A 136,807-nucleotide genomic window follows, 5' to 3' on the forward strand; every position below is an offset into this window, starting at 1 on the left:
GTGATACAGGAGTGTCCGACAAGTGGTTCTCACACAGCCGGCAGGTGATTTTGGCCTGTCTGTTAGTTGGGTCCTGCGAGTTGACCAGGTGGTTCCGGCGTGCTCGGCAGGTGCTTCTGGCGAGTCCGGCACATGGTTCTGGCACCTGTGAGAGGTGGTTCCGTCATGCCCAGCAGGTGGTTCAGGCGTGTCCAGCAGGTGTTTCCAGTCTGTCCAGGACGTGGTTCCAGCATGCCCGGGAGGTGATTCCGGACAGTCCACCACGTGGTCCTGGCATAGCCGGCAGGTGATTTTGGGTGTCAGGCGGTGGTTCCAGCGAGTCGAGCAGGTGGTTCCGGCGTGTCCGGCAGGTGGTTCCGGTCTGTCCAGGAGGTGGTCCCAGCATGTCCGGTACGTGGTTCTGGCATGTCTGAGAGGTTTTGCCAGCATGCCCGGCATGTGATTCCGCCTTGTCTGCCAAGTGGTTCTGGCGTACCCGGCAGGTGATTTTGGCATGTCCGGCAGGTGGGTTTAGCGACTGAAACAGGTGATTCTGGCGAGTCAGGCAGGTGGTTCCAGTCTTTCCGGGAGGTGGATCTGGTGTGTCTGGAGGGTGCTTCAGGCACGTCTGAGAGGTTGTGCTGCCATGCCCCGCAGGTGATTCTGGAGTGTCCGGCAAGTGGCTCTGGTGTAGCCGGCAGGTGATTTTCCCGACTCCGGCAGGTGGTTCCGGTGAGTCTAACAGGTGGTTCCGGGGTGCTCGGCAGGTACTTCTGGCGTCTCTGGCATGTGGTTCTGGCACGTTTGAGAGGTCGTTCCGGCATGCCCTGCAGGTGATTCCCGATTGTCCAGCAAGTGGTTGTGGCGTAGCCATCAGGTGATTTTGGCGTGTCCGGCTGGTGGTTCCGGTGAGTTGAGCGGGTGGTTCCGGAGATATCGGCAGGTGCTTCCGGCGTCTCCAGCAAGTAGTTCTGGCACGTTTGAGAGGTGGTTCCGGCATGTCCGGCAGGTGATTACGGAGTGTCCGGCAAGTGGTTCTGGCGTAGCCGTAGGTGTTTTTGGCGTGTCCGGCAGGTAGTTCTGCAGAGTGTATCAGGTGGTTCCAGAATGCTCGGCAGGTGCCTCCGGAGTCTCTGGCACGTGGTTCTGGCGTAGCCTGCAGTTGATTTTGGCGTGTCCGGCTGGTGGTTCCGGTGAGTCGAGCGGGTGGTTCCGGAGATATCGGCAGGTGCTTCCGGCGTCTCCAGCAAGTAGTTCTGGCACGTTTGAGAGGTGGTTCCGGCATGTCCGGCAGTTGATTACGGAGTGTCCGGCAAGTGGTTCTGGCGTAGCCGTAGGTGTTTTTGGCGTGTCCGGCAGGTAGTTCTGCAGAGTGTATCAGGTGGTTCCAGAATGCTCGGCAGGTGCCTCCGGAGTCTCTGGCACGTGGTTCTGGCATAGCCTGCAGTTGATTTTGGCGTGTCCTGCAGGTGGTTCTGGCTAGTCGAGCAGGTGGTTCAGACGTGCTCGGCAGGTGGTTCAGGAGGGTCTGGCAGGTGATTCCGGTCTGTACTGGAGGTGGTTCCGGCATGTTCGGAACGTGGTTCTGTCACCTCTGAGAGGTCTCCGGCATGACCGGCAGGTGAGTTCGGAGTGTCCGTCAAGTGGTTCTGGGGTAGCTGGCATGTGATTTGGGCATGTCCGGCAGGTGGTTCTGGGGAGTGGAGCAGGTGGTTCCGGCATACTCGGCAGGTGGTTCCAGCGTGTCCAGCAAATGGTTCTGGTAAGTCTGAGAGGTGGTTCCAGCATGACCGGCTGGTGACCCTGGACTGTCCGCCACGTGGTTCTGGCTTAACCAGCAGGTGATTTTGGCGTGTCAGGGAGGTGGTTACGGCGAGTTGAGCAGGTGGTTCCGGCGTGCTCGGCAGGTGGTTCAGGCGTGTCCGGCAGGTGGTTCCAGTCTGTCCAGGACGTGGTTCCTGCGTGTCCTGCATGTGGTTCTGGTACGTCTGAGAGGTGGTTCTGGCATGCCCGGCAGGTGATTCTGGACTGTCCGCCACGTGGTTCCAGTATACTCGGCAGGTGTTTCTGGCATGTCTGGCGCATGGTTCTGTCACATCTGAGAGGTGTTTCCGGTCTGCCCGGCAGGTGATCCCGGAGATTCCACCAAGTGGTTTTGGCGTAGCCAGCAGGTGATTTTGGCGTGTCCGGCAGGTGGTTCAGGCGAGTTGAGCAGGTGGTTCCAACGTGCTCGGCAGGTGCTTCCGGCGTCTCCGACATGTGTTTCTGGCACATCTGACAGGTGGTTCCGGCATGCCCCAAAGGTGATTCCGGTCTGTCAGGTAGGTGGTTACGGCGTGTACAGCACGTGGTTCTGGTACGTCTCAGAGGTGGTTGCGCATGCCCAACAGGTGATTCCGGACTGTCCGCCAGGTGGTTCTCGCGTACCCGGCAGGTGATTTTGGCGTGTCCGGCAGGTGTTTCTGGTGAGTCGAGCAGGTGGCTCCGGCATGTTCGGCAGTTGCTTCCGGCGTCTACGGCACGTGGTTCTGGTGTGTCTGAGAGCTGGTTCTGGCATGTCCGGCAGATGATTCCGGAGTGTCCGCCAAGTGGTTCTGGCATACCCAGCAGGTGATTTTGGCGTGTCAGGTAGGCGGTTCTGGCGAGTCGAGCAGGTGGTTCCGGCGTACTCGGCAGGTGGTTCAGGCAGGTCTGGCAGGTGGTTTCGGTCTGTTCGGGGTGTGGTTCCAGCATCTCATGCACATGGTTCTGGCACGCCTGAGAGGTGGTTTCGGCCGGCCCGACAGGTGTTTCCGCAGTGTCTGCCAAGTGGTTCTGGCGTAGTTGGCAGGTGATTTTGGCATGACCGGCAGGTGGTTCCAGCCAGCCCGGCAGGTGATTCCGAAGTGTTCACCAACTGGTTGTGGCGTAGCCAGCAGGTGATTTTTGCGTGTCCGGCAGGTGGTTATGAGGAGTCGAGCAGGTGGTTGCAGCGTGTCCGGTAGTTGGTTCCGGTCTGTCCGGGAGGTGGTTCCAGCGTCTCCGACACCTGGTTCTGGCACTTTTGAGAGGTGCATCCGGCATGCCCGGCAGGTGATTCCAGAGTGTCCGGGCAGTGGTTCTCCCATAGCCGGCTGTTGATTTTGGCGTCTCTTGCAGGTGGGTCCTCCGAGTCGAGCAGGTGGTTCCTGCATGCTCGGCAGGTGGTTCAGGAGCATCCGGCACGTCGTTCCGTTCTGTCTGGTTGTTGGTTCCGGTGTGTCCGGCACGTGGATCTGGCACGTCTGAGAGGTGGCTCCGGTATGCCTGATAGGTCATTCCGCAGTGTCCGGCTAGTGGTTCTGGCATAGCCGGTAGGTGATTTTGGCGTGTCCGGCTGGTGGGTCCTGGGAGTCGAGAAGGTACTTCCGGCGTGCTCGGCAGGTGCTTCCAGCGACTCCAGCACGTGGTTCAGGCTCGTCTCAGAGGTGCTTCCGGCATGCCCGGCAGGGTATTCCTGAGTGTCCGGCAAGTGGTTCTGGCTTAGCCGGCAGGTGATTTTGGCGTGTCCGTCTGCTGGTTCCTGCGAGTCAAGAAGGTGGTTCCTGTGAGCTCGGCAGGTGCTTCCGGAATCTCCGGCACGTGGCTGTGGCATGTTTGAGTTGTGGATGCGACATGCCCGACAGGTGATTCCGGAGTGTCCGACATGTGGTGCTGGCGAAGCCGGCAGGTGATTTTGACATGTCCAGCAGGTGGTTCCGGCGAGTAGAGCAGGTGGTTCTGGCGTGCTCGGCAGGTGCTTCCAACGTCTCCGGTACGTGCTTCTGGCACGTCTGAGAGGTGAATCCAGGATGCCCGACAGGTGATTCCGGCATCTCCGGCACGTGTTTCTGGCATGTCTGAGAGGTGTTTCCGGCATTACCAGCAGGTGCTTCAGGCTTGTCCAGCAGATGTTTCTAGTCTGTCCAGGATGTGGTTCCGGCATGCACGGCAGGTGATTCCGGATTGTCCACCAAGTGGTTCTGGCGTAGCCGGCAGGTGATTTTGGCATGTCCAGCAGGTGGTTCCGGTGATTCGAGCAGGTGGTTCCGGCGTGCTCGGCAGGTGGTTCAGTTGTGTCAGGCAGGTGGTTCCAGTCTATCCAGGATGTGGTTCTGGCGTGTCCGGCATGTGGTTCTTGTACATCTGAGAGGTGGTTCCGGCTTGCACGGCAGGTGATTCCGGAGTGTCCGCCAAGTGGTTCTGGCATAGCCAGCAGTTGATTTTGGCATATCAGGCAGGTGGTTCTGGGGAGTGGATCTGGTTGTTCAGGCATGCTCGGCAAGTGCTTCCACTGTCTCCAGCATGTGCTTCTGGCACATCTGAGAGGGGGCTCCGGCATGCCCAGCATTTGATTCCAGAGTGTCCAGAAGTGGTTCTGGCATAGCCCGCTGGTGATTTGTGTGTGTCCAGCAGGTGGTTCCAGCGAGTAGAGGAGGTGGATCCGGCGTGCTTGGCAGGTGGTTCAGACGTTTCCAGCAGGTGGTTCCGGTGAGTCAAGCAGGTGGTTCTGGCGATCCTGGCAGTTGTTTCCGGTCTGTCCGGGAGGTGGTTCCTGTGTGTCTGGCACATTGTTCTGGCACGTCTTAGATGTGGTTCCGACACGCCTGGCAGGTGACTCTGGAGTGTCCACCAAGTGGTTCTGCCGTACCCGGCAGTTGATTTTGGCGTTTCCGGCCGGTGTTTCCGGCCAGTCAAGCCAGTGGTTCCGGTGTGCTTGGCAGGTGCTTCCGCCGTGTCTGGCATGTGGTTCTGGCACGTCTGACAGGTGGTTCCGGCATGCCCAGCATGTCTTTCCAGACTGTCTGCCACGTGGTTCTGGCATAGCCGGCAGGTGATTTTGACATGTTCGGCAGGTGTTTCCGGAGAGTCGAGCAGGTGGTTCTGAGGTGCTCAGCAGGTGGTTCTGGCGTGTCTGGCATGTGGTTCCGGTCTGTCTGGCAGCTGGTTCCAGTGTGTACTGCACGTGTTTCTGGCACATCTGAGAGGTGGTACCGGCATGCCCGGCAGGTCATTCCGGACTGTCTGACATTTGGTTCCAGCATAGCCGGCAGGTGATTTTTGCTGCTCTGGCAGGTGGTTCCGGCGAGTTGAGCAGCTGTGTCTGGCGTGCTCAGCAGGGGGTTCCGGCGTGACCAGCACGTGGTTCAGGCACATCTGAGAGGTGGTTCCAGGATGCTCGGCAGGTGATTCCTGAGTGTCCGCCAAGTAGTTCTGGCATAGCCGGCAGGTGGTTGAGGCGAGTCCGGCAGTTGCTTCCGGCAAGTTGAGCAGTTGGTTCTGGCGTGCTCTGCAGGTGGTTCAGGCATGTCCCGCAGGTGGTTCCGGTCAGTATGGGAGGTGGTTCTGACATGTCCGGCACGTGGTTCTGGCACGTCTGAGAGGTGGTTCTCGCATGCCCAGCAGGTGAATCCTGAGTGTCCGCCAAGAGGTTCTTGCCTAGCCGGCAGGTGATTTTGGCATGTCTAGCAGGTGGTTGTTGCAAGGCGAGCAGATGGGTCCGGCGTGCTCAGCAGGGGGTTCAGGCGTGTCCTGCACATGGTTCCGGTCACTCCGGGAGGTCGTTCTGACGTGTCCAGCACGTGGTTCTGGCACGTCTGAGAGGTGTCTCTGGCATGCCCAGCAGGTGATTCCGGAGAGTCCGCCAGGTGGTTCTGGTGTAGCCGGCACGTGATTTTGGCATGTCCGGCAGTTGGTTCCAGCGAGTCCAGCAGGTGGATCCGGCGTGCTAGGCAGCTGGTTCAGGCGTGTCCGGAATATGATTTTGGCACGTCTGAGAGGTGGTTCTGGCATGCTTGGCATGTCTTTCCACACAGTCCGTCACGTGGTTCTGGCGTAGTCGACAGGCGATTTTGATGTGTTCGGCAGGTGGTTCCGGCGATTTGAGCAGGTGGGTCCGACATGCTCAGCAGACGGTTCCGGAGTGTCCGGCACGTGGTTCCGGCACATCAGAGAGGTCGTTCTGGGATGCTCGGCTGGTGATTCCTGAGTGTCCGCCCAGTAGTTCTGACATAGCCAGCTGGTGGTTGAGGCGAGTCCGGCAGGTGGTTCCGGCGAGTTGAGCAGGTGGTTCCGGCGTGCACAGCAGATGCTTCAGGCGTGTCCGGCAGTTGTTTACGGTCAGTCCGGGAGGTGCTTCTGGCGTGTGTGGCACGTGTTTCTGGCATGTCAGAGAGGTGGTTCCGGCATGCCGGGCAGGTGATTCCGGAGTGTCCGCCAAGTGGTTGTGGTGTACCCAGCAGGCGATTATGACGTGTCCGGCATGTGGTTCTGGCGAGTCGAGCAGGTGGTTCTGGAGTGTCCACCACGTGGTTCTGGCCTAGCCAGAAGGTGGTTTTGGCGTATCCGGCAGGTGGTTCCGGAGAGTCGAGCAGGTGGCTCCAACATGCTCGGCAGCTGGTTCAGGCGTCTCCGGAATGTGGTTTTGGAAAGTCTGAGAGGTGGTTTGGGCATGCCCAGCATGTCTTTCCACACTGTCCGCCACGTGGTTCTGCCATAGCCAGCAGGTGATTTTGGCATGTCTGGCACGTGGTTCCAGTGAGTTTAGCAGGTGGCTCCATCTTGCTCAGCAGGTAGTTCCGGCGTGTCCAGTTGGTGGTTCCGGCCTGTCTGGTAGGTGATTCCAGCGTTTCCGGCACGTGGTTCTGGCACGACTGAGAGGTAGTTCCTGCATGCCCAGCAGGTAATTCTGGAGTGTCCACTAAGTGGTTCTGGCGTAGCCGGCAGGTGATTTCCACCTGTCTGACAGGTGCTTCTGGGGTTGTATCAGGTCGTTCCGACATGCTCGGCAGGTGCTTCCGGCGTCTTCAGCATGTGGTTCTGGCACATCTGAGAGGTGGTTCCGGCATGCCCTGCAGGTGATTCTGGACTGTGTGCCAAGTGGTTCTGACGTAGCCGGCAGGTGATTTTGGCGTGTCCAGCAGGTGGTTCTGGCGAGTCGAGCAGGTGCTTCCAGCGTGGTCGGCAGATAGTTCTGGTCTGTCCGGGAGGTGGTCCCGGTGTGTCCGGCACGTGGTTCTGGCACGTCTGAGAGGTTTTGCCTGCATGCCCGGCACATGATTCTGCCTGGTCTGCCCAGTGGTTCTGGCATACCCTGCAGGTGATTTTGGCATGTCCGGCAGGTGGGTTTGGTGAGTCAAGCAGGTGGTTCTGGCGAGTCTGGCAGGTGCTTCCAGTCTGTCGGGAGGTGGTTCTGGTGTGTCCGGAGGGTGCTTCAGGCACGTCTGAGACGTTGTGCTAGCATGCCCGGCAGGTGATTCCGGAGTGTCCGGCAAGTGGTTCTGGTGTAGCTAGCAGGTGATTTTCCCATGTCCGGCAGGTGGTTCCGGCGACTCTAGCAGGTGGTTCCGGCGTGCTCGCTAGGTGCGTCTGGCATCTCCGGCACACGGTTCTGGCATGTTTGAGAGGTCGTTCCGGCATGCCCTGCAGGTGATTCCGGATTCTCCAGCAAGTGGTTCTGGCGTAGCCATCAGGCGATTTTGGTGTGTCTGGCAGGTGTTTCCGGCTTTTCGAGCAGGTGGTTCTGTTGAGATCTGCAGGTGCTTCCGGCGTCTCCGGCACGTGGTTCTGGTGTGTCTGAGAGCTGGTTCCGGCATGTCCGGCAAATGATTCCGGAGTGTCCGCCAAGTGGTTCTGGGATACCCGGCAGGGGATTTTTGCATGTCAGGTAGGTGGTTCTGGTGAGTCGAGCATGTGGTTCCGGCGGGCACGGCAGGTGGTTCAGGCACGTGTGGCAGGTGGTTTCCGTCTGTTCGGGGTGTGGTTCCGGCATCTCATGCACATGGTTCTTGTACATCTGAGAGGTGGTTCCGGCCGGCCCGACAGGTGTTTCCGCATTGTCTGCCAAGCGGTTCTGGCGTAGCCGGCAGGTGATTTTGGTGTGTCAGGCAGGTGGTTTCGGCGTGTCCAGCAGGTGGTTCCGGCGAGCTCAGCAGGTGCTTCTGGTCTCTCTGGCACGTGGTTGTGGCACGTCTGAGAGGTGGTTCGTGCATGACTGGCAGGTGATTCCGGAGCGTCTGACATGTGGTTTGGCACGTCTGAGAGGTAGTTCCGGCAAGCCCGGCAGGTGATTCTAGAGTGTGCGAAATGTGCTTCTGGCACATCTGAGAGGTGGTACTGGCATGCCCCGCAGGTGATCCTGGAGAGTCCTCCAAGTTGGTCTGACTTAGCCGGCAGTTGATTTTGGCGTGTCGGGCAGGTGATTTTGGCGTGTCCAGCAGGTGTTTCTGGCGTACTGTTCAGGTGGCTCCGGCGTTCTTGACAGGTCATTCTGGCGTGTCCGGCAGGTGATTCCGGTCTGTCCGACTTGTGGTTCTGGTACGTCTGAGAGGTGGTTCCGTCATGCCCGGCAGGTGATTAGGGAGTGTCTGCCGAGTGTTTCTGGCGTACCTGGCAGGTGATTTTGGCGTGTCCAGCATGTGGTCTGGGGAGTGGATCAGGTGGTTCTGCCATACTCGGCAGATGGTTCCGGCGTGTCTGGCAGGTGGTTCCGTTGTGTCCGGTAGGTGATTCTGGCGTGTCCGGCATGTGGTGCCGGCACGTCTGACAGGTGGTTCTGTCATGTCCGGCAGGTGATTCCGGATTGTCCACCAAGTCGTTCTGGCATAGCCGGCAGGTAATTTTGGCGTTTTCCACAGGTGGTTCCAAGGACTCGAGCAGGTGCTTCCGGCTAGCTTGGCAGGTGCTTCTGGCTTCTACGGCACTTGATTTTGGCACATTTGAGAGGTGGGTCCGGCCTTCCCAGTAGGTGATTCCGGAAAGTCCGGCAAGTGGTTCTGGCATAGCCAGCAGGTGATTTGTGCGTGTGCGGTAGGTGGGTCCTGCGAGTTGAGCAGGAGGTTCCTGCATGCTCGGCAGGTGGTCCAGGCGTGTCCGGCATGTGGTTCCAGTCTTTCCAGGAATTGGTTCCAGAGTGTCCGGCACGTGGTTCTCTTACGTCTGAGAGGTGGTTCCTGCTTGCCCGGCAGGTGATTCCGGACTGTCTCCTAGGTGGTTCTCGCATAGCCAGCTGTTGATTTTGGCCTGTTCAGCAGGTGGTTCTGGCGAGTCGAGCACGTGGCTCCGGCGTGATCGGCAGTTGGTGCCGGCATGTCTGGCAGGTGGTTCTGGTCTGTCTGGTAGGTGTTTCTGGCGTGTCCGGCACATGCTTCTGGCATGTCTGAGTGGTGGTTCTGGCATGCGCGGCAGGTGATTCCGGAGTGTCCGCCAGGTGGTTCTGGCGTACCCGGCAGGTGATTTTGGTGTGTCCGGCAGGTGTTTCTGGCGAGTCGAGCAGGTGGCTCAGGCATGCTCGGGAGGTGCTTCCGGTGTCTCCGGCACGTGGTTCTGGTGTGTCTGAGAGCTGGTTCCGGCATGCCCGGCAGGTGATTCCGGAGTGTTCGCCAGGTGGTTCTGGCATAGCTGGCAGGTGATTTTGCATGTCCGGCAGTGGTTCCGGTGGGCTGAGTCGGTGGTTCCGACGTGTCCGGCAGGTGGTTGCAATCTGTCCGGCAGGTGATTCTGGGGTTTCCGGCACGAGGTACTGGCACGTCTGAGAGGTTGTGCCGGCATGCCCTTCACGTGATTCTGGCTTGTCCCCCAAGTGGTTCTGGTGTAGCAGGCAGGTGATTTTGGCGTGTCCGGCAGGTGGTTCCGGCGTGCTCAGCACATGGTTCCAGTCTGTGCAGTACATGTTTCCAGCTTGTCCGGCAAGTGGTTCTGGTACGTCTGAGAGGTGGTTCCAGCTTTTTGGGCAGGTGGTTACGGTCTGTCCCGGAGGTGTTTCTGGCATGTCAGTAATGTGGTTCTGGCATGTCTGTGACGTGCTTCAGGCATGCCTAGCAGGTGATTCCTGGGTGTCCACCAAGTGGTTGTGGCATCACCAGCAGGTTATTTTGGCATGTCCAGCAGGTCTTTCCTGCTTTTTGGGCTCGTGGCTCTGGCTTGTAAGACAGGTGTTGGTGGCATTTCTGGCCCCCAGTTCTGACATACTCCGCATGTGATTTCATTGTTTCTGGCACCTGTTTGCGGCATATCCATCAGGTGTTTCCAATGTGTCTGGCATGTTGTTGTGCTGCGTTTGGAATCTGGTTCTGTCGTGTCTGTTGTGTGCAGCTGGCATGTTGAAGAGATGGTTCTTCAGTGTCAGAATTGTTGTTCCACTGTGTTCAGCAGGTGGTTACAGGTGGTTCTGGCATGCAACGTGGGTGCTTCTGGTGTGCCTGTTGGGTCGTTCTGGCATGAATGTGTGGTTCTTTGAGAGTGTGCGGAGGGTGTTTTTGGCATGTCTCCCGGGAATTTCTGGCATCTAAGGGGCATGATTCCTTTTTATGCGTCAGGAGAGTTGGTTCTCAAGTTCCTAAAGAGATGGAAGAAATATGGTCTGTGGCTTGTCGCCCCTTAAGGGGTGGAGCCAATGCATAGTGCATTCCGCGTCTAGAACAATGGAGGGCAAAACTGAGAGGAAAGGGGCCTTTCTGACATAGGTGTTTTCTGACACTCTGTCCACCAGTAGTCAACTGTGGTTGGTGAAAAGCGTATTGTCTCTCTCCTGCTAAACACATGGTTGCACAATCATTTGGGACTCAGCCCTGTTGCTTCAGGGGAAGATGTAGGCATTTCGTCTGAGCCGGGTTGGCAAGGTGGAATTGCGGCAGAAGCAGAAGTCCTAAAGCTGCGAGTGAAAGGCTGGGAAGAAATGCCGTTTGAGCTGCCTTTGTATGAGAAGTTCCCTGGTCTGCTGTAACAGGACTGTGGAAAGCGAGTTGTTTGTCAGCTTCCTAAAAAGCTGGAGGCAAGACAGTTTATGGCTTGTCTCCAATTGAAGGATGGAGGCAGTGCTTTGTGCCTTCCACCTCTAGAGCAATGGAGGGCACAGCTGAGAGCAAAGGGCCCTTTCTGACATTGGTGCTTTCTGACACTCCCCCAACCATTGCTCAAGGGCGGTTGATTAAAAGCCTATTGTCTCTCTCCTACTAAGCAGGTGGAACCACAATCATTCGGGCCTAGTCCCCATTGCTTAAGGGGAAGTTGTAGGCATTTCGTCTGAGCCGGGTTGACAAGGTGGAAATGTGGCACATGCAGATGTTCCAGATCGGCGAGTGAAGTGCTGGAAGAAACAGCGTTCTGCTGCCTTTGTATGAGATGTTCCCTGGACGCTCTAAGAGCACTATGGAATGCGAGCTCTTTCTCAGCGTCCTAAAGAGCTGGACGCAAGAAGGTGTGTGGTTCGTCTGCCATTGAGGGGTGGAGCCAGAGGCAGTGCATTGTGCCTTCCTCCTCTAGAGCAATTCAGGGCATGGCTGAGATCAAAGGGACCTTTCTGACATAGGTGCTTTCTGACACTCTCTCCACCAGTGCACAATCGTGATTGTAAATAGCCTGTCTCTCTCCTCTTAAGCATGTGGAAGCACAGTCATATGGGCCTCATCCCCGTTGCTGAAGGGGAAGATGTAGGCATTTCGTCGGAGCCCGGATGGCAAGGTGGAAATGTGGCAGAAACAGAAGTTCCAAATCAGCAAGTTAAGGGCTGAAAAGAAATGGCGTTTCAGCTGCCTTTGTATGAGATGTTGCCTGGACTCTGTAAGATCACTGTTGAAAGCGAGTTCCTTCTCAGCTTCCTAAAGAGATGGAAGCAAGGTGGTCTGTGGCTTGTCGCCCCTTGAGGGGGGGAACCAGTGCATTGTGCATTCCACGTCTAGAACAATGGACGGCACGGCTGAGAGCAAAGGGGTCTTTCTGACATAGCTGCTTTCCGACACTCTCTCCAGCAGTGCACAATGGTGGTTGGAAAAAGGCGTGCAGTCTATCGCCTCCTAAGCACGTGGACGCTCAATCATTTGGGACTCAGCCCAGTTGCTTCAGGGGAAGATGTAGGCATTTCGTCTGAGCCGGGTTGGCAAGGTGCAATTGTGGCAGAAGCAGAAGTTCTAAAGTGGCGAGTTAAGGGCTGGCAAGAAAGGCCGTTTTACCTGCATTTCTATGACAGTTTCCCCAGACGCGGTTCCCGGGAGTCGAGCAGGTGTTTCCAGAATGCTCAGCAGGTGGTTCCAGTCTTTCATGGAAGTGGTCCAGGGCGTCCAGCACGTGGTTCTGGCACATCTGAGGGGCGGTTCCGGGATGAATGGCAGGTGATCCCGGAGAGTCCTCCAAGTGGTTCTGGTGTACCCCGCAGGTGTTTCTGGTGTGTCCGGCAGGTGGCTCTTGTGAGTCGAGCAGGTGGTTCCGGCGTGCTCGGCAGTTGGTTCCGGCAGGTCCGGCAGGTGTTTGCCGTCTGTCCATGACGTGGTTCCGGCATGCCCGCAAGGTGATTCTGGAGTGTCCACCAAGTGGTTTTGGCGTAGCCGGCATATGATTCTGGCCTGTGAGGCAGGTGGTTCCGGCATGTCCAGCAGGTGGTTCCGGCGAGCTCGGCAGGTGCTTCCGGTCTCTCCGGCACGTGGTTGTGGCTCGTCTGAGAGATGGTTCCGGCATGCCCGCAAGGTGATTCCGGAGTGTCCGGCATGTGGTTCTGGCACCTCTGAGAGGTGGTATTGGCATGCCCGGCGGGTGGTTCGGGAGTGTCTGGCGAGTGTTTCTGGCGTAGCCGGCAGGTGATTCTGGCATGTCCAGCAGGTGGTTCTGGGGAGTGGATCAGGTGGTTCCAGCATACTCGGCAAGTGGTACCTGCATGTCCGGAACATGGTTCTGGCAAGTCTGAGAGGTGGTTCCGGCATGCCCGGCAGGTGATTCCGGAGTGTTCGCCAAGTGGTTCTGGCGTAGCCGGCAGGTGATTTTGCATGTCCGGCGGTGGTTCCGGCGAGTCGAGCCGGTGGTTCCGGCGTGTCCGGCAGGTGGTTCCGGGCTGTCCGGGAGGTGGTTCTGGCGTGTCCGGCACGAGGTTCTGGCACGTCTGAGAGGTGGTTCCGGCATGCCCGACAGGTGATTCCGGAGTGTCCGCCACGTGGTTCTGGCGTACCCTGCAGGTGATTTTGGCATGTCCGACAGGTGTTTCTTGCGAGTCGAGCAGGTGGCTCAGGCATGCTCAGCAGGTGCTTCCGGCGTCTCTGGTACGTGGTTCTGGTGTGACTGAGAGCTGGTTCTGCCATGTCCGGCAGATGATTCCGGAGTGTCCACCAAGTGGTTCTGGTATACCTGGCAGGTGATTTTGGCGTGTCAGGAAGGTGGTTCCAGCTAGTTGAGCAGGTGGATCAGGCGTGCTCGGCAGGTGGTTCAGGCGGGTCTGGCAGGTGGTTTCGGTCTTTTTGGGGTGTGGTTCCGGCATCTCAGGCACATGGTTTTGGCACATCTGAGAGGTGGTTCTGGCCGGCCCAACAGGTGTTTCCATGGTGTCCGCCAAGTGGTTCTGTCATAGCTGGCAGGTGATGTTGCGTGACCGGCAGCTGGTTCCTGGCAGCCCGGCAGGTGATTCTGGAGTGTCCGACAAGTGGTTGTGGCGTAGCCGGCTGGTGATTCTGGCGTGTCCAGCAGGTGGTTCTGCCGAGTCAAGCAGGTGGTCCCGGCGTGTCCGGCAGCTGGTTCCGGTCTGTCCTGGAGGTGGTTCCGGAGTGTATGCCGAGTGGTTCTGGCGTAGCCGGCAGGTGATTTTGGTGTGTCCAGCAGGTGGTTCTGTGGAGTGGAGCAGGTGGTTCCGGCATACTCGGCAGGTGGTTCCGGCGTGTCCGGCACATGGTTCTGGCACGTCTGAGAGGTGGTTCTGTCATGCCCGGCAGGTGATCCCGGAGAGTCCTCCAAGTGGTTCTGGCGTACCCCGCAGGTGTTTCTGGTGTGTCCGACAGGTGGCTCTGATGAGTCGAGCAGGTGGTTCTGGCGTCCTCGGCATGTGGTTCCGGCACGTCCGTCAGGTGTTTGCCGTCTGTCCATGATCTGGTTCCGCCATCCCCGCAAGGTGATTCTGGAGTGTCCACCAAGTGGTTTTGGTGTAGCCGGCATATGATTTTGGCCTGTCAGGCAGGTGGTTCCGACATGTCCAGCAGGTGGTTCCGGCGAGCTCGGCAGGTGCTTCCGGTCTCTCCGGCACATGGTTGTGGCACGCCTGAGAGATGGTTCCGGCATGCCTGGCAGGTGATTCCGGAGTCTCCGGCATGTGGTTCTGGCACGTCTGATAGGTGTTTCCGGAACGTCTGGCTTGTGATTCCGGAGTGTCTGCCAAGTCGTTCTGGCATAGACGGCAGTTGATTTTGGCATGTAAAGTAGGTGGTTCTGGGGAGTGGATCAGCTGGTTCCGGCATACTCTGCAGGTGGTACCAGCGTGTCCAGAACATGGTTCTGGCAAGTCTGAGAGGTGGTTCCGGCATGCCCGGCACGTGATCCCGGAGAGTCCTCCAAGTGGTTCTGGCGTACCCCGCAGGTGTTTCTGGTGTGTCCGGCAGGTGGCTCTGGTGAGTCGAGCAGGTGGTTCCGGCGTGCTCAGCAAGTGGTTCAGGAGGTCCGGCAGGTGCTTCTGGTCTGGCCGGAAGCTGGTTGCGGCATGGCCGGCATGTGGTTTTGGCACATCTGTGAGGTGCTTCAGACGTGCCCGGCAGGTGATTACTGTGTGTCCGCCAAGTGGTTCTGGCGTCACCGGCAGGTTATTTTGGTGTGTCCAGCAGGTCTTTGCTGCGTTTTGGGCTCGAGGCTCTGGCTTGTAAGACAGATGCTTATGGCATTTCTGGCCCCCGTTCTTACATACTCCTCAGCTGGTTTCAGTGTTTCTGGCACATGTTTGTGGCATATTCAACAGGTGTTTACAATGTGTCTGGCATGTCGTTGTGCTATGTTTGGAATCTGGTTCCGTCATGTCATTGTGTGCAGCTGCCATGTTGAAGAGATGGTTCTGCAGTGTAAGAATCGCTGTTCCACTGTGTCCGGCAGGAGGTTACAGGTATTTCTGGCATGCAACGTGGGTGCTTCTGGTATGCCTGTTGGGTCATACTGGCATGAATGTGTGGCCCTTTGAGAGTGTGCGGAAGGTGTTTTTGGCATGTCTCCCGGGGTTTTCTGGCACATAAGGGGCATGATTCCTTTTTATACGTCAGGTGAGTTTGTTCTCAGCTTCCTAAAGACATGGAAGGAAGATGGTCTGTGGCTTGTGGCCCCTTGAGGGGTGGAGCCAATGCATTGTGCATTCCAATCTAGAGCAATGGAGGGCATGGCTGAGAGCAAAAGGGTCTTTCTGACATAGCTGCATTCTGACACTCTCTCCACCAGTGCACAATGGTGGTTGGAAAAAGGCTTACAGTCTATCGCCTCCTGAGCAGGTGGATGCTAAATCATTTGGGACTCAGCCCAGTTGCTTCAGCGGAAGATGTAGGCATTTCGTCTGAGCAAGGTTGGCAAGGTAGAATTGCGGCAGAAGCAGAAGTCATAAAGCGGCGAGTTAAGCGCTGGGAAGAAATGGCGTTTGAACTGCCTTTGTATGAGAGTTTCCTCGTATGCTGTACAGCACTGTGGAAAGCGAGTTCTTTCCCAGCTTCCTAAAGAGCTGGAGGCAAGACAGTTTATGGCTTGTCTCCCATTGAAGGAAAGAGGCAGTGTTTTGTGCCTTCCACCTGCAGAGCAATGGAGGGCATGGCTGAGAGCCAAGGGGGCTTTCTGCCATTGGTGCTTTCTGATACCCTTCAGGGGTGGTGCCAGTGCCTTGTGCCTCCTACCTCTAAAGGAATGGAGGGCAAGACCAAGAGTAAAGGGCCTTTCTGACATTGGTGCTTTCTTACACGGCCCCAAACATTGCTCAAGGGCGGTTGCTTAAAAGCCTATTGTCTGTCTCCTCCTCAGCATGTGGAACCACAATCATCCAGGCCTCGTCCCCATTGCTCAAGGGGCAGATGGAGGCATTTCGTCTGAGCCGGGTAGGCAAGGTGGAAATTCAGCAGAAGCAGATGTTGCAGATTGGCGAGTTAAGGGCTGAAAAGACACGGCGTTCTGTTGTCTTTGTATGAGATGTTCCTAGGATGCTCAAGACCACTGTGGAAGGCGAGTGCTTTCCCAGCATCCTAAAGAGCTGGAAGCAGGACAGTTTATGGCTTGTCTCTAATTCAAGGATGGAGGCAGTGCTTTGTGCCTTCCACCTCTAGAGCAATGGAGGGCACGGCTGAGAGCAAAGGGCCCTTTCTGACATAGGTGCATTCTGACACTCTCTGCACCAGTGCACAATGGCAGTTTGTAAAAAGCCTATTGTCTGCTCCTGCTAAGCATGTGGAAGCACAATCATCTGGGGCTCGTTCCCATTGCTGAAGGGGAAGATGTAGGCATTTCGTCTGAGCTGGGTGGGCAAGATGCAAATCTGGCAGAAGCAGAATTTCCAAATCGGCGAGTTAAGCGCTGAAAAGAAACGGCATATCAGCTGCCTTTGTATGAGATGTTGCCAGGACACAGAAAGAGCACTGTTGAAAGCGAGTTCCTTCTCAGCTGCCAAAAGAGATGGAAGGAAGATGGTCTGTGGCTTTTCGCCCCTTGAGGGGTGGAGAGAGTGCATTGTGCATTCCACGTCTAGAGCAATGGAGGGCACGGCTGCGAGCAAAGGGGTCTTTCTGACATAGCTGCTTTCTGACAGTCTCTCCACCAGTGCACAATGGTGGTAGGAAAAAGTTGCACACTCTATCACCTCCTAAGCAGGTGGACGCTCAATCATTTGGGACTCAGCCCAGTTGCTTCAGGGGAAGATGTAGGCATTTCGTCTGAGCCGGGTTGGCAAGGTCAAATTGCGGCAAAAGCAGAAGTCCTAAAGCGCCGAGTTAAGCGCTGGGAAGAAATGGCATTTGAGCTGCCTTTGTATGAGAGTTTCCTCGTATGCTGTAACATCACTGTGGAAAGCGAGTTCTTTCTCAGCTTCCTAGAGAGATGGAAACAAGACATTTTATGGCTTGTCTCCCATTGAAGGATGGAGGCAGTGCTTTGTGCCTTCCACATGCAGAGCAATGGAGGGCACGGCTGAGAGTAAAGTAAAGGGGTCTTTCTGCCATTGGTGCTTTCTGACACTCTCCCAACCATTGCACTTGGTGGTTATTTAAAAGCCTATTGTCTCTCTCCTCCTCAGCATGTGGAACCACAATCATCCGGGCCTCGTCCCCATTGCTCAGTGGAAGATGTAGGCATTTCGTCTGAGCCGGGTTGGCAAGGTGGAAATGTGCAGGATGCAGATATTCCAGACCTGCGAGTGAAGTACTGGAAAGAAACGGCGTTCAGCCTCCTTTTTATGAGATGTTCCCAGGACACTGTAAGTGCACTGTGGAAAGGGAGTTGTTTCTCAGCTTCCTAAAGAGCTGGAAGCAGGACAAGGTGTGGGTTGTCTCCCATTGAGGGGTGGATCCAGAGCCAGTGCCTTGTGCATTCCACCTCCAGAGCAATGGAGAGCACGGCTGAGTTCAAATGGGCCTTTCTGACATAGCTGCTTTCCAACACTCTCTCCAGCAGTGCCAAATGGTGTTTGGAGAAAGGCGTGCATTCTATCGCCTCCTAAGCACGTGGACGCTCAATCATATGGTACTCAGCCCAGTTGATTCAGCGGAAGATGTAGGCATTTCGTCTGAGCTGGGTTGGCAAGGTGGTGCTGGGTTGCTGCAGAAGCAGGAGTCCCAAAGCGGCGAGTTAAGGGCTGGGACAAAATGGCGTTTGTGCTGTCTTTGTATGAGAGGTTCCTGGTATGCTGTAACAGGACTGTGGAAAGCGAGTTGTTCCTCAGCTTCCTAAAGACCTGGAGGCAAGACAGTTTATGGCTTGTCTCCCATTGAAGGATGGAGGCAGTGCTTTGTGCCTTCCACCTGCAGAGCAATGGAGGGCACGCCTGAGAGTAAAGTAAAGGGGTCTTTCTGCCATTGGTGCTTTCTGACTCTCTCCCAACCAATGCACTTGGTGGTTAGTTAAAAGCCTATTGTCTCTCTCCTCCTCAGCATGTGGAACCACAATCATCCGGGCCTCATCACCATTGCTCAAGGGGAAGATGTAGGCATTTCGTCTGAGCCAGGTGGGCAAGGTGGAAATGCGGCAGAAGCGGATGTTGCAGATTGGCGAGTTAAGGGCTGAAAAGACACGGCGTTCAGCTGCCTTTGTATGAGATGTTCCCAGGACGCTGTAAGAGCACTGTGGAATGCGAGTGCTTTCCCACCTTCCTAAAGTACTGGAAGCAAGACAGTTTATGGCTTGTCTCCCATTGAAGGATGGAGGCAGTCCTTTGTGCCTTCCTGCTCTAGAGCAATGGAGGGCACTGCTGAGAGTAAAGGGGTCTTTCTGCCATTGGTGCTTTCTGACATCTCTCAACCATTGCATTTTGTGGTTATTTAAAAGCCTATTGTCTCTCTCCTCCTCAGCATGTGGAACCACAATCATCCAGGCGTCATCCCCATTGCTCAAGCGGAAGACGTAGGCATTTCATCTGAGCCGGGTTGGCAAGGTGGAATTGTGGCAGAAGCAGAAGTTCTAAATTGGCTAGGTAAGGTCTGGCAAGAAAGGCCGTTTGACCTTCATTTCTATGACAGTTTCCCCATAGGTTTTCCCCGGGAGCCGAGCAGGTGTTTCTGGCATTCTCAGCAGGAGGTTCAGGCATGTACGGCAGGTGGTTCCAGTCTGTTCAGGATGTGGTTCCGGCGTGTCTGGCACGTGGTTCCGTTCTGTCCGATAGGCCGTTCCCGCATGTCCGGCACGTGCTTCTGGCACGTCTGAGAGGTGGTTCTGGCATGCCAGGCAGGTGATTCCGGAGTGTCGGGTAAGTGGTTCTGGTGCAGCCGGCAGTTCATATTGGCGTGTCCGGCACGCGGGTCCTGCGAGTCGAGCAGGTGGTTCCGCCGTGCTCGGCAGATGGTCCAGGCATGTCCGGCAGGTGGTTCCAGTCTGTCCATTACGTGGTTCCAGCGTGTCCGGCACGTGGCTCTGTTACGTCTGAGAGGTGGTTCCTGGATGCCCGGAAGGTGATTCCGGACTGTCCCCCAGGAGGTTCCCGCATAGCCAGCTGTTGATTTTGGCCTGTCCGGCAGGTGGTTACGGCAAGTCGAGCATGTGGCTCCGGCGTGTCCTGCACATGGTTCTGGCACGTCTGAGAGGTGGTTCCGGCATGCCCGGCAGGTGATCCCGGAGAGTGCTGCAAGTGGTTCTGGCATACCCCACAGGTGTTTCTGGTGTGTCCGGCAGGTGGCTCTGGTGAGTCAAGCAGGTGGTTCGGGCGTGCTCGGCAGGTGGTTCAGGCAGGTCCGGCAGGTGTTTGCAGTCTGTCCATGACGTGGTTCCGGCATGCCCGCAAGGTGATTCTGCAGTGTCCACCAAGTGGTTTTGGTGTAGCCGTCATATGATTTTGGCCTGTGAGGCAGGTGGTTCCGGCATGTCCAGCATGTCGTTCCGGCGAGCTCGGCAGGTGCTTCCGGTGTCATTGGCATGTGGTTCTGGCATGTCTGAGAGGTTGTTGCGGCATGCCTGGCAGGTGATTCCGGAGTGTTCACCAAGTGGTTCTGGCGTAGCCGGCAGGTGATTTTGAATGTCTGGTGGTGGTTCCGGCGAGTCGAGCCGGTGGTTCCGGCGTGTCCGGCAGGTAGTTCTGGGGTGTCTGGCACGAGGTTCTGGCACGTCTGAGTGGTTGTGTCGGCATGCCCTTCACGTGATTCCGGCTTGTCCGCCAAGTGGTTCTGGTGTAGCGGGCAGGTGATTTTGGCGTGTCCGGCAGGTGGGTCCAGTGAGTCAAGCAGGTGGTTCCGACGAGTGTTTCCTCTGTTTCCGGTCTTTCCGGGAGATGGTTCCCGCCTGTCAGGCACGTGCTTCTGGCACTTCTTAGAGGTTGTGCTGGCATGCCCGGCAGGTGATTCTGAAGTGTCCGCCAAGTGGTTCTGGCACAGCTGGCAGGTGATTTTGGCGAGTCCGGCAGGTGGTTCTGGGGAGTGGATCAGGTGGTTCCGGCATGCCCGGCATTTGAACCCGGACTGTCAGCCACGTGCTTCTGGCATACACAGCAGGTGATTTTGGCATGTCAGGGATCTGCTTATGGTGAGTCGAGCAGTTGGTTCTGGCGTGCTCGGTAGATGGTTCCAGTGTGTCCAGCAGTTGGTTCCGGTCTGTCTGTTATGTGGTTCCGGCATGTACGGCACGTGGTTCTGGGACGTCTCAGAGGTGGTTGCACATGCCCAACAGGTGATTCCAGACTGTCCGCCATGTGGTTCTGGCACATCTGAGAGGTGATTCCGGCATGCGCGGCAGGTCATCCCGGAGACACCTCTAAGTGATTCTGGCATAGCCGGAAGGTGATTCTGGCATGTCCGGTAGGTGGTTCCGCGTGCTCGGCAGGTGGTTCAGGCGTGGCCGGGTTGTAGTTCCAGTCTGTGCAGTACATGTTTCCAGTTTGTCCGGCACATGGTTCTGGTACGTCTGAGAGGTGGTTCCGGCATGGCTGGCAGGTGATTCCGGACTGTCCTCCAGGTGGTTGTGGCGTAGCCGGCAGTTGATTTTGACCTATCCGGCAGGTGGTTCCAGCGAGTCGAGCAGGTGGCTCTGGCTTGTTCGGCAGGTGGTTCCGGCCTGTCTGGCAGGTGGTTCTGTTCTGTCCGGTAGGTCGTTCCGGCATGTCTGGCACATGCTTCTCGCACGTCTGAGATGTGGTCCTGGCATGCCTGGCAGGTGATTCCAGAGTGTCCGGTAAGTGGTTCTGGTGTAGCTGGCAGTCATTTTGGCATGTCCGGCAGGTGGGTCCTGCGAGTCAAGCAGGTGCTTCCGGCGTGCTCAGCAGCTGGTCCAGACGTGTCTGGCAGGAGGTTCCAGTCTGTCCAGGACGTGGTTCCAGCGTGTCCGGCATGTGGTTCTGGTACGTCTGAAGAGGTGGTTCCTGCATGCCCGGCAGGTGATTCCGGACTGTCCGCCAGGTGGTTCTTGCATAGCCAGCAGTTGATTTTGGCGTGTCCGGCAGGTGGTTCTGGCGAGTGGAGCAGGTGGCTCCGGTGTGCTCGGCAGGTGGTTCCGGCATGTCTGGCAGGTGGTTCCAGCGTGTGCGGTAGGTGTTTCCGGTGTGTCCGGCACGTGCTTCCGGCACGTCTGAGACGTGGTTCTGGCATGCGCGGCATGTGCTTCCGAAGTGTCGGCCAAGTGGTTCTGGCGTACCCGGCAGGTGATTTTGGCGTGTCCGGTAGGTGGTTCGGGCGAGTCGAGCAGGTGGTTCCGGCGTGCTCGGCAGGTGCTTCCGGAGTCACTGGCATGTGGTTCTGGCAAGTCTGAGAGTTGGTTCCGGCCGCCCCGACAGGTGTTTCCAGAGTGTCCGCCAAGTGGTTCTGGCGTAGCTGGCAGGTAATGTTGTCGTGACCGGCAGGTGTTTCCAGACAGCCCGGCAGGTGATTCCGGAGTGTCCGACAAGTGGTTCTGGCACAGCTGGCAGCTGATTTTGGCGTTTCCGGCAGGTGGTTCTGGCGAGTCGAGCAGGTGGTTCTGGCATACTCGGCAGGTGGTTCAGGCGGGTCCGGCAGGTGGTTCTGGTCTGTCCTGTACGTGGTTCCGGCGTGTCTGGCACGTGCTTCCAGCACGTCTTAGAGGTGGTTCTGGCATGGCCGGCGGGTGATTCCATAGAGTCCACCACGTGGTTCTGGCCTAGCCGGCAGGTGATTTTGGTGTCTCTGGCAGGTGGTTCTGGTGAGTCGAGCAGGTGGTTCCGGCGTGCTCGGCAGTTGCTTCCGGTGTCACTGGCACGTGGTTCTGGCATGTCTGAGAGGTGGTTCCGGCATGCCCGGCAGGTGATTCCGGAGTGTTCGCCAAGTGGTTCTGGTGTAGCCGGCAGGGGATTTTGCATGTCTGGCGGTGGTTCCGGCGAGTCAAGCCCGTGGTTCCAACATGTCCGGCAGGTTGTTCTGGTCTGTCCAGCAGGTGGTTTTGGGGTGTCCGGCACGAGGTTCTGGCACGTCTGAGAGTTTGTGCCGGCATGCCCTTCACGTGATTCCGGCTTGTCCCGCAAGTGGTTCTGGTGTAGCTTGCAGGTGATTTTGGCATGTCCGGCAGGTGGGACCGGTGAGTCACGCAGGTGGTTCCGGCGAGTGTATCCTGTGGTTCCGGTCTGTCCGGGAGATGGTTCCGGCACGTGCTTCTGGCACTCCTAAGAGGTTGTGCTGGCATGCCCGGTAGGTGATTCCGGAGAGTCCGCCAAGTGGTTCTGGTGTAGCAGGCAGGTGATTTGGCCATGTCTGGAATGTGGTGCCAGCGAGTCGAGCATGAGGTTTCGGCGTGCTTGACAGTTGGTTCAAGCAGGTCCGGCAGGTGGTTCCGGTCTGTCTGGGAGGTGGTTCCAGTGTGTCCGGCGCGCGGTACCGGCACGTCTGTGAGGTGGTTCTATCATGCCCGGCAGGTGATTCCAGAGAGTCCACCAAGTGGTTTTGGCGTAGCCGGCAGGTGATTTTGGCCTGTCCGGCAGGTGGTTCAGGCGAGTTCAGCAGGTGGTTCCGCCGTGCTCGGCAGGTGCTTCCGGCGTCATTGGCACGTGGTTCTGGCATGTCGGAGAGGTGGTTGCGGCATGCCCGGCAGGTGATTCCAGAGAGTCCAACAAGTGGTTTAGGCATAGCCGGCAGGTGATTTTGGCGTGTCCGTCAGGTGGTTCAGGCGAGTTGAGCAGGTGTTTCTGCCGTGCTCGGCAGGTGCTTGCGGCGACTCCGGCACGTGTTTCTGGCACATCTGACAGGTGGTTCCGGCATGCCCGAAACGTGATTCTGGTCTGTCCGGTAGGTGATTCCTGCGTGTACGGCACGTGGTTCTGGTCCATGTCAGAGTTGGTTGCCCATGCCCAACAGGTGATACTGGACTGTCCGCCACCTGGTTCTGGCACGTGTGAGAGGTGGTTCCAGCATGCCTGTCAGGTCATCCCGGAGAGTCCTCCAAGAGGTTGTGGCGTAGCCCGCAGGTGATTTTGGCGTGTCCGGCAGGTGGTTCCGTCATGCTTGGCAGGTGTTCAGGCGCGGCCAGCAGGTGGTTGCAGTCTGTCCAGGATGTGTTTCCAGCTTGTCCGGCACGTGGTTCTGGTACGTCTGAGAGGTGGTTCCGTCATGGCTGGCAGGTGATACCGGACTGTCCCCCAGGTGGTTCTGGCATAGCCAGCAGTTGATATTGGCCTGTCCAGCAGGTGGTTCCCGCCAGTCGTGCACTGGCAGGTGGTTCTGGCGAGTCGAGCAGGTGGCTCCGGCGTGCTCAGCAGGTGGTTCCGGCATGTCTGGCAGGTGGTTCCGGTCTGTCTGGGAGGTGTTTCCGGTGTGTCCAGCACGTGCTTCCGCCACGTCTGAGAGGTGGTTCTGGCATGCGCGGCATGTGATTCCGGAGTGTCCGCCAGCTGGTTCTGGCGTACCCGGCAGGTGATTTTGTCGTGTCCGGCATGTGTCTCTGGCGAGTCGAGCAGGTGTCTCCGGCATGCTCGGCAGGTGCTTCCGGCGTCTCCGGCACGTGGTTCTGGTGTGTCTGAGAGCTGGTTCCGGCATGTCCGGCAGATGATTCTGGAGTGTCCGGCAAGTGGTTCTGGCATAGCCGGCAGTTGATTTTGGCATGTCCGGCAGGTGGTTCCAGCGAGTCGAGCAGGTATATCCTGCGTGCTCGGCACGTGGTTTAGGCATGTCCGGACGGTGGTTCCAGTCGGTCAAGGACATGGTTCCAGCGTGTCCAGCACGTGGTTCTGGTAAGTCTGAAAAGTGGTTCCAGCATGCCCGGCAGGTGATTCCGGACTGTCTGCCACTTGGTTCTGGCATAGCGGGCAGTTGATTTTGGGGTGTCCAGCAGGTGGTTCTGGCGATTTGATCAGGTGGTTCCACCGTGCTTTGCAGGTGGTTCCGGCGTGTCCGCCAAGTAGTTTGGCATAGCCGGCAGCTGATTTTGGCGTGTCCGGCAGGTGGTTCCGGCAAGAGCAGGTAGTTCCGGCTTGCTCGGCATGTGGTTCTGGCTGGTCCATCAGGTGGTTCCAATCTCTCAAGGAGGTGGTTCTGGAGTATCTGCCAAGCAGTTCTGGCACAGCCGGCAGGTTATTTTGGCATGTCTGGCAGGTGGTTCTGGCAAGTCAAGCAGGTGGCTTTGGCGTGCTCGGCAGGTGGTTTTGGTCTGTCCTGTAGGTGGTTTTGGCGTGTCCGGCAGGTGATTCTGGAGTGTCCACCAAGTGGTTCAGGCATGTCCAGCATGTGGTTCTGGTCATCCAGGAGGTGGTTCTGACGTGTTCGGCATGTGGTTCTGGCATGTCTGAGAGGTGGTTCCGGCATGCCCGGCAGGTGATTCCAGAGTGTCAGACAAGTGGTTCTGGTGCTAGCCGCAGGTGATTTTGGCGTGTGCGTTAGGGGGGTCCTGCAAGTCTAGCCGGTGGATCCGGCGTGCTCGGCTCTTGGTTCAGGGGTGTCTGGCAGGTGGTTCCAGTCTGTCCAGGACATGGTTCCTGAGTGTCCGGCACGTGGTTCTGGTACGTCTGAGATGCGGTTCCGGCATGGCTGGCAGGTGATTTCGGACTGTCTGCCATGTTGTTCTGGCATAGCCAGCAGGTGATTACGGCGTGTCCGGCACATGGTTCCAGCGAGTCGAGCAAGTTATTCCGGCGTGCTCAGCATGTGCTTCTGGTGTTTTCGGGGCGTGGTTCCGGCGTGTCAGGAATGTGGTTGTGGCAAGTTTGAGAGGTGGTTCCTGCATGCCCGCAGGAGATTCCAGAGTGTCCACCAAGTGGTTCTGGTGGAGCCGGCAGGTCATTTTGGCGTGTCAGGTAGGTGGTTCCGGCGAGTGGAGCAGGTGGCTCAGGCGTGCTCGGCAGGTAGTTCCGGCATGTCTGGCTGGTGGTTCCGGTCTGTCCGGTAGGTGTTTCCGGCGTGTCCGGCAAGAGCTTCTGGCATGTCTGAGAGGTGGTTCTGGCATGCCGGGCAGGTGATTCCGGAGTGTCGGGTAAGTGGTTCTGGTGTAGCCAGCAGTTCATTTTGGCGTGTCCGGCCCGTGGTCCTGCGAGTCGAGCAGGTGGTTCCGGCGTGCTCGGCAGGTGGTCCAGGCGTGTCCGGCAGGTGGTTCCAGTCTGTCCAGGACATGGTTCCAGTGTGTCCGGCACGTGGTTCTGTCACGTCTCAGTGGTGGTTCCTGCATGCCCAGCAGGTGATTGTGGACTGTCCGGTAGGTGTTTCTGGCGTGTCCGGGACGTCTGAGAGGTGGTTCCGGCATGCACGGCAGGTGATTCTGGAGTGTCCGCCAGGTGGTTCTGGCGTACCCGGCAGGTGATTTTAGCGTGTCCGGGAGGTGTTTCTGGCGAGTTGAGCAGGTGGCTCTGGCATGCTCGGCAGATGCTTCCAGGGTCTCCGGAACGTGGTTCTGGTGTGTCTGAGAGCTGGTTCCGGCATGTCTGGCAGATGATTCCGGAGTGTCTGCCAAGTGGTTCTGTCATACCAGGCTGGTGATTGTGGCGTGTCAGGTCGTTGGTTCCGGGGAGTCGAGCAGATGGTTCCGGCGTGCTCGGCAGGTGGTTCAGGCGGGTCTGGCAGGTGGTTTCTTTATGTTCTGGGTGTGGTTCCGGCATCTCATGCACATTGTTCTGGCACGTCTGAGAGGTGGTTCCGGCTGGCCCGACAGGTGTTACCGCATTGTCCGCCAAGTGGTTCTGGCGTGGTTGGCAGGTGATTTTGGCATGACCGGCATGTGGTTCCAGCAAGCCCGGCAGGTGATTCCGAAGTATTCACCAACTGGTTGTGGCGTAGCCGGCAGGTGATTTTTGCGTGTCCGGCATTTGGTTCTGGCGAGTTGAGCAGGTGGTTCCGGCGTGCTCAGCAGGTGCTTACGGTGTCATTGGCACGTGGTTCCGTCACGTCTGAGAGGTGGTTCTATCATGCCCGGCAGGTGATTCCAGAGAGTCCACCAAGTGGTTTTGGCGTAGCCGGCAGGTGATTTTGGCGTGTCCGGCAGGTGGTTCAGGCGAGTTGAGCCGGTGGTTCCGACGTGCTCGGCAGGTGCTTCCAGCGTCTCCGACACGTGTTTCTGGCACATCTGACAGGTAGTTCCAGCATGCCCGAAAGGTGATTCCAGTCTGTCTGGTAGGTGGTTCCGGCGTCTACGGCAGTGGTTCTGGTACGTCTCAGAGGTGGTTGCGCATGCCCAACAGGTGATTCCGGACTGTCCGCCACGTGGTTCTGGCACGTCTGAGAGTTGGTTCCAGCATACCCGGCAGGTCATCCCGGAGAGTCCTCCAAGTGGTTCTCGCGTAGCACGCAGGTGATTTTGGCGTGTCTGGCAGGTGGTTCCGTCGTGCTCGGCAGGTGGTTCCGGCGTGTCTGGCAGGTGGTTCCGTTCTGTCCGATAGGCCGTTCTGGCATGTCCCGCACGTGCTTCTGGCACGTCTCAGAGGTGGTTCTGGCATGCCAGGCAGGTGATTCCGGAGTGTCGCGTAAGTGGTTATGGTGTAGCCGGCAGTTCAGTTTCGCGTGTCCGGCACTTGGGTCCTGCAAGTCGAGCAGGTGGTTCCGCCGTGCTCGGCAGGTGGTCCAGGCTTGTCCGGCAGGTGGTTCCAGTCTGTCCAGGACGTGGTTCCAGCTTGTCCAGCACGTGGTTCTGGTAAGTCTGAAAAGTGGTTCCAGCATTCCCGGCAGGTGATTCTGGAGTGTCCGCCAAGTGGTTCTGGCGTAGCTGGCTGGTGTTTCTTCCATGTCCAGCAAGTGGTTGCGGCAAGTCGAGCAGGTGGTTCGGGCATGTCCGTCAGGTGCTTCCGCTCTGTCTTGGAGTTGCTTCCGGCGTCTCCGGCATGTGGCTCTGGTACGTCTGAGAGGTGGTTCTGGCATGCCCGGCAGGTGATTCCGGACTGTCTGCCACTTGGTTCTGGCATAGCGGGCAGTTGATTTTGGGGTGTCCGGTAGGTGGTTCTGGCGATTCGCTCAGGTGGCTCCGCCGTGCTTGGCAGGTGGTTCCGGCGTGTCCGCCAAGTAGTTTGGCATAGCCGGCAGGTGATTTTGGCGTGTCCGGGAGGTGGTTGCGGCAAGAGCAGGTAGTTCCGGCTTGCTCGGCAAGGTGGTTCTGGCTGGTCCATCAGGTGGTTCCGATCTCTCAAGGAGGTGGTTCCGGAGTATCTGTCAAGCAGTTCTGGCACAGCCGGCAGGTTATTTTGGCATGACTGGCAGGTGGTTCCGGCGAGTCAAGCAGGTGGCTTCGGCGTGCTCGGCAGGTGGTTTTGGTCTGTCCTGTAGGTGGTTTTGGCGTGTCCGGCAGGTGATTCTGGAGTGTCCACCAAGTGGTTCAGGCATGTCCAGCATGTGGTTCTGGTCATCCAGGAGGTGGTTCTGACGTGTTCGGCACGTGGTTCTGGCATGTCTGAGAGGTGGTTCCGGCATGCCCGGCAGGTGATTCCAGAGTGTCAGACAAGTGGTTCTGGTGCTAGCCGCAGGTGATTTTGGCGTGTGCGTTAGGGGGGTCCTGCAAGTCGAGCCGGTGGTTCTGGCGTGCTCGGCTCTTGGTTCAGGGGTGTCTGGCAGGTGGTTCCAGTCTGTCTAGGACATGGTTCCTGAGTGTCCGGCACGTGGTTCTGGTACGTCTGAGATGCGGTTCCGGCATGGCTGGCAGGTGATTTCGGACTGTCTGCCATGTTGTTCTGGCATAGCCAGCAGGTGATTACGGCGTGTCCGGCACATGGTTCCAGCGAGTCGAGCAAGTTATTCCGGCGTGCTCAGCATGTGCTTCTGGTGTTTTCGGGGCGTGGTTCCGGTGTGTCAGGAATGTGGTTGTGGCAAGTTTGAGAGGTGGTTCCTGCATGCCCGCAGGAGATTCCAGAGTGTCCACCAAGTGGTTCTGGTGGAGCCGGCAGGTCATTTTGGCGTGTCAGGTAGGTGGTTCCGGCGAGTGGAGCAGGTGGCTCAGGCGTGCTCGGCAGGTAGTTCCGGCATGTCTGGCTGGTGGTTCCGGTCTGTCCGGTAGGTGTTTCTGGCGTGTCCGGCAAGAGCTTCTGGCACGTCTGAGATGCGGTTCCGGCATGGCTGGCAGGTGATTTCGGACTGTCTGCCATGTTGTTCTGGCATAGCCAGCAGGTTATTATGGCGTGTCCAGCACATGGTTCCAGCGAGTCGAGCAAGTTATTCTGGCGTGCTCAGCATGTGCTTCTGGTGTTTCCAGGGGGTGGTTCCGGCGTGTCAGGAATGTGGTTGTGGCATGTTTGAGATGTGATTCCTGCATGCCCACAGGAGATTCCAGAGTGTCCACCAAGTGGTTCTGGTGGAGCCGGCAGGTGATTTTGGCATGTCCAGCAGGTGGGTCCTGCGTGTCGAGCAGGTGGTTGCTGTATGCTCGGCAAGTGGTTCCGGCATGTCTGGCAGATGCTACTGGTCTTTCCGGGAGCTGGTTCCGGCATGGCCGGCACATGGTTCTGGCACGTCTGTGAGGTGCTTCGGGCATGCCCGGCAGGTGATTCCTGGGTGTCCGCCAAGTGGTTCTGGCGTCACCGGCAGGTTGTTTTGGTGTGTCCGGCAGGTCTTTCTTGCTTTTTGGGCTTGTGGCTCTGGCTTGTAAGACATGTGCTTGTGGGTTTTCTGGCCCCCGTTCTTACATACTCCTCAGCTGGTTTCAGTGTTTCTGGCACCTGTTTGTGGCATATCCAACAGGTGTTTACAATGTGTCTGGCATGTCGTTGTGCTATGTTTGTAATCTGCTTCCGTCATGTCATTGTGCGTGGCTGGCATGTTGAAGAGATGGTTCTGCAGTGTCAGAATCGTTGTTCCACTGTGTGCGGCAGGTGGTTACAGGTGGTTCTGGCATGCAACGTGGGTGCTTATGGTATGCCTGTTGGGTCATACTGGCAAGAATGTGTGGCTCTTTGAGAGTGTGCGGAGGGTGTTTTTGGCATGTCTCCCGGGGTTTTCAGGCACATAAGGGGCATGATTCCTTTTTATACGTCAGGTGACTTTGTTCTCAGCTTCCTAAAGAGATGGAAGAAAGATGGTCTGTGGCTTGTGGCCCCTTGAGGGGTGGAGCCAATGCATTGTGCATTCCAGGTCTAGAGCAATGGAGGGCATGGCTGAGAGCAAAAGGGTCTTTCTGACAGAGCTGCATACTGACACTCTCCACTAGTGCACAATGGTGGTTGGAAAAAGGCTTACAGTCTATCGCCTCCTGAGCAGGTGGATGCTAAATCATTTGGGACTCAGCCCAGTTGCTTCAGGGGAAGATGTAGTCATTTAGTCTGAGGAAGGTTGGCAAGGTAGAATTGGGGCAGAAGCAGAAGTCCTAAAGCGGCGAGTTAAGCGCTGGGATGAAATGGCGTTTGAGGTGACTTTGTATGAGAGTTTCCTCGTATGCTGTAACAGCACTGTGGAAAGCGAGTTCTTTCTCAGCTTCCTAAAGAGCTGGAGGCAAGACAGTTTATGGCTTGTCTCCCATTGAAGGAAAGAAGCAGTGCTTTGTGCCTTCCACCTGCAGAGCAATGGAGGGCACGGCGGAGAGCCAAGGGGGCTTTCTGCCGTGGGTGCTTTCTGATACCCTTCAGGGGTGGTGCCAATGCCTTGTGCCTCCTACCTCTAGAGGAATGGAGGGCACAACCGAGAGTAAAGGCCCTTTCTGACATTGGTGCTTTCTGACACTGCCCCAACCATTGCTCAAGGGCGGTTGGTTAAAAGCCTATTGTCCGCCTCCTCCTCAGCATGTGGAATCACAATCATCCAGGCCTCGTCCCCATTGCTCAAGGGGCAGATGGAGGCATTTCGTCTGAGCCGGGTGGGCAAGGTGGAAATGCGGCAGAAGCAGATGTTGCAGATTGGCGAGTTAAGGGCTGAAAAGACACGGCGTTCAGCTGCCTTTGTATGAGATGTTCCCAGGACGCTGTAAGAGCACTGTGGAATGCGAGTGCTTTCCCACCTTCCTAAAGAGCTGGAAGCAGGACAGTTTATGGCTTGTCTCCAATTGAAGGATTGAGGCAGTGCTTTGTGCCTTCCACCTCTAGAGCAACGGAGGGCACGGCTGAGATCAAAGTTCCCTTTCTGACATAGGTGCAATCTGACACTCTCTGCACCAGTGCACAATGGCGGTTTGTAAAAAGCCTATTGTCTGCTATTGCTAAACATGTGGAGGCACACTCATCTGGGCCTCGTCCCCGTTGCTGAAGTGGAAGATGTAGGCATTTCATCTGAGCCGGGTTGGCAAGGTGGAAATTTGGCAGAAGCAGAAGTTCTAAATCAGCGAGTTAAGCGCTGAAAAGAAACGGCATATCAGCTGCCTTTGTATGAGATGTTGCCAGGACACAGAAAGAGCAATGTTGAAAGCGAGTTCTTTCTCAGCCTCCTAAAGAGATGGAAGGAACATGGTCTGTGGCTTGTCGCCCCTGGACGTGTGGAGCCAGTGCATTGTGCATTCCACACCTAGATCAATGGAGGGCACTGCTGAGAGTAAAGGGGTCTTTCTGCCATTGGTGCTTTCTGACACTCTCTCAACCATTGCACTTGGTGGTTAGTTAAAAGCCTAGTGTCTCTCTCCTCCTCAGCATGTGGAACCACAATCATCCGCGCCTCGTCCCCATTGCTCAAGGGGAAGATGTAGGCATTTCGTCTGAGCCGGGTTGGCAAGGTGGAATTGTGGCAGAAGCACAAGTTCTAAAGTGGCGAGGTGGTCTGGCAAGAAAGGCCGTTTGACCGTCATTTCTATGACAGTTTCCCCATAGAAATTTCCCAGGAGCCGAGCAGGTGTTTCTGGCATTCTCGGCAGGAGGTTCGGGCCTGTCCGGCAGGTGGCTATGGTGAGTTGAGCAGGTGGCTGTGGCGTGTTCGGCGGGTGGTTGCAGCGTGTCTGGCAGGTGGTTCCATTCTGTCCGATAGGTCATTCCGGCATTTCAGGGACGTGCTTCTGGCACATCTGAGAGGTGGTTCTGGCATGCCAGGCAGATGATTCTGGAGTGTCGGGTAAGTGGTTCTGGTGTAACCGGCAGTTTATTTTGGCGTGTCCGGCCCGTGGGTCCTGTGAGTTGAGCAGGTGGTTCCGGCGTGCTCGGCAGGTGGTCCAGGCGTTTCCGGCAGGTGATTCCAGTCTGTCCAGGACGTGGTTCCAGCGTTTCCGGCACATGGTTCTGTTGTGTCTGAGAGGTGGTTTCTGAATGCCTGGCAGGTGATTGCGGACTCTCCGCCAGGTGGTTTTCGCATAGCCAGCTGTTGATTTTGGGCTGTCCGGCAGGTGGTTCCGGCGAGTGGAGCAGGTGGCTCTGGCGTGCTCGGCAGGTGGTTCCGGCATGTCTGGCAGGTGGTTCCCGTCTGTCCGGTAGGTGTTTCCGGCGTGTCTTGCACGTGCTTCTGGCACGTCTGAGAGGTGGTTCTGGCATGCCGGGCAGGTGATTCCGGAGTGTCAGGTAAGTGGTTCTGGTGTAGCCGGCAGTTCATTTTGGCGTGTCCGGCCCGTGGTCCTGCGAGTCGAGCAGGTGGTTCCGGCGTGCTCGGCAGGTTGTCCAGGTGTGTACGGCTGGTGGTTCCAGTCTGTCCAGGACATGGTTCCAGTGTGTCCAGCACGTGGTTCTGTTACGACTGAGAGGTGGTTCCTTCATGAACGGCAGGTGATTGTGGACTGTCCGGTAGGTGTTTACGGCGTGTCTGGCACGTGCTTCCGGCACGTCTGAGAGGTGGTTCCAGCATGCACGGCAGGTGATTCCGGAGTGTCCGCCAGGTGGTTCTGGCATACCCGGCAGGTGATTTTGGCGTGTCCGGCACGTGGTTCTGTTACGTCTGAGAGGTGGTTCCTGCATGCCCGACATGTGATTCCGGACTGTCCGCCAGGTGGTTCCCGCATAGCCAGCGTTTGATTTTGGCCTGTCCGGCAGGTGGTTCAGGCGAGTCGAGCAGGTGGTTCCGTAGTGCTCGGCAGGTGCTTCCGGTGTCATTGGCATGTGTTTCTGGCATGTCTGAGAGGTGGTTCCGGCATGCCCGGCAGGTGATTCCGGAGTGTTCGCCAAGTGGTTCTGGCGTGGCCGGCAGGTGATTTTGCATGTCCGGCAGTGGTTCTGGCAGGTCGAGCCGGTGATTCCGGCGTGTCCGGCAGGTGGTTCCGGTCTGTCCGGGAGGTGGTTCCGGCGTGACCGGCACGTGGTTCCGGCACGCCTGAGAGGTGGTTCTATCATGCCCGGCAGGTGATTCCAGAGAGTCCACCAAGTGGTTTTGGCGTAGCCGGCACATGATTTTGGCATGTCCGGCAGGTGTTTCTGGTGAGTCGAGCAGGTGGTTCCGGCATGCTCGGCATGTGCTTCCGGAGTCTCCAGCACGTGATTCTGGTGTGTCTGACAGCTGGTTCTGGCATTTAAGGCAGATGATTCTGGAGTGTCCACCACGTGGTTCTGGCACGTCTGAGATGTGGTTCCAGCATGCCCGACAGGTCATAACGGAGAGTCCTCCAAGTGGTTCTGGCGTAGCCCGCAGGTGATTTTGGTGTGTCTGGCAGGTGTTTCCGGCGTGCTCGGCAGGTGGTCCAGGCGTGTCCGGCAGGTGGTTCCAGTCTGTCCAGGACGTGGTTCCAGCGTGTCCGGCACGTGCTTCTGGCATGTCTGAGAGGTGGTTCCTGCAAGCCCGGCAGGTGATTCCGGACTCTCCGCCAGGTGGTTCCCGCATAGCCAGCTGTTGATTTTGGCCTGTCCGGCAGGTGCTTCCGGCGAGTCGAGCAGGTGGCTCCGGTGTGCTCGGCAGGTGGTTCCAGCATGTCTGGCAGGTGGTTCCGGTCTGTCTGGGAGGTGTTTCCGGAGTGGCTGGCATGTGCTTCCAGGACGTCTGAGAGGTGGTTCCGGAATGCGCGGCGGGTGATTCCGGAGTGTCCGCCAGGTGGTTCTGGCGTACCCGGCAGGTGATTTTGGCGTGTCCGGGAGGTGTTTCTGGCGAGTGGAACAGGTGTGTCTGGCATGTCTGGCAGGTGGTTCCGATCTGTCGGGGAGGTGCTTCTGGCGTCTCCGGCACGTGTTTCTGGCACATCTGACATGTGGTTCCGGAATGCCCCAAAGGTGATTCCGGTCTGTAAGGTAGGTGCTTACGGCGTGTGTGGCACGTGGTTCTGGTACGACTCAGAGGTGGTTGCGCATGCCCAACAGGTGATTCCGCACTGTCCGCCCGTGGTCCTGGCACGTCTGAGAGGTGGTTCCAGCATGCCCGGCAGGTCATCCCGGAGAGTCCTCCAAGTGGTTCTGGCATAGCCCGCAGGTGATTTTGGCGTGTCCGGCAGGTGGTTCCGTCGTGCTCGGCAGGTGGTTCAGGCGTTTCAGGCAGGTGGTTCCAGTCTGTCCAGTACGTGTTTCCAGCTTGTCCGACACGTGGTTCTGGTACGTCTGAGAGGTGGTTCCGCAATGGCTGGCAGGTGATTCCGGACTGTCAAACAGGTGGTTCTGGCATAGACAGCAGTTGATATTGGCCTGTCCGGCAGGTGGTTCCAGCGAGTCGAGCAGGTGGCTGTGGCTTGTTCGGCAGGTGGTTCTGGCATGTCTGGCAGGTGGTTCCGTTCTGTCCGATAGGCCGTTCCAGCATGTGCGGCACGTGCTTCTGGCACGTCTGAGAGGTGGTGCTGGCATGCCAGGCAGGTGATTCCGGAGTTTCGGGTAAGTGGTTCTGGTGTAGCCGGCAGTTCATTTTGGCGTGTCCAGTGCGTGGGTCCTGCGAGTCGAGCAGTTGGTTCGGGCGTGCTCGGCAGGTGGTCCAGTCTTGTCCGGCAGGTGGTTCCAGTCTGTCCAGGACGTGGTTCCAGCGTGTCCGGCACGTGGTTCTGATACGTCTGACAGGTGGTTCCTGCATGCCCGGCAGGAGATTCCTGTCTGTCCGCCAGGTGGTTCCCGCATAGCCAGCTGTTGATTTTGGCCTGTCCGGCAGGTGGTTCCGGCAAGTGGAGCAGGTGGCTCCGGCGTGCTCGGCAGGTGGTTCCGGCATGTCCAGCAGGTGGCTCCGGACTGTCCGGGAGGTGTTTCTGGCATGCCCGGCATGTGCTTCCAGCACGTCTGAGAGCTGGTTCCGGCATGCGCGGCAGGTGATTCCGGAGTGTCCGCCAAGTGGTTCTGGCGTACCCGGCAGGTGATTTTGGCGTGTCCGGCATGTGTTTCCAGCAAGTGGAACAGGTGTGTCCGGAATGTCTGGCAGGTGGTTCCAGTCTGTCCGGGAGGTGCTTCCGGCGTCTCCGGGACGTGGTTCTGTTGTGTCTGAGAGCTCGTTCCGGCATGTCCGACAGATGATTCCGGAGTGTCCGCCAAGTGGTTCTGGCTTACCTGGCAGGTGATTTTGGCGTGTCAGGTAGGTGGTTCCGGCGAGTCGAGCATGTGGTTCTGGCGTGCTCAGCAGGTGGTTCAGGCGGGTCTGGCCGGTGGTTTCCGTGTGTTCGGGGTGTGGTTTGGGCATCTCATGCACATGGTTCTGGCCCGTCTGAGATGAGATTCCGGCCGGCCCGACAGGTGTTTCCGCAGTTTCCGCCAAGTGATTCTGGCGTAGTTGGCAGGTGATTTTGTCATGACCGGCAGGTGGTTCCAGCAAGCCCGGCAGGTGATTGCGAAGTGTTCACCAACTGGTTGTGGCGTAGCCGGCAGGTTATTTTTGCGTGTCCGGCAGGTGGTTCTGGCGAGTCGAGCCGGTGGTTCCGGCGTGTCCGGCAGATGTTTGCGGTCTGTCTGGCAGGAGGTTCTGGGGTGTCAGGCACGAGGTTCTGCCACGTTTGAGAGGTTGCACCGGCATGCCCTTCACGTGATTCCGGCTTGTCCGACAAGTGGTTCTGGTGTAGCAGGCAGGTGATTTTGGCGTGTCCGGCAGGTGGGACCGGTGAGTCAAGCAGGTGGTTCTGGCGAGTGTTTCCTGTGGTTCCGGTCTGTCCGGGAGATGGTTCCGGAACAGCCGGCACGTGCTTGTGGCACTTCGGAGAGGTTGTGCTGGCATGCCCGGCAGGTGATTCCGGACTGTCCCCCAGGTGGTTCTGGCATAGCCAGCAGTTGATATTGGACTGTCCGGCAGGTGGTTCCGTCGTGCTCGGGAGGTGGTTCTGGCGTGGCCGGCAGGTGGTTCCAGCGAGTCGAGCAGGTGGCTGTGGCGTGTTCGGCAGGTGGTTCCAGCGTGTCTGGCAGGTGGTTCCGTTCTGTCCGATAGGTCGTTCCAACATGTCCGGCACGTGCTTCTGGCACGTCTGAGAGGTGGTTCTGGCATGCCGGGCAGGTTTTTCCGGAGTGTCGGGTAAGTGGTTCTGCTGTAGCCGGCAGTTCAGTTTGGCGTGTCCGGCACGTGGGTCCTGCGAGTCGAGCTGGTGGTTCCGGCGTGCTCGGCAGGTGGTCCGGGCGTGTCCGGCATGTGATTTCAGTCTGTCCAGGACGTGGTTCCAGCGTGTCCCGCACGTGGTTCTGTTACGTCTCAGAGGTGGTTCCTGCATGCCCGGCAGGTGATTGCGGACTCTCCGGCAGGTGTTTCTCGCATATCCAGATGTTGATTTTCACCTGTCCGGCAGGTGGTTCCGGCGAGTGGAGCAGGTGGCTCCGGCATGCTTGGCAGGTGGTTCCGGCATGTCTGGCCGGTGGTTCCGGTATGTCCGGTTGGTGTTTCCGGCGTGTCCGACACGTGCTTCCGGCACATCTGAGAGGTGGTTCCGGCATGCACAGCAGGTGAGTCCGGAGTGTCTGCCAGGTGGTTCTGGCCTACACGGCAGGTGATTTTGGAGTGTCCGGCAGGTGTTTCTGGCGAGTTGAGCAGCTGGCTCCGGCATGCTCGGCAGGTGCTTCCGGTGTCTCCAGCACGTGGTTCTGGTGTGTCTGAGAGCTGGTTCTGGCATTTCCGGCAGATGATTCTGGTGTGTCCGCCAACTGGTTCTGGCATACCCAGCAGGGGATTTTGGCGTCTCAGGTCGGTGGTTCCGGCGAGTCGAGCAGGTGCTTCCGGCGTGCTCGTGAGGTGGTTCAGGCAGGTCTGGCAGGTGGTTTCCATCTGTTCGGGGTGTGCTTCGGGAATCTCATGCACATGGTTCTGCCACGTCTGAGATGTGGTTCCGGCCGGCCCAACAGGTGTTTCCGCAGTTTCTGCCAAGTGGTTCTGGAGTGGTTGGCAAGTGATTTTGGCATGACCGGCAGGTGGTTCCAGCAAGCCCGGCAGGTGATTCCAAAGTGTTCACCAAATGGTTGTGGCGTAGCCGGCAGGTGATTTTGGCGTGTCCATCTGTTGGTTCCTGTGAGTCAAGAAGGTGGTTCCTGTGAGCTCGGCAGGTGCTTCCGGAGTCTCCGGCACGTAGTTGTGGCACGTTTGAGATGTGGATGCGACATGCCCGACAGGTGATTCCGGAGTCTCCGACATGTGGTGCTGGCGAAGCCGGCAGGTGATTTTGACATGTCCGGCATGTGGTTCCGGCGAGTAGAGCAGGTGGTTCTGGCGTGCTCGGCAGGTGCTTCTGGCGTCTCTCGTACGTGTTTCTGGCCCGTCTGAAAGGTGAATCCGGGATGCCCGACAGGTGCTTCCGGCATCTCCGGCACGTGTTTCTGGCATGTCTGAGAGGTGTTTCTGTCATTACCGGCAGGTGCTTCAGGCTTGTCTAGCAGATGTTTCTAGTCTGTCCAGTATGTGGTTCCAGCATGCATGGCAGGTGATTCCGGATTGTCCACCTAGTGGTTCTGGCATAGCCGGCAGGTGATTTTGGCGTGTCCAGCAGGTGGTTCCAGGGAGTGGATCAGGTGGTTCTGGCATACTCGGCAGGTGGTACCGGCGTGTCCGGAACATGGTTCTGGCAAGTCTGAGAGGTGGTTCCGGCATGCCCGACAGGTGATTCCAGAGTGTCCGCCAAGTGGTTCCGGCGTACCTGGCAGGTGATTTTGGCGTGTCCAGGAGGTGTTTCTTGCGAGTCGAGCACGTGTCTCAGGCATGCTCAGCAGGTGCTTCCGGCATCTCCGGCACGTGGTTCTGGTGTGTCTGAGAGCTGGTTCTGGCACGTCCGGCAGATGATTCCGGAGTGTCCGCCAAGTGGTTCTGGCATACCCGGCAGGTGATTTTGGCGTGTCAGGTAGGTGGTTCTGGCGAGTCAAGCAGGTGGTTCCGGCGTGCTCGGCAGGTGGTTCAGTTGTGTCAGGCAGGTGGTTCCAGTCTATCCAGGATGTGGTTCTGGCGTGTCCGGCATGTGGTTCTTGTACATCTGAGAGGTGGTTCCGGCATGCATGGCAGGTGATTCCGGAGTGTCTGCCAAGTGGTTCTGGCATAGCCAGCAGTTGATTTTGGCATATCCGGCAGGTGGTTCTGTGGAGTGGATTTGGTTGTTCAGGCATGCTCGGCAAGTGCTTCTGCTGTCTCCAGCATGTGCTTCTGGCACATCTGAGAGGGGGCTCCGGCATGCCCAGCATTTGATTCCAGAGTGTCCACCAAGTGGTTCTGGCGTAGCCCGCTGGTGATTTGTGTGTGTCCAGCAGGTGGTTCCGGCGAGTAGAGGAGGTGGATCCGGCGTGCTTGGCAGGTGGTTCAGACGTTTCCGGCAGGCGGTTCCGGTGAGTCGAGCAGGTGGTTCTGGAGTGCTCAGCATGTGATTCCGGAGTGTCCACCACGTGGTTCTGGCCTAGCCAGCAGGTGGTTTTGGCGTATCCGGCAGGTGGTTCCGGCATGTCGAGCAGGTGGCTCCAATGTGCTCGGCAGCTGGTTCAGGCGTCTCGGGAATGTGGTTTTGGAAATTCTGAGAGGTGGTTTGAGCATGCCCAGCATGTCTTTCCACACTGTCCGCCACGTGGTTCTGCCGTAGCCAGCAGGTGATTTTGGCATGTCCGGCACGTGGTTCCCGCGAGTCGAGGAGGTGGCTCCAACTTGCTCAGCAGGTAGTTCTGGCGTGTCCGGTTGGTGGTTCCGGCCTGTCTGGTGGGTGATTCCAGCGTTTCCGGCACGTGGTTCTGGCACATCTGAGAGGTGGTTCCTGCATGCCCAGCAGGTAATTCCGGAGTGTCCGCTAAGTGGTTCTGGCGTAGCCAGCAGGTGATTGTGCCCTGTCCAGCATGTGGTTCCAGTGACTCGAGCAGGTGGTTCCAGCGTGCACGGTATGTGGTTTACGTGCGTCCGGCAGGTGGTTCTGGTCTGTCCTGGATGTGGTTCTGGCATGTCCAGCACATGGTTCTGGCATGTCTGAGAGGTGGTTCCGGCATGCCCGACAGGTGATTACGGAGTGTCCGGCAAGAGGTTCTGGCGTAGCCGGCAGGTGATTTTGGCATGTCCGGCAGGTGATTTTGAAGTGTCTGGCAGGTGTTTCTGGTGAGCTGTTCAGGTGGTTCCGGCGAGCTCGGCAGGTTCTTACGGTCTCTCCGGCACGTGGTTGTGGCACGTCTGAGAGGTGGTTCCGGCATGCCCGGCTGGTGATTCCAGAGTGTCTGGCAAGTGGTTCTGGCCTAGCCGGCTGCTGATTTTGGCGTGTCCAGCAGGTGGCTCCAGCGAGTCGAGCGCATTGTTCCGGCGTGCTGAGCAGGTGGTTCAGGTGGGTCCGGCAGTTGGTTCCGGTCTGTCCTGTACGTGGTTCCGGCGTGTCTGGCACGTGCTTCCGGCACGTCTTAGAGGTGGTTCCGGCATGCCCAGCGGGTGATTCCATAGAATCCACCACGTGGTTCTGGCCTAGCCGGCAGGTGATTTTGGTGTCTCTGGCAGGTGGTTCCGGCGAGTCGAGCAGGTGGTTCCGGCATGCTCGGCAGGTGCATCCAGTGTCTCTGGCACGTGGTTCTGGCACGTCTGAGAGGTGGTTCCAGCATGCCCGGCAGGTCATCCCGGAGAGTCCTCCAAGTGGTTCTGGCGTAGCCCTCAGGTGATTTTGGCGTGTCCGGCAGGTGATTCCGGCGTGCTCGGCAGGTGGTCCAGGCGTGTCCGGCAGGTGGTTGCAGTCTGTCCAGGACGTGGTTGCAGCGTGTCCGGCACCTGCTTCTGTTACGTCTGAGAGGTGGTTCCTGCATGCCCAACATCTGATTGCGGACTGTCCGCCAGGTGGTTCTCGCATAGCCAGCTGTTGATTTTGGCCTGTCAGGCAGGTGGTTCCGGTGAGTCTAGCAGGTGGCTCTGGCGTGCTCGGCAGGTGGTTCCGGCATGTCTGGCAGGTGGTTCCAGCGAGGTGAGCAGCTGCTTCCGGCATATCTGTCAGGTGCTTCTGCTCTGTCTTGGAGTTGCTTCGGGCATCTCCGGCACATCGTTCTGGTCGTCTGAGAGGTGGTTCTGGCATGCCCGGCATGTGATTCTGGACTGTCTGCCACTTGGTTCTGGCATAGCGGGCAGTTGATTTTGGGGTGTCCGGCAGGTGGTTCTGGCGATTCGATCAGGTGGCTCCGCCGTGCTTGGCAGGTGGTTCCAGCGTGTCCGCCAAGTAGTTTGGCATAGCCGGCAGGTGATTTTCTGCGTGTCCGGGAGGGGGTTCCGGCAAGAGCAGGTAGTTCCGGCTTGCTCGGCAGGTGGTTGTGGCTGGTCCAGCAGGTGCTTCCGATCTCTCAAGGAGGTGGTTCCGGACTATCTGTCAAGCAGTTCTGGCACAGCCGGCAGGTTATTTTGGCGTGTCTGGCAGGTGGTTCCTGCGAGTCAAGCAGGTGGCTTTGGTGTGCTCGGCAGGTGGTTTTGGTCTGTCCTGTAGATGGTTTTGGCGTGTCCAGCAGGTGGTGCCGGAGTGTCCACCAAGTGGTTCAGGCGTGTCCAACACCTGGTTCTGGTCTGTACAGGAGGTGGTTCTGACGTGTCCGGCACGTTGTTCTGGCACATCTGAGAGGTGGTTCTGGCATGCCCAGCAGGTGATTGCAGAGTGTCAGACAAGTGGTTCTGTCGCAGCCCGCGGGTGATTTTGACGTGTCCGTTAGGGGGTTCCTGTGAGTCAAGCCGGTGGTTCCGGCGTACTCGGCTCTTGGATCAGGGGTGTCCGGCAGGTGGTTCCAGTCTGTCCAGGACATGATTCCTGCGTGTCCGGCACATGGTTCTGGTACGTCTGAGATGCAGTTCCGGCATGGCTGGCAGGTGATTTCGGACTGTCTGCCATGTTGTTCTGGCATAGCCAGCAGGTGATTATGGCGTGTCCGGCACATGGTTCCAGTGAGTCGAGCAGGTTATTCCAGTGTGCTCAGCATGTGCTTCTGGTGTTTCCGGGGGTGGTTCCGGCGTGTCAGGAATGTGGTTGTGGCAAGTTTGAGAGGTGGTTCCTGCATGCCCGCAGGAGATTCCAGAGTGTCCACCAAGTGGTTCTGGTGGAGCCGGCAGTTGATTTTGGCGTGTCCAGCAGGTGGGTCCTGCGTTTTGAGCAGGTGGTTCCAGCATGCTCGGCAAGTGGTTCTGGCGTGTGCGGCAGGTGCTTCTGGTCTTTCCGGGAGCTGGTTCCGGCATGGCCGGCACGTGGTTCTGGCACGTCAGTGAGGTGTTTTGAGCGTGCCCGGCAGGTGATTCCTGGGTGTCCGCCAAGTGGTTCTGGCGTCACCGGCAGATTATTTTGGTGTGTCCGGCAGGTCTTTCTTGCTTTTTCGGCTCGTGGCTCTGGCTTTTAGGACAGGTGCTTGTGGGATTTCTGGCCCCCATTCTTACATACTCCTCAGCTGGTTTCAGTGTTTCTGGCACCTGTTTGTGGCATATCCAACAGGTGTTTACAATGTGTCGGGCATGTCGTTGTGCTATGTTTGGAATCTGGTTCCATCATGTCATTGTGTGCGGCTTGCATGTTGAACAGATGGTTCTGCAGTGTCAGAATCGTTGTTCCACTGTGTGCGGCAGGTGGTTACAGGTGGTTCTGGCATGCAACGTGGGTGCTTCTGGTATGCCTGTTGGGTCGTACTGGCAAGAATGTGTGGCTCTTTGAGAGTGTGCGGAGGGTGTTTTTGGCATGTCTCCCGGGGTTTTCAGGCACATAAGGGGCATGATTCCTTTTTATACGTCAGGTGAGTTTGTTCTCAGCTGCCTAAAGACATGGAAGAAAGATGGTCTGTGGCTTGTGGTCCCTTGAGGGGTGGAGCCAATGCATTGTGAATTCCAGGTCTAGAGCAATGGAGGGCATGGCTGAGAGCAAAAGGGTCTTTCTGACAGAGCTGCATTCTGACACTCTCTCCACCAGTGCACAATGGTGGTTGGAAAAAGGCTTACAGTCTATCGCCTCCTGAGCAGGTGGATGCTAAATCATTTGGGACTCAGCCCAGTTGCTTCAGGGGAACATGTAGGCATTTCGCCTGAGGAAGGTTGGCAAGGTGGAATTGTGGCAGAAGCAGAAGTCCTAAAGCGGCGAGTTAATTGCTGGGAAGAAAGGGTGTTTCATCTGCCTTTGTATGAGAATTTCCCCATATCCTGTAACAGCACTGTTGAAAGCGAGTTCTTTCTCAGCGTCCTAAAGAGCTGGAGGCAAGACAGTTTATGGCTTGTCTCCCATTGAAGGATGGAGTCAGTGATTTGTGCCTTCCAGCTCTAGAGCGATGGAGGGCAATGCTGACAGCAAAGGGGTCTTTCTGACATAGCTGCTTTCCGACACTATCTCCACCAGTGCACAATGGTGGTTGGAAAAAGGCGTACAGTCCATCGCCTCCTAAGCACGTGGACGATCAATCATTTAGGACTCAGCCCACTTGCTTCAGGGGAAGACGTAGGTATTTTGTCTGAGCCGGATTGGCAAGGTGGAATTGCGGCAGAAGCAGAAGTCCTAAAGCGGCAATTAATGGGGTTTGAACTGCCTTTGTATGAGAGTTTCCTCTTATGCTCTAACAGCACTGTGGAAAGCGAGTTCTTTCTCAGCTTCCTAAAGAGCTGGAAGCAAGAGAGTTTATGGCTTGTCTCCCATTGAAGGATGGAGGCAGTGCTTTGTGCCCTCCACCGCTACAGCAATGGAGGGCGTGGCTGAGAGTAAAGTAAAGTGGTCTTTCTAGCATTGGTGCTTTCTGACACTCTCCCAACCATTGCACTTGGTGGTTAGTTAAAAGCCTTTTGTCTGTCTCCTCCTCAGCATGTGGAACCACAATCATCCGGGCCTCGTCCCCATTGCTCAAGGGGAAGATGTAGGCATTTCGTCTGAGCCGGGTTGACAAGGTGGAAATGTGCAGGATGCAGATGTTCCAGACCGGAGAGTGAAGTGCTGGAAAGAAACCGCGTTCAGCCTCCTTTGTATGAGATGTTCCCAGGACGCTGTAAGAGCACTGTGGAAAGCGAGTTCTTTCTCAGCTTCCTAAAGTGCTGGAAGCAGGACAAGATGTGGTTTGTCTCCCATTGAGGGGTGGATCCAGAGCCAGTGCCTTGTGCCTTTCACGTCTAGAGCAGTGGAGGGCACGGCTGACAGCAAAGGGGCCTTTCTGACATAGCTGCTTTCCAACACTCTCTCCACCAATGCACAATGGTTGTTGGAAAAAGGCGTGCAGTCCATTGCCTCCTAAAAACGTGGACGCTCAATCATTTGGGACTCAGCCCAGTTGCTTAAGGGGAAGGTGTAGGCATTTCGTCTGAGCCGGGTTGGCAAGGTGGAATTTTGGCAGAAGCAGAAGTCCTTAGTGGAGAGTTAAGGGCTGGGAATAAATGGCGTTTGAGCTGCCGTTGTATGAGAGTTTCCTGGTATGATGTAACAGGACAGTGGTAAGCGAGTTGTTCGTACGCTTCCTAAAGAGTTGGAGGCAAGACAGTTTATGGCTTGTTTCCCATTCAAGGATGGAGGCAGTGCTTTGTGCCTTCCACCTGCAGAGCAATGGAGGGCATGGCTGAGAGCCAAGGGGGCTTTCTGCCATACATGCTTTCTGATACCCTTCAGGGGTGGTGCCAGTGCCTTGTGCCTCCTACCTCTAGAGGAATGGAGGGCACAACCGAGAGTAAAGGGCCTTTCTGACATTGGTGCTTTCTGACACTGCCCCAACCATTGCTCAAGGGTGGTGGGTTAAAAGCCTATTGTTTGTCTCCTCCTCAGCATGTGGAACCACAATCATCCGCGCCTCGTCCCCATTGCTCAAGGGGAAGATGTAGGCATTTCGTCTGAGCCGGGTTGGCAAGGTGGAATTGTGGCAGAAGCAGAAGTTCTAAAGTGGCGAGGTAAGGTCTGGCAAGAAAGGCCGTTTGACCTTCATTTCTATGACAGTTTCCCCATAGGTTTTTCCCGGGAGCAGAGGAGGTGTTTCTGGCATTCTCGGCAGGAGGTTCAGGCATGTCCGGCAGGTGGTTTCAGTCTGTCCAGGATGTGGTTCCGGCGTGTCTGGCACGTGGTTCTGGTACGTCTCAGAGGTGGTTCCGGCATGCCCGGCCAGTGATCCCGGAGAGTCCTCCAAGTGATTCTGGCATAACCGGCAGGTGATTTTGGCATGTTCGGGTGGTGGTTCCAGCCTCCTTGGCAGGTGGTTCAGGCAGGTCCGGCAGGTGGTTCTGGTATGTCCGGGAGGTGGTCTGGCGTGTCAGGCACTTGGTTCCGGCACGTCTGAGACATGGTTCTGGCATGCCCGCCAGGTGATCCCGGAGAGTCCGACAAGTGGTTCTGGCCTAGCAGGCAGGTGATTTGGGCGTGTCCGGTAGGTGATTCTGGCGAGTGGAGCAGGTGGTTCTGGCATGCTCGTCTGGTGGTTCAGTCTGGTCCAGCAGGTCATTCCTGTCTCTCCGTGAGGTGGTTCTGGCGTGTCTGGCACGTGGTTGCGGCACATCTGAGAGGTGGTTCCGGCATGCCCAGCAGGCGATTGCAGAGAGTCCACCAAGCGGTACTGGCGTAGCTGGCATGTGATTTGGGGGTGTCTGGCAGGTGGTTCTGGGGAGTTGATCAGGTGCTTCTGGTATACTCGGCATGTGGTTCCGGCCTTTCTGGCACATGATTCTGACACGTCTGAGAGGTTGTGCCGGCATGCCCTTCACGTGATTCTGGCTTGTCCCCCAAGTGGTTCTGCTGTAGCGGGCAGGTGATTTTGGCGAGTCCGGCAGGTGGTTCCATCATGCTCGGCAGGTGGTTCAGGCGTGGCGAGCAGGTGGTTCCAGTCTGTCCAGGACGTCTTTCCAGCTTGTCCGGCACGTGGTTCTGGTACGTCTGAGAGGTGGTTCCGCCATGGCTGGCAGGTGATTCCAGACTCCCCCAGGTGGTTCTGGCATAGCCAGCAGTTGATATTGGCCTGTCCGGCAGGTGGTTCCGGCGAGTGGAGGAGGTGTCTCTGTCGTGTTCGGCAGGTGGTTCCGGCGTGTCTGGCAGGTGGTTCCGTTCTGTCCGATAGGTCGTTCCGGCATGTCCGGCACATGCTTCTGGCACGTCTGAGAGGTGGTTCTGGCATGCCTGGCAGGTGATTCCGGAATGTCAGGTAAGTGGTTCTGGTGCAGCCGGCAGTTCATTTTGGCGTGTCCGGCACGTAGGTCCTGCGAGTCCAGCAGGTGGTTCCAGCGTGCTCGGCAGGTGGTCCAGGCGTGTCCAGCAGGTGGTTCGAGTCTGTCCAGGACGTGGTTCCAGCGTGTCCAGCACGTGGTTCTGTTACGTCTGAGCAGTGGTTCCTGCATGCCCGGCAGGTGATTCCAGACTGTCCGCCAGGTGGTTCTGGTTTACCCAGCAGGTGATTTTGGCGTGTCCGCCAGGTGTTTCTGGTGAGTCGAGCAGGTGGCTCTGGCGTGCTTGGCAGGTGGTTCCGGCATGTCTGGCAGGTGGTTCCGGTTTGTCCGGTAGGTGTTTCCAGCGTGTCCGGCACGTGCTTCCGGCATGTCTGAGAGGTGGTTCCGGCATGCGTGGCAGGTGACTCCGAAATGTCAGCCAAGTGGTTGTGGCGTACCCGGCAGGTGACGTTGGTGTGTCCGACAGGTGTTTCTTGCGAATTGAGCAGGTGGCTCAGGCATGCTCGGCAGGTGACTCTGGACTGTGTGCCAAATGGTTCTGATGCAGCCGGCAGGTGATTTTGGCGTGTCCAGCAGGTGGTTCTGGCGAGTCGAGCAGGTGCTTCCAGCGTGGTCGGCAGATAGTTCTGGTCTGTCCGGGAGGTGGTCCCAGTGTGTCCAGCACATGGTTCTGGCACGTCTGAGAGGTTTTGCCTGCATGTCCGGCACATGATTCCGCCTTGTCTGCCCAGTGGTTCTGGCATACCCTGCAGGGGATTTTGGCATGTCCGGCAGGTGGGTTTGGCGAGTCAAGCAGGTGGTTCTGGCGAGTCTGGCAGGTGCTTCCAGTCTGTCGGGAGGTGGTTCTGGCGTGTCCGGAGGGTGCTTCAGGCACGTCTGAGACGTTGTGCGAGCATGCCCGGCAGGTGATTCCGAAGTGTCCGGCAAGTGGTTCTGGCATAGCCATAGGTGATTTTGGTGTGTCCCGCAGGTAGTTCTGGGGAGTGGATTAGGTGGTTTTGGCATGCTAGGCAGGTGCTTCCAGAGTCTCCGGCATGTGGTTCTGGAGTAGCCGACTGGTGATTTTGGCTTGTCCGGCAGGTGGTTCCGGCGAGTCGAGCAGGAGGTTCCGGCGTGCTCGGCAGGTGCGTCTGGCGTCTCCGGCACGTGGTTCTGGCACGTTTGAGAGGTCGTTCCGGCATGCCCTGCAGGTGATTCCGGATTCTCCAGCAAGTGGTTCTGGCATAGGCATCAGGCGATTTTGGCGTGTCTGACAGGTGTTTCCGGCTTTTCGAGCAGGTGGTTCCGGTGAGATCTGCAGGTGCTTCCGGCGTCTCCGGCACGTAGTTCTGGCACATTTGAGAGGTGGTTCCGTTATGCCCGGCAGGTGATTCCAGAAAGTCCGGCAATTTGTTCTGGCATAGCCATATGTGATTTTGGTGTGTCCTGCAGGTAGTTCTGGGGAGTGGATTAGGTGGTTTCGGCATACTGGGCAGGTGCTTCCAGAGTCTCCGGCATGTGGTTCTGGAGTAGCCGACTGGTGATTTTGGCGTGTCCGGCAGGTGGTTCCAACGAGTCGAGCAGGAGGTTCCGGCGTGCGCGGCAGGTGCTTAAGGTGGTCCGGCAGGTGGTTCCGGTCTGTCTGGTAGGTGTTTCCAGAGTGTCCAGCACGTGCTTCCGGCACCTCTGAGAGGTGGTTCCGGCATGTGCAGCAGGTGATTCCGGAGTGTCCGCCAGGTGGTTCTGGCCTACCCAGCAGGTGATTTCGGCGTGTCCGGCAGGTTATTTTGGCATGTACGGCAGTGGTTCCGGCTATTCGAGCAGGTGGCTCTGGAGTGCTCTGCAGGTGGTTCCGGTCTGTCCGGTAGGTGGTTCCAGCATGTACGGCACGTGGTTCTGGCACATCTCAGAGGTGGTTGCTCATGTCCAACAGGTGATTCCGGACTTTCTGCCACGTGGTTCTGGCAAGTGTGCGAGCTGGTTCCAGCATGCCCAGCAGGTGATCCCGGAGAGTCCTCCAAGTGGTTCTGGCGTAGCCAGCAGGTGATTTTGGCATATCCGACAGGTGGTTCCGTCGTGCTCGGCAGGTGGTTCAGGCGTGGCCGGCAGGTGGTTCCAGTCTGTGCAGTACGTGTTTCCAGCTTGTGTGGCACTTGGTTCAGGTATGTCTGAGAGGTGGTTCCTGCATGCCTGGCAGGTGATTCTGGACTGTCCGCCAGGTGGTTCTCGCATAGCCAGATGTTGATTTTGGCGTGTCCAGCAGCTGGTTCTGGCGAGTCGAGCATGTGGTTCCGGCGTCCTCGGCAGGTGTTTCCGGCATGTCTGGCAGGTGGTTCCAGTCTGTCCAGGACGTGGTTCCAGAATGTCCGGCACGTGCTTCTGGCACGTCTGAGAGGTGGTTCCGGCATGCACAGCAGGTGATTCCGGAGTGTCCCCCACATGTTTCTGGCGTACCCATCAGGTGATTTTGGCGTGTCTGGCAGCTGTTTCTTGTGATTCGAGCAGGTGGCTCCAGCATGCTTGGCAAGTGGTTCCGGCGTCTCCGGCACGTGGTTCTGGTGTGTCTGAGAGCTGGTTCCAGCATGTCCAGCAGATGATTCTGGCGTGTCTGCCAAGTGGTTCTGGCATACTCAGCTGGTTATTTTGGCGTGTCAGGTAGGTGGTTCCGGCGAGTCGAGCAGGTGGTTCCGGCGTGCTCGACAGGTGGCTCAGGCGTGTCTAGCAGGTGGTTTTGGTCTGTTCGGCGTGTGGTTCCGGCGTCTCAGGCACATGGTTCTGGCACGTCTGAGAGGTGGTTCCAGCCGGCCCGACTGGTGTTTCTGGAGTGTCCGCAGAGTGGTTCTGGTGTAACTGGCAGGTGATTTTTGCATGACCGGCAGGTGGTTCCAGCAAGCCTGGCAGGTGATTCCGAAGTGTTCACCAACAGGTTGTGGTGTAGCAGGCAGGTGATTTTGGCGTGTTTGGCAGGTGGTTCTGGTGAGGCAAGCAGGTGGTTCTGGCATGCATGGCAGGTGATTCCAGAGTGTTCACCAAGTGGTTCTGGTGTAGCCGGCAGGTGATTTTGCATGTCCGGCGGTGGTTCCGGTGAGTCGAGCCGGTGGTTCTGGCATGTCCGGCAGGTGGTTCCGGTCTGTCGGGCAGCTGGTTCTGGGGTGTCGAGCACGAGGATCTGGCACGTCTGAGAGGTTGTGCCATCATGCCCGAAACGTTATTCCGGCTTGCACACAAAGTGGTTCTGACATAGCCGGCAGGTGCTGTCGGCAAGTCTGGCAGGTGGTTCCGGTCTGTCCGGTAGGTGGTTCCAGGGTGTACGGCACGTGGTTCTGGCACCTCTGAGAGGTGGTTCTGGCATGACCGTCAGGTGATCCCATTGTCCACCACGTGGTTCTGGTGTAGCCGGAAGGTGATTTTGGCATGTCCGGCAGGTGATTTTGACGTGTCCGGCAGGTCTTTCTGGCGAGCTGTTCAGGTGGTTCCGGCGTTCTCGGCAGCTGATTCCGGCGTGTCCTGCAGGTGGTTCAGGTCTGTCCAGTAGTGGGTTGCGGCGTGTGCCGCACGTGTTTGTGGTACGTCTGAGAGGTGGTTCCCGCATGACCAGCAGGTGACTCCGGACTGTCCACCACGTGGTTCTGCCACATCTGAGAGTGGTACCGGCTTGCCCGGCAGGTGATCCCGGAGAGTCCTCCAAGTGGTTCTGGCCTAGCCCGCAGGTGATTTTGGCGTGTCTGGCAGGTGGTTCCGGCATGCTCTGCAGGTGCACCAGGGAGGTGCAGTCGATGGTTCTGGTCTGTCTGGGAGGTGGTTCCGGCGTGTCCGGCACGTGCTTCCGGCACGTCTGACAGGTGGTTCTGGCGTGTCCGGCAGGTGATTCCAGATTGTCCACCAAGTGGTTCTGGTGTAGCCGGCAGGTGATTTTGGCGTGTCCCACAGGTTGTTCCGACGATTCGAGCAGGTGCTTCTGACTAGCTCGGCAGGTGCTTCTGGCGTCTCCGGCACTTGATTTTGGCACATTTGCAAGGTGGGTCCGGCTTGCCTGGCAGATGATTCCGGAAAGTCTGGCAAGTGGTTCTGGCATAGCCAGCAGGTGATTTTTGTGTGTCCGGCAGGTGGTTCCTTTGTGTCCTGCAGGTGGTTCCTGCATACTCGGCAGGTGGTTCAGGCATGTCTGGCAGGTGGTTCCGTTGTGTCCAGCAGGTGGTTCCGGAGTATCCGGCACGTGGTTCTGGCACGTCTGAGAGGTGGTACCGGCATGCCCGGCAGGTGATCCCAGAGAGTTCTCCAAGTGGTTGTGGCTTGGCCCGCAAGTGACTTTGGCGTGTCCGGCAGGTGGTTCCTGCATGCTCGGCAGGTGGTTCAGGCGTGTCTGGCAGGTGGTTCCATTGTGTCCGGTATGTGGTTCCGGCGTGTCCGGCAAGTGGTTCAGACGTAGCCGGCAGGTGATTTTGGTGTGTCCCACAGGTGCTTTTGGTGTGTCCGACAGGTGGCTCCGACGATTCGAGCAGGTGCTTCCGGCTAGCTCGGCAGGTGCTTCTGGCGTCTCCAGCACTTGATTGTGGCACATTTGAGAGGTAGGTCCGGCATTCCCGGCAGGTGATTCCGGAAAGTCCGGCAAGTAGTTCTGGCATAGCCAGCAGGTGATTTTTGCGTGTCCGGCAGGTGGGTCCTGCGAGTCGAGCAGGTGGTTCTGGAGGGCTCAGCAGGTGGTTCAGGCGTTTTAGGCAGGTGGTTCCAGTATGTCCTATAAGTGCTTTCGGCGTGTCCCGCACATGGTTCTGGCATGTCTGAGAGTTGGTTCCGGTGTGCCCGGCAGGTGATCCCAGACTGTCCCCCATGTGGTTCTGGCGTAGCTGGCACGTGATTTTGGCGTGTCAGGCAGGTGGTTCCGGCGTGTCCAGCAGGTGGTTCCGGCGAGCTCGGCAGGTGCTTCTGGTCTCTCCGGCACGTTGTTGTGGCACGTCTGAGAGGCGGTTCCAGCATGCCCAGCAGGTCATCCTGGACAGTTCTCCAAGTGGTTCTGGTGTAGCCGTCAGGTGATTTTGGCATGTCCGGCAGGTGGTTCCGGCGTGCTCGGCAGGTGGTTCATGCAGGTCCCGCAGGTGATTCCGGTCTGTCCGGGAGGTGGTTCCAGCGTGTCCAGCACGTGGTTCTGGCACATCTGAGAGGAGGTTCTATCAAGCCCGACAGGTGATTCCAGAGAGTCCGCCAAGTGGTTGTGGCGTAGCCGGCAGGTGATTTTGGCGTGTCCAGCAGGAGGTTCAGGCGAGTTGAGCAGGTGGTTCCAGTGTGCTCAGCAGGTGCTTCTGGCATCTCCGACACGTGTTTCTGGCACATCTGACAGGTGGTTCCGGCATGCCCAACAGGTGATTTTGCAGTGTCCCGCAAGTTGCTCTGGTGTAGGCGGCATGTTATTTTGGCATGTCTGTCAGATGATTACGGTGTGTCCCACAGGTGGTTCCGAGGATTCGAGCAGGTGCTTCCAGCTAGCTCGGCAGGTGCTTCTGGCGTCTCCGGCGCTTGATTTTGGAACATTTGAGAGGTGGGTCCGGCATTCCCAGCAGGTGATTCCTGAAAGTCCGGCAAGTGCTTCTGACATAGCCAGCAGGTGATTTTTACGTGTCCGGCAGGTGGGTCCTGCGAGTCGAGCAGGTGGTGCCTGCATGCTTGGCAGGTGGTTCAGGCGTGTCCGGCAGGTGGTTCTGTCATGTCCGGTAGGTGGTTCCGGCATGTCCGGCATGTGGTTCTGGCACATCTGAGAAGTGCTTCCGGCATGCCCGGCAGGTGATTCCGGAGTGTCTGCCGAGTGGTTCTGGCGTAGCCAGCAGGTGATTTTGGCGTGTCCACCAGGTGGTTCTGGGGAGTGGATCAGGTGTTTCTGGCATACTCGGCAGGTGGTTCTGACGTGTCTGGCACATGGTTCTGGCACGTCTGAGATGTGGTTCCGGCATGCCCGGCATTTGATTCCAGAATCTGCGGCATGTGGTTCTGGCACATCTTAGAAGTGGTTCCGGCATGCCCTGCAGGTGATTCCGTAGTGTCCGGCAAGTGGTTCGCATAGCCGGCTGGTGATTTTGGCGTGTCTAGCAGGTGGCTCCAGCGAGTCGAGCAGGTTGTTCCGGGGTGCTCAGCAGGTGGTTCAGGCGGTTCTCGCAGGTTGTTCCGGTCTGTCCAGTAGGTGGTTCCGGAGTGTCCAGCACGTCCTTCCGGCACGTCTGATTAGTGGTTCTGGAATGCCCGGTGGGTGATTCCATAGAGTCTGCCACGTGGTTCTGGCCTAGCCGGCAGGTGATTTTGGCATCTCCGGCAGGTGGTTCCGGCGAGTCGAGCAGGAGGTTCCGGCGTGCTCGGCAGGTGCATCCGGTGTCTCTGGCACGTGGATATGACACGTCTGACATGTGGTTCCAGCATGCCCAACAAGTGGTTCCGGAGTGTCCAACAAGTGATTCTGAGGTAGCCAGCAGGTGATTTTGGAGTGTACGGCAGGTGATTTTGACGTGTCCGGCAGGTGTTTCTGGCGAGCTGTTCAGGTGGTTCCGGCATTCTCGAAAGGTGATTCCGGCGCGTCCGGCAGATGGTTCCGGTCTGTCCGGTAGTGGGTTCCGGCGTGTGCTGCACGTGGTTCTGGTACGTCTGAGAGGTGGTTCCCGCATGCCCAGCAGGTGATTCCGGACTGTCCGCAACGTGGTTCTGGCACCTCTGAGAGGTGGTTCCGGCAAGCCCGGCAGGTGATTCTGGAGTGTGAGACATGTGGTTCTTTCACATCTGAGATGTGGTACTGGCATGGCTGGCAGGTGATCCTGGAGCCTCCTCCAAAGTTGCTCTGGCCTAGCCGGCAGGTGATTTTGGCGTGTCGGGCAGGTGATTTTGGCGTGTGCGGCAGGTGATTTTGGCGTGTCTGGCAGTTGTTTCTGGCATACTGTTCAGGTGGTTCCAGCGTTCTCGACAGGTCATTCTGGCTTGTCCGGCCGGTGATTCCGGTCTGTCCAACATGTGGTTCTGGTACGTCTGAGAGGTGGTTCCGTCATGCCCGGCAGGTGATTCCGAAGTGTCTGCCGAGAGTTTCTGGCATAGCCGGAAGGTGATTTTGGCGTGTCCAGCATGTGGTCTGGGGAGTGGATCAGGTGGTTCCGCCATACTCAGCAGGTGATTCCGGCGTGTCCGGCAGGTGGTTCCGTTGTGTCCGGTAGGTGATTCTGGCGTGTCTGGCACGTGGTGCTGGCACGTCTGACTGGTGGTTCTGGCATGTCCGGCAGGTGATTCCGGATTGTCCACCAAGTCGTTCTGGCGTAGCCGGCAGGTGATTTTGGCGTGCCCCACAGGTGGTTCTGAGGATTCGAGCAGGTGCTTCCGGCTAGCTCGGCAGGTGCTTCTGGCTTCTCCGGCACTTGATTTTGGCCCATTTGAGAGGTGGGTCCGGCCTTCCCGGTAGGTGATTCCGGAAAGTCCGGCAAGTGGTTCTGGTATAGCCGGCAGGTGTCTTTGGCGTTCCCGGCAGGTGATTTTGCTGTGTTCGGCAGGTGGTTCCGGCAACTCGAGCAGGTGGTTCCAGCGTGCTCGGCAGGTGGTACAGGTGGGTCCGGCAGGTGGTTCTGGTTGTCCCGGATGTGCTTCTGGTCTCTCCGACACGTGGTTGTGGCACGTCTGAGAGGTGGTTCCGGCATGACCTGCAGGTGATCCCGGAGAGTCCTCCAAGTGGTTATGGCGTAACCCGCAGGTGTTTTTGTCATGTCCGGCAGGTGGTTCCGGCCTGCACGTCAGGTGGTTCAGGCAGGTCCGGCATGTGGTTCCGTTGTGTCCGGTAGGTGGTGCCGGCGTGTCCGGCACGTGGTTCTGGCACGTCTGAGAGGTGGTTCCGGCATGCCCGGCAGGTGATTTCAGAGTGTCTGCCGAGTGGTTGTGGTGTAGCCGGCAGGTGATTTTGTCATGTCCAGAAGGTGGTTCTGGGGAGTGAATCAGGTGGTTCTGGCACCCTCGGCAGGTGGCTCTGGCGAGTCCAGTACATGGTTCTGACACGACTAAGAGGTGGCTCTGGCATGCCCGGCATGTGATCCCGGAGAGTCCGCCAAGTGATTCTGGCATAGCCTGCAGGTGTTTTTGGTGTGTCCGGCAGGACGTTGTGGCGAGTCGAGCAGGTGGTTCCGGCGTGCTCGGCAGGTGGTTCAGGCAGGTCCGGCAGGTGTTTGCAGTCTGTCCATGACGTGGTTCCGGCATGCCCAGAAGGTGATTCCGGAGTGTCCGACATGTGGTTCTGGCACGTCTGAGAGGTGGTTCCGGCATGCCTGGCAGGTGATTCCGGAGTGTTCAGCAAGTGGTTCTGGCGTAGACGGCAGGTGATTTGGGCATGTCCGACAGGTGATTGTGGCATGTCCGGCAGGTGATTTTGATGTGTCCGGCAGGTGTTTCAGGCAAGTTGAGCAGGTGGTTCCATCGTGCTCGGCAGGTGCTTCCGGCGTAATTGGCACGTGGTTCTGGTATGTCTGAGAGGTGGTTCCGGCATGCCCGGCAGGTGATTCCAGAGAGTCCAACAAGTGGTTTTGGCATAGCTGGCAGGTGATTTTGGCGTGTCCGGCAGGTGGTTCTGGCGAGTTGAGCAGGTGTTTCTGCCGTGCTCGGCAGGTGCTTGCGGCGTCTCCGGCACGTGTTTCTGGCACATCTGACAGGTGGTTCCGGCATGCCCGAAAGGTGATTCCGGTCTGTCCGGTAGGTGGTTCCGGCATGTACAGCACGTGGTTCTGGTACATCTCAGAGCTGGTTGCCCGTGCCCAACAGGTGATGCCGGACTGTCCGCCACGTGGTTCTGGCACGTCCGAGAGGTGGTTCCAGCATGCCCGGCAGGTCATCCCGGAGAGTCCTCCAAGTGGTTCTGGCGTAGCCCGCATGTGATTTTGGCGTGTCTGGCAGGTGGTTCTGTCATGCTCGGCAGGTGGTTCAGGCGCGGCCAGCAGGTGGTTGAAGTCTGTCCAGGACGTGTTTCCAGATTGTCCGGCACGTGGTTCTGGTACGTCTCAGAGGTGGTTCCGCCACGGCTGGCAGGTGATTCCGGACTGTCCCCCAGGTAGTTCTGGCATAGCCAGCAGTTGATATTGGACTGTCCGGCAGGTGGTTCCGGCGAGTCGAGCAGGTGGCTGTGGCGTCTTCGGCAGGTGGTTCCAGCGTGTCTGGCAGGTGCTTCCGTTCTGTCTGATAGGTCGTTCCGGAATGTCCGGCACGTGCTTCTGGCACTTCTGAGAGGTTGTGCTGGCCTGCCCGGCAGGTGATTCTGGAGTGTCCGCCAAGTGGTTCTGGCGTAGCTGGCAGGTGATTTTGGCGTGTCCGGCAGGTGGTTCTGTGGAGTGGATCAGGAACTTCCAGCATTCTCGGCAGGTGCTTCCGCCGTGTCTGGCATTTGTTTGTGGCACCTCTGAGAGGTGGTTCCAGCATGCCCGGCAGGTGATTCTGGAGTGTCCAACAGGTGGTTGTGGCGTAGCCGGATGGTGATTTTGGCGTGTCCGTCAGGTGGTTCTGGCGAGTCAAGCAGGTGGTCCCGGCATGTCCAGCAGTTTGTTCCGGTCTGTCCGGGATGTGGTTCCGGAGTGTCTGCCGAGTGGTTCTGGCGTAGCTGGCAGGTGATTTTGGCGTGTCCGGCAGGTGGTTCTGTGGACTGGATCAGGAACTTCCAGCATTCTCGGCAGGTGCTTCCGCCCTCTCCGGCATGTGTTTGTGGCACCTCTGAGAGGTGGTTCCAGCATGCCCGTCAGGTGATTCCGGAGTGTCCGACAAGTGGTTGTGGCATAGCCGGCAGGTGATTTTGGCGTGTCGGGCAGGTGATTTTGGCGTGTCCGGCAGGTGATTTTGATGTGTCCGGCAGGTGTTTCTGGCGTACTGTTCAGGTGGTTCTGGCGTTCTCGACAGGTCATTCCGGTGTGTCCGGCAGGTGATTCCGGTCTGTCCGACATGTGGTTCTGGTACGTCTGAGAGGTGGTTCCGTCATGCCCGGCAGGTGATTCTGGAGTGTCTGCTGAGAGTTTCTGGCGTAGCCGGCAGTTGATTTTGGCGTGTCCAGCATGTGGTCTGGGGAGTGGATCAGGTGGTTCCGCCATACTCGGCAGGTGGTTCCGGCGTGTCTGGCAGGTGATTCCGGATTGTCCACCAAGTCGTTCTGGCGTATCCGGCAGGTGATTTTGGCGTGCCCCACAGGTGGTTCCAAGGATTCGAGCAGGAGCTTCCGGCTAGCTCGGCAGGTGCTTCTGGCTTCTCCGGCACTTGATTTTGGCCCATTTGAGAGGTGGGTCCGGCCTTCCCGGTAGGTGATTCCGGAACGTTCGGCAAGTGGTTCTGGCATAGCCAGCAGGTGATTTGTGCGTGTGTGGCAGGTGAGTCCTGCGAGTCGAGCAGGTGGTTCCTGCATGCTTGGCAGGTGGTTTCGGCGTGTCCGGCACATGGTTCTGGCACGTCTGAGAGGTCGTTCCGGCATGACCGACGGGTGATTGCAGAGTGTCTGCCGAGTGTTTCTGGCGTAGCCGGCAGGTGATTTTGGCATGTCCAGCAGGTGGTTGTGGGGAGTGGATCAGGTGGTTCCGGCATTCTCGGGAGGTGGTTCCAGCATTTCCGGCACATGGTTCTGGCACGTCTGAGAGGTGGTTCTGGCATGCCTGGCAGGTGATTCTGGAGAGTCCTCCAAGTGTTTGTGGCGTAGCCCGCAGGTGTTTTTGTTGTGTCCGACAGGTGGTTCTGGCGAGTCGAGCAGGTGGTTCCGGCGTGCTCGGCAGGTGGTTCAGGCAGGTCCGGCAGGTGTTTGCAGTCTGTCCATGACGTGGTTCCAGCATGCCCCGAAGGTGATTCTGGAGTGTCCACCAGGTGGTTTTGGTGTAGCCGGCACGTAATTTTGGCGTTTCAGGCAGGTGGTTCTGGTGTGTCCAGCAGGTGGTTCCGGTCTCTCTGGCACGTGGTTGTGTCACGTCAGGGAGGTGGTTCTGGCATGCCCTGCAGGTGATTCCGGAGTGTCTGGCAAGTGGTTCTGGCATAGCCGGCTGGTGATTTTGGCGTGTGCAGCAGGTGGCTCCAGCAAGTGGAGCAGGTTGTTCCGGGGTGCTCAGCAGGTGGTTCAGGCGGGTCCGGCAGGTGGTCCCGGTCTGTCCAGTAGGTGGTTCCGGCGTTTCTGGCACGTGCTTCCGGCATGTCTGAGAGGTGGTTCCGGCATGCCTGGCAGGTTATTCCATAGAGTCCTCCACGTGGTTCTGGCCTAGCCGGCAGGTAATTTTGGCGTCTCCAGCAGGTGGTTCCGGCGAGTCGAGCAGGAGGTTCCGGCATGCTCGGCAGGTGCATCTGGTGTCTCTGGCACGTGGTTCTGGCACATCTGAGAGGTGGTTCCAGCATGTGTGGCAGGTGATTCTGGAGTGTTCGTCAAGTGGTTCTGGCGTAGACGGCAGGTGATTTGGGCGTGTCCGGCAGGTGATTTTGGCATGTCCGGCAGGTGGTTCCAGCAAGTCGAGCAGGTGTCTCCGGCGTGCTCGGCACGTGGTTTAGGCATGTCTGGATGGTGGTTCCAGTCGGTCAAGGACGTGGTTCCAGCGTGTCCAGCATGTGGCTCTGGTAAGTCTGAAAAGTGGTTCCAGCATGCCCGGCAGGTGATTCTGGAGTGTCCATCAAGTGGTTATGGCGTAGCTGGCTGGTGTTTTTGCCATGTCCAGCAGCTGGTGCCGGCGAGTCGAGCAGGTGGTTCCGGCGTGTCCATCAGGTGCTTCGGCTCTGTCTTGGAGTTGCTTCCGGTGTCTCCGGCATGTGGTTCTGGTTTGTCTGATAGGTGGTTCTGGCATGCCCGGCAGGTGATTCCGAACTGTCTGACACTTGGTTCTGGCATAGCGGGCAGCTATTTTGGGGTGTCCAGCAGGTGGTTCTGATGATTCGATCAGGTGGTTCCGCCGTGCTTGGCAGGTGGTTCCGGCGTGTCCGCCAAGTAGTTTGGCATAGCTGGCAGGTGATTTTGGCGTGTCCGGGAGGTGGTTCCAGCAAGAGCAGGTAGTTCCGGCTTGCTCGGCAGGTGGTTATGGCGAGTCCAGCAGGTGGTCCCAGCGTGTCCGGCAGGTGGTTCCGGACTGTCCTGGAGGTGGTTCTGGAGTGTCTGCCGAGTGGTTCTGGCATAGCCGGCAGGTGATCTTGGCATGTCCAGCAGGTGGTTCTGGGGAGTGGATCAGGTGGTTCAGGCGTGCTCGGCAGGTGGTTCAGGCAGGTGCGGCAGGTGTCTGCAGTCTGTCCATGACGTGGTTCCGGCATGCCCGCAGGTGATTCTGGAGTGTCCACCCAGTGGTTCTGGCATACCTGGCAGGTGATTTTGGCGTGTCAGTTAGGGGGTTCCGGCGAGTCGAGCAAGGGCTTCCGGCGTGCTCGGCAGGTGCTTCAGGCGGGTCTGGCAGGTGGTTTCGGTCTGTTCCGGGTCTGATTCCAGCATCTCATGAACATGGTTCTGGCATGTCTGAGAGGTGGTTCCGGCCGGCCCGACAGGTGTTTCCGGAGTGTCCGCCAAGTGGTTCTGGCGTAGCTGGCTGGTGATGTTGGCGTGACCGGCAGGTGGTTCCAGCAAGCCCGGCAGGTGATTCCGAAGTGTTCACCAACTGGTTGTGGCGTAGCCGGCAGGTGATTTTGGCGTGTCCGGCAGGTGGTTCTGGCGAGTCGAGCAGGTGGTTCCGGCATGATCGGCAGGTGCTTCCGAGGTCTTTGGCATGTGGTTCTGGCATGTCTGAGAGGTGGTTCCAGCATGCCCGGCAGGTGATTCCGGAGTGTTCGCCAAGTGGTTCTGGCGTAGCCGGCAGGTGATTTTGCATGTCCGGCGGTGGTTCCACCCAGTCGAGCCGGTGGTTCAGGCGTGTCTGGCAGGTGGTTCCGGACTGTCCGGCAGGTGGTTCTGTCGTGTCCGGCATGAGGTTCTGGCATGTCTGATAGGCTGTGTCAGCATGCCCTTCACGTGATTCCGGCTTGTCCGCCAAGTGGTTCTGGTGTAGCGGGCAGGTGATTTTGGCGTGTCCGGCAGGTGGTTCCGTTGTGCTCGGCAGGTGGTCCAGGCTTGTCCGGCAGGTGGTTCCAGTCTGTCAAGGACGTGGTTCCAGCGTTTCCGGCACGTGGTTCTGTTACGTCAGAGAGGTGGTTCCTACATGCCCGGCAGGTGATTCCTGACTGTCCGCCAGGTGTTTCCCGCATAACCAGCTGTTGATTTTGGCCTATCCGGCAGGTGGTTCTGGCGAGTCGAGCAGGTGGCTCCAGCGTGTTCGGCAGCTGGTTCCGGCATGTCTGGCGGGGGTTCCGGTCTGTCCAGGAGGTGTTTCCGTCGTGTCCGGCACGTGCTTCCGGCACGTCTGAGAGGTGGTTGTGGCATGCGTGGCAGGTGATTCCGGAGTGTCCGCCAGGTGGTTCTGGCTTACCGGGCAGGTGATTTTGGCGTGTCCGGGATGTGGTTCTGTTACGTCTGAGAGGTGGTTCCCGCATGCCCGGCATGTGATTCTGGACTGTCCGCCAGGTGGTTCCCGCATATCCAGCGTTTGATTTTGGCCTGTCCAGCAGGTGGTTCAGGCGAATCGAGCAGGTGGTTCCTGCGTGCTCGGCAGGTGATTCCGCTGTCATTGGCATGTGTTTCTGGCATGTCTGAGAGGTGGTTCCAGCATGTCCGGCAGGTGATTCCAGAGTGTTTGCCAAGTGGATCTGGCGTAGCCAGCAGGTGATTTTGCATTTCCGGCGGTGGTTCCGGTGGGTCGAGCCGGTGGTTCCCGCGTGTCCGGTACATGGTTCTGGTACGTGTGAGATGCGGCTCCAGCATGGCTGGCATGTGATTTCGGACTGTCTGCCATGTTGTTCTGGCATAGCCAGCAGGTGATTATGGCGTGTCTGGCACATGGTTCCAGCGAGTCGAGCAGGTTATTAGGGCGTGCTTGGCATGTGCTTCTGGTGTTTTCGGTTGGTGGTTCCGGCGTGTCAGGAATGTGGTTGTGGCAAGTTTGAGAGGTGGTTCCTGCATGCCCGCAGGAGATTCCGGAGTGTCCACCAAGTGGTTCTGGTGGAGCCGGCTGGTGATTTTGGCCTGTCCAGCAGGTGGGTCCTGCGTGTCGAGCAGGTGGTTCCTGCATGCTCGGCAAGTGGTTCTGGCGTGTGCGGCAGGTGCTTCTGGTCTGTCCGGGAGCTGGTTCCGGCATGGCCGGCACGTGGTTCTTGCACGTCTGTGAGGTGCTTCGGGCGTACCCGGCAGGTGATTCCCGGGTGTCCGCAAAATGGTTCTGGTGTCAACAGCATTTTATTTTAGTGTGTCCGGCAGGTCTTTCCTGCTTTTTGGGTTCGTGGCTCTGGCTTGTAAGACAGATGCTTGTGGCATTTCTGGCCCCCGTTCTTACATACTCCTCAGCTGGTTTCAGTGTTTCTCGCACCTGTTTGCGGCATATCCAAAAGGTGTTTACAATGTGTCTGGCGTGTTGTTGTGCTATGTTTGTAATCTGGTTCCGTCATGTCATTGTGTGCGGCTGGCATGTTGAAGAGATGTTTCTGCAGTGTCAGAATCGCTGTTCCACTGTGTCCGGCAGGTGGTTACAGGTGGTTCTGGCATGCAACGTGAGTGCTTCTGGTATGCCTGTTGGGTCATACTGGCCTGAATGTGTGGCCCTTTGAGAGTGTGCAGGGTTTGTTTTTGGCATGTCTCCCGGGGTTTTCTGGCACATAAGGGGCATGATTCCTTTTTATACGTCAGGTGAGTTTGTTCTCAGCTTCCTAAAGAGATGGAAGAAAGATGGTCTGTGGCTTGTGGCCCCTTGAGGGGTGGAGCCAATGCATTGTGAATTCCAGGTCTAGAGCAATGGAGGGCATGGCTGAGAGCAAGAGGGTCTTTCTGACATAGCTGCATTCTGACACTCTCTCCACCAATGCACAATGCTGGTTGGTAAAAGGCTTACAGTCTATCGCCTCCTGAGAAGGTGGATGCTAAATCATTTGGGACTCAGCCAAGTTGCTTCAGGGGAAGATGTAGGCATTTCGTCTGAGGAAGGTTGGCAAGGTAGAATTGCGGCAGAAGCAGAAGTCCTAAAGCGGCGAGTTAAGCGCTGGGAAGAAGTGGCGTTTGAGCTGACGTTGTATGAGAGTTTCCTCGTATGCTGTAACAGCACTGTGGAAAGCGAGTTCTTTCTCAGCTTCCTAAAGAGCTGGAGGCAAGACAGTTTATGGCTTGTCTCCCATTGAAGGAAAGAGGCAGTGCTTTGTGCCTTCCACCTGCAGAGCAATGGAGGGCATGGATGAGAGCCAAGGGCGCTTTCTGCCATTGGTGCTTTCTTATACCCTTCAGGGGTGGTGCCAGTGCCTTGTGCCTCCTACCGCTAGAGGAATGGAGGGCAAGACCAAGAGTAAAGGGCCTTTCTGACATTGGTGCTTTCTGACACTGCCCCAACCATTGCTCAAGGGCGGTTGGTTAAAAGCCTATTGTCTGTCTCCTCCTGAGCATGTGGAACCAGAATCATCCAGGCCTCGTCCCCATTGCTCAAGGGGCAGATGAAGGCATTTCGTCTGAGCCGGCTGGGCCAGGTGGAAATGCAGCAGAAGTGGATGTTGCAGATTGGCGAGTTAAGGGCTGAAGAGACTCGGCGTTCAGTTGCCTTTGTATGACATGTTCCCAGGACGCTGCAACAGCACTGTGGAATGCGAGTGCTTTCCCAGCTTCCTAAAGAGCTGCAATCAGGACAGTTTATGGCTTGTCTCCACTTGAAGGATGGAGGCAGTGCTTTGTGCCTTCCACCTCTAGATCAATGGAGGGCACGGCTGAGATCAAAGGGCCCTTTCTGAGATAGGCGCATTCTGACACTCTCTGCACCAGTGCACAATGGCGGTTTGTAAAAAGCCTATTGTCTGCTCCTGCTAAGCATGTGGAAGCACAATCATCTGGGGCTCATTCCCGTTGCTGAAGGGGAAGATGTAGGCATTTCGTCTGAGCCGGGTTGGCAAGGTGCAAATCAGGCAGAAGCAGAACTTCCAAATCGGCGAGTTAAGCACAGAAAGCAAACGGCGTTTCAGCTGCCTTTGTATGAGATGTTGCCAGGACACAGAAAGTGCACTGTAGAGAGCGAGTTCTTCCTCAGCTTCCTAAAGAGATGGAAGGAAGATGATCTGTTTCTTGTCACCCCTTGGGGGTGGAGCAAGTGCATTGAGCATTCCACGTCTACAGCAATGGAGGGCATGGCTGAGAGCAAAGGGGTCTTTCTGACATAGCTGCTTTCTGACACTCTCTCCAGCAGTGCACAATGGTGGTTGGAAAAAGGTGTACACTCTTTCACCTCCTAAGCTGGTGGACGCTCAATCATTTGGGACTCAGCTCAGTTGCTTCAGGGGAAGATGTAGGCTTTTCGTCTTAGCCGCTTGGCAAGGTGGAATTGCGGCAGAAGCAGAAGTCCTAAAGCGGCGAGTTAAGCACTGGGAATAAATGGCATTTGAGCTGCCTTTGTATGAGAGTTTCCTCATATGCTGTACAGCACTGTGGAAAGCGAGTTCTTTCTCAGCTTCCTAAAGAGCTGGAGGCAAGACAGTTTATGGCTTGTCTCCCATTGAAGGATGGAGGCAGGGCTTTGCGCCTGCCAGCTCTAGAGCAATGGAGGGCACGGCTGAGAGCAAAGGGGTCTTTCTGACATTGGTGCTTACTGACAGTCTCCCAACCATTGCACTTTTTGGTTATTTAAAAGCCTATTGTCTCTCTCCTCCTCAGCATGTGGAACCACAATCATCCGGGCCTCGTCCCCGTTGCTCAAGGGGAAGATGTAGTCATTTCATGTGACCCGGGTTGACAAGGTGGAAATGTGCAGGATGCAGATGTTCCAGACTGGAGAGTGAAGTGCTGGAAAGAAACGGCGTTCAGCCTCCTTTGTATGAGATGTTCCCAGGACGCTGTAAGAGCAGTGTGGAAAGGCAGTTTTTTCTCAGCTTCCTAAAGTGCTGGAAGCAGGACAAGATGTGGTTTGTCTCCCATTGAGGGGTGGATCCAGAGCCAGTGCCTTGTGCCTTTCCCCTCTAGAGCAATGGAGGGCACCGCTGACAGCAAAGGGGCCTTTCTGACATAGCTGCTTTCTGACACTCTCTCCAGCAGTGCACAATGGTGGTTGGAATAAGGCGTGCAGTCCATTGCCTCCTAAAAACGTGGACGCTCAATCATTTGGGACTCAGCCCAGTTGCTTCAGGGGAAGATGTAGGCATTTCGTTTGAGCCAGGTTGGAAAGGTGGAATTGCGGCAGATGCAGAAGTCCTATAGCAGCGAGTTAAGGGCTGGGAAAAAATGGTGTTTGAGCTGTCTTCGTATGAGAGGTTCCTGGTATGCTGTAACAGGACTGTGGAAAGCGAGTTGTTCGTCAGCTTCCTAAAGAGCTGGAAGCAAGACAGTTTATGGCTTGTCTCCCATTGAAGGATGGAGGCAGTGCTTTGTGCCTTCCACCTGCAGAGCAATGGAGGGCACGCCTGAGAGTAAATTAAAGGGGTCTTTCTGCCATTGATGCTTTCTGACACTCTCCCAACCAATGCGCTTGGTGGTTAGTTAAAAGCCTATTGTCTCTCTCCTCCTCAGCATGTGGAACCACAATCATCCGGGCCTCATCCCCATTGCTCAAGGGGAAGATGTAGGCATTTCGTCTGAGCCGGGTGGGCAAGCTGGAAATGCGGCAGAAGCGGATGTTGCAGATTGGAGAGTTAAGGGCTGAAAAGACCCGGCGTTCAGCTGCCTTTGTATGAGATGTTCCCAGGACGCTGTAAGAGCACTGTGGAATGCGAGTGCTTTCCCACATTCCTAAAGAGCTGGAAGCAAGACTGTTTATGGCTTGTCTCCCATTGAAGGATGGAGGCAGTCCTTTGTGCCTTCCTGCTCTAGAGCAATGGAGGGCACTGCTGAGAGTAAAGGGGTCTTTCTGCCATTGGTGCTTTCTGACACTCTCTCAACCATTGCACTTGGTGGTTATTTAAAAGCCTATTGTCTCTCTCCTCCTCAGCTTGTGGAACCACAATCATCTTGGCGTCGTCCCCATTGCTCAAGGGGAAGACGTAGGCATTTCATCTGAGCCGGGTTGGCAAGGTGGAATTGTGGTAGAAGCAGAAGTTCTAAACTGGCGAGGTAAAGTCTGGCAAGAAAGGCCGTTTGACCTTCATTTCTATGACAGTTTCCCCATAGGTTGTCCCCGGGAGCCGAACAGGTGTTTCTGGCATTCTCGGCCGGAGGTTCGGGCATGTCCGGCAGGTGGTTCCAGTCTGTCTGGGGTGTGGTTCCGGCGTGTCTTGCACGTGGTTCCGTTCTGTCCGATAGGCCGTTCTGGCATGTCCGGCACGTGCTTCTGGCACGTCTGAGAGGTGGTTCTGGCATGCCAGGCAGGTGATTCCGGAGTGTCGGGTAAGTGGTTCTGGTGCAGCCGGCAGTTCATTTTGGCGTGTCCGGCACGCGGGTCCTGCGAGTCGAGCAGGTGGTTCCAGCGTGCTCGGCAGATGGTCCAGGCATGTCCGGCAGGTGTTTCCAGTCTGTCCATTATGTGGTTCCAGTGTGTCCGGCATGTGGTTCTGTTACGTCTGAGAGGTGGTTCCTGGATGCCCGGAAGGTGATTCCGGACTGTCCCCCAGGTGGTTCCCGCATAGCCAGCTATTGATTTTGGCCTGTCCGGCAGGTGGTTACGGCAAGTCGAGCATGTGGCTCCGGCGTGTACTGCACATGGTTCTGGCACGTCTGAGAGGTGGTTCTGGCATCCCCGGCAGGTGATCCCGGAGAGTCCTGCAAGTGGTTCTGGCGTACCCCACAGGTGTTTCTGGTGATTCCGGCAGGTGGCTCTGGTGAGTCGAGCAGGTGGTTCGGGCGTGCTCGGCAGGTGGTTCAGGCAGGTCCGGCAGGTGTTTGCCGTCTGTCCATGACGTGGTTCCGGCATGCCCGCAAGGTGATTCTGCAGTGTCCACCAAGTGGTTTTGGCGTAGCCGGCATATGATTTTGGCCTGTCAGGCTGGTGGTTCCGGCATGTCCAGCATGTCGTTCCGGCGAGCTCGGCAGGTGCTTCCGGTGTCATTGGCATGTGGTTCTGGCATGTCTGAGAGGTGGTTGCGGCATGCCTGGCAGGTGATTCCGGAGTGTTCGCCAAGTCGTTCTGGCGTAGCCGTCAGGTGATTTTGAATGTCCGGTGGTGGTTCCAGAGAGTCGAGCCGGTGGTTCCGGCGTGTCCGGCAGGTAGTTCTGGGGTGTCTGGCACGAGGTTCTGGCACCTCTGAGAGGTTGTTTCGGCATGCCCTTCACGTGATTCCGGCTTGTCCGCCAAGTGGTTCTGGTGTAGCTGGCAGGTGATTTTGGCGTGTCCGGCAGGTGGGTCCAGTGAGTCAAGCAGGTGGTTCCGACGAGTGTTTCCTGTGTTTCCGGTCTTTCCGGGAGATGGTTCCGGCCTGTCAGGCACGTGCTTTTGGCACTTCTGAGAGGTTGTGCTGGCATGCCCGGCAGGTGATTTGGAGTGTCCGCCAATTGGTTCTGGCATAGGCGGCAGGTGATTTTGGCGTGTCCGGCAGGTGGTTCTGTGGAGTGGATCAGGAACTTCCGGCCTTCTCGGCAGGTGATTCTGCCGTCTTCTGCATGTGGTTGTGGCACCTCTGAGAGTTGGTTCCAGCATGCCCGGCAGGTAATTCCGGAGTGTCCGACAAGTGGTTGTGGCATAGCCTGCTGGTGATTTTGGCGTGTCCGGCAGGTGGTTCTGGCGAGTCAAACAGGTGGTCCCGGCGTGTTCGGCAGGTTTTCCGGTCTGTCCTGGAGGTGGTTGCTCAGTGTCTGCCGAGTGGTTCTGGCGTAGCCGGCAGGTGATTTTGCATGTCCGGCAATGGTTCCGGCGATTCGAGCCGGTGGTTCCGGCGTGTCCGGCAGGTGGTTCCGGTCTGTCCAGCAGGTGGTTCTGGGGTGTGCGGCACGAGGTTCTGGCACGTCTGAGAGGTTGTGTCGGCATGCCCTTCACGTGATTCCGGCTTGTCCGCCAAGTGGTCCTGGTGTAGCGGGCAGGTGATTTTGGAGTGTCCGCCAGGTGGGACTGGTGAGTCAAGCAAGTGGTTCCGCCGAGTGTTTCCTGTGTTTCTGGTCAGTCCAGGAGATGGTTCCGGCCTGTCCGGCACATGCTTCTGGCACTTCTGAGTGGTTGTGCTGGCATGCCCGACATGTGATTCTGGAGTGTCCGCCAAGTGATTTTGGCGTAGCCGGCATATGATTTTGGCCTGTCAGGCAGGTGGTTCCGGCATGTCCATCAAGTGGTTCCAGCTAGCTCGGCAGGTGGTTCCGGGGTGTCCGGCACATGCTTCTGGCACTTCTGAGAGGTGGTTCTGGCATGTCCGGCAGATGATTCTGGAGTTTCCAACATGTGGTCCTGGCATACCTGGCAGGTGATTTTGGCGTGTCAGGTAGGTGGTTCCGGCGAGTCGAAAAGGTGGATCCGGCGTGCTCGGCAGGTGGTTCAGGCGGGCCTGACAGGTGGTTTCGGTCTGTTCGGGGTGTGGTTCCGGCATCTCAGGCACATGGTACTGGCACGTCTGAGAGGTGGTACCAGCCGGCCCGACAGGTGTTTCCGGAGTGTCTGCCAAGTGGTTCTGGAGTAGCTGGCACGTGATGTTGGCGTGACTGGCATGTGGTTCCAGCAAGCCCGGCATGTGATTCCGAAGTGTTCACCAACTGGTTGTGGTGTAGCTGGCAGGTGATTTTGGCGTATCTGGCAGGTGGTTCTGGTGAGTGGAGCAGGTGTTTCCGGCGTGCTCGGCAGGTGCTTCCAGTGTCATTGGCATGTGGTTCTGGCATGTCTGAGAGTTGGTTCCGGCATGCCTGGCAGGTGATTCCGGAGTGTTCGCCAAGTGGTTCTGGCGTAGCCGGCAGGTGATTTTGGCGTGTCCATCAGGTGGTTCTGGGGAGTGGATCAGGTGGTTCCGGAGTACTTGGCAGGTGGTACCGGCGTGTCCGGAACATGGTTCTGGCAAGTCTGAGAGGTGGTTGCAGCATGCCCGACAGGTGACTCCGGAGTGTCCGCCAAGTGGTTCTGGCGTACCCGGCAGGTGATTTTGGCGTGTCCGGGAGGTGTTTCTTGCGAGTCGAGCAGGTGGCTCAGGCATGCTCAGCAGGTGCTTCCGGGGTCTCCGGCACGTGGTTCTGTTGTGTCTGAGAGCTGGTTCTGGCATGTCCGTCAGATGATTCCGGAGTGTCCACCAAGTGGTTATGGCATACCCGGCAGGTGATTTGGCGTGTCAGGTAGGTGGTTCCGGCGAGTCGAGCCGGTGGTTCCGGCGTGTCCGGCAGGTGGTTCCGGTCTGTCCGGCAGGTGGTTCTGGGTTGTCCTGCACGAGGTTCTGGCACGTCTGATAGGTTGTGTCGGCATGCCCTTCACGTGATTCCGGCTTGTCAGCCAAGTTGTTCTGGTGTAGCGGGCAGGTGATTATGGCGTGTCCGGCAGGTGGGACCGGTGAGTCAAGCCGGTGGTTCCGGCGAGTGTTTCCCGTGTTTCCTGTCTGTGTGGGAGATGGTTCCGGCCTGTCCGGCACGTGCTTCTGGAACTTCTGAGAGGTTGTGCTGGCATGCCCGGCAGGTGATTCTGGAGTGTCCACCAAGTGGTTTTGGAGTAGACGGCATATGATTTTGGCCTGTCATGCAGGTGGTTCCGGCATGTCCAGCAGGTGGTTCCGGCATGCCCGGCAGGTGATTCCGGAGTGTCCGCCAAGTCGTTCTGGCGTACCTGTCAGGGGATTTTGGCTTGTCCGGCAGGTGTTTCTAGCGAGTCGAACAGGTGGCTCAGGCATGCTCAGCAGGTGCTTCCGGCCTCTCCGGCACGTGGTTCTGGTGTGTCGGGGAGCTGGTTCTGGCATGTCCGGCAGATGATTCCGGAGTGTCCACCAAGTGGTTCTGGCATACCCGGCAGGTTATTTTGGCGTGTCAGGTAGGTGGTTCCGGCGAGTCAAGCAGGTGGTTCCGGCGTGATCTGCAGGTGATTCCAGAGAGTCCACCAAGTGGTTTTGGCATAGCCGGAGGGGATTTTGGCGTGTCTGGCAGGTGGTTCTGCCGTGCTCAGAAGGTGCTTCCGGCGTCTCCGGCACGTGTTTCTTGCACATCTGACAGGTGGTTCCGGCATGCCCGAAATGTGATTCTGGTCTGTCCGGTAGGTGGTTCCGGCGTGTACGGCACGTGGTGCTGGTCCGTCTCAGAGGTGGTTGCGCATGCCCAACAGGTGATTCCGGACTGTACCCCAGGTGGTTCTGGCATAGCCAGCAGTTGATATTGGCCTGTCCGGCAGGTGGTACCGGCGAGTCGTGCAGGTGGCTGTGGCGTGTTCGGCAGGTGCTTCAGGCGTGTCTGGCAGGTGGTTCCGTTCTGTCTGCTAGGTCGTTCCGGCATGTCCGGCACGTGCTTCTGGCACATCTGAGAGGTGGTTCTGGCATGCCGGGCAGGTGATTCTGGAGTGTCGGGTATGTTGTTCTGGTGTAGCCGGCAGTTCATTTTGGCGTGTCCGGCAGGTCGTTCCGTCGAGTCGAGCAGCTGGCTCCGGCGTTCTCGGCAGGTGGTTCCGGCATGTCTGGCAGGTGGTTCCGGTCTGTCCGGTAGATGTTTCCGGCGTGTCTGGCACATGCTTCCGGCACGTCTGAGAGGTGGTTCCGGCATGCACGGCAGTTGATTCCGGAGTGTCCGCCAGCTGGTTTTGTCGTACCCGGCAGGTGATTTTGGCGTGTCCGGCATGTGTCTCTGGCGAGTCGAGCAGCTGGCTCTGGCATGCTCGGCAGGTGCTTCCGGCGTCTCCGGCACGTGGTTCTGGTGTGTCTGAGAGCTGGTTCCGGCATGTCCGGCAGATGATTCCGGAGTGTCCGGCAAGTAGTTCTGGCGTAGCCGGCAGTTCATTTTGGCATGTCCGGCAGGTGGTTCCAGCGAGTCGAGCAGGTATCTCCGGCGTGCTCGGCACGTGGTTTAGGCATGTCCGGACGGTGGTTCCAGTCGGTCAAGGACGTGGTTCCAGCGTATCCAGCACGGGTTTCTGGTAAGTCTGAAAAGTGGTTCCAGCATGCCCTGCAGGTGATTCCGGACTGTCTGCCACTTGGTTCTGGCATAGCGGGCAGTTGATTTTGGGGTGTCCGGCAGCTGGTTCTGGCGATTTCATCAGGTGGTTCCGATCTCTCAAGGAGGTGGTTCCGGAGTATCTGCCAAGCAGTTCTGGCACAGCCGGCAGGTGATTTTGGCGTGTGTGGCAGGTGGTTCCAGCAAGTCCAGCAGGTGGCTCCGGCGTGCTCGGCAGGTGGTTTTGGTCTGTCCTGTAGGTGCTTTTGGCGTGTCCGGCAGGTGATTCCGGAGTGCCCACCAAGTGGTTCAGGCATGTCCAGCACCTGGTTCTGCTCTGTCCAGGAGGTGGTTCTGACGTGTTCGGCACGTGGTCCTAGCATGTCTGAGAGGTGGTTCCGGCATGCCCGGCAGGTGATTCCAGAGTGTCCGACAAGTGGTTCTGGTGAGGCCGCAGGTGATTTTGGCGTGTGCGTTAGGGGGGTCCTGCAAGTTGAGCCGGTGGTTCCAGCGTGCTCGGCTCTTGGTTCAGGGGTGTCCGGCAGGTGGTTCCAGTCTGTCCAGGGCATGGTTCCTGCGTGTCCGGCACGTGGTTCTGGTACGTCTGAGATGTGGTTCCGGCATGGCTGGCAGGTGATTTCGGACTGTCTGCCATGTTGTTCTGGCATAGCCAGCAGGAGATTACGGCGTGTCCGGCACATGGTTCCAGCGAGTCGAGCAAGTTATTCCGGCGTGCTCGGCATGTGCTTCTGGTGTTTTCGGGGGTTGGTTCCGGCGTGTCAGGAATGTGGTTGTGGCAAGTTTGAGATGTGGTTCTTGCATGCCCTCAGGAGATTCCAGAGTGTCCACCAAGTGGTTCTGGTGGAGCCGGCAGGTGATTTTGGCATGTCAGGTAGGTGGTTCCGGCGAGTGGAGCAGGTGGCTCTGGCGTGCTCGGCAGGTTGTTCCGGCATGTCTGGCAGGTGGTTCCGGTCTGTCCGGTAGGTGTTTCCGGCGTGTCCGGCAAGAGCTTCTGGCACGTCTGAGAGGTGATTCTGGCATGCCGGGCAGGTGATTCCGGAGTGTCGGGTAAGTGGTTCTGGTGTAGCGGCAGTTCATTTTGGCGTGTCCGGCCCGTTGTCCTGCGAGTCGAGCAGGTGGTTCCGGCATGCTCGGCAGGTGGCCCAGGCGTGTCCGGCAGGTGGTTCCAGTCTGTCCAGGACATGGTTCCAGTGTGTCCGGCACGTGGTTCTGTTACGTCTGAGAGGTGGTTCCTGCATGCCCGGCAGGTGATTGTGGACTGTCCGGTAGGTGTTTCTGGTGTGTCCGGCACGTGCTTCCAGCACGTCTGAGAGGTGGTTCCGGCATGTCTGGCAGATGATTCCGGAGTGTCAGCCAAGTGGTTCTGGCATACTCGGCAGGTGATTGTGGCATGTCAGGTCGTTGGTTCCGGCGAGTCGAGCAGGTGGTTTCGGCATGCTCGGTAGGTGGTTCAGGCGCGTCTGGCAGGTGGTTTCCGTCTGTTCGGGGTCTGGTTCCGGCATCTCATGCACATGGTTCTGGCATGTCTGAGAGGTGGTTCCGGCCGGCCCGACAGGTGTTACCGCAGTGTCCGCCAAGTGGTTCTGGCGTGAATGGCAGGTGATTTTGGCATGACCGGCTGGTGGTTCCAGCAAGCCCGGCAGGTGATTCCGAAGTGTTCACCAACTGGTTGTGGCGTAGCCGGCAGGTGTTTTTGCATGTCTGGCAGGTGGTTCTGGCGAGTCGAGCAGGTGGTTCCGGTGTGCTTGGCAGGTGATTCCGGTGTCATTGGCACATGGTTCTGGCATGTCTGAGAGGTGGTTCCGGCATGCCCGAAAGGTGATTCCGGTCTGTCCGGTAGGTGGTTCCGGCGTGTACGTCACGTGGTTCTGGTCCGTCTCAGAGGTGGTTGCTCATGCCCAACAGGTGATTCCGGACTGTCCGACACGTGGTTCTGGCACGTCTGAGTGGTGGTTCCAGCATGCCAGGCAGGTCATCCTGGAGAGTACTCCAAGGGGTTCTGGCCTAGCCCGCAGGTGATTTTGGCGTGTCCGGCAGGTGTTTCCGTCGTGCTCAGCAGGTGGTTCAGGCGTGGCCGGCAGGTGGTTGCAGTCTGTCCAGGACGTGTTTCCAGCTTGTCCGGCACGTGTTTCTTGTACGTCTGAGAGGTGGTTCCGCCATGGCTGGCAGGTGATTCCGGACTGTCCCCCAGGTGGTTCTGGCTTAGCCAGCAGTTGATATTGGCCTGTCCGGCAGGTGGCTCCGGCGAGTCGAGCAGGTGGCTGTGGCTTGCTCGGCAGGTGGTTCCGGCATGTCTGGCAGGTGGTTCCGTTCTGTCCGATAGGTCATTCCGGCATGTCCGGCACGTGCTTTTGGCACGTCTGAGACGTGGTTCCGGCATGCCCTGCAGATGATCCCGGAGTGTTCGCCAAGTGGTTCAGAGATAGCCGGCAGGTGATTTTGCATGTCTGGCAGGTGGTTCCAGCAAGCCCGGCAGGTGATTCCGAAGTGTTCACCAACTGGTTGTGGCGTAGCCGGCAGGTGATTTTTGCGTGTCCGGCAGGTGGTTCTGGCGATTCGAGCAGGTGGTTCCGGCATGCTCGGCAGGTGCTTACAGTGTCATTGGCACATTGTTCCGTCACGTCTGAGAGGTGGTTCTATCATGCCCGGCAGGTGATTCCAGAGAGTCCACCAAGTGGTTTTGGTGTAGCCAGCAGGTGACTTTGGCGTGTCTAGCAGGTGGTTCAGGCGAGTTGAGCAGGTGGTTCCGTCGTGCTCAGCAGGTGGTTCAGGCGTGGCCGACAGGTGGTTCCAGTCTGTCCAGTACGTGTTTCCAGCTTCTCCGGCACGTGGTTCTGGTACGTCTGAGACGTGGTTCCGCCATGGCTGGCGGGTGATTCCGGACTGTCCCCCAGGTGGTTCTGGCATAGGCAGCAGTTGATATTGGCCTGTCCAGCAGGTGGTTCCGGCGAGGCGAGCAGGTGGTTCCGTTCTGTCCGATATGTCGTTCCGGATTGTCCGGCACGTGCTTCTGGCACGCGTAAGAGGTGGTTCTGGCATGCCAGGCAGGTGATTCCGGAGTGTCGGGTAAGTGGTTCTGGTGTAGCCGGCAGTTCATTTTGGCGTGTCCGGATGTGGGTCCTACGATTCGAGCACCTGGTTCCAGCGTGCTCGGCAGGTGGTCCAGGCGTGTCCGGCAGGTTGTTCGAGTCTGTCCAGGACGTGGTTCCAGCGTGTCCGGCACATGGTTCTGTTACCTCTGAGAGGTGGTTCCTGCATGCCCGGCAGGTGATTCTGGACTGTCCGCCAGTTGGTTCCCACATAGCCAGCAGTTGATATTGGCCTGTCTGGCAGGTGGTTCCGGCGAGTCGAGCAGGTGGCTGTGGCGTGTTCGGCAGGTGGTTCCAGCGTGTCTGGCAGGCGGTCCGTTCTGTCCGATAGGCCGTTCCGGCGTGTCCGGCACGTGCTTCTGGCATGTCTGAGAGGTGGTCCTGGCATGCCAGGTAGGTGATTCTGGAGTGTCGGGTAAGTGGTTCTGGTGTAGCCGGCAGTTCATTTTGGCGTGTCCGGCATGTGGGTCCTGCGAGTCGAGCAGGTGGTTCCGGCGTGCGCGGCATGTGGTCCAGGCATGTCCGGCAGGTGGTTCCAGTCTGTCCAGGACGTGGTTCCAGCGTGTCCGGCACGTGTTTCTGGCATGCCTGAGAGGTGGTTCCTGCAAGCCCGGCAGGTGATTCCGGTCTGTCCGCCAGGTGGTTCCCGCATATCCAGCTGTTGATTTTGGCCTGTCCAGCAGGTGGTTCCGGCGAGTCGAGCAGGTGGCTCCGGCGTGCTCGGCAGGTGCTTCCGGCATGTCTGGGAGGTGGTTCCGGACTGTCCGGGAGGTGTTTCCAGCGTGTCCAGCATGTGCTTCCAGCACGTCTGAGAGGTGGTTCCAGCATGCGCGGCAGGTGATTCCGGAGTGTCCACCAGGTGGTTCTGGCCTACCCGACAGGTGATTTTGGTGTGTCCGACAGGTGTTTCTGGCGAGTGGAGCAGGTGTGTCTGGCATGTCTGGCAGGTGGTTCCAGTCTGTCCGGGAGGTGCTTCCGGCGCCTCCGGCACATGGTTCTGTTGTGTCTGAGAGGTCGTTCCGGCATGTCCGGCAGATGATTCCTGAGTGTCCGCCAAGTGGTTCTGGCATACCCGGCAGGTGATTTTGGCGTGTCAGGTAGGTGGTTCCGGCGAGTCGAGCAGGTGGTTCTGGCGTGCTCGGCATGTGGTTCAGACGGGTCTTGCCGGTGGTTTCCGTGTGTTCGGGCTGTGGTTCTGGCTTCTCATGCACATGGTTCTGGTCCGTCTGAGATGTGGTGCAGGCCGGCCCGACAGGTGTTTCCGCAGTGTCCGCCAAGTGGTTCTGGCGTAGTTGGCAGGTGATTTTGGCATGACCGGCAGGTGGTTCCAGCGAGCTCGGCAGGTGATTCCGAAGTGTTCACCAACTGGTTGTGGCGTAGCCGGCAGGCGATTTTTGCGTGTCCGGCAGTTGGCTCTGGCGAGTCGAGCCGGTGGTTCTGGCGTGTCCAGCAGATGTTTGCGGTCTGTCTGGCAGGTGGTTCTGGGGTGTCAGACACGAGGTTCTGCCACGTCTGAGAGGTTGCGCTGGCATGCCCTTCACGTGATTCCGGCTTGTCCCCCAAGTGCTTCTGGTGTAGCGGGCAGGTGATTTTGGCGTGTCCGGTAGGTGGGACCGGTGAGTCAAGCAGGTGCTTGCGGCAAGTGTTTCCTGTGGTTCCGGTCTGTCCGGGAGATGGTTCCGGACTGTCCGGCACGTGCTTCTGACACTTCTGAGAGGTTGTGCTGGCATGCCTGGCAGGTGATTCCGGAGTGTCCGCCAAGTGCTTCTGGCGTAGCCGGCAGGTGATTTTGCCATGTCCGGCATGTGGTTCCAGCAAGTCGAGCATGTGGTTCTGGCGTGCTCGACAGTTGGTTCAGGCAGGTCCGGTATGTGGTCCCGGTCTGTCCGGGAGCTGGTTCCGGCGTGTCCGGCATGTGGTTTTGGCACGTCTGAGAGGTGGTTCTATCATGCCCAGCAGGTGATTCCAGAGAGTCCACCAAGTGGTTCTGGCGTAGCTGGCAGGTGATGTTGGTGAGACCGGCAGGTGGTTCCAGCCAGCCCGGCAGGTGATTCCGAAGTGTTCACCAACTGGTTGTGGCATAGCCGGCAGGTGATTTTTGCGTGTCCGGCAGGTGGTTCTGGTGAGTTGAGCACGTGGTTCCGCAGTGCCTGGCAGGTGCTTCTGGTGTCATTGGCCCATGGTTCTGGCATGTCTGAGAGGTGGTTCCGGCATGCCCGTCAGGTGATTCCGGAGTGTTCGCCAAGTGGTTCTGGCGTAGCCGGCAGGTGATTTTGCATGTCAGTTGGTGGTTGCGTCGAGTCGAGCCGATGGTTCTGGCGTGTCCGGCAGGTGGTTCCGGTCTGTCCGGCATGTGGTTCTGGGGTGTCCGACACAAGCTTCTGGCACGTTTGAGAGGTTGTGTCGGCATGCACTTCACGTGATTCCGGCTTGTCCGCCAAGTGGTCCTGGTGTAGCGGGCAGGTGATTTTGGCGTGTCCGGCAGGTGGGACCCGTGACTCAAGCAGGTGGTTCCGGCGAGTGTTTCCTGTGGTTCCGATCTGTCCGGGAGATGGTTCCGGCCTGTCTCGCACTTGCTTCTGGAACTTCTGAGAGGTTGTGCTGGCATGCCCAGCAGGTGATTCTGGAGTGTGCGCAAAGTGGTTCTGGCGTAGCCGGCAGGTGATTTTGGCATGTCCGTCAGGTGGTTCCGGTCTCTCAGGCACGTGATTGTGGCACGTCTGAGACATGGTTCCGGCATGCCCGGCAGGTGATTCCGGAGTCTCCGGCATGTGGTTCTGGCACCTCTGAGAGGTGGTTCCAGCATGCCTGGCAGGTGATTCCGGAGTGTCTGACATGTGGTTCAGCACGTCTGATAGGTAGTTCCGGCAAGCCCGGCAGGTGATTCCGGAGTGTGCAACATGTGGTTCTTTCACATCTGAGAGGTGGTACCGGCATGGCCGACAGGTGATCCTGGAGAGTCCTCCAAGTTGCTCTGGCCTAGCTGGCTGGTGATTTTGGCGTGTCGGGCAGGTGATTTTGGCGTGTCCTCCAGGTGATTTTGATGTGTCTGGCAGTTGTTTCTGGCGTACTGTTCAGGTGGTTCCGGCGTTCTCGACAGGTTATTCCGGCTTGTCCGGCAGGTGATTCCGGTCTGTCCGACATGTGGTTCTGGTACGTCTGAGAGGTGCTTCCGTCATGCCTGGCAGGTGATTCCGGAGTGTCTGCCGAGTGTTTCTGGCATAGCCGGCAGCTGATTTTGGCGTGTCCAGAATGTGGTCTGGGGAGTGGATCAGGTGGTTCCGCCATACTCGGCAGGTGGTTCCGGCGTGTCCGGCAGGTGGTTCCGTTGTGTCCGGTAGGTGATTCTGGTGTGTCCGGCACGTGGTGCCGGCACGTCTGACAGGTGGTTCTGGCATGTCCGGCAGCTGATTCCGGATTGTCCACCAAGTCGTTCTGGCGTAGCCGGCAGGTGATTTTGGCATGTCCCACAGGTGCTTCCGAGGATTCGAGCAGGTGCTTCCAGCTAGCTCGGCAGGTGCTTCTGGCTTCTCCCGCACTTGATTTTGGCCCATTTGAGAGGTGGGTCCGGCCTTCCCGGTAGGTGATTCCGGAAAGTCCGGCAAGTGGTTCTGGCATAGCCGTCAGTTGTCTTTGGCGTTCCCTGCAGGTGATGTTAGCGTGTCCTGCAGGTGATTTTGCTGTGTTCGGCAGGTGGTTCCGGCGACTCGAGCAGGTGGTTCGAGCGTGCTCGGCAGGTGGTACAGGTGGGTGCGGCAGGTGGGTCTGGTTGTCCTGGATGTGCTTCTGGTCTCTCCGACACGTGGTTGTGGCACGTCTGAGAGGTGGTTCTGGCATGACCTGCAGGTGATCACGGAGAGTCCTCCAAGTGGTTATGGCGTAGCCCACAGGTGTTTTTGTCATGTCCGGCAGGTGGTTCCGGCCTGCATGGCAGGTGGTTCAGGCAGGTCCGGCATGTGGTTCTGTTGTGTCCGGTAGGTGGTTCCGGCGTGTCCGGCACGTGGTTCTGGAACGTCTGAGAGGTGGTTCCGGCATGCCCGGCAGGTGATTTCAGAGTGTCTGCCGAGTGGTTGTGGTGTAGCCGGCAGGTGATTTTGTCATGTCCAGAAGGTGGTTCTGGGGAGTGAATCAGGTGGTTCCGGCATCCTCGGCAGGTGGCTCTGGCGAGTCCAGTACATGGTTCTGACACGACTAAGAGGTGGCTCCGGCATGCCCGGCAGGTGATCCCGGAGAGTCCGCCAAGTGATTCTGGCATAGCCCACAGGTGTTTTTGGTGTGTCCGGCAGGAGGTTGTGGCGAGTCGAGCAGGTGGTTCCGGCGTGCTCAGCAGGTGGTTCAGGCAGGTCCGGCAGGTGTTTGCAGACTGTCCATGACGTGGTTCCGGCATGCCAGGAAGGTGATTCTGGAGTGTCCACCAAGTGGTTCTGGCGTAGCCGGCAGGTGATTTTGGCGTGTCAGGAAGGTGGTTTTGGCATGTCCAAGAGGTGGTTCCAGTGAGCTCGGCAGGTGCTTCCGGTCTCTCCGACATGTGGTTATGGCACGTCTGAGAGGTGGTGCCGGTAAGCCCAGCAGGTGATTCCGGACTGTGCGACATGTGGTTCTGGCACATCTGAGAGTTGGTACCAGCATGCCCGGCAGGTGATCCTGGAGAGTCCTCCAAGTTGTTCTGGCATAGCCGGCAGGTGATTTGGCGTGTCGGGCAGGTGATTTTGATGTGTCCGGCAGGTGTTTCTGGCGTACTGTTCAGGTGGTTCCGGCGTTCTCGACAGGTCATTCCGGCTTGTCCGGCAGGTGTTTCCGGTCTGTCCGACATGTGGTTCTGGTACGTCTGAGAGGTGGTTCCGTCATGCCCGGCAGGTGATTCCGGAGTGTCTGCCGAGTGGTTCTGGCGTAGCCGGCAGGTGATTTTGGCATGTCCAGCATGTGGTCTGGGGAGTGGATCCGGTGGTTCTGCCATAATCGGTAGGTGGTTCCGGTGTGTCTGGCAGGTGATTCCGGATTGTCCACCAAGTCGTTCTGGCGTAGCCGGCAGGTGATTTTGGCGTGTCCCACAGGTGCTTCCGAGGATTCGAGCAGGTGCTTCCGGCTAGCTCGGCAGGTGCTTCTGGCTTCTCCGGCACTTGATTTTGGCACATTTGAGAAGTGGGTCCAGCCTTCCCGGTAGGTGATTCCGGAAAGTTCGGCAAGTGGTTCTGGAATAGCCAGCAGGTGATTTGTGCGTGTGCGGCAGGTGGGTCCTGCGAGTCGAGCAGGTGGTTCCTGCATGCTCAGCAGGTGGTTTCGGCGTGTCCGGCACATGGTTCTGGCACGTCTGAGAGGTCGTTCCGGAATGCCTGACGGGTGATTCCGGAGTGTCTGCCGAGTGTTTCTGGCGTAGCCGGCAGGTGATTTTGGCGTGTCCAGCAGGTGGTTGTGGGGAGGGGATCAGGTGGTTCCGGCATACTCGGCAGGTGGTTCCAGCGTTTCTGGCACATGGTTCTGGCACGTCTGAGAGGTGGTTCTGGCATGCCTGGCAGGTGATTCTGGAGAGTCCTCCAAGTGTTTGTGGCGTAGTCCGCAAGTGTTTTTGGTGTGTCCTACAGGTGGTTCTGGCGAGTCGAGCAGGTGGTTCCGGCGTGCTCAGCAGGTGGTTCAGGCAGGTCCAGCAGGTGTTTGAAGTCTGTCCATGACGTGGTTCCGGCATGCCTGGAAGGTGATTCTGGAGTGTCCACCAGGTGGTTTTGGTGTAGTTGGCACGTAATTTTGGCGTGTCAGGCAGGTGTTTCTGGTGTGTCCAGCAGGTGGTTCCTGTGTCTCTGGCACGTGGTTTTGGCACGTGTGAGAGGTGGTTCCGGCATGCCTGGCAGGTGATTCCGGAGTGTTCGGCAAGTGGTTCTGGCGTAGACGGCAGGTGATTTTGGCGTGTCTAGCAGGTGGCTCCAGCGAGTGGAGCAGGTTGTTCCGGGGTGCTCAGCAGTTGGTTCAGGCGGGTCTGGCAGTGGTTCCGGTCTTTCCAGTAGGTGGTTCTGGCGTTTCTGGCACGTGCTTCCAGCACGTCTGAGAGGTGGTTCCAGCATGCCTGGCAGGTGATTCCATAGAGTCCGCCATGTGGTTCTGGCATACCCGGCAGATTATTTTGGCGTGTCAGGTAGGTGGTTCCTGCGAGTCGAGCAGGTGGTTCTGGTGTGCTCGGCAGGTGGTTCAGGCGGGTCTGGCAGGTGGTTTCGGTCTGTTCAGGGTGTGGTACCGGCATCTCAGTCACATGGTTCTGGCACGTCTGAGAGGTGGTTCCGGCATGCCTGGTAGGTGATTCCGTGAGTGTTCACCAAGTGGTTCTGGCATAGCCGGCAGGTGAATTTGCATGTCCGCCGGTGGTTTCGGCGAGTCGAGCCGGTGGTTCTGGCGTGTCCGGCAGGTGGTTCCGGTCTGTCCGGCAGGTGTTTCTAGGGTGTCCGGCATGACCTTCTGGCACGTCTGAGAGGTTGTGTCGGCATGCCCGGCAGGTGATTCCGGAGTGTTCGTCAAGTGGTTCTGGCGTAGCCGGCAGGTGATTTTGCATGTCCAGCGGTGGTTCCAGCGAGTCGAGCCGGTGGTGCCGGCGTGTCCGGCAGGTGGTTCTGTGGTGTCCGGCACAAGGTTGTGGCACATCTGAGAGGTTGTGTCGGCATGCCCTTCACATGAGTCTGGCTTGTCCGCCAAGTGGTTCTGGTGTAGCGGGCAGGTGATTTTGGCGTGTCCGGCAGTTGGGACTGGTGAGTCAAGCAGATGGTTGCGGCGAGTGTTTCCTGTGTTTCCAGTCTGTCCAGGAGTTGGTTCCGGCCTGTCCGGCACGTGCTTCTGGCACTTCTGAGAGGTGGTGCTGGCATGCCCGGCAGGTGATTCTGGAGTGTCCGCCAAGTGGTTCTGGTGTAGCCGGCAGGTGATTTTGCCGTGTCCAGCAGGTGCTTCTGGGGAGTGGATCAGGTGGTTCCGGCATACTCGGCAGGTGGTTCCGGCGTGTCCGGCACATGGTTCTGGCACGTCTGAGAGGTGGTTCCGTCTTGCCCGGCAGGTTATCCCGGAGAGTCCTCCAAGTGGTTCTGGCGTACCCCGCAGGTGTTTCTGGTGTGTCCGGCAGGTGGCTCTGGTGAGTCGAGCAGGTGGTTCCGGCGTGCTCGGCAGGTGGTTCAGGCAGGTCCGGCAGGTGTTTGCAGTCTGTCCATGACGTGGTTCTGGCATGCCCGCAAGGTGATTCTGGTGTGTCCACCAAGTAGTTTTGGCATAGCCGGCATATGATTTTGGCCTGTGAGGCAGGTGGTTCCCGCATGTCCAGCAGGTGGTTACGGAGAGCTTGGCAGGTGCTTCCGGTCTCTCCGGCACGTGGTTGTGGCACGTCTGAGAGATTGTTCCGTCATGCCCGGCAGGTGATTCTGGAGTCTCCGGCATGTGATTCTGGCACATCTGAGAGGTGGTTCCGGCATGCCCGGCAGGTGATTCCGGAGTGTCCGCCAAGTGGTTCTGGCGTACCCGGCAGGTGATTTTGGCGTGTCCGGCTGGTGTTTCTTGCAAGTTGAGCAGGTGGCTCAGGCATGCTCAGCAGGTGCGTCCGGCATCTCCGGCACATGGTTCTGGTGTGTCTGAGAGCTGGTGATGGCATGTCCGGCAGATGATTCCGGAGTGTCTACCAAGTGGTTCCTGCATGCCCGGCAGGTGATTTTGACATGTCCGGCAGGTGGTTCCGACGAGTAGAGCAGGTGGTTCTGGCGTGCTCGGCAGATGCTTCCGGCGTCTCGGGTACGTGTTTCTGGAACTTCTGAAAGGTGAATCCGGGATGCCCGACAGGTGCTTCCGGCATGTCCGGCACGTGTTTCTGGCATGTCTGAGAGGTGGTTCCGGCATTACCAGCAGTTGCTTCAGGCTTGTCCAGCAGATGTTTCTAGTCTGTCCAGGATGTGGTTCCGGCATGCACGGCAGGTGATTCTGGATTGTCCACCAAGTGGTTCTGGCTTAGCCGGCAGGTGATTTTCGCGTGTCTGGCAGGTGTTTCTTGTGAGTCGAGCAGGTGTCTCAGGCATGCTCAGCAGGTGCTTCCGGCGTCTCCGGCACGTGGTTCTGGTGTGTCGAGCAGGTGGTTCCGGCGTGCTCGGCAGGTGGTTCAGTTGTGTCAGGCAGGTGGTTCCAGTCTATCCAGGATGTGGTTCTGGCGTGTCCGGCATGTGGTTCTTGTACATCTGAGAGGTTGTTCCGGCATGCACGGCAGGTGATTCCGGAGTGTCCGCCAAGTGGTTCTGGCATAGCCAGCAGTTGATTTTGGCATATCTGGCAGGTGGTTCTGGGGAGTGGATCTGGTTGTTCAGGCATGCTCGGCTAGTACTTCCGCTGTCTCCAGCATGTGCTTCTGGCACATCTGTGTGGTGGTTCCGGCATGCGCAGCATTTGATTACAGAGTGTCCACCAAGTGGTTCTGGCGTAGCCCGCTGGTGATTTGTGTGTGTCCAGCAGGTGGTTCCGGCGAGTAGAGGAGGTGGATCCGGCGTGCTTGGCAGGTGGTTCAGACGTTTCCGGCAGGTGGTTCCGGTGAGTCAAGGAGGTGGTTCTGGCGTGCTTGGCAGTTGGTTCCGGTCTGTCTGGGAGGTGGTTCCTGTGTGTCTGGCACATTGTTCTGGCACGTCTTAGATGTGGTTCCGACACGCCTGGCAGGTTATTCTGGAGTGTCACCAAATGGTTCTGCCGTAGCTGGCAGGTGATTTTGGCGTTTCCGGCCGGTGCTTCCGGCCAGTCAAGCCGGTGGTTCCGGCGTGCTTGGCAGGTGCTTCCGCTGTGTCTGGCATGTGGTTCTGGCACGTCTGACAGGTGGTTCCGGCATGCCCGGCAGTCTTTCCAGACTGTCTGCCACGTGGTTCTGGCATAGCCGGCAGGTGATTTTGACATGTTCGGCAGGTGTTTCCGGCGAGTCGAGCAGGTGGTTCTGAGGTGCTTGGCAGGTGGTTCTGGCGTGTCCGGCATGTGGTTCCGGTCTGTCCGACAGCTGGTTCCAGTGTGTACTGCACGTGTTTCTGGCACGTCTGAGAGGTGGTACCGGCATGCCCGGCAGGTCATTCCGGAGTGTCCGACATTTGGTTCCGGCATAGCCGGCAGGTGATTTTTGCTGCTCTGTCAGGTGGTTCCGGCGAGTTGAGCAGCTGGGTCTGGCGTGCTCAGCAGGGGTTTCCGGCGTGACCAGCACGTGGTTCAGGCGCATCTGAGAGGTGGTTCTGGGATGCTCAGCAGGTGATTCCTGAGTGTCCGCCAAGTCGTTCTGGTGTAGCCAGCAGGTGGTTGAGGCGAGTCCGGCAGGTGCTTCCGGCAAGTGGAGCAGGTGGTTCCGGCGTGCTCAGCAGGTGGTTCAGGCATGTCCCGCAGGTGGTTCCGGTCAGTATGGGAGGTGGTTCTGACATGTCCGGCACATGGTTCTGGCACGTCTGAGAGGTATTTCTGGCATGCTCAGCAGGTGAATCCTGAGTGTTCGCCAAGAGGTTCTTGCCTAGCCGGCAGGTGATTTTGGCATGTCTAGCAGGTGGTTGTTGCAAGGTGAGCAGATGGGTCCGGCGTGCTTAGCCAGGGGTTCAGGCGTGTCCTGCACATGGTTCCGGTCACTCCGGGAGGTCGTTCTGATGTGTCCAGCACGTGGTTCTGGCACGTCTGACAGGTGTCTCTGGCATGCCCAGCAGGTGATTCCGGAGAGTCCGCCAGGTGGTTCTGGTGTAGCCGGCACGTGATTTTGGCATGTCCGGCAGTTGGTTCCAGTGAGTCGAGCAGGTGGATCCGGTGTGCTAGGCAGCTGGTTCAGGCGTGTCCGGAATATGATTTTGGCACGTCTGAGAGGTGGTTCTGGCATGCTTGGCATGTCTTTCCACGCAGTCCGTCACGTGGTTCTGGCGTAGTCGACAGGTGATTTTTATGTGTTCGGCAGGTGGTTCCGGCGATTTGAGCAGGTGGGTCCAACATGCTCAGCAGACGGTTCCGGAGTGTCCGGCACGTGGTTCCGGCACGTCAGAGAGGTCGTTCTGGGATGCTCAGCTGGTGATTCCTGAGTGTCCGCCAAGTAGTTCTGACATAGCCGGCTGGTGGTTGAGGCGAGTCCGGCAGATGGTTCCGGCGAGTTGAGCAGGTGGTTCTGGCGTGCTCAGCAGATGCTTCAGGCGTGTCCAGCTGTTGGTTACGGTCAGTCCGGGAGGTGCTTCCGGCGGGTGCGGCACGTGTTTCTGGCATGTCAGAGAGGTGGTTCCGGCATGCCCGGCAGGTGATTCCGGAGCGTCTGACATGTGGTTCGGCATGTCTGAGAGGTAGTACCGGCAAGCCCAGCAGGTGATTCCGGAGTGTGCGACATGTGGTTCTGGCACATCTGATAGGTGGTACCGGCATGGCCGGCAGGTGATCCTGGAGAGTCCTCCAAGTTGCTCTGGCCTAGCCGGCATATGATTTTGGCGTGTCCGGCAGGTGATTTTGATGTGTCCGGCAGGTGTTTCTGGCGTACTGTTCAGGTGGTTCCGGTGTTCTCCACAGGTCATTTCGGCGTGTCTGGCAGGTGATTCCGGTCTGTCCGACATGTGGTTCTGCTACGTCTGAGAGTTGGTTCCGTCATGCCCGGCAGGTGATTCCAGAGTGTCTGCCGAGTGTTTCTGGCGTAGCCGGCAGGTGATTTTGGCGTGTCCAGCATGTGGTCTGGGGAGTGGACCAGGTGATTCTGCCATACTCGGCAGGTGGTTCCGGCGTGTCTGGCAGGTGGTTCCGTTGTGTCCGGTAGGTGATTCCGGCGTGTCTGGCATGTGGTGCCGGCACGACTGACAGGTGGTTCTAGCATGTCCGGCAGGTGATTCCGGATTGTCCACCAAATTGTTCTGGCATAGCCAGCAGGTGATTTTGGGGTGTCCCACAGGTGGTTCCGAGGATTTGAGCAGGTGCTTCCGGCTAGCTCGGCAGGTGCTTCTGGCTTCTCTGGCACTTGATTTTGGCCCATTTGAGAGGTGGGTCCGGCCTTCCTGGTAGGTGATTCCGGAAAGTCCGGCAAGTGGTTCTGGCATAGCCGGCAGGTGTCTTTGGCGTTCCTGGCAGGTGATTTTGGCATGTCACGCAGGTGATTTTGCTGTGTTCGCCGGGTGGTTCCGGCGACTCGAGCAGGTGGCTCCAGCGTGCTCGGCAGGTGGTACAGGTGGTTCCGGCAGGTGGTTCTGGTTGTCCCGGATGTGCTTCCGGTCTCTCCGACATGTGGTTGTGGCACGTCTGATAGGTGGTTCCGCCATGACCTGCAGGTGATCCCGGAGAGTCCTCCAAGTGGTTCTGGCGTAGCCCGCAGGTGTTTTTGGCGTTTCCAGCCGGTGGTTCCGGCATGCTCGGCAGGTGGTTCAGGCAGTTCTGGCATGTGGTTCCGTTGTGTCCGGTAGGTGGTTCCGGCATCTCCGGCATGTGGTTCTGGCACATCTGACACGTGGTTCTGGTATGACAGCAGGTGATCCCGGAGTGTCTGCTGAGTGGTTCTGGCGTAGCCGGCAGGTGATTTTGGCGTGTCCAGCAGGTGGTTCTGGGGAGTGGATCAGGTGGTTCCGGCATACTCGGCAGGTGGTCCGGCGTGTCCCGCACATGGTTCTGGCAAGTCTGAGAGGTGGCTCTGGCATTCCTGGCATTTGATCCAGGAGAGTCCGCCAAGTGGTTCTGGCATAGCCCGCAGGTGTTTTAGGTGTGTCCGGCAGGTGGTTCAGGCAGGTCCGGCAGGTGTTTGCAGTCTGTCCATAACGTGGTTCCGGCATGCCCGGAAGGTGATTCTGGAGTGTCCACCAAGTGGTTTTGGCATAGCCGGCAGGTGATTTTGGCGTGTCAGGCAGGTGGTTTCGGTATGTCCAGCAGTTGGTTCCGGTGAGCTCGGCAGGTGCTTCCGGTCTCTCCAACATGTTGTTCTGGCACGTCTGAGAGGTGGTTCCGGTAAGCCCGGCAGGTGATTACGGAGTGTGCGACATGTGGTTCTGGCACATCTGAGAGATGGTACCGGCATGCCCGGCAGGTGATCCTGGAGAATCCTCCAAGTTGTTCTGGCGTACCCCACAGGTGATTTTGGCATGTCGGGCAGGTGATTTTGGCGTGTCCGGCAGGTGATTTTGATGTGTCCGGCTGGTGCTTCTGGCGTACTGTTCAGGTGGCTCCAGCGTTCTTGACAGGTCATTCCGGCGTGTCCGGCAGGTGATTCCAGTCTGTCCGACATGTGGTTCTGGTACGTCTGACAGGTGGTTCCGTCATGCCCGGCAGGTGATTCCGGAGTGTCTGCCGAGTGGTTCTGGCGTAGTTGGCCAGGTGATTTTGGCGTGTCCGGCAGGTGGTTCTGTGGAGTGGATCAGGAACTTCCGGCATTCTCATCAGGTGCTTCCGTCGTCTCCGGCATGTGGTTGTGGCACCTCTGAGAGGTGGTTCCAGCATGCCGGGCAGGTGATTCCGGAGTGTCCGACAAGTGGTTGTGGCATAGCCATGTGGTGATTTTGGCGTGTCCGGCAGGTGGTTCTGGCGAGTCAAGCAGGTGGTCCCGGCGTGTCTGGCAGTTGGTTACAGTCTGTCCTGGAGGTGGTTCCGGAGTGTCTGCCGAGTGGTTCTGGCGTAGCCGGCAGGTGATTTTGGCGTGTCCAGCAGGTGGTTCTGGGGAGTGGATCCGGTGGTTCCGGCATACTCGGCAGGTGGTTCAGGCGTGTCCGGCACAGGGTTCTGGCACGTCTGAGAGGTGGTTCCGGCATGCCCGGCCTGTGATCCCGGAGAGTCCTCCAAGTGGTTCTGGCGTACCCCGCAGGTGTATCTGGTGTGTCCGGAAGGTGTCTCTAGTGAGTCCAGCAGGTGGTTCCGACGTGCTCGGAACTTGGTTCAGGCAGGTCCAGCAGGTGTTTGCCGTCTGTCCATGACGTGGTTCCGGCATGCCCGCAAGGTGATTCTGGAGTGTCCACCAAGTGGTTTTGGCGTAGCCGGCATATGATTTTGGCCTGTCAGGCAGGTGGTTCCGGCATGTCCAGCAGGTGGTTCCGGTGAGCTCGGCAGGTGCTTCCGGTCTCTGTGGCACGTGGTTGCGGCACGTCTGAGAGATGGCTCCGGCATGCCCAGCAGATGATTCCGGAGTCTCAGGCATGTGGTTCTGGCACCTCTGAGAGGTGGTTCCGGCCTGCCCGGCGGGTGATTCCAGAATGTCTGCCGAGTGGTTCTTGCGTAGCCTGCAGGTGATTTTGACGTGTCCAGCAGGTGGTTCTGGGGGGTGGATCATGTGGTTCTGGCATACTTGGTAGGTGGTACCGGCGTGTCCGGAACATGGTTCTGGCAAGTCTGAGAGGTGGTTCTGGCATGCCCGACAGGTGAATCTGGAGTGTCCGCCAAGTGGTTCTGGCGTAACAGGCAGGTGATTTTGGCGTGTCCGGCAGGTGTTTCTTGCGACTCGAGCAGGTGGCTCAGGCATGCTCAGCAGGTTCTTCCGGCGTCTCCGGCACGTGGTTCTGGTGTGTCTGAGAGCTGGTTCTGGCATGTCTGACAGATGATTTGCAGCATCCACCAAGTGGCTCTCGAATACCTGGCAGGTGATTTTGGCATGTCAGGTAGGTGGTTCCGGCGAGTCGAGCAGGTGGTTCCGGCGTGATCGGCAGGTGGTTCAGGCGGGTGTGGCAGGTGGTTCCGGTCTGTCCTGGAGGTGGTTCCGGAGTGTCTGCCGATTGGTTCTGGCGTAGCCGGCAGGTGATTTTGGCATGTCCGGCAGGTGTTTCTTGCGAGTCGAGCAGGTGGCTCAGGCATGCTCAGCAGGTGCTTCTGGCGTCTCCGTCACATGGTTCTGGTGTGTCTGCGAGCTGGTTCTGGCATGTCTGGCAGATGATTCCGGAGTGTCCCACAAGTGGTTCTGGCATACCCGGCAGGTGATTTTGGCGTTTCAGGTAGGTGGTTCTTGTGAGTCGAGCAGGTGGTTCCGGCGTGCTCGGCAGGTGGTTCAGGCGGGTCTGGCACGTGGTTTCAGTGTGTTCAGTGTGTGGTTCCCGCATCTCAGGCACATGGTTCTGGCACGTCTCAGGGGTGGTTCCGGCCGGCACGACAGGTGTTTCCGGCTGCCCGCCAAGTGGTTCTGGCGTAGCTGGCAGGTGATTTTCCCGTGTCTGGCATGTGGTTCCGGCGACTCTAGCAGGTGGTTCCAGCGTGCTCGGTATTTGGTTCACGTGGGTCCGTCAAGTGGTTCTGGTCTGTCCTGGAGTTGGTTCCGGCATGTCCAGCACGTGGTTCTGGCAAGTCTGAGAGTTGGTTCCGGCATGCCCGACAGGTGACTCCAGATTGTCTGGCAAGTGGTTCTGGTGTAGCCGGCAGATGATTTTTGCGTGTCTGGCAGATGGTTCCGGCGTGCCGGGCAGGTGGTTCAGGCTCGTCCAGCAGGTGGTTCCGGTCTGTCAGGTAGGTGCTTCCGGAGTCTATGGCACGTGGTTATGGTACATCTCAGAGGTTGTTGCGCATGCCCAACAGGTGATTCCGGACTGTCCGCCACGTGGTTCTGGCACGTCTGAGAGGTGGTTCTGGCATGCCCGGCAGGTGATTCCGGAGTGTCTGCCAAGTGGTTCTGGCGTACCCGGCTGGTGATTTTTGCGTGTCCGACAGATGTTTCTGGCGAGTCGAGCAGGTGGCTCCTGAATGCTCGGCAGGTGCTTCCGGCGTATCCGGAATGTGGTTCTGGTGTGTCTGAGAGCTGGCTCCGGCATGTCCAGCAGATGATTACGGAGTGTCCGCCAAGTGGTTCTGGCATAGCCGGAAGTTGATTTTGGCATGTCCGGCAGGTGGTTCCAGCGAGTCGAGCAGGTGCCTCCGGCGTGCTCAGCACGTGGTTTAGGCATGTCCGGACGGTGGTTCCAGTCGGTCAAGGACGTGGTTGCAGCGTGTCCAGCACGTGGTTCTGGTAAGTCTGAAAAGTGGTTCCAGCATGCCCGAAGGTGATTCTGGAGTGTCCGCCAAGTGGTTCTGGCGTAGCTGGCTGGTGTTTTTGCCATGTCCAGCAGGTGGTTGCGTCAAGTCGAGCAGGTGGTTCCGGCGTGTCCGTGAGGCGCTTCCGCTCTGTCTTGGAGTTGCTTCCGGCGTCTCCGGCATGTGGCTCTGGTACGTCTGAGAGGTGGTTCTGGCATGCCCGGCAGGTGATTCTGGACTGTCTGCCACTTGGTTCTGCCATAGCGGGCAGTTGATTTTGGGGTGTCCGGCAGGTGGTTCTGGCGATTTGATCATGTGGCTCCGCCGTGCTTGGCAGGTGGTTCCGGCGTGTCCGCCAAGTAGTTTGGCATAGCCGGCGGGTGATTTTGGCGTGTCCGGGAGGTGGTTCCGGCAAGAGCAGGTAGTTCCGGATTGTTCGGCAGGTGGCTCTGGCTGGTCCATCAGGTGGTTCCGATCTCTCAAGGAGGTGGTTCCGGAGGATCTGCCAAGCAGTTCTGGCACAGCCGGCAGGTTATTTTGGCATGACTGGCAGGTGGTTCCGGCGAGTCAAGCAGGTGGCTTTGGCGTGCTCGGCAGGTGGCTTTGGTCTGTCCTGTAGGTGGTTTTGGCGTGTCCGGCAGGTGATTCCGGAGTGTCCATCAAGTGGATCAGGCATGTCCAGCACGTGGTTCTGGTCATCCAGGAGGTGGTTCTGACGTGTTCGGCACGTGGTTCTGGCATGTCTGAGAGGTGGTTCCGGCATGCCCGGCAGGTGATTCCAGAGTGTCCGACAAGTGGTTCTGGTGCAGCCGGCACGTGATTTTGGCGTGTGCGTTAGGGGGGTCCTACAAGTCGAGCCGGTGGTTCCGGCATGCTCGGATCTTGGGTCATGGGTGTCCGGCAGGTGGTTCCAGTCTGTCCAGGTCATGGTTCCTGCGTGTCCGGCACGTGGTTCTGGTACGTCTGAGATGCGGTTCCGGCATGGCTGGCAGGTGATTTCGGAGTGTCTGCCATGTTGTTCTGGCATAGCCAGCAGGTGATTACGGCGTGTCCGGCACATGGTTCCAGCGAGTCGAGGAAGTTATTCCGGCGTGCTCGGCATGTGCTTCTGTTGTTTTCGGGGGGTGGTTCCGGCGTGTCAGGAATGTGGTTGTGGCAAGTTTGAGAGGTGGTTCCTGCATGCCCTCAGGAGATGCCAGAGTGTCCACCAAGTGGCTCTGGTGGAGCCAGCAGGTAATTTTGGCATGTCCAGCAGGTGGGTCCTGCGTGTTGAGCAGGTGGTTCCTGCATGCTCGGCAAGTGGTTCTGGCATGTCCGGCAGGTGCTTCTGGTCTGTCCGGGAGCTGGTTCCGGCATGGCCGGCACGTGGTTCTGGCACGTCTGTGAGGTGCTTCGGGCAAGCCCGGCAGGTGATTCCTGGGTGTCCGCCAAGTGGTTCTGGCGTCACCAGCAGGTTGTTTTGGTGTGTCCGGCAGGTCTTTCTTGCTTTTTGGGCTCGTGGCTCTGGTTTGTAAGACAGGTGCTTGTCGGTTTTCTGGCCCCCGTTCTTACATACTCGTCAGCTGGTTTCAGTGTTTCTGGCACCTGTTTGTGGCATATCCAACAGGTGTTTACAATGTGTCTGGCATGTCGTTGTGCTATGTTTGGAATCTGTTTCCGTCATGTCATTGTGTGCGGCTGGCATGTTGAAGAGATGATTCTGCAGTGTCAGAATCGTTGTTCCACTATGTCCGGCAGTTGGTTACAGGTGGTTCTGGCAGGCAACGTGGGTGCTTCTGGTATGCCTGTTGGGTCGTACTGGCAAGAATGTGTGGCTCTTTGAGAGTGTGCGGAGGGTGTTTTTGGCATGTCTCCCGGGGTTTTCAGGCACATAAGAGGCATGATTCCTTTTTATACGTCAGGTGAGTTTGTTCTCAGCTTCCTAAAGAGATGGAAGAAAGATGGTCTGCGGCTTGTGGCCCCTTGAGGGGTGGAGCCAATGCATTGTGCAATCCAGGTCTAGAGCAATGGAGGGCATGGCTGAGAGCAAAAGGGTCTTTCTGACAGAGCTGCATTCTGACACTCTCCACTAGTGCACAATGGTGGTTGGAAAAAGGCTTACAGTCTATCGCCTCCAGAGCAGGTGGATGCTAAATCATTTGGGACTCAGCCCAGTTGCTTCAGGGGAAGACATAGGTATTTTGTCTGAGCCGGGTTGGCAAGGTGGAATTGCGGCAGAAGCAGAAGTCCTAAAACGGCGAATTAAGGGCTGGGAAGAAATGGCGTTTGAACTGCCTTTGCATGAGAGTTTCCTCGTATGCTCTAAAAGCACTGTGGAAAGCGAGTTTTTCCTCAGTTCCTAAAGAGCTGGAAGCAAGACAGTTTATGGCTTGTCTCCCATTTAAGGATGGAGGCAGTGCATTGTGCCCTCCACCTCTAGAGCAATGGAGGGCATGACTGAGAGTAAAGTAAAGGGGTCTTTCTGCCATTGGTGCTTTCTGACACTCTCCCAACCATTGCACATGGCGGTTATTTAAAAGCCTATTGTCTCTCTCCTCCTCAGCATGTGGAATCACAATCATCCGGGGCTCGTCCCCGTTGCTCAAGAGGAAGATGTAGGCATTTCGTCTGAGCCGGGTTGACAAGGTGGAAATGTGCAGGATGCAGATGTTCCAGACCGGCGAGTGAAGTGCTGGAAAGAAACGGCATTCAGCCTCCTTTGTATGAGATGTTCCCAGGACGCTGTACGAGCACTGTGTAAAGGGAGTTTTTTCTCAGCTTCCTAAAGTGCTGGAAGCAGGACAAGATGTGGTTTGTCTCCCATTGAGGGGTGGATCCACAGCCAGTCCCTTGTGCCCTTCACCTCTAGAGCAGTGGAGGGCACGGCTGACAGCAAAGGGGCCTTTCTGACATAGGTGCATTCTGACACTCTCTGACCCAGTGCACAATGCCGGTTTGTAAAAAGCCTATTGTCTGCTCTTGCTAAACATGTGGAGGCACCCTCATCTGGGCCTCGTCCCCATTGCTGAAGTGCAAGATGTAGGCATTTCATCTGAGCCGGGTTGGCAAGGTGGAAATTTGGCAGAAGCAGAAGTTCTAAATCGGCGAGTTAAGCGCTGAAATGAAACGGCATATCAGCTGCCTTTGTATGATATGTTGCCAGGACACAGAAAGAGCACTGTTGAAAGCGAGTTCTTTCTCAGCTTCCTAAAGAGATGGAAGGAAGCTGGTCTGTGGCTTGTCGCCCCTGGAGGGCTGGAGCCAGTGCATTGTGCATTCCACGTCTAGAGCAATGGAGGGCACTGCTGAGAGTAAAGGGGTCTTTCTGCCATTGGTGCTTTCTGACACTCTCTCAACCATTGCACTTGGTGGTTAGTTAAAAGCCTAGTGTCTCTCTCCTCCTCAGCATGTGGAACCACAATCATCCGGGCCTGGCCCCCATTGCTCAAGGGGAAGATGTAGGCATTTCGTCTGAGCCGGGTTGGCAAGGTGGAATTGTGGCAGAAGCAGAAGTTCTAAAGTGGTGAGGTGGTCTGGCAAGAAAGGCCGTTTGACCTTCATTTCTATGACAGTTTCCCCCTAGAAATTTCCCAGGAGCCGAGCAGGTGTTTCTGGCATTCTTGGCAGGAGGTTCGGGCATGTCCGGCAGGTGGTTCCAGTCTGTCCAGGTTGTGGTTCTGGCGTGTCTGGCACGTGGTTCTGGTACGTCTGAGAGGTGGTTCCGCCATGGCTGGCAGGTGATTCTGGACTGTCCCCCAAGTGGTTCTGGCATAGCCAGCAGTTGATATTGGCCTGTCCGGCAGGTGGCTCCGGCGAGTCGAGCAGGTGGCTGTGGCGTGTTCAGCAGGTGGTTGCAGTGTGTCTGGCAGGTGGTTCCATTCTGTCCGATAGGTCGTTCCGGCATGTCAGGCACGTGCTTCTGGCACGTCTGAGAGCTGGTTCTGGCATGCCAGGCAGATGATTCCGGAGTGTCGGGTAAGTGGTTCTGGTGTAGCCCGCAGTTCATTTTGGAGTGTCTGGCCCCTTGGGTCCTGCGAGTCGAGCAGGTGGTTCCGGCGTGCTCGGCAGGTGGTCCAGGCGTTTCCGGCAGGTGGTTCCAGTCTGTCCACGTGTGGTTCCAGCATGTCCGGCACATGGTTCTGTTGTGTCTGAGAGGTGGTTCCTGAATGCCCGGCAGGTGATTGCGGACTCTTCACCAGGTGGTTTTTGCATAGCCAGCTTTGATTTTGGCCTGTCCGGCAGGTGGTTCCGGCATGTCTGGCAGGTGGTTCCCGTCTGTCCGGTAGGTGTTTCCGGCGTGTCTGGCACGTGCTTCTGGCACGTCTGAGAGGTGGTTCTGGCATGCCAGGCAGGTGATTCCGGAGTGTCAGGTAAGTGGTTCTGGTGTAGCCGGCAGTTCATTTTGGCATGTCCGGCCCGTGGTCCTGCGAGTCGAGCAGGTGGTTCCAGCGTGCTCGGCAGGTGGTCCAGGCGTGTACGGCAGGTGGTTCCTGTCTGTCCAGGACATGGTTCCAGTGTGTCCAGCACGTGGTTCTGTTACGTCTGAGAGGTGGTTCCTGCATGCCCGGCAGGTGATTGTGGACTGTCCGGTAGTTGTTTCTGGCGTGTCCGGCATGTGCTTCCGGCACGTCTGAGAGGTGGTTCCTGCATGCCCGGCAGGTGATTCCGGACTGTCCGCCAGCTGGTTCCCGCATAGCCAGCTGTTGATTTTGTCCTATCCGGCAGGTGGTTCCGGCGAGTTGAGCAGGTGGCTCCGGCGTGTTCAATAGGTGGTTCCGGCATGTCTGGCAGGTGGTTCCGGTCTGTCCGAGAGGTGTTTCCAGCGTGTCCGGCACGTGCTTCCGGCACGTCTGAGAGCTGGTTCCGGCATGTGCGGCAGGTGATTCTGGAGTGTCCGCCAGGTGGTTCTGGCATACCCGGGAGGTGATTTTGGCGTGTCCGGCACGTGGTCTGTTACGTCTGAGAGGTGGTTCCTGCATGCCCGACATGTGATTCCGGACTTTCCGCCAGGTGGTTCCCGCATAGCCAGCGTTTGATTTTGGCCTGTCCGGCAGGTGGTTCAGGCGAGTCGAGCAGGTGGTTCCGTCGTGCTCGGCAGGTGCTTCCGGTGTCATTGACATGTGTTTCTGGCATGTCTGAGAGGTGATTCCGGAATGTCCGGCAGGTGATTCCGGAGTGTTCGCCAAGTGGTTCTGGCGTAGCCGGCAGGTGATTTTGCATGTCCAGCATTGGTTCTGGCGGGTCGAGCCAGTGATTCCGTCGTGTCCGGTAGGTGGTTCCGGTCTGTCCGGGAGGTGGTTCCGGCGTGTCCTGCACGTGGTTCCGGCACGCCTGAGAGGTGGTTCTATCATGCCCGGCAGGTGATTCCAGAGAGTCCACCAAGTGGTTTTGGCGTAGCCAGCAGATGATTTTGGCGTGTCCGGCAGGTGTTTCTGGTGAGTCGAGCAGGTATATCCGGCATGCTCGGCATGTGCTTCCAGAGTCTCCGGCACGTGGTTCTGGTGTGTCTGACAGCTGGTTCCGGCATTTAAGGCAGATGATTCTGGAGTGTCCACCACGTGGTTCTGGCACGTCTGAGAGGTGGTTCCAGCATGCACGGCAGGTCATAACGGAGAGTCCTCCAAGTGGTTCTGGCGTAGCCCGCAGGTGATTTGGCGTGTCCGGCAGGTGTTTCCGGTGTGCTCAGCAGGTGGTCCAGGCGTGTCCGGCAGGTGGTTCCAGTCTGTCCAGGACGTGGTTCCAGCGTGTCCGGCATGTGCTTCTGGCATGTCTGAGAGGTGGTTCCTGCAAGCCCGGCAGGGGATTCCGGACTGTCCGCCAGGTGGTTCCCGCATAGCCAGCTGTTGATTGTGGCCTGTCCGGCAGGTGGTTCCAGCGAGTGAGGCAGGTAGCTCCGGCGTGCTCGGCAGGTGGTTCCGGCATGCCTGGCAGGTGGTTCCGGACTGTCCGAGAGGTGTTTCCGGCGTGCCCGGCATGTGCTTCCAGCACGTCTGAGAGGAGGTTCCGGCATGCGCAGCAGGTGATTCTGGAGTGTCCGCCAGGTGGTTCTGGCGTACCTGGCAGGTGATTTTGGCGTATCCGGCAGGTGTTTCTGGCGAGTGGAACAGGTGTGTCCGGAATGTCTGGCAGGTGGTTCCGGTCTGTCCGGGAGGTTCTTCCGGCGTCTCCGGCACGTGGTTCTGTTGTGTCTGAGAGCTCGTTCTGGCATGTCCGAGAGATGATTCCGGAGTGTCCGCCAAGTGGTTCTGGCATAACTGGCAGGTGATTTTGGCGTGTCAGGTAGGTGGTTCCGGCGAGTCGAGTAGGTGGTTCTGGCGTGCTCGGCAGGTGGTTCAGGCGGGTCTGGCCGGTGGTTTCCGTGTGTTCGGGGTGTGGTTTGGGCATCTCATGCACATGGTTCTGGCCCATCTGAGATGTGGTTCCGGCCGGCCAGACAGGTGTTTCCACAGTGTCCGCCAACTGATTCTGACATAGTTGGCAGGTGATTTTGGCATGACCATCATGTGGTTCCAGCAAGCCCGGCAGGTGATTGCGAAGTGTTCACCAACTGGTTGTGGCGTAGCCGGCAGCTGATTTTTGCATGTCCGGCAGGTGGTTCTGGCGAGTCGAGCCGGTGGTTCTGGCGTGTCCGGCAGATGTTTGCGCTCTGTCTGGCAGGTGGTTCTGGAGTGTCAGGCACGAGGTTCTGCCACGTCTGAGAGGTTGCGCCGGCATGCCCTTCACGTGATTCTGGCTTGTCCGACAAGTGGTTCTGGTGTAGCGGGCAGGTGATTTTGGCGTGTCCGGCAGGTGGTTCAGGCGAGTTGAGCAGGTGTTTCTGCCGTGCTCGGCAGCTGCTTGAGGCGTCTCCGGCACGTGGTTCTGGCACGTCTGAGAGGTGGTTCCAGCATGCCCGGCAGGTGGTTCCGGAGTGTCCGAAAAGTGGTTGTGGCGGAGCCAGCTGATGATTTTGGCGTGTCCGGCAGGTGGTCCCGGTCAGTCCTGCAAGTGGTTCCGGAGTGTCTGCCTAGTGGTTCTGGCGTAGCCGGCAGGTGATTTTGGCATGTCCAGCAGGTGGTTCTGGGCAGTGGATCAGGTGGTTCCGGCATACTCGGCAGGTGGTTCCAGTGTGTCCGGCACATGGTTCTGGCACGTCTGAGAGGTGGTTCCAGCATGCCCGGCAGGTGATTCCGGAGTGTCTCACAAGTGGTTGTGGCATAGCCGGCTGGTGATTTTGGTGTGTCCGGCAGGTGGTTATGGCGAGTCAAGCAGGTGGTCCCAGCGTGTCTGGCATGTAGTTCCGGTTTGTCCTGGAGGTGGTTCCGGAGTGTCTGCCGAGTGGTTCTGGAGTAGCCGGCAGGTGATTTTGGCGTGTCCAGCAGGTGGTTCTTGGGAGTGGATGAGGTGGTTCCGGCGTACTCGGCAGGTGGTTCCTGCGTGTCCGGCACATGATTCTGGCACGTCTGGGAGGTGGTCTCGGCATGCCCGGCAGGTGATTCCAGAGTGTTTGCCAAGTGATTCTGGCGTAGCCGGCAGGTAATTTTGCATGCCCGGCGGTGGTTCCGGCGAGTCGAGGCGGTGGTTCCGGAGTGTCCGGCAGATGGTTCCGGTCTTTCCGGCAGGTGGTTCTGGGGTGTCCGACACGAGGTTCTGGCACGTCTGAGAGGTTGTGTCGGCATGCCCTTCACGTGATTCCTGCTTGTCCGCCAAGTGGTTCTGGTGTAGCGGGTAGGTGATTTCGGTGTGTCCGGCAGGTGGGACCGGTGAGTCAAGCAGGTGGTTGCGGCAAGTGTTTCCTGAGTTTCCGGTCTGTCCGGGAGATGGTTCTGTCTTGTCCCGTACGTGCTTCTGGCACTTCTGAGAGGTTGTGCTGGCATGCCCGGCAGGTGATTCTGGAGTGTCCGCCAAGTGATTCTGGCGTAGCCGGCAGGTGATTTTTGCGTGTGTGGCAGGTGGTTCTGTGGAGTGGATCAGGAACTTCCGGCATTCTTGGCAGGTGCTACCGCCATGTCCGGCATGTGTTTGTGGCACCTCTGAGAGGTGGTTCCAGCATGCCCGGCAGGTGATTCCGGAGTGTCCAACAAGTGGTTGTGGCGTAGCCGGCTGGTGATTTTGGCGTGTCCAGCGGGTTGTTCCGGTCTGTCCTGGACGTGGTTGTGGAGTGTCTGCCGAGTGGTTCTGGCGTAGCCGGCAGGTGGTTTTGGCGTGTCAAGCACGTGGTTCTGGGGAGTTGATCAGGTGGTTCTGGCTTACTCGGCAGGTGGTACTGGCATGTCCGGCACATGGTTCTGGCACGTCTGAGAGGTGGTTACGGCATACCTGGCAGGTGATTCTGGAGTCTCAGGCATGTGGTTCTCGCACCTCTGAGAGGTGGTTCCGCCATGCCCGTTAGGTGATTCCGGAGTGTCCGCCAAGTGGTTCTGGCGTACCCGGCAGGTGATTTTGGCGTGTCCGTCAGGTGTTTCTCGCTAGTCGAGCAGGAGGCTCAGGCATGCTCAGCAGGTGCTTCGGGCATCTCCGGCACGTGGTTCTGGTGTGTCTGAGAGCTGGTTCTGGCATACCCGGCAGGTGATTTTGGCGTGTCCTGCAGGTGGTTCTGGCGAGTCAAGCAGGTGATCCCGGCGTGTCCGGCAGGTGGTTCCGGTCTGTCCTGGAGGTGGTTCTGGAGTGTCTGCCGAGTGGAACTGGCGTAGTTGGCAGGTGATTTTGGCGTGTCCAGCAGGTGGTACTGGGCAGTGGATCAGGTGGTTCCGGCATACTCGGCAGGTGGTTCCTGCATGTCCAGCACATGGTTCTGGCATGTCTGAGAGGTGGTTCCGTCTTGCCCGGCAGGTTATCCCGGAGAGTCCTACAAGTGGTTCTGGTATACCCCACAGGTGTTTCTGGTGTGTCCGGCAGGTGGCTCTGGTGAGTCGAGCAGGTGGCTCTGGCATGGTCGGCAGGTGGTTCAGGCAGGTCCGGCAGGTGTTTGCAGTCTGTCCATGACGTGGTTCCGGCATGCCCGCAAGGTGATTCTGGAGTGTCCACCCAGTGGTTTTGGCGTAGCCGGCATATGATTTTGGCCTGTCAGGCAGATGGTTCCGGCATGTACAGCAGGTGGTTCCGGAGAGCTCGGCAGGTGCTTCCGGTCTCTCCGGCACGTGGTTGTGGCACGTCTGAGAGATGGTTCCGGCATGCCCGGCAGCTGATTCCGGAGTGTCTGCCGAGTGGTTCTGGCGTAGCCGGCAGGTGATTTTGGCGTGTCCGGCAGGTGGTTCTGGTGTGCTCTGCACGTGGTTCCAGTCTGTGCAGTACATGTTTCCAGCTTGTCCGGCAAGTGGTTCTGGTACGTCTGAGAGGTGGTTCCAGCTTGTTGGGCCGGTGGTTATGGTCTGTCCTGGAGGTGTTTCTGGCATGTCCGGAATGTGGTTCTGGGACGTCTGCGAGGTGCTTCAGGCATGCCTGGCAGCTGATTCCTGGGTGTCCACCAAGTGGTTCTGGCATCACCAGCAGGTTATTTTGGCATGTCCAGCAGGTCTTTCCTGCTTTTTGGGCTCGTGGCTCTGGCTTGTAATACAGGTGTTGGTGGCATTTCTGGCCCCCAGTTCTGACATACTTTGCAGGTGGTTTCAGTGTTTCTGGCACCTCTTTGCGGCATATCCATCAGGTGTTTCCAATGTGTCTGGCATGTTGTTGTGCTGCGTTTGGAATATGGTTCTGTTGTGTCTGTTGTGTGCAGCTGGCATGTTGAAGAGATGGTTCTGCAGTGTCAGAATTGTTGTTCCACTGTGTTCAGCAGGTGGTTACAGTTGGTTCTGGCATGCATCGTGGGTGCTTCTGGTGTGCCTGTTGGGTCGTTCTGGCAAGAATGTGTGGTTCTTTGAGAGGGTGCGGAGGGTTTTTTTGGCATGTCTCCTGGGGTTTTCTGGCATCTGAGGGGCATGATTCCTTTTTATGCGTCAGGAGAGTTGGTTCTCAACTTCCTAAAGAGATGGAAGAAATATGGTCTGTGGCTTGTCGCCCTTTGAGGGTTGGAGCCAATGCATTGTGCATTCCGCGTCTAGAACAATGGAGGGCAAAACTGAGAGGAAAGGGGCCTTACTGACATAGGTGTTTTCTGACACTCTCTCCACCAGTGGTCAACTGTGGTTGGTGAAAAGCGTATTGTCTCTCTAATGCTAAACACATGGTTGCACAATCATTTGGGTCTCAGCCCAGTTGCTTAAGGGGAAGTTGTAGGCATTTTGTCTGAGCTGGATTGGCAAGGTGGAATTGCGGCAGAAGCAGAAGTTCTAAAGCTGCGAGTTAAGGGCTGGGAAGAAATGCCATTTGAGCTGCCTTTGTATGAGAAATTCCCGGTCTGCTGTAACAGGACTGTGGAAAGCGAGTTGTTTGTCAGCTTCCTAAAGAACTGGAGGCAAGATGGTTTATGGCTTGTCTCCCATTGAAGGATGGAGGCAGTGCTTTGTGCCTTCCACCTCTAGAGCAATGGAGGGAACGGCTGAGAGCAAAGGGCCCTTTCTGACATAGGTGCATTCTGACACTCTTTGACCAAGTGCACAATGGCGGTTTGTAAAAAGCCTATTGTCTGCTCCAGCTAAGCATGTGGAAGCACAATCTTCTGGGCCTCGTCCCCCTTGCTGAAGGGGAAGATGTAGGCATTTCGTCTGAGCCGGGTTGGCAAGGTGGAAATCTGGCAGAAGCAGAAGTTCGAAATCGGTGAGTTAAGCACTGAAAAGAAATGGCATATCAGCTGCCTTTGTATGAGATGTTGCCAGGACGCAGAAAGAGCACTGTTGAAAGCGAGTTCTTTCTCAGCTTCCTAAAGAGATGGAAGTAAGATGGTCTGTGGCTTGTCGCCCCTTGAGGGGGGTACCCAGTGCATTGTGCATTCCACGTCTAGAGCAATGGAGGGCACGGCAGCGAGCAAAGGGGTCTTTCTGACATAGCCGCTTTCCGACACTCTCTCCAGCACTGCACAATGGTGGTTGGAAAAAGGCGTGCAGTCTATCGCCTCCTAAGCACATGGATGCTCAATCATTTGGGAGTCAGCCCAGTTGCTTTAGGGGAAGATGTAGGCATTTCGTCTGAGCCGGGTTGGCAAGGTGGAACTGCGGCAGAAGCAGGAGTTCTAAAGCGGTGAGTTAAGCGCTGGGAAGAAATGGCGTTTGAGCTGCCTTTGTATGAGAGTTTCCTCGTATGCTCTAACAGCACTGTGGAAAGCGAGCTCTTTCTCAGCTTCCTAAAGAGCTGGAGGCAAGACAGTTTATGGCTTGTCTCCCATTGAAGGATGGAGGCAGTGCTTTGTGCCTTCCACCTCTACAGCAATGGAGGGCACTGCTGAGAGTAAATGGGTCTTTCTGCCATTGGTGCTTTCTGACACTCTCCCAACCATTGCACTTGGTGGTTAGTTAAAAGCCTATTGTCTCTCTCCTCCTCAGCATGTGGAACCACAATCATCCGGGCCTCGTCCCCATTGCTCAAGGGGAAGATGTAGGCATTTCGTCTGAGCCGGGTTGGCAAGGTGGAAATGTGCAGGGTGCAGATTTCCCAGACCGGCAAGTGAAGTGCTGCAAAGAAACGGAATTCAGCCTCCTCTGTATGAGATGTTCCCAGGACGCTGGAAGAACACTGTGGAAAGGGAGTTTTCTCTCACCTACCTAAAGAGCTGGAAGCAGGACAAGATGTGGTTTGTCTGCCGTTGAGGGGTGCATCCAGAGCCAGTGCCTTGTGCCTTCCACCTCTAGAGCAATGGACGGCATGGCTGAGAGCAAAGGGCCCTTTCTGACATAGGTGCATTCTGACACTCTCTGACCCAGTGCACAATGCCGGTTTGTAAAAAGCCTATTTTCTGCTCCTGCTAAGCATGTGGAAGCACAATCATATGGGCCTCGTCCCCCTTGCTGAAGGGGAAGATGTAGGCATTTCGTCTGAGCCGGGATGGCAAGGTGGAAATCTGGCAGAAGCAGAAGTTCCAAATCGGCGAGTTAAGCACTGAAAAGAAATGGCATATCAGCTGCCTTTGTATGAGATGTTGCCAGGACACAGAAAGAGCACTGTTGAAAGCGAGTTCTTTCTCAGCTTCCTAAAGAGATGGAAGGAAGATGGTCTCTGGCTTGTCCCCCCTTGAGGGGGTAGCCAGTGCATTGTGCATTCCACGTCCAGAGCAATGGAGGGCACGGCTGAGAGCAAAGGGGTCTTTTTGACATAGCTGCTTTCCGACACTCTCTCCAGCAGTGCACAATGGTGGTTGGAAAAAGGCGTGCAGTCTATCGCCTCCTAAGCACATGGATGATCAATCATTTGGGAGTCAGCCCAGGTGCTTCAGGGGAAGATGTAGGCATTTCGTCTGAGCCGGGTTGGCAAGGTGGAACTGCGGCAGAAGCAGAAGTCCTAAAGTGGCGAGTTAAGCGCTGGGAAGAAATGGAGTTTGAGCTGCCTTTGTATGAGAGTTTCCTCGTATGCTGTAACAGCACTGTGGAAAGCGAGTTCTTTCTCAGCTTCCTAAAGAGCTGAAGGCAATACAGTTTATGGCTTGTCTCCCATTGCAGGATGGAGGCAGTGCTTTGTGCCTTCCACCTCTACAGCAATGGAGGGCACGGCTGAGAGTAAAGGGGTCTTTCTGCCATTGGTGCTTTCTGACACTCCCCCAACCATTGCACTTCGTGGTTAGTTAAAAGCCTATTGTCTCTCTCCTACTAAGCAGGTGGAACCACAATCATCCGGGCCTCGTCCCCATTGCCCAAGGGGAAGATGTAGGCATTTCGTCTGAGCCGAGTTGACAAGGTGGAAATGTGGCACATGCAGATGTTCCAGATCGGCGAGTGAAGTGCTGGAAGAAACAGCGTTCAGCTGCCTTTGTATGAGATGTTCCCTGGATGCTCTAAGGGCACTATGGAATGCGAGCTCTTTCTCAGCGTCCTAAAGAGCTGGACGCAAGAAGGTGTGTGGTTCGTCTGCCATTGAGGGGTGGAGCCAGAGGCAGTGCATTGTGCCTTCCTCCTCTAGAGCAATTCAGGGCATGGCTGAGATCAAAGGGACCTTTCTGACATAGGTGCTTTCTGACACTCTCTCCACCAGTGCACAATCGTGATTGTAAAAATCCTGTCTCTCTCCTCTTAAGCATGTGGAAGCACAGTCATATGGGCCTCGTCCCCGTTGCTGAAGGGGAAGATGTAGGCATTTCGTCGGAGCCCAGATGGCAAGGTGGAAATGTGGCAGAAACAGAAGTTCCAAATCGGCAAGTTAAGGGCTGAAAAGAAACGGCGTTTCAGCTGCCTTTGTATGAGATGTTCCCTGCACTCTGTAAGATCACTGTTGAAAGCGAGTTCCTTCTCAGCTTCCTAAAGAGATGGAAGCCAGGTGGTCTGTGGCTTGTCGCCCCTTGAGGGGGGGAGCCAGTGCATTGTGCATTCCACGTCTAGAGCAATGGAGGGGACGGCTGAGAGCAAAGGATTGTCTTTCTGACATAGCCGCTTTCCGACACTCTCTCCAGCAGTGCACAATGGTGGTTGGAAAAAGGCGTGCAGTCTATCGCCTCCTAAGCACGTGGACGCTCAATCATTTGGGACTCAGCCCAGTTGCTTCAGGGGAAGATGTAGGCATTTCGTCTGAGCCGGGTTGGCAAGGTGCAATTGTGGCAGAAGCAGAAGTTCTAAAGTGGCGAGTTAAGGGCTGGCAAGAAAGGCCGTTTTACCTGCATTTCTATGACAGTTTCCCCAGAGGCCGTTCCCAGGAGTCGAGCAGGTGTTTCCAGAATGCTCAGCAGGTGGTTCCAGTCTTTCACGGAAGTGGTCCGGGGCGTCCAGCACGTGGTTCTGGCACATCTGAGGGGCGGTTCCGGGATGAATGGCAGGTTATTCCGGAGTGTCGGCAAGTGGTTCTGGCGTAGCCGGCAGGTGATTTTGGTGTATCCAGCAGATGGTTCCAGCGAGTCGAGCAGGTGGTTCCAGCGTGCTCGTAATGTGGTTCAGGCATGTCCGAAAGTTGGTTCCAGTTAGTCTGGGAGGTGGTTCTGTCGTGTCCGGCACGTGCTTCCGGCACGTCTGAGAGGGGGTTCTGGCATGCCCGGCGGGTGATTCAATAGAGTCCGCCACGTGGTTCTGGCATAGCCGGCAGGTGATTTTGTCGTCTCCGGCAGGTGGTTCGTGCGAGTCGAGCAGGAGGTTGCGGCGTGCTCGGCAGGTGCATCCGGTGTCTCTGGCATGTGGCTCTGGCACGTCTGAGAGGTGGGTCCGGCATGCACAACAGGTGATACTGGAGTGTCCGGCAAGTCATTCTGGCATAGCCTACAGGTGATTTTCGTGTGTCCGGCAGGTGATTTTGGCGTGTCCGGCAGTTGATTTTGATGTGTCCAGCAGGTGTTTCAGGTGAGCTGATCAGGTGGTTCCGGTGTTCTCGGCAGGTGATTCCGGCGTGTCCGGCCATTGGTTCCGGTCTGTCCAGTAGTGGGTCCCGGCGTGTGCCGCACATGGTTCTGCTATGTCTGAGAGGTGGGGCCCGCATGCCCAGCAGGTGATTCCCGACTCTCCGCCACGTGGTTCTGGCACATCTGAGTGGTGGTACTGGCATGCCTGGCAGGTGATCCCGGAGAGTCCTCCATGTGGTTCTGGCCTAGCCCTCAGGTGATTTTGGCATGTCCAGCAGGTGGATCTGGCATGCTCGTCAGGTGGTTCATGCAGGTTCGGTAGGTGGTTCCGGTATGTCCGGGAGATGGTTCCGGCGTGCCTGGCACATGGTTCCGGCACGTCTGACAGGTGGTTCAGGCATGTCCGGCAGGTGATTCCGGATTGTCCACCAAGTGGTTCTTGGGTAGCCGGCAGGTGATTTTGGCTTGTCCCACCGGTGGTTCCGACGATTCGAGCAGGTGCTTCCGGCTAGTTCGGCAGGTGCTTCTGGCGCCTCCGGCACTTGATTTTGGCACATTTGAGAGTTGGGTCCAGGATTCCAGGCAGCTGATTCCAGAAAGTCCAGCAAGTGGTTCTGGCATAGCCAGCAGGTGATTTTTGCGTGTCCGGCAGGTGGGTCCTGCGAGTCAAGAAGGAGGTTCCTGCATGCACGGCACATGGTTCAGGCGTGTCCGGCAGGTGGTTCCGTTGTGTCCTGTAGGTGGTTCTGGCGTGTCCGGCATGTGGTCCTGGCACGTCTGAGAGGTGGTTCCGGCATGCCCGGCAGGTGTTTCTGGAGTGTCTGCCAAGTGGTTCTTGCGTAGCCAGCAGGTGATTTTGGCGTGTCCATCAGGTGGTTCTGTGGAGTGGATCAGGAACTTCTGGCATTCTTGGCAGGTGCTTCCGACGTCTCCGGCATGTGGTTGTGGCACCTCTGAGAGGTGGTTCCAGCATGCCTGGCAGGTGATTCCGGAGTGTCCGACAAGTGGTTGTGGCGTAGCCGGCTGGTGATTTTGGCGTGTCCGGCAGGTGGTTCTGGCGAGTCAAGCAGGTGGTCCCGGCGTGTCCGGCAGGTGGTTCCAGTCTGTCCTGGAGGTGGTTCCCGGGTGTCCGGCGCATGCTTCTGGCACGTCTGAGAGGTTGTGCCCTCATGCCCGGAACATTATTCTGGCTTGAACGCAAAGTGGTTCTGACGTAGCCGGCAGGTGCTTCCAGGGAGTCTGGCAGGTGGTTCCAGTCTGTCCGGCAGGTGGTTCCAGCGTCTACGGCACGTGGTTCTCGCACCTCTGAAAGGTGGTTCCGGCATGACCGGCAGGTGATTCTGGAATGTCCACCAAGTGGTTCTGGCGTAGTTGGCAGGTGATTTTGGTGTGACCGGCAGGTGGTTCCAGCAAGCCCGGCAAGCTGATTCCCAAGAGTTCACCAACGGGTTGTGGCATAGCCAGCAGGTGATTTTGGCGCGTCCAGCAGGTGGTTCTCGCGAGCCGAGCAGGTGGTTCCGGCATGCTTGGCAGGTGCTTCCTGTGTCATTGGCATGTGGTTCTGGCATGCCTGAGAGGTAGTTGCGGCATGCCCGGCAGGTGATTCTGGAGTGTTCGCCAAGTGGTTCTGGCGTAGCCGGCAGGAGATTTTGCATGTCCGGCGGTGGTTCCGTCAAGTGGAGCCGGTGGTTCCGACGTGTCCGGCAGGTGATTCCGGTCTGTCCAGCAGGTGGTTCTGGGGTGTCAGGCACGAGGTTTTGGCACGTCTGAGATGTTGTGTTGGCATGCCGTTCACGTGATTCCGGCTTGTCTGCCAAATGGTTCTGGCGTAGTGGGCAGGTGATTTTGGCGTGTCAGGCAGGTGGTTCTGGCGAGTCGAGCAGGTGGTTCCGGCGTGCTCGGCAGGTGCTTCCAGTGTCATTGGCACGTGGTACTGGCATGTCTGAGAGGTGGTTCCGGCATGCCCGGCAGGTGATTCCGGAGTGTTCGCCAAGTGGTTCTGGCGTAGCCGGCAGGTAATTTTGCATGTCCGGTGGTGGTTCCGGCGGGTCGAGCCGAGTGGTTCGGGCGTGTCCGGCATGTGGTTATGGTCTGTCCGGCAGGTGGTTCTGTGGTGTCCGGCACGAGCTTCTGGCATGTCTGATAGGTTGTGCCGGCATGCACTTCACGTGATTCCGGCTTGTCCCCCAATTTGTTCTGGTGTAGCAGGCAGGTGATGTTGGCGTGTCCGGCAGGTGGGACCGTTGAGTCAAGCAGGTGGTTCCGGCGAGTGTTTCCTGTGGTTCCGGCCTGTCTGGCATGTGCTTCTGGCACTTCTGAGAGGTTGTGATGGCATGCCTGGCAGGTGATATCGGAGTGTCCGCCAAGTGGTTCTGGAGGAGCCGGCAGGTGATTTTGCCATGTCCGGCATGTGGTTGCAGCGAGTCGACCATGTGGTTCCGGCGTGCTGGACAGTTGGTTCAGGCAGGTCCGGCAGGTGTTTCCAATCTGTCTGGGAAGTGGTTCCGGCCTGTCCGGCACGTGGTTCCGGCACGTCTGAGAGGTGGTTCTATCATTCGCGGCAGGTGATTCCACAGAGTCCACCAAGTGGTTTTCGCGTAGCTGGCAGGTGATTTTGGCGTGTCCGGCAGGTGGTTCAGGCGAGATGAGCAGGTGGTTCCGACGTGCTCGGCAGGTGCTTCTGGCGTCTCAGGCACGTGTTTCTGGCACATCTGACAAGTGGTTCCGGCATGCCCGAAAGGTGATTCTGGTCTGTCCGGTAGGTGGTTCCGGCGTGTATGGCACGTGGTTCTGGTACGTCTCAGAGGTGGTTGCGCATGCCCAACAGGTCATGCCGGACTGTCCGCCACGTGGTTGTGGCACGTCTGAGAGGTGGTTCCAGCATGCCCGGCAGGTCATCCCAGAGAGTCCTCCAAGTGGTTCTGGCGTAGTCTGCAGGTGATTTTGGCGTGTCCGGCAGGTGGTTCCGTCGTGCTCGGCATGTGGTTCAGGCGTGGCCAGCAGGTGGTTCCAGTCTGTCCAGTACGTGTTTCCAGCCTGTGGGGCACGTGGTTCTGGTACATCTGAGAGGTGGTTCCGCCATGGCTGGCAGGTGATTCCGGACTGTCCCCCAGGTGGTTCTGGTATAGCCAGCAGTTGATATTGGCCTGTCCGTCAGGTGGTTCCGGCGAGTCGAGCAGGTGGCTGTGGCATATTCGGCAGGTGGTTCTGGCGTGTCTGGCAGGTGGTTCTGTTCTGTCCGATGGGTCGTTCCGGCATGTCCGGCACGTGCTTCTGGTACGTCTGAGAGGTGGTTCTGGCATGCCAGGCAGGTGATTCCGAAGTGTCAGGTAAGTGGTTCTGGGGTAGCCGGCAGTTAATTTTGGCGTGTCCGGCGCGTGGGTCCTGCGAGTCGAGCAGGTGGTTCCGGCGTGCTCGGCCGGTGGTTCCAGACTGTCCAGGACGTGGTTCCAGCGTGTCCGGCACGTGGTTCTGGTACATCTGAGAGGTGGTTCCTGCATGCCTGGCAGGTCATCCCGGAGAGTCCTCCATGTGGTTCTGGCATAGCCCGCAGGTGATGTAGGCATGTCCGGCAGTTGTTTCCGTCTTGCTCGGCAGGTGGTTCCATCGTGCTCGGCAGGTGGTTCAGGCGTGGCCGCCAGGTGGTTCCAGTCTGTCCAGTATGTGTTTCCAGCTTGTGCGGCACGTGGTTCTGGTACGTCTGAGAGGTGGTTCCGCCATGGCTGGCAGGTGATTCCAGACCTTCACCCAGCTGGTTCTGGCATAGCCAGCAGTTGATATTGGCCTGTCCTGCAGGTGGCTCCGTCGAGTCGAGCAGGTGGCTGTGGCGTGTTCGACAGGTGGTTCCGGCATGTCTGGCAGGTGTTTCCGTTCTGTCCGATAGGTCGTACCGGCATGTCCGGCACGTTCTTCTGGCAAGTCTGAGAGGTGGTTCTGGCATGCCAGGAAGGCGATTCCAGAGTGTCGGGTAATTGGTTCTGGTGTAGCCGGCAGATCACTTTGGCGTGTCCAGCACGAGTGTCCTGCGAGTCGAGCAGTTGTTTCCGGCGTGCTCGGCAGGTGCTTCCAGTGTCATTGGCACGTGGTACTGGCATGTCTGAGAGGTGGTTCCGGCATGCCCGGCAGGTGATTCCGGAGTGTTCGCCAAGTTGTTCTGGCGTAGCAGGCAGGTGATTTTGCTTGTCCGGAGGTGGTTCCGGCGGGTCGAGCCCGTGGTTCCGGCGTGTCCGGAAGGTGGTTGCAGTCTGTCCGGCAGGTGGTTCTGGGGTGTCCGGCACGAGGTTCTGGCACGTCTGAGAGGTGGTTCTGGCATGCCAGGCAGGTGTTTCCGGAGTGTCGGGTAAGTGGTTCTGGTGTAGCCGGCACTTCATTTTGGCGTGTCCAGTACGTGGGTCCTGCGAGTCGAGCAGGTGGTTCCAACGTGCTAAGCAGGTGGTCCAGGCATGTACGGCAGGTGGTTCCAGTCTGTCCAGGACGTGGTTCCAGCATGTATGGCATGTGGTTCTGTTACGTCTGAGAGGTGGTTCCTGCATGCACGGCAGGTGATTCCGGACTGTCCGCCATGGGGTTCCCGCATAGCCAGCTGTTGATTTTGGCCTGTCCGTCAGGTGGTTCCCACGAGTCAAGCAGGTGGCTCCGGCGTGCTCGGCAGGTGGTTACGGCATGTCTGACAGGTGGTTCCGGTCGGTCCGGGAGGTGTTTCAGCCGTTTCCGGCACGTGCTTCTGGCACGTCTGTGAAGTGGTTTCGGCATGCATGGCAGGTCATTCCGGAGTGTCCGCCATGTGGTTCTGGCGTACCTGGCAGGTGATTTTGGCGTGTCCGGCAGGTGGTTCTGGCGAGTCAAGCCAGTGGTTCCAGCGTACTCGGCAGGTGCTTCCGGTGTCTTTGGCACGTGGTTCTGGCATGTCTGAGAGGTGGTTCCGGCATGCCCGGCAGGTGATTCTGGAGTGTTCGCCAAGTGGTTCTGGCATAGCCGGCAGGTGATTTTTCATGTCCAGCGGTGGTTCTGGCTTTTCGAGCTGGTGGTTCCGGCATGTCCGGCAGGTGGTTGCAGTGTGTCCGGCAGGTGGTTCTCCTGTGTCCGGCATGAGGTTCTGGCACGTCTTAGAGGTTGTGCCGGCATGCCCTTCACGTGATTCTGGCTTGTCCCCCAAGTGGTTCTGGTGTAGCGGGAAGGTGATTTTTGCGTGTCCGGCAGGTGGTTCCTGCGTGCTCGGCAGGTGGTTCAGGCGGGTCTGGCAGGTGGTTTCCCTCTGTTCGGTGTGTGGTTCCGGCATCTCATGCACATGGTTCTGGCACGTCTGAGATGTGGTTCTGGCTGGCCCGACAGTTGTTTCTGCAGTGTCCGCCAAGCAATTCTGGCATAGGTGGCAGGTGATTTTGGAATGACCGGCAGGTGGTTCCAGCAAGCCCGGCAGGTGATTCCAAAGTGTTCCCCAACTGGTTGTGGCGTAGCCGGCAGGTGATTTTTGCGTGTCCGCCAGGTGGTTCTGGCGAGTCGAGCACGTTGGTCTGGCATGCTTGGCGGGTGCTTCTGGCGTCTCCGGCACATGGTTCTGGTGTGTCTGAGAGCTGGTTCCGTCATGTCCGGCAGATGATTCTGCAGTGTCCGCAAAGTGGTTCTGGCATACCCGGCAGGTGATTTTGGCGTGTCAGGTAGGTGGTTCCGGCGAGTTGAGCAGGTTGTTCTGGCGTGCTCGGCAGGTGGTTCAGGCGGGTCTGGCAGGTGGTTTCGGTCTGTTCATGGTGTGGTTCCGGCATCTCATGCACATGGTTCTGGCACCTCTGAAATGTGGTTCCGGATGGCCCGACAGGTGTTTCCGCAGTGTTCGCCAAGTGGTTCTGGCGTAGTTGGCAGCTGTTTTTGGCATGACCGGCAGGTGCTTCCAGCAAGCCCGGCAGGTGACTGCGAAGTGTTCTCCAACTGGTTGTGGCGTAGCCACCAGGTGATTTTGGCATGCCCGGCAGGTGGTTCTGCCGAGTCGAGCACGTGGTTCCGGGGTGTCCTGCAGGTGGTTCTGGGCTGTCTCTCACGAGGTTCTGGCACGTCTGAGAATTTGTCTCGGCATGCTCTTCACGTGGTTCCGGCTTGTCCGCCAAGCGGTTCTGGTGTAGCGGGCAGGTGATTTTGGCGAGTCCGGCCGGTGGTTCTGTGGAGTGGATCAGGAACTTCTGGCATTCTCGGCAGGTGCTTACGCCATCTCCGGCATGTGGTTGTGGCACCTCTGAGAGGTGGTTCCAGCATGACCGGCAGGTGATTCCAGAGTTTTCGACAAGCGATTCTAGCGTAGCCGGCAGGTGATTTTCCTGTGCGGCGGTGGTTCCGGTGATTCGAACCGGTGGTTCCAGCGTGTTCGGCAGGTGGTTCTGGGGTGTCCGGCACGAGGTTCTGGCACGTCTGAGAGGTTGTGTCGGCATGCCCTTCACGTGATTCCGGCTTGTCCGCCAAGTGGTTCTGGTGTAGCGGGCAGGTGATTTTTGCGTGTCCGGCAGGTGGTTCTGGCGAGTCGAGCAGGTGGTTCCAGCATGCTCGGCAGGTGCTTCCGGCATCTCCGGCACGTGATTCTGGTGTGTCTGAGATCTGGTTCCGGCATGTCCAGCAGATGATTATGGAGTGTCCACCAAGTGGTTCTGGCATACCCGGCAGGTGATTTTGGCGTGTCAGGTAGGTGGTTCCGGCATGTCGAACAGGTGGTTCTGGCGTGCTCGGCAGGTGGTCCAGGCGTGTCCGGCAGGTGGTTCCAGTCTGTCCCAACGCGGTTCCAGCGTGTCCGGCACGTGGTTCTATTACGTCTGAGAGGTGGTTCCTGCATGCCCGGCAGGTGATTCCGGACTGTCCGCCAGCTGGTTCCCGCATAGCCAGCTGTTGATTTTGGCCTCTCCGGCAGGTGGTTCTGGCGAGTCAAGAAGGTGGTTCCAGCTTGTCCGGCAGGTGGTTCTGGTAAGTCTGAGATGCAGTTCCGGCATGGCTGGCAGGTGATTTTGGACTGTCTGCCATGTTGTTCTGGCATGGTCTTCAGGTGATTATGGCGTGTCCGGCACATGGCTCCAGCCAGTCGAGCAGGTTATTCCGGCATGCTCGGCATGTGCTTCTGGTGTTTTCGGGGCGTGGTCCGGCGTTTCAGGAATGTGGTTGTGGCAAGTTTGAGAGGTGGTTACTGCATGCCCGCAGGAGATTCCAGAGTGTCGGGTAATTGGTTCTGGTGTAGCTGGCAGATCACTTTGGCGTGTCCAGCACGAGTGTCCTGCGAGTAGAGCAGTTGGTTCCGGCGTGCTCGGCAGGTGGTCCAGGCGTGTCCAGCAGGTGGTTCCAGTCTGTCCGGGAGGTGGTTCGGGCGTGTCCGGCACGTGGTTCCAGCACGTCTGACAGGTGGTTCTATCATGCCCGGCAGGTGATTCCAGAGAGTCCACCAAGTGGTTTTGGCGTAGCCGGCAGTTGACTTTGGTGTGTCCGGGAGGTTGTTCAGGCGAGTTGAGCAGGTGGGTCCACCGTGCTCAGCAGGTGATCCGGCGTCTCCGGCACGTGTTTCTGGCACATCTGACAGGTGGTCCGGCATGCCCAAAAGGTGATTCCGGTCTGTCCGGTAGGTGGTTCCGGCGTGCATGGAACGTGGTTCTGGTACGTCTCAGAGGTGGTTGTGCATGCCCAACAGGTGATGCCGGACTGTCCGCCATGTGGTTCTGGCACGTCTGAGAGGTGGTTCCAGCATGCCCAGCAAGTCATCCCGGAGAGTCCTCCAAGTGGTTCTGGCGTAGCCTGCAGGTGATTTTGGCGTGTCCAGCAGGTGGTTCCGTCGTGCTCGGCAGGTGGTTCAGGCGTGGCCGTCAGGTGGTTCCAGTGTGTCCAGTACGTGCTTCTGGCTTGTCCGGCACGTGTTTCTGGTACGTCTGAGAGGTGGTTCCGCCATGGCTGGCAGGTGATTCCGGACTGTCCCCCAGGTGGTTCTGGCATAGCCAGCAGTTGATATTGGCCTGTCCGGCCGGTGGATCCGGCAAGTCGAGCAGGTGGCTGGGGCGTGTTCGGCAGGGGGTTCCGTTCTGTCCGATAGGTCGTTCTGGCGTGTCCGGGACGTGCTTCCGGCACGTCTGAGAGGTGGTTCTGGCATGCGAAGCAGGTGATTCCGGAGTGTCCGCCTGGTCATTCTGGCGTACCTGGCAGGTGATTTTGGCGTGTCCGGCAGGTGTTTCTGGCGAGTCGAGCAGGTGGCTCCAGCGTGCTCGGCTGGTGGTTCCGGCATGTCTGGAACGTGGTTCCTGTCTGTCCGGGAGGTGTTTCCAGTGTGTCCGGCAAGTGCTTCCGGCACGTATGAGTGCAGGTGATTCCGGACTGTCCGCCACGTGGTTCTCGCACATCTGAGAGGTGGTTCCAGCATGCCTGGCTGGTACCCCGGAGAGTCCTCCAAGTGGTTCTGGCGTAGCCCGCAGGTGATTTTGGCATGTCCGGCAGTTGGTTCCGTCATGCTCGCCAGGTGGTTCTGTAGTGCTCGGCAGGTGGTTCAGGTGTGGCCGGCAGGTGGTTCCAGTCTGTCCAGTACGTGTTTCCAGCTTGTGTGGCACGTGGTTCTGGTACGTCTGAGAGGTGGTTCCGCCATGGCTGGCAGGTGATTCCGGCCTATCCCCAAGGTGGTTCTGGCATAGCCAGTAGTTGATATTGGCCAGTCCTGCAGGTGGTTCCGTCGAGTCGAGCAGGTGGCTGTGGCGTGTTCGACAGGTGGTTCCGGCGTGTCTGACAGGTGGTTCCGTTCTGTCTGATAGGTCATTCCGGCATGTCCGGCACGTGCTTCTGGCACGTCTGAGAGGTGGTTCTGGCATGCCAGGAAGGCGATTCCAGAGTGTCGGGTAATTGGTTCTGGTGTAGCCGGCAGATCACTTTGGCGTGTCCAGCACGAGTGTCCTGCGAGTCGAGCAGTTGGTTCCGGCGTGCTCGGCAGGTGGTCCAGGTGTGTCCGGCAGGTGGTTCCGGTCTGTCCAGGATGTGGTTTCGCTCTGTCCGGCATGTGGTTCTGTTATGTCTGAGAGGTGGTTCCGGCATGCGTGGCAGGTGATTCAGGAGTGTCCGCCAGCTGGTTCTGGCATACCCGGCGGGTGATTTTGGCATGTCCGCAGGTGTTTCTGGCGAGTTGAGCAAGTGGGTCCGGCATGGTTGGCAGGTGCTTCCCGTGTCTCCAGCACGTGGTCCTGGTGTGTCTGAGAGCTGGTTTCGGCATGTCTGGCAGATGATTCCGGAGTGTCCGCCAACTGGTTCTGGCATAACCGGCAGGTGATTTTGGCATGTCAGGTAGGTGGTTCCGGCGAGTCGAGCATGTGGTTCCGGCGTGCTCGGCAGGTGGTTCAGGCGGGTCTGGCAGGTGGTTTCCGTCTGTTCGGGGTGTGGTTCTGGCATCTCATGCACATGGTTCTGGCACGTCTGAGATGTGGTTACGGCAGGCCCGACAGGTGTTTCCGCAGTGTCCGCCAAGTGGTTCTGGCGCAGTTGGCAGGTGATTTTGGCATGACCGGCAGGTGGTTCCAGCAAGCCCGGCAGGTGATTGCGAAGTGTTCACCAAGTGGTTGTGGCGTAGCCGGCAGGTGATTTTGGCGTGTCCAGCAGGTGGTTGCAGCAAGTCGAGCATGTGGTTCCGGCGTGCTCGACAGTTGGTTCAGGCAGGTCCGGCAGGTGTTTCCGGACTGTCCGGGAGGTGGTTCCGGCGTGCTCGGCAGGTGCTTCCGGTGTCATTGGCATGTGGTTCTGGCATGTCTGAGAGGTGGTTCCGGCATGCCCGTCAGGTGATTCCGGAGTGTTCGCCAAGTGGTTCTGGCGTAGCCAGCAGGTGTTTTTGCATGTGCAGCTGTGGTTCCAGCGAGTCGCGCCGCTTGTTCTGGCGTGTCCGGCGGTTGGTTCCGGTCTGTCCGGCAGGTGTTCCTGGGGTGTCCAGCACGAGGTTCTGGCACGTCTGAGAGGTTGTGCCGTCATGCCCAAAACATTATTCCGGCTTGTATTCAACGTGGTTCTGGCGTAGCCGGAAGGTGATTTTGGCGTGTCCGGCAGGTGGTTCCAGCGTGCTCAGCACGTGGCTGCAGTCTGTGCAGTACAGGTTTACAGCTTGTCCGGCAAGTGGTTCTTGTACGTCTGAGAGGTGGTTCCAGCTTGTTGGGCAGGTGGTTACGGTCTGTCCCGGAGGTGTTTCTGGCATGTCTGTAATGTGGTTCTGGCACGTCTGCGACGTGCTTCAGGCATGTCTGGCCGGTGTTTCCTGGGTGTCCACCAAGTGGTTCTGGCATCACCAGCAGGTTATTTTGGCATGTCCAGCAGGTCTTTCCTGCTTTTTGGGCTCGTGGCTCTGGCTTGTAAGACAGGTGTTGGTGGCATTTCTCACCCCCAGTTCTGACATACTTTGCAGGTGGTTTCACTGTTTCTGGCACCTGTTTGTGGCATATCCATCAGGTGTTTCCAATGTGTCTGGCATGTTGTTGTGCTGCGTTTGGAATCTGGTTCTGTCGTGTCTGTTGTGTGCAGTTGGCATGTTGAAGAGATGGTTCTGCAGTGTCAGAATTGTTGTTCCACTGTGTTCAGCAGGTGGTTACAGTTGGTTCTGGCATGCATCGTGGGTGCTTCTGGTGTGCCTGTTGGGTCATTCTGGCATGAATTTGTGGTTCTTTGAGAGTGTGCGGATGGTGTTTTTGGCATGTCTCCCGGGGTTTTGGGGCATCTAAGGGGCATGATTCCTTTTTATGCGTCAGGAGATTTGGTTCTCAACTTCCTAAAGAGATGGAAGAAATATGGTCTGTGACTTGTCGGCCCTTGAGGGTTGGAGCCAATGCATTGTGCATTCCACGTCTAGAACAATGGAGGGCAAAACTGAGAGGAAAGGGGCCTTTCTGACATAGGTGTTTTCTGACACTCTCTCCACCAGTGGTCAACTGTGGTTGGTGAAAAGCGTATTGTCTCTCTCTTGCTAAACACATGGTTGCACAATCATTTGGGACTCAGCCCTGTTGCTTCAGGGGAAGATGTAGGCATTTTGTCTGAGCCGGGTTGGCAAGGTGGAAACGTGCAGGATGCAGATGTCCCAGACTGGCGAGTGAAGTGCTGAAAAGAAACGGCGTTCAGCCTCCTTTGTATGAGATGTTCCCAGGACGCTGTAAGAACACTGTGGAAAGGGAGTTTTTTCTCCACTTCCTAAAGAGCTGGAAGCAGGACAAGATGTGGTTTGTCTCCCATTGAGGGGTGGATCCAGAACCAGTGCCTTGTGCCTTCCACCTCTACAGCAATGGAGGGCATGGCTGAGAGCAAAGGGCCCTTTCTGACATTGCTGCTTTCTGACACTCCCCCAACCATTGCTCAAGGGCGGTTGGTCAGAAGCCTATTGTCTCTCTCCTACTAAGCAGTTGGAACCACAATCATTCGGGTCTCGTCCCCATTGCTTAAGGGGAAGTTGTAGGCATTTCGTCTGAGCCGGGTTGACAAGGTGGAAATGTGGCACATGCAGATGTTCCAGATCGGCGAGTGAAGTGCTGGAAGAAACAGCGTTCAGCTGCCTTTGTATGAGATGTTCCCTGGACGCTCTAAGGGCACTATGGAATGCGAGCTCTTTCTCAGCGTCCTAAAGAGCTGGACGCAAGAAGGTGTGTGGTTCGTCTGCCATTGAGGGGTGGAGCCAGAGGCAGTGCATTGTGCCTTCCTCCTCTAGAGCAATTCAGGGCATGGCTGAGATCAAAGGGACCTTTCTGACATAGGTGCTTTCTGACACTCTCTCCACCAGTACACAATCTTGATTGTAAATAGCCTGTCTCTCTCCTCTTAAGCATGTGGAAGCACAGTCATATGGGCCTCGTCCCCGTTGCTGAAGGGGAAGATGTAGGCATTTCGTCGGAGCCCAGATGGCAAGGTGGAAATGTGGCAGAAACAGAAGTTCCAAATCGGCAAGTTAAGGGCTGAAAAGAAACGGCGTTTCAGCTGCCTTTGTATGAGATGTTCCCTGCACTCTGTAAGATCACTGTTGAAAGCGAGTTCCTTCTCAGCTTCCTAAAGAGATGGAAGCAAGGTGGTCTGTGGCTTGTCGCCCCTTGAGGGAGGGAGCCAGTGCATTGTGCATTCCACGTCTAGAGCAATGGAAGGCACGGCTGAGAGCAAAGGGGTCTTTCTGACATAGCTGCTTTCCGACACTCTCTCCAGCAGTGCACAATGGTGGTTGGAAAAAGGCGTGCAGTCTATCGCCTCCTAAGCACGTGGACGCTCAATCATTTGGGACTCAGCCCAGTTGCTTCAGGGGAAGATGTAGGCATTTCGTCTGAGCCGGGTTGGCAAGGTGCAATTGTGGCAGAAGCAGAATTTCTAAAGTGGCGAGTTAAGGGCTGGCAAGAAAGGCCGTTTTACCTGCATTTCTATGACAGTTTCCCCAGAGGCGGTTCCCGGGAGTCAAGCAGGTGTTTCCAGAATGCTCAGCAGGTGGTTCCAGTCTTTCACGGAAGTGGTCCAGGGCGTCCAGCACGTGGTTCTGGCACATCTGAGGGGCGGTTCCGGGATGAATGGCAGGTTATTCCGGAGTGTCGGCAAGTGGTTCTGGCGTAGCCGGCAGGTGATTTTGGTGTATCCAGCAGATGGTTCCAGCGAGTCGAGCAGGTGGTTCCAGCGTGCTCGTAAGGTGGTTCAGGCGTGTCCGAAAGGTGGTTCCGGTTAGTCTGGGAGGTGGTTCCAGCGTGTCCGGCACGTTTTTCAGGCACGTCTGAGGGGTGGTTCCGGCATGCACGGCAGGTGATTCCGGAGTGTCCGCCAAGTGGTTCCCGCGTAGCCGGCAGGTGGTTCAGGCGGGTCCAGCAGGTGGTTCTGGGGAGTGGATCAGTTGGTTCTGGCATGCTCGGCACGTGCTTCCGGCGTCTCCTGCACGTGGTTCTGGTATGTATGAGAGGTGGTTCCGGCACGCCAGGCAGGTGATTTTGGAGTGTCCGGCAAGTGGTTCTGGCATAGCCGGCAGCTGATTTTGGCATGTCCGGCAGGTGGTTTCGGAGAGTGGAGCAGGAGGTTCCGGCGTGCTCAGCTGGTGCATCCAGTGTCTCTGGCACGTGGTTCTGGCACGTCAGAGAGGTGGTTCTGGCATGCCCGACAGGTGATTCTGGAGTGTTCGCCAAGTGTTTGTGGCATAGCCGGCATGTGATTTTGGCGTGTCCATCAGGTGGTTCTGTGGAGTGGCACAAGTGGTTCTGGCATGCTCGGCACGTGCTTCCAGCGTCTCTGGTATGTGGTTCATGCACGCTTGAGAGGTGCTTCCGGCATGACCAGCATGTGATTTTGGAGTGTGTGCCAAGTGGTTCAGGCACAGCTAGCAGGTGATTTTGGCATGTCCGGCATGCGGTTCTGGCGAGTCGAGCAGGTTGTTCCGGCATGTAGGGCAGGTGGTTCAGGCAGGTCCGGCAGGTGTTTGCCGTCTGTCCATGACGTGGTTCCGGCATGCCCGCAAGGTGATTCTGGAGTGTCCACCAAGTGGTTTTGGCATAGCTGGCATATGATTTTGGCCTGTCAGGTAGGTGGTTCCGGCATGTCCTGCAGGTGGTTCCGGCGAGCTCGGCAGGTGCTTCCAGTCTCTCCAGCACGTGGTTGTGGCACGTCTGTGAGATGGTTCCGGCATGCCCAGCAGGTGATTCCGGAGTCTCCGGCATGTGGTTCTGGCACCTCTGAGAGGTGGTTCCGGCATGCCCGGCAGGTGATACTGGAGTGTCTGCCGAGTGCTTCTGGCGTAGCCGGCAGGTGATTTTGGCGTATGCAGCAGGTGGTTCTGAGGAGTGGATCAGGTGGTTCCGGCATACTCGGAAGGTGGTACCAGCGTGTCCGGAACATGGTTCTGGCAAGTCTGAGAGGTGCTTCCGGCATGCTCGACAGGTGATTCTGGAGTGTGCACCAAGTGGTTTTGGCATAGCCGGCAAATGATTTTGGCTTGTCAGGCAGGTGGTTCCGGCATGTCCAGCAGGTGGTTCCGGCGAGCTCGGCAGGTGTTTCCGGTCTCTCCAGCAAGTGGTTGTGGCACGTCTGAGAGATGGTTCTGGCATGCCCGGCAGGTGTTTCCGGAGTCTCTGGCATGTGGTTCTGGCACCTCTGAGAGGTGGTTCCGGCATGCCCAGCAGGTGATTCCAGAGTGTCCGCCAAGTGGTTCTGGCGTACCCGGCAGGTGATTTTGGCGTGTCCGGGAGGTGGGACCGGTGAGTCAAGCAGGTGGTTCCTGCGAGTTTTTCCTGTTCTTCCGGTCTGTCCGGGAGATGGTACCGGCCTGTCCGGCACGTGCTTCTGGCACTTCTGAGAGGTTGTGCTGGCATGCCCGGGAGGTGATTCTGGAGTGTCCGCCAAGTGGTTCTGGCGTAGCCGGCAGGTGATTATGGCTTGTCCGGCAGGTGATTCTGTGGAGTGGATCAGGAACTTCCGGCATTCTCGGCAGGTGCTTCCGCCGTCTCCGGCATTTGGTTGTGGCACCTCTGAGAGGTGGTTCCAGAATGCTCGGCAGGTGATTCCGGAGTGTCCGCCAAGTGCTCAGGCGTACCCGGCAGGTGATTTTGGCGTGTCCGGCAGGTGTTTCTTGCGAGTCGAGCAGGCGGCTCAGGCATGCTCAGCAGGTGCTTCCGGCATCTCCGGCACCTGGTTCTGGTGTGTCTGAGAGCTGGTTCTGGCATGTCCGGCAGATGATTCCGGAGTGTCCACCAAGTGGTTCTGGCATAAACAGCAGGTGATTTTGGCGTGTCCGGCAGGTGGTTCTGTGGAGTGGATCAGGAACTTCCGGCATTCTCGGCAGGTGCTTCCGCTGTCTCTGGCATGTGGTTGTGGCACCTCTGAGACGTGGTTCCAGCATGCCTGGCAGGTGATTCTGCAGTGTCCGACACGTGGTTGTGGCGTAGCCAGCTGGTGATTTTGGCATGTTCGGCAGGTGGTTCTGGCGAGTCAAGCAGGTGGTTCCGGCGAGTGTTTCCAGTCGTTCCTGTCTGTCCGGGAGATGGTTCCGGCCTGTCCGGCACGTGCTTCTGTCAAGTCTGAGAGGTGGTTCCGGCATGCCCGACAGGTGATTCCGGAGTGTCCGCCAAGTAGTTCTGCCGTACCCGGCAGGTGATTTTGGCGTGTCCGGCAGGTGTTTCTTGTGAGTCGTGCAGGTGGCTCAGGCATCCTCAGCAGGTGCTTCCGGCGTGTCCGGCACATGCTTCTGGTGTTTCTGAGAGGTGGTTCTGACATGTCAGGCAGATGATTCCGGAGGGTCCACCAAGTGGTTCTGGCATATCCGGCAGTTGATTTTGGCATCTCAGGTAGGTGGTTCCGGTGAGTCGAGCAGGTGGTTCTGGCGGGTCTGGTAGGTGGTTTCGGTCTGTTCGGGGTGTGGTTCCGGCATCTCAGGCACATGGTTCTGACACGTCTGAGAGGTGGTTCCGGTCGGCCCGACAGGTGTTTCCGGAGTGTCAGCCAAGTGGTTCTCGCGTAGCTGGCACGTGATGTTGGTGTGACCGGCAGGTGGTTCCAGCCAGCCCGGCAGGTGATTCCGAAGTGTTCACCAACTGGTTGTGGCGTAGCCGGTAGGTGATTTTGGCGTCTCGGCATGTGCTTCCGGTGTCATTGGCATGTGGTTCTGGCATGTCTGAGAGGTGGTTCGGGCATGCCCGGCAGGTGATTCCGGAGTGTTCCCCAAGTGGTTCTGGCATAGCCTACAGATGATTTTGCATGTCCAGCGGTGGTTCCGGCGAGTCGAGCCGGTGGTTCCGGTGTGTCCGGCAGGTGGTTCCCGTGTGTCCAGCATGTGCTTTTGGCACGTCTGAGATGTTGTGCCGTCATTCCCAAAACATTATTCCAGTTTGTACACAAAGTGGTTCTGATGTAGTCGGCAGGTGCTTCCGGCGAGTGTGGCAGGTGGTTCGGGTCTGTTCCGTAGGTGGTTCCAGCATCTATGGCACATGGATCTGGCACCTCAGAGAGGTGGTTCCGGCATGACCGGCTGGTGATTGCGGAGTGTCCGCCAAGTACTTCTGGCGTAGCCGACAGTTGATTTTGGTGTGTCCGGCAGGTGTTTCTTGCGAGTCGAGCAGGTGGCTCAGGCATGCTCAGGAGGTGCTTCCGGTGTGTCCGACACGTGGTTCTGGTGTGTCTGAGAGCTGGTTCTGGCATGTCCGGCAGATGATTCCGGAGTGTCCACCAAGTGGTTCTGGCATACCCGGCAGGTGATTTTGCATGTCCGCGGTGGTTCCAGCGAGTCGAGCCTGTGGTTCCGGAGTGTCCGGCAGGTGGTTCTGCGGAGTCCAGCACGAGGTTCTGCCACGTCTCAGAGGTTGTGTAGGCATGCCCTTCATGTGATTCCGGCTTGTCCGCCAAGTGGTTCTGGTGTAGCTGGCAGGTGATTTTGGCGTGTCCGGCAGGTGGGACCGGTGAGTCAAGCAGGTGGTTCCGGCGAATGTTTCCTGTGGTTCCGGTCTGTCCAGGAGATGGTCCCGGCCTGTCCAGCACGTGCTTCTGACACTTCTGAGAGGTTGTGCTGGCATGCCCGGCAGGTGATTCCGGAGTGTTCGCCACGTGGTTCTGGCATAGCCGGCAGGTGATTTGGCATGTCAGGCGGTGGTTCCGGCGAGTCGAGCCACTTGTTCCGTAGTGTCCGGCCGGTGGTTCTTTGGTGTCCGGCACGAGGTTCTGGCACGTCTGAGAGGTTGTGTCGGCATGCCCTTAATGTGATTCCGGCTTGTCCGCCTAGTGGTTCTGGTGTAGCGGGCTGGTGATTTTGGCCTGTCTGGCAGGTGGGACCGGTGAGTCATGCAGGTGGTTCCAGCTAGTGTTTCCTGTGGTTCCGGTCTGTCCGGGAGATGGTTCCGGCCTGTCCGGCACGTGCTTCTGGCACTTCTGAGAGGATGGGCTGGCATGCCCGGCAGGTGATTCTGGAGTGTCCAACAAGTGGTTCTGGCGTAGCCAGCAGTTGATTTTGGCGTGTCCAGCAGGTGGTTCTGGGGAGTGGATCATGAACTTCCGGCATTCTCGGCAGGTGCTTCCGCCGTCTCAGGATGTGGTTGTGGCACCTCTGAGAGGTGGTTCCAGCATTCCCAGCAGGTGATTCCGGCGTGTCTGACAAGTGGTTCTGGCATACCCGGCGGCTGATTTTGGCGTGTCAGGTAGGTGGCTCCAGCGAGTCGAGCAGGTGGTTCCCGCGTGCTTGGCAGGTGCTTCAAGCGGGTCTGGCAGGTGGTTTCGGTCTGTTCGGGGTGTGGTTCCGGCATCTCAGGCACATGGTTCTGGCACGTCTGAGAGGTGGTTCCGGCCGGCCCGACAGGTGTTTCCGGAGTGTCCGCCAAGTGGTTCTGGCGTAGCTGGCACGTGATGTTGGTGTGACCGGCAGGTGGTTCCAGCAAGCCCGGCAGGTGATTCCAAAGTGTTCACCAACTGGTTGTGGCGTAGCCAGCAGGTGATTTTGGCATGTCCGGCATGTGGTTCTGTCGAGTTGAGCAGGAGGTTCCGGCGTGCTCGGCAGGTGCTTCCGGTGTCATTGGAATGTGGTTCTGGCATGTCTGAGAGGTGGTTCCTGCATGCCCGGCAGGGCATTCCGGAGTGTTCGCCAAGTGGTTCTGGCGTAGCCGGCAGGTGATTTTGCATGTCCGGCGGTGGTTCCGGCGGGTCGAGCCGGTGGTTCAGGTGTTTCCGGCTGGTGGTTGCGGTCTGTCCGGCAGGTGGTTCTGGGGTGTCCGGCATGAGGTTCTGGCACGTCTGAGAGTTTGTGCCGGCATGCCCTTCATGTGATCATGGCTTGTCCCCCAAGTGGTTCTGGTGAAGCGGGCAGGTGATTTTGGCATGTCTGGCAGGTGGGACCGGTGAGTCAAGCAGGTGGTTCCGGCAAGTGTTTCCTGTGGTTCCGGCCTGTCCGGCACCTGCTTCTGGCACTTCGGAGAGGTTGTGCTGGCACGCACGGCAGGTGATTCTGGAGTGTCCGCCAAGTGGTTCTGGCATAGCTGGCAGGTGATTTTGCCATGTCCTGCATGTGGTTCCAGCGAGTTGAGCAGGTGGTTGCGGCGTGCTCGACAGTTGGTTCAGTCTTGTCCGGCAGGTGGTTCTGGTCTGTCCGGGAGGTGGTTCTGGCGTGTGCGGCATGTGGTTCCGGCACGTCTGAGAGGTGGTTCTATCATGCCAGGCAGGTGATTCCAGAGAGTCCACCAAGTGGTTTTGGCGTAGCCGGCAGTTGATTTTGGCGTGTCCGGCAGGTGGTTCTGTCGAGTCGATCAGCTGGCTGTGGCGTGTTCGGCAGGTGGTTACGGCGTGTCTGGCAGGTGGTTGCGTTCTGTCCGATAGGTCGTTCCAGCATGTCTGGCACGTGCTTCTGGCATGTGTGAGAGGTGGTTCTGGCATGCCAGGCAGGTGATTCCGGAGTGTCGGGTAAGTGGTTCTGGTGTAGCCGGCAGTTCATTTTGGTGTGTCTGGCATGTGGGTCCTGCGAGTCGAGCAGGTGGTTCTGGCGTGCTCTGCAGGTGCTTGCGGTGTCATTGGTACGTGGTTCTAGCATGTCTGAGAGGTGGTTCCGGCATGCCCGGCAGGTGATTCCTGAGTGTTCGCCAAGTGGTTCTGGCATAGCCGGCAGGTGGTTTTGCATGTCCGGTGGTGGTTCCGGCGGGTCGAGCTGGTGGTTCCGGCGTGTCCGGCAGGTTGTTGCGGTCTGTCCGGCAGGTGGTTCTCCTGTGTCTGGCATGAGGTTCTGGCACGTCTGAGAGGTTGTGCCGGCATGCCCTTCACGTGATTCCGGCCTGTCGCCCAAGTGGTTCTGGTGCAGCAGGCAGGTGATTTTGGCGTGTCCGGCAGGTGTTTCTGGCTAGTCGAGCAGGTGGTTCTGGCGTGCTCAGCCGGTTGGTTCCGGCGTGTCTGGCAGATGGTTCCCTTCTGTCCGGTAGGTGGTTCCCGCGTGCCCGGCACGTGGTGCTGGCACGTCTGACAGGTGATTCCGGCATGCCCGGCAGGTGATTCCGGAGTGTCCGCCAAGTGGTTCTGGCATAGCCGGCAAGTGATTGTGGCGTGTCCGGCAGGTGGTTCTGTGGAGTGGCACAGGTGGTTCTTGCATGCTTGGCACGTGCTTCCAGGGTCTCCGGTATGTGATTCTTACATGTTTGAGAGGTTGTTCCGGCATGACCGGCATGTGATTCCTGATTGTGCGCCAAGTGGTTCTGGCGCAGCTGGCAGGTGATTTTGGCGTGTCCGGCAGGTGGTTCTGGGGAGTGGATCAGGTGGTTCCGGCATGCCCGGCATTTGAACCCGGACTGTCAGCCACGTGCTTCTGGCATACACAGCAGGTGATTTTGGCATGTCAAGGATCTGGTTACGGTGAGTCGAGCAGTAGGTTCCGGCGTGCTCGGCAGATGGTTCCGGCGTGTACGGCACGTGGTTCTGGGACGTCTCAGAGGTGGTTGCACATGCCCAACATGTGATTCCGGACTGTCCGCCATGTGGTTCTGGCACATCTGAGAGGTGATTCCGGCATGCGCGGCAGGTCATCGTGGAGAGACCTCTAAGTGGTTCTGGCATAGCCGGAAGGTGATTCTGGCATGTCCGGCAGGTGGTTCCATGTGCTCGGCAGGTGGTTCAGGCGTGGCCGGGTTGTGGTTCCAGTCTGTGCAGTACATGTTTCCAGTTTGTCCGGCACGTGGTTCTGGAACGTCTGAGAGGTGGTTCCGGCATGGCTGGCAGGTGATTCTGAACTGTCCTCCAGGTGGTTGTGGCATAGCCGGCAGTTGATTTTGCATGTCGGACGATGGTTCCGGCGAGTCAAGCATGTGGTCCCAGTGTGTCTGGCAGGTGGTTCCGGTCTGTCCTGGAGGTGGTTCCGGAGTGTCTGGCGAGTGGTTCTGGCGTAGCCGGCAGGTGAATTTGGCATGTCCAGCAGGTGGTTCTGGGGAGTGGATCAGGTGGTGCCGGCATACTCGGCAGGTGGTTCCGACGTGTCCGGCACATGGTTCTGGCACGTCTGAGAGGTGGTTCCGGCATGCCTGTCAGGTGATCCCAGAGAGTCCTCCAAGTGCTTCTGGCAGACCCGGCAGGTGATTTTGGCGTGTCCGGCAGGAGTTTCTTGCGAGTCGAGCAGGTGGCTCAGGCATGCTCAGCAGGTGCTTCCGGTGTGTCCGGCACGTGGTTCTGGTGTGTCTGAGAGCTGGTTCGGGCATGTCCGGGAGATGATTCCGGAGTGTCCACCAATTGGTTCTGGCATACCCGGCAGGTGATTTTGGCGTGTCAGGTAGGTGGTTCTGGCGAGTCGAGCAGGTTGTTCCGGCGTTCACGGCAGGTGGTTCAGGCGTGTCTGGCAGGTGGTTTCAGTCAGTTCGGGGTGTGGTTACGGCATCTCAGGCACATGGTTCTGGCACGTCTGAGAGGTGTTTCCGGCCGGCCCGACAGGTGTTTCCGGAGTGTCCGCCAAGTAGTTCTGGCGTAGCTGGCAGGTGATGTTGGCGTGACCGTCAGGTGGTTCCAGACAGCCCGGCAGGAGATTCCAAAGTGTTCACCAACTGGTTGTGGCGTAGCCGGCAGGTGATTTTGGCGTGTCCGGCAGGTGGTTCTGGCGAGTCGAGCAGGTGGTTCCGACGTGCTCGGCAGGTGCTTCTGGTGTCATTGGCATATGGTTCTGTCATGTCTGAGGGGTGGTTCCGGCATGCCCGGTAGGTGATTCCAGAGTGTTCGCCAAGTGGTTCTGGCGTAGCCGGCAGGTGATTTTGCATGTCTGGCGGTGGTTCCTGCGAGTCGAGCCTGTGGTTCCAGAGTGTCCGGGAGGTGGTTCTGCGGAGTCCAGCACGAGGTTCTGCCACGTCTCAGAGGTTGTGTAGGCATGCCCTTCACGTGATTCCAGCTTGTCCGCCAAGTGGTTCTGGTGTAGCGGGCAGGTGATTTTGGCGTGTCCGGCAGGTGGGACCGGTGAGTCAAGCAGGTGGTTCCGGCGAATGTTTCCTGTGGTTCCGGTCTGTCCGGGAGATGGTCCCAGCCTGTCCAGCACGTGCTTCTGGCACTTCTGAGAGTTTGTGCTGGCATGCCCGGCAGGTGATTCCGGAGTGTTCGCCACGTGGTTCTGGCATAGCCGGCAGGTGATTTTGCATGTCAGGCAGTGGTTCCGGCGAGTCGAGCCACTTGTTCCGTAGTGTCCGGCCGGTGGTTCTTTGGTGTCCGGCATGAGGTTCTAGCACGTCTGAGAGGTTGTGTCGGCATGCCCTTAATGTGATTCCGGCTTGTCTGCCTAGTGGTTCTGGTGTAGCGGGCAGGTGATTTTGGCCTGTCTGGCAGTTGGGACCGGTGAGTCATGCAGGTGGTTCCAGCGAGTGTTTCCTGTGGTTCCGGTCTGTCCGGGAGATGGTTCCGGCCTGTCCAGCACGTGCTTCTGACACTTCTGAGAGGTTGTGCTGGCATGCCCGGCAGGTGATTCTGGAGTGTCCTCCAAGTGGTTCTGGCGTAGCTGGCAAATGATTTTGGCGTGTCCAGAAGGTGGTTCTGGGGAGTGGATCAGTTGGTTCCGGCATTCTCGGCAATTGGTACCGGAGTGTCCAGAACATGGTTCTGGCACGTCTTAGACGTGGTTCCAGCATGCCCGGCAGGTGATTCTGGAGTGTCCGCCAAGATGTTCTGGCGTAGCCGACATATGATTTTGGCCTGTCAGTCAGGTGTCTCCGTCATGTCCAGCACGTGGTTCCGGCGAGCTCGGCATGTGCTTCTGGTCTCTCCGGCACGTGGTTGTGGCACGTCTGAGAGATGGTTCCGGCATGCCTGGCAGGTGATTCCTGGGTGTCCGCCAAGCGGTTCTGGCATCACAGGCAGGTTATTTTGGTGTGTCCGGCTGGTCTTTCCTGCTCTTTGGGCTCGTGGCTCTGGCTTGTAAGACAGATGCTTGTGGCATTTCTGGCCCCTGTTCTTACATACTCCTCAGCTGGTTTCAGTGTTTCTCGCACCTGTTTGTGGCATATTCTACAGGTGTTTACAATTGTCTGGCATGTCGTTGTGCTATGTTTGGAATCTGGTTTCGTCATGTCATTGTGTGCGTCTGGCATGTTGAAGAGATGGCTCTGCAGTGTCAGAATCGCTGTTCCACTGTGTCCGGCAGGTGGTTAGAGGTGGTTCTTGCATGCAACGTTGGTGCTTCTGGTATGCCTGTTGGGTCATACTGGCATGAATGTGTGGCCCTTTGAGAGTGTGCGGAGGGTGTTTTTGGCATGTCTCCCGGGGTTTTCTGGCACATAAGGGGCATGATTCCTTTTTATACATCAGGTGAGTTTGTTCTCAGCTTCCTAAAGAGATGGAAGGAAGATGGTCTGTGGCTTGTGGCCCCTTGAGGGGTGGAGCCAATGCATTGTGCATTGCAATCTAGAGCAATGGAGGGCATGGCTGAGAGCAAAAGGGTCTTTCTGACATAGCTGCATTCTGACACTCTCTCCACCAGTGCACAATGGTGGTTGGAAAAAGGCTTACAGTCTATCGCCTCCTGAGCAGGTGGATGCTAAATCATTTGGGACTCAGCCCAGTTGCTTCAGCAGAAGATGTACGCATTTCGTCTGAGTAAGGTTGGCAAGGTAGAATTGCGGCAGAAGCAGAAGTCCTATAGCTGCGAGTTAAGGGCTGGGACAAAATGGCGTTTGAGCTGTCTTTGTATGAGAGGTTCCTCGTATGCTGTAACAGGACTGTGGAAAGCGAGTTGATCGTCAGCTTCCTAAAGAGCTGCAGGCAAGACAATTTATGGCTTGTCTCCCATTGAAAGATGGAGGCAGTGCTTTGTGCCTTCCACCTGCAGAGCAATGGAGGGCATGGCTTTGAGCAAAGGGGCGGTTCTGTCAAGTCTGAGAGGTGGTTCCGGCATGCCCGACAGGTGATTGCGGAGTGTGCGCCAAGTGCTTCTGGCGTACCCGTTCAGGTGATTTTGGCGTGTCCGGCAGGTAATTCTTGCGAGTCGAGCAGGTGGCTCAGGCATGCTCAGCAGGTGCTTCTGGCCTCTCCAGCACGTGGTTCTGGTGTGTCAGAGAGCTGGTTCTGGCATGTCCAGCAAATGATTCCGGAGTGTCCACCAAGTGGTTCTGGCGTAGCAGGCAGGTGATTTTGGCGTGTCCGGCAGGTGGTTCTCTGGAGTGGCACAGGTGGTTCTTGCATGCTCGGCACGGGCTTCCGGGGTCTCTGGTATGTGGTTCTTGCACGTTTCAGAGGTTGTTCCGGCTTGACCGGCATGTGATTCCCGAGTGTGTGCCAAGTGGTTCTGGCGCAGCTGGCAGGTGATTTTGGCGTGTATGGCAGGTGGTTCTGGGGAGTCGAGCAGGTGGTTCCGGCGTGCTCGGCAGGTGGTTCAGGCAGGTCTGGCAGGTGTTTGCAGTCTGTCCATGACGTGGTTCCGGAATGCCTGCAAGGTGATTCTGGAGTGTCCACTAAGTGGTTTTGGCATAGCCGGCATATGATTTTGGCCTGTCAGGCAGGTGGTTCTGCCATGTCCAGCAGGTGGTCCGGCGAGCTCGGCAGGTGCTTCCGGCGTGTCCGGCACGTGTTTGTGGTGTGTCTGAGAGCTGTTTCTGGCATGTCCGGCAGATGATTCCGGAGTGTCCACCAACTGGTTCTGGCATAACTGTCATGTGATTTTGGTGTGTCAGGTAGGTGGTTCTGGCGAGTCGAGCAGGTGGTTCCGGCGTGCTCGGCAGGTGATTCAGGCGGGTCTGGCAGGAGTTTTCGGTCTGTTCGGGGTGTGGTTCCGGCATCTCAGGCACATGGTTCTGGCACGTCTGAGAGGTGGTTCCGGCCGGCCCGACAGGTGTTTCCCGAGTGTCCGCCAAGTGTTTCTGGCGTAGCTGGCAGGTGGTTCCAGCCAGCCCGGCAGGTGATTCCGGAGTGTGTGCCATGTGGTTCTGGCGCAGCTGGCAGGTGATTTTGGCGTGTCCGGCAGGTGGTTCTGGGGAGTGGATCAGGTGGCTCCGGCATGCCCGGCATTTGAACCCGGACTGTCAGCCACGTGCTTCTGGCATACACAGCAGGTGATTTTGGCATGTCAGGGAGCTGGTTACGGCGAGTTGAGCAGTTGGTTCCGGCATGCTCGGCAGATGGTTCCGGTGTGTCCGGCAGTTGGTTCCAGTCTGTCCTGTAGGTGGTTCCGGCGAGTCGAGCATGTGGTTCCGGCATGCCCGGCAGGTGATTCCAGAGTGTCTGCTCAGTGGTTCTGGCGTAGCCTGCAGGTGATTTTGGCGTGTCCAGCAGGTGGTTCTGGGTAGTGGATCAGGTGGTTCCGGCATACTCGGCAGGTGGTACCGGCGTGTCCAGAACATGGTTCTGGCAAGTCTAAGAGGTGGTTCCGACATGCCCGACAGGTGATTCCGGAGTGTCCGCCAAGTGGTTCTGGCATACCTGGCAGGTGATCTCGGCCTGACCGGCAGGTGTTTCTTTCGAGTCGAGCAGGTGGCTGAGGCATGCTCAGAGGGTGCTTCCGGCGTCTCCAGCATGTGGTTCTGGTGTGTGTGAGAGCTGGTTCTGGCATGTCCAGCAGATGATTCCGGAGTGTCCACCAAGTGGTTCTGGCATACCCGGCAGGTGATTTTGGTGTGTCAGGTACGTGGTTCCGGCGAGTCGAGCAGGTGGTTCCGGCTTGCTCGGCAGGTGCTTCAGGCGGGTCTGGCAGGTGGTTTCGGTCAGTTCAGGGTGTGGTTCCAGCATCTCATGCACATGGTTCTGGCACGTCTGAGAGGTGGTTGCGGCCGGCCCGACTGGTGTTTCCGGAGTGTCCGCCAAGTGGTTCTGGCGTAGCTGGCAGGTGATGTTGGCGTGACCGGCAGGTGGTTCCAGCAAGCCCGAAAGGTCATGCCGAAGTGTTAACCAACTGGTTGTGGCGTAGCTGGCAGGTGATTTTGGCGTGTCCGGCAGGTGGTTCTAGCAAGTCAAGCAGGTTGTTCCGGCGTCCTCGGCAGGTGCTTCCGGTGTCATTGGCATGTGGTTCTGGCATCTCTGAGAGGTGGTTCCAGCATGCCCAGCAGGTGATTCCGGAGTGTTCGCCAAGTGGTCCTCCATAGCCGGCAGGTGATTTTGCATGTCCGGCGGTGGTTCTGGCGAGTCGAGCCGGTGGTTCCGGCGTGCTCGGCAGGTAGTCCAGGCATGTCCGGCAGGTGGTTCCACTCTGTCCATGACGTGGTTCCAGCGTGTCCGGCACGTGGTTCTGTTATGTCTGAGAGGTAGTTCTGTCATGCCCGGCAGGTGATTCCGGACTGTCTGCCAGTTGGTACCCGCATAGCCAGCTGTTGAGTGTGGCCTCTCCGGCAGGTGTTTCTGGCGCCTCGAGCAGGTGGCTCCGGCAGTCTCGGCAGGTGGTTCTGGCATGTCTGAGAGGTGGTCCCGGCATGTCCAACAGGTGATTCTGGAGTGTTCACCAAGTGGTTCTGGCATAGCCGACAGCTGTTTTGCATGTCTGGCGGTGGTTCTGGCGGGTCGAGCCGGTGATTCTGGCGTGTCCGGCAGTTGGTACTGGTCTGTCCGGCACGTGGTTCTGGGGTGTCTGGCACGAGGTTCTGGCACGTCTGAGAGGTTGTGCCGTCATGCCCTTCACGTGATTCTGGCTTGTCCGCCAAGTGGTTCTGGTGTAGCAGGCAGGTGATTTTGGCGTGTCCGGCAGGTGGGATCGGTGAGTCAAGCAGGTGGTTCTGGCGAGTGTTTCCTGTGGTTCTGGTCTGTCCGCGAGATGGTTCCTTCCTGTCCGGCACGTGCTTCTGTCACTTCTGAGAGGTGGTTCCGGCATGCCTGGCAGGTGATTCCAGAATGTCCGCCAAGTGGTTCTGGCGTAGTCGGCAGGTGATTTTGCCATGTCCAGCATGTGATTCCAGCCAGTTGAGCATGTGATTCCGCCGTGCCCAACAGTTGGTTCAGGCAGGTCCGGCAGGTGGTTCCGGTCTGTCCGGGATGTGGTTCCAGTGTGTCCGGCACGTGGTTCTGGCACGTCTGAGAGGTGGTCCTATCATGCCCGGCAGGTGATGCCAGAGAGTCCACCAAGTGGTTTTGGCGTAGCCGGCAGGTGATTTTGGCGTGTCCGGCAGGTGGTTCAGGCGAGTTGAGCAGGTGGTTCCGCCGTGCTCGGCAGGTGCTTCCGGTGTCTCCGGCACGTGTTTCTGGCACATCTGACAGGTGCTTCTGGCATGCCCAAAAGGTGATTCCGGTCTGTCCGGTAGGTGGTTCCGGCATGTTCGGCAGGTGGTTCTGGTACGTCTCAGAGGTGATTGCGCATGCCCAACAGGTGATTCTGGACTGTCCGCCACGTGGTTCTGGCACGTCTGAGAGGTGGTTCCAGCATGCCAGGCAGGTCATCCCAGAGAGTCCTCCAAGTGGTTCTGGCGTAGCCCGCAGGTGATTTTGGCGTGTCTGGCAGGTGGTTCTGTCATGCTTGGCAGGTGGTTCAGGGGTGTCCGGCAGGTGATTTTGGTGTGTCCAGCACGTGGTTCTGTGGAGTGGATCAGGAACTTCCGGCATTCTCGGCAGGTGCTTCCGCCATCTCCGGGATGTGGTTGTGGAACCTCTGAGAGGTGGTTCTAGCATGCCCGGCAGGTGATTCCGGAGTGTCCGACAAGTGGTTGTGGCGTAGCCGGCTGGTGATTTTTGCATGTCTGGCAGGTGGTTCTGGCGAGTCAAGCAGGTGGTCCCAGCGTGGCCGGCAGGTGTTTACGGTCTGTCCTGGGGGTGGTTCCCACGTGTCCGGCACGTGCTTCTGGCACGTCTGAGAGGTTGTGCCGTCATGCCCGAAGCATTATTCTGGCTTGTACGCACAGTGGTTCTGACGTAGTCGGCAGGTGCTTCCGGCGAGTGTGGCAGGTGGTTCAGGTCTGTCCCGTAGGTGGTTCCAGCATCTTCAGCACGTGGTTCTGGCACCTCTGAGAGGTGCTTCCGGCATGACCGGCAGGTGATTCCGGATTGTCCATCAAGTTGTTCTGGTGTAGCCAGAACGTGATTTTGGCATGTCTGGCAGGTGTTTCTGGCTAGTCGAGCAGGTGGCTCTGGCGTGCTTGGCCGCTTGGTTCCGGCGTGTCTTGCAGATGGTTCCCTTCTGTCCGGTAGGTGGTTCCCGCGTGTCCGGCACGTGGTGCTGGCACGTCTGACAGGTGATTCCGGCATGCCTGGCAGGTGATTCTGGAGTGTCCGCCAAGTGGTTCTGGCATAGCCGGCAGGTGATTTTGGAGTGTCCGGCAGTTGGTTCTGTGGAGTGGCACAGGTGCTTCTTGCATGCTCGGCACGTGATTCCGGGGTCTCCGGTATGTGGTTCTTGCACGTTTGAGATGTTGTTCTGGCATGACCGGCATGTGATTCCAGAGTGTGTGCCAAGTGGTTCTGGCGCAGCTGGCAGGTGATTTTGGCGTGTCCGGCAGGTGGTTCTGGGGAGTGGATTAGGTGGTTCCGGCATGCCCGGCATTTGAACCCGGACTGTCAGCCACGTGCTTCTGGCATACACAGCAGGTGATTTTGGCATGTCAGGGATCTGCTTACGGTGAGTCGAGCAGTTGGTTCCGGCGTGCTCGGCAGATGGTTCCGGTGTGTCCGGCAGTTGGTTCCAGTCTGTCCGGTAGGTGGTTCCGGCGTGTCCGGCACGTGGTTATGGCACGCCTGAGAGGTGGTTCTATCATGCCCGGCAGGTGATTCCAGACAGTCCACCAAGTGGTTTTGGCGTAGCCGGCAGGTGATTTTGGCGTGTCCGGCAGGTGGTTCTGGGGAGTGGATTAGGTGGTTCCGGCATGCCCGGCATTTGAACCCGGACTGTCAGCCACGTGCTTCTGGCATACACAGCAGGTGATTTTGGCATGTCAGGGATCTGCTTACGGTGAGTCGAGCAGTTGGTTCCGGCGTGCTCGGCAGATGGTTCCGGTGTGTCCGGCAGTTGGTTCCAGTCTGTCCGGTAGGTGGTTCCGGCGTGTCCGGCACGTGGTTATGGCACGCCTGAGAGGTGGTTCTATCATGCCCGGCAGGTGATTCCAGACAGTCCACCAAGTGGTTTTGGCGTAGCCGGCAGGTGATTTTGGCGTGTCCGGCAGGTGGTTCACGCGAGTTGAGCAGGTGGTTCCGACGAGCTCGGCAGGTGCTTCCGGCGTCTCCGGCACGTGTTTCTGGCACATCTCACATGTGGTTCCGGAATGCCCCAAAGGTGATTCTGGTCTGTCCGGTAGGTGGTTCCGGCGTTTATGGCACGTGGTTCTGGTACGTCTCGTAGGTGGTTGCACATGCCCAACAGGTGATTCCGCACTGTCCGCCACGTGGTTCTGGCACGTCTGAGAGGTGGTTCCAGCCGGCCCGACAGGTCATCCCGGAGAATCCTCCAAGTGGTTCTGGCGTAGCCCACAGGTGATTTTGGCGTGTCCGGCAGGTGGTTCCATCGTGCTTGGCAGGTGGTTCAGGCGTGGCAGGCAGGTGGTTCCAGTCTGTCCAGTACGTGTTTCCAGCTTGTCCGACACGTGGTTCTGGTACGTCTGAGAGGTGGTTCCGCCATGGCTGGCAACTGATTCCGGGCTGTCCCCCAGGTGGTTCTGGCATAGACAGCAGTTGATATTGGCCTGTCCGGCAGGTGTTTCCGGCGAGTCGAGCAGGTGGCTGTGGCGTGTTCGGCAGGTGGTTCTGGCGTGTCTGTCAGGTCGTTCCGTTCTGTCCGATAGGCCGATCTGGCATGTCCGGCACGTGCTTCTGGCACGTCTGAGAGGTGGTTTTGGCATGCCAGGCAGGTGATTCTGGAGTGTCGGCAAGTTGTTCTGGTGTAGCCGGCAGTTCATTTTGGCGTGTCCGGTGCGTGGGTCCTGCAAGTCGAGCTGGTGGTTACGGCGTGCTCGGCAGGTGGTCCAGGCTTGTCTGGCCGGTGGTTCCAGTCTGTCCAGGACATGGTAGCAGCGTGTCCGGCACGTGGTTCTGTTACATCTGAGAGCTGGTTCCTACATGCCCGGCAGGTGATTCCGGACTGTCCGCCAGGTGGTTCCCGCATAGCCAGCTGTTGATTTTGGCCTATCCGGCAGGTGGTTCCGGCGAGTCGAGCAGGTGGCTCCAGCGTGTTCGGCAGCTGGTTCCGGCATGTCTGGCAGGGGGTTCCGGTATGTCCAGGAGGTGTTTCCGTCGTGTCCGGCACGTGCTTCCGGCACGTCTGAGAGGTGGTTCCGGCATGGCCAGCAGGTGATTCCATAGCGTCCTCCACGTCGGTCCTGGAGGTGGTTCCGGAGTGTCTGCCGAGTGTTTCTGGCGTAGCCGGCAGGTGATTTTGGCGTGTCCAGCAGGTGGTTTTGGGGAATGGATCCGGTGGTTCCGGCATACTCGGCAGGTGGTTCCGGCGTGTCCGGCACATGGTTCTGGCACGTCTGAGAGGTGGCTCTGGCATTCCTGGCATGTGATCCAGGAGAGTCCGCCAAGTGCTTCTGGCAGAGCCCGCAGGTGTTTTAGGTGTGTCCGGCAGGTGTTTCAGGCAGGTCTGGCAGGTGTTTGCAGTCTGTCCATGACGTGGTTCCGGCATGCCCGGAAGGTGATTCTGGAGTGTCCAACAAGTGGTTCTGGTGTAGCGGGCAGGTGATTTTGGCATGTCAGGAAGGTGGTTTCGGCATGTTCAGAAGGTGGTTCCGGTGAGCTCGGCAGGTGCTTCCGGTCTCTCCGACATGTGGTTCTGGCACCTCTGAGAGGTGGTTCCTGTAAGCCCGGCAGGTTATTCCGGAGTGTGCGACATGTGGTTCTGGCACATCTGAGAGTTGGTACCGGCATGCGCGGCAGGTGATCCTGGAAAAACATCCAAGTTGTTCTGGTGTAGCCGGCAGGTGATTTTGGCGTGTCCGGCAGGTGATTTTGATGTGTCCGGCAGGTGTTTCTGGCGTACTGTTCAGGTGGTTCCGGCGTTCACGACAGGTCATTCCGGCGGGTCCGCCAGGTGATTCTCGTCTGTCCACATGTGGTTCGGGTACGTCTGAGAGGTGGTTCCGTCATGCACGGCAGGTGATTCCGGAGTGTCTGCCGAGTGGTTCTGGCATAGCCGGCAGGTGATTTTGGCGTGTCCAGCATGTGGTCTGGGGAATGGATCAGGTGGTTCCGCCATACTCGGCAGGTGGTTCCGGCGTGTCTGGCAGGTGATTCCGGATTGTCCACCAAGACTTTCTGGCATAGCCGCCAGGTGATTTTGGCGTGTCCCACAGGTGGTTCCGAGGATTCGAGCAGGTGCTTCCGGCTAGCTCGGCAAGTGCTTCTGGCATCTCCGGCACTTGATTGTGGCACATTTGACAGGTGGGTCTGGCATTCCTGGCAGGTCATTCCAGACAGTCCGGCAAGTGGTTCTGGCATAGCCAGCAGGTGATTTTTGCATGTCCGGCAGGTGGGTCCTGCGAGTCGAGCAGGTGGTTCCTGCATGCTCGGCAGGTGGTTCATGCGTGTCCGGCAGGTGGTTCCATTGTGTCCGATAGGTGGTTCCGGCATACCGGGCACGTGGTTCTGGCACATCTGAGAGGTGCTTCCTGCTTGCCCGGCATGCGATTCCAGAGTTTCTGCCGAGTGTTTCTGGCATAGCCGGCAGGTGATTTTGGCGTGTCCAGCAGGTGGTTCTGGGGAGTGGATCAGGTGGTTCCGGCATACTCGGGAGGTGGTTCCGGCATTTCCGGCACATGGTCCTGGCACGTCTGAGAGGTGGTTCCGGCATGCCCGGCAGGTGATCCTGGAAAGTCCTCCAAGTGGTTCTGGCATAGCCCATAGGTGTTTTTGGTGTGTCCGGCAGGTGGTTGTGGTGAGTCGAGCAGGTGGTTCCGGCGTGCTCGGCAGGTGGTTCAGGCAGGTCCGGCAGGTGTTTGCAGTCTGTCCATGATGTGGTCCCGGCATGCCCGGAAGGTGATTCTGGAGTGTCCACCAGGTGGTTTTGGCATAGCCGACACGTAATTTTGGCGTGTCAGGCAGGTGGTTCCAGTGTGTCCAGCAGGTGGGTCTGGCGAGCTCGGCAGGTGCTTCTGATCTCACCGGCACGTGTTTGTGGCACGTCTGAGAGGTGGTTCCAAAATGCCTGGCAGGTGATTCCAGAGTGTCCGCCAAGTGGTTCTGGCATAGCCGGCAGGTGATTTTCCCGTGTCTGGCATGTGGTTCCGGCGACTCGAGCAGGTGGCTCCAGCGTGCTCGGTATTTGGTTCACGTGGGTCCGTCAAGTGGTTCTGGTCTGTCCTGGAGGTGGTTCCGGCATGTCCAGCACGTGGTTCTGGCACGTCTGAGAGGTGGTTCCGGCATGCCCGACAGGTGATTCCAGAGTGTCTGGCAAGTGGTTCTGGTGTAGCCGGCAGATGATTTTGGCGTTTCCGGCAGATGGTTCTGGCGTGCTGGGCAGGTGGTTCAGGCTGGTCCAGCAGGTGGTTCCGCTCCGTCCAGTAGGTGGTTCCGATGTGTCTGGCACGTGATTCTGGCACGTCTGAGAGGTGGTTCTGGCATGCCCGGCAGGTGATTCCGGAGTGTCCGCCAAGTGGTTTTGGCATAGCCGGCAGGTGATTGTGGCGTGTCCGGCAGGTGGTTGAGGCGAGTTGAGCAGGTGGTTCCGACGTGCTCGGCATGTGCTTTGGCGTCTCCGGCACGTGTTTCTGGCACATCTGACAGGTGGTTCCGACACTCCCGAAAAGTGATTCCGGTCTGTCCGGTAGGTGTTTCTGGCATGTCCGGCACGTGGTTCTGGTACATCTGAGATGTGGTTCTGGCATGGCTGGCAGGTGATTTCGGAGTGTCTGCCATTTTGTTCTGGCATACCCAGCATGTGATTATGGCATGTCCGGCACATGGTTCCAGCGAGTTGAGCAGGTTATTCCGGCGTGCTTTGCATGTGCTTCTGGTGTTTTCTGGGCGTGGTTCCGGCGTGTCAGGAATGTGGTTGTGGCAAGTTTGAGTGGTGGTTCCTGCATGCCCTCAGGAGATTCCAGAGTGGCCACCAAGTGGTTCTGGTGGAGCCGGCTGGTGATCTTGGCGTGTCCAGCAGGTGCGTCCCGCGTGTCAAGCAGGTGGTTCCTGCATGCTCGGCAGGTGGTTCCGGCGTGTCCGGCACGTGGTTCTGGCACGTCTGAGAGGTGGTTCCGGCATGCCCGACGGGTGATTCTGGAGTGTCTGCCGAGTGTTTCTGGCGTAGCCGGCAGGTGATTTTGGCATGTCCAGCAGGTGTTTCTGGGGAGTGGATCAGGTGGTTCCGGCATACTCGGGAGGTGGTTCCGGCGTTTCTGGCCCATGGTTCTGGCACGTCTGAGAGGTGGTTCTGGCATACCTGGCAGGTGATTCTGGAGAGTCCTCCAAGTGTTTGTGGCATAGCGTGCAGGTGTTTTTGGTGTGTCCGACAGGTGGTTCTGGCGAGTCGAGCAGGTGGTTCTGGCGTGCTCGGCAGGTGGTTCAGGCAGGTCCGGTAGGTGGTTCCGGTCTGTCCGGGAGGTGGTTCCAGCGTGTCCGGAACATAGTTCCGGCACGTCTGACAGGTGGTTCTGGCATGTCCGGCAGGTGATTCCAGATTGTCCACCAAGTGGTCCTGGCGCAGCTGGCAGGTGATTTTGGCGTGTCCCAGAGGTGGTTCCAGTGATTCGAGCAGGTGCTTCCGGCTACCTCGGCAGGTGCTTCTGGCTTCTCCGGCACTTGATTTTAGCACATTTGAGATGTGGCTCCGGCATTCCTGGCAGGTGATTCCTGAAAGTCCGGCAAATGGTTCTGGCATAGCCAGCAGGTGATTTTTGCGTGTGCGGCAGGCGGGTCCTGCGAGTCGAGCAGGTGGTTCCTGCATGCTCGGTAGGTGGTTCCGGCGTGTCCGGCACGTGGTTCTGGCACGTCTGAGAGGTGGTTCCGGCATGCCCGACGGGTGATTCCGGAGTGTCTGCCGAGTGTTTCTGGCGTAGCCGGCAGGTGATTTTGGCGTGTCCAGCAGGTGGTTCTGGGGAGTGGATCAGGTGGTTCCAGCATACTAGGCAGGTGGTTCCGGCGTCTCTGGCACATGGTTCTGGCACGTCTGAGAGGTGGTTCCGGCATGCCCGAAAGGTGATTCCGGAGTTTCCGCCAAGTGGTTCTGGCGTACCCGGCAGGTGATTTTGGCGTGTCCGGCTGGTGTTTCTTGCGAGTCGAGCAGGTGGCTCAGGCATGCTGAGCAGGTGCTTCCGGCGTCTCCGGCACATGGTTCTAGTGTATCTGAGAGCTGGTTCTGGCATGTCCGGCAGGTGATTCCGGAGTGTCCACCATGTGGTTCATGCATACCCGGCAGGTGATTTTGGCGTGTCAGTTAGTTGGTTCCGGCTTGCTCGGCAGGTGCTTCCGTTGTCATTGGCTTGTGGTTCTGGCATGTCTGAGAGGTGGTTCCGGCATGCCCAGCAGGTGATTACGGAGTGTTCGCCAAGTGGTTCTGGCATAGCCGGCAGGTGACTTGGCCATGTCTGGCATGTGGTTCCAGCGAGTCGAGCATGTGGTTCTGGCGTGCTCGACGGTTGGTTCAGGCAGGTCCGGCAGGTGGTTCCGTTGTGTCCGGCAGGTGGTTCTGGCGTGTCCGGCACGTGGTTCCGGCACGTCTGAGAGGTGGTTCTATCATGCCCGGAAGGTGATTCCAGAGAGTCCACCAAGTGGTTTTGGCATAGCCGGCAGGTGATTTTGAAGTGTCCGGCAGGTGGTTCAGGCGAGTCGAGCAGGTGGCTCCGCCGTGCTCAGCAGCTGCTTCCAGTGTCTCTGGCACGTGGTTCTGGCAAGTCTGAGAGGTGGTTCCAAAATGCCTGCCAGGTGATTCCGGAGTGTCCAGCAAGTTGTTCTGGCGTGGCCAACAGGTGATTTTGCCGTGTCCGGCATGTGGTTCCAGTGACTCGAGCAGGTGGTTCATGCGTGCACAGTATGTGGTTCACATGCGTCCGGCAGGTGGCTCTGGTCTGTCCTGGATGTGGTTCCGGCATGTCCAGCACGTGGTTCTGGCATGTCTGAGAGTTGGTTCCGGCATGCCCAACAGGTGATTCCGGAGTGTCCGGCAAGAGGTTCTGGTATAGCCGTCAGGTGATTTTGGCGTGTCTGGCAGGTGATTTTGAAGTGTCTGGCAGGTGTTTCTGGATAGCTGTTCAGGTGGTTCCGGCGTGCTCGGCAGGTGCTTACGGTCTCTCCGGCACGTGGTTGTGGCACGTCTGAGAGGTGTTTCTGGCATGCCCGACAGGTGATTCCGGAGTGTCTGGCAAGTAGTTTGGCATAGCCATCAGGTGATTTTGGCATGTCCGGCAGGTGGGTCCTGCGAGTGTAGCAGGTGGTTTTGCAGTGCTAGGTAGGTGGTTCAGGCGTGGCCGGCAGGTGGTTCCAGTCTGTCCAGTAAGTGGTTCCACCTTGTCAGGCACGTGGTTCTGGTACGTCTGAGAGGTGGTTCCAGCATGGCTGGCAGATTATTCCGCATTATACCCCAGGTGGTTCTGGCATAGCCGGCAGTTGATATTGGCCTGTCTGCCAGTTGGTTGAGGCGTGTACATTAGGTGGCTGCGGCATGTTTGGCCCGTGATTCCGGCGTGTGTGGCAGGTGGTTCCATTCTGTCCGGTAGGTGGTTCGGGTGTGTCTGGCATGTGCTTCTGGCACGTCTGAGATGTGGTTGTGGCATGCCCGGCAGGTGATTCCGGAGTGTCCGCCAAGTGGTTCTGGCGTACCCGGCTGGTGATTTTTGCGTGTCCGACAGGTGTTTCTGGCGAGTTGAGCAGGTGGCTCCGCCGTGCTTGGCAGGTGGTTCCGGCATGTCCGCCAAGTAGTTTGGCATAGCCGGCAGGTGATTTTGGCGTGTCCGGCATGTGGTTCCGGCGACTCGAGCAGGTGGTTCCAGCGTGCTCGGTATTTGGTTCACGTGGGTCCGTCAAGTGGTTCTGGTCTGTCCTGGAGGTGGTTCCAGCATGTCCAGCACGTGGTTCTGGCACGTCTGAGAGGTGGTTCTGGCATGCCCGACAGGTGATTCCTGAGTGTCTGGCAAGTGGTTCTGGTGTAGCCGGCAGATGATTTTGGCGTGTCCGGCAGATGGTTCTGGCGTGCTGGGCAGGTGGTTCAGGCTGGTCCAGCAGGTGGTTCCGGTCTGTCCGGGAGGTGGTTTCGGCGTGTCTGGCACGTGGTTCCGGTACGTCTGAGATGTGGTTCTATCATGCCCGGCAGGTGACTCCGGAGTGTCCAGCAAGTGGCTTAGGGGTAGCCAGCAGGTGATTTTTGCATGTCCGGCAGGTCTTTCTGGTGAGTCGAACCCGTGGCTCCGGCATGCTCGGCAGGTGCTTCCAGCGTTGTCAGCACGTGGTTCTGGTATGTCTGAGAGCTGGTTCCGGCCTGCCAGGCTGGTGATTCTGGAGTGTATGCCAAGTGGTTCTGGCGTAGCTGGCAGGTGGTTTTGCTGTGTCTGGCAGCTGGTTCCGGCGAGTCCAGTAGGTGGTTCAGGCATGTCCATCAGGTGCTTCCGCTCTGTCTGGGAGTTGCTTCCGGCGTCTCCGGCACGTGGTTCTGGTACATCTGAGAGGTGGTTCTGGCATGCCCGGCAGGTGATTCTGGACTTTCTGCCACTTGGTTCTGGCATAGTGGGCAGTTGATTTTGGCGGGCCCAGCAAGTGCTTCTGGGGATTCAAGCAGGTGGCTCCGGCATACTTGGCAGGTGGTTCCGGGGTGTCTGACACGTGGTTCTGGCACGTCTGGAGGTGCTTACGACATGCCCAGCAGGTGATTCCGGAGTGTCCGCCAAGTAGTTTGGCATAGCCGGCAGGTGATTTTGGCATGTCCGGCCGGTGGGTCCTGCGAGTGTAGCAGGTGGTTTTGCGGTGCTCGGTAGGTGGTTCAGGCGTGGCCGGCAGGTGGTTCCATTGTGTCTGGCAGGTGGTTCCGTGCTATCCGGCAGGTGGTTCTGGGATGTCCGGCACGAGGTTCTGGCACGTCTGAGAGGCTGTGCCGGCATGCCCCTCACGTGATTCTGGCTTGTCCCACAAGTGGTTCTGGTGTAGAGGGCAGGTGATTTTGGCGTGTCCGGCAGGTGGGAACGGTGAGTCAAGCAGGTGGTTCCGGCAAGTGATTCCTGTGGTTCCGGTCTGTCCGGGAGATGGTTCCGGACTGTCCGGCATGTGCTTCTGGCACTTCTGAGAGGTTGTGCTGGCATGCCCGGCCGGTGATTCCGGAGTCTCCGCCAAGTGGTTCTGGCATAGCCGGCAGGTGATTTTGCCATGTCCGGCATGTGGTTCCAGCAAGTCGAGCATGTGGTTACGGCGTGCTCGAGAGTTGGTTCAGGCAGGTCCGGCAGGTGGTTCCGGTCTGGCCGGGTGGTGGTTCCAGCGTGTCCGGCACATGGTTCCGGCATGTCTGAGAGGTGGTTCTATCATGCCCGGCAGGTGATTCCAGAGAGTCCACCAAGTGGTTTTGGCGTAGCCGGCAGTTGATTTTGGCGTGTCCGGCAGGTGGTTCAAGCGAGTTGAGCAGGTGGTTCCGACATGCTCGGCAGGTGTTTCCGTCGTCTCCGGCACGTGTTTATGGCACATCTGACAGGTGGTTCTGGCATGGCCGAAAGGTGATTCCGGTCTCTCCGGTAGGTGGTTCCGGCGTGTCTGGCAGGTGGTTCCATTCTGTCCGATAGGTCGTTCTGGCATGTCCGGCACGTGCTTCTGGCACTTCTGAGAGGTGGTTCTGGCATGCCAGGCAGGTGATGCCAGAGTGTCGGGTAAGTGGTTCTGGTGTAGCCGGTAGTTCATTTTGGCGTGTCCTGCACGTGGGTCCTGCGAGTCGAACATGTAGTCCCGGCGTGCTTGGCAGGTGGTCCAGGCATGTCCAGCAGGTGGTTCCGGTCTGTCCGGGAGGTGGTTCCGGCCTGTCTGGCCCGTGGTTCAGGCACCTCTGAGACGTGTTTCTATCATGCCCGGCAGGTGATTCCAGAGACTCCACCAAGTGGTTTTGGCGTAGCCGGCAGGTGATTTTGGCATGTCCGGCAAGTGGTTCAGGCGAGTTGAGCAGGTGGTTCCTACGTGCTCACCAGGTGTTTCCGGCATCACCGGCACGTGTTTCTGGCACATCTGACAGGTGGTTCTGGCATTCCAGAAAGGTGATTCTGGTCTGTCCGGTAGGTGGTTCCAGCGTGTATGTCACGTGGTTCTGGTACGTCTCAGAGGTGGTTGTGCATGCCCAACAGGTGATTCCGGACTGTCTGGCACGTGGTTCTGGCACGTCTGAGAGGTTGTTCCAGCAAGCCCAGCAGGTCATCCCTTAGAGTCCTCCAAGTGGTTCTGGCGTAGCCCGCAGGTGATTTTGGCGTGTCCAGCAGGTGGTTGTGTCGTGCTCGGCAGGTGGTTCCGGCGTGGCCGGCAGGTCGTTCCAGTCTGTGCAGAACGTGTTTCCAGCTTGTCCGGAGTGTGGTTCTGGTACGTCTGAGAGGTGGTTCCACCATGGCTGGCAGGTGAATCCGGACTGTCCCCCAGGTGTTTCTGGCATAGCCAGCAGTTGATATTGGCCTGTCCGGAACGTGGTTCCGGCGAGTTGAGCAGGTGGCTGTGGCGTGTTCGGCAGGTGGTTCCGTTCTGTCCGATAGGTCGTTCCGGCGTGTCCGGGATGTGCTTCCGGCATGCGCAGCAGGTGATTCCGGAGTGTCTG

This window comes from Equus caballus, unplaced genomic scaffold, assembly GCF_041296265.1.
Source record: "Equus caballus isolate H_3958 breed thoroughbred unplaced genomic scaffold, TB-T2T haplotype2-0000440, whole genome shotgun sequence".
Lineage (NCBI taxonomy): Eukaryota > Metazoa > Chordata > Mammalia > Perissodactyla > Equidae > Equus > Equus caballus.